This window comes from Acomys minous (genome assembly GCF_964271855.1).
Source record: "Acomys minous genome assembly, chromosome: 3".
Classification (NCBI taxonomy): domain Eukaryota; kingdom Metazoa; phylum Chordata; class Mammalia; order Rodentia; family Muridae; genus Acomys; species Acomys minous.
This window is the reverse complement of record NC_140485.1, coordinates 137,665,173-137,809,351: the sequence shown is the minus strand read 5'-3', so window position 1 is coordinate 137,809,351 and position 144,179 is coordinate 137,665,173. Positions and strand designations below refer to the sequence as shown.

The 144,179-nt window shown below is 47.4% G+C and overlaps 2 protein-coding genes and 1 long non-coding RNA gene across 7 annotated transcripts; 2 read left to right on the top strand and 1 right to left on the bottom strand.

Annotated features, from left to right (window-relative positions):
- Window positions 1-61,651: 61,651 nt before the first annotated feature.
- On the top strand, window positions 61,652-69,894 carry TAGAP (T cell activation RhoGTPase activating protein). Of its 2 annotated transcripts, XM_084776446.1 has the most exons (10): window positions 61,652-61,821; window positions 62,518-62,601; window positions 62,692-62,745; window positions 63,028-63,094; window positions 64,300-64,466; window positions 64,981-65,142; window positions 65,326-65,435; window positions 66,191-66,386; window positions 66,849-66,963; window positions 67,616-69,894. In XM_084776446.1, exons 2-10 carry the CDS (start codon window positions 62,575-62,577, stop codon window positions 68,845-68,847), a joined length of 2,130 nt encoding a protein of 709 aa, XP_084632572.1. In that variant the 5' UTR covers window positions 61,652-61,821; window positions 62,518-62,574; the 3' UTR covers window positions 68,848-69,894. The 2 variants fall into 2 exon arrangements, with proteins under 2 accessions (XP_084632572.1, XP_084632573.1); XM_084776447.1 differs by lacking the exons at window positions 61,652-61,821; window positions 62,518-62,601; window positions 62,692-62,745; window positions 63,028-63,094 and having other exon boundaries at window positions 64,328-64,466; window positions 64,562-65,142.
- Window positions 69,780-74,031, bottom strand: LOC311594612. Its single transcript, XR_014778146.1, has 2 exons — window positions 73,057-74,031; window positions 69,780-72,848 (listed from the first exon to the last, which is right to left on the bottom strand). It is a non-coding gene; the product is annotated as an uncharacterized lncRNA (long non-coding RNA).
- A 10,046-nt stretch (window positions 74,032-84,077) lies between these two features.
- Window positions 84,078-142,636, top strand: RSPH3 (radial spoke head 3). Of its 4 annotated transcripts, none has more exons than XM_084776448.1 (9): window positions 84,078-84,825; window positions 91,366-91,453; window positions 100,397-100,538; window positions 103,414-103,559; window positions 106,314-106,517; window positions 108,421-108,583; window positions 111,880-111,966; window positions 112,286-112,618; window positions 142,457-142,636. In XM_084776448.1, exons 1-9 carry the CDS (start codon window positions 84,305-84,307, stop codon window positions 142,630-142,632), a joined length of 1,860 nt encoding a protein of 619 aa, XP_084632574.1. In that variant the 5' UTR covers window positions 84,078-84,304; the 3' UTR covers window positions 142,633-142,636. The 4 variants fall into 4 exon arrangements, with proteins under 4 accessions (XP_084632574.1, XP_084632575.1, XP_084632576.1 ...); XM_084776449.1 differs by having other exon boundaries at window positions 84,079-84,825; window positions 91,366-91,450; XM_084776451.1 differs by having other exon boundaries at window positions 84,080-84,825; window positions 112,286-112,404.
- Window positions 142,637-144,179: the final 1,543 nt, after the last annotated feature.

The window sequence follows — 144,179 nt, the reverse complement described above, 5'->3', positions numbered from 1 at the left end:
GTTCCCAGGGGCACCAAGCAGAGCCTGGTGTTGACAAGTACATCCCACACCCTCCATCAGACTGGGCAGGTGATGTGCAAGAACTCTGAGCAGGAAGGGCAGGGCCTAGAATCAAAAGCTGGGGGTTGGGAGGCTGTGTGGGCACAACCAAAGCTCAGAGAAGAAAAGAGCTGCTACAAACTTCAAACAAGGTGTACACCCCTCTGGCTCACTGATATTCTTCAAGACGTGAAGTCAGGCGTGGTGTGGCTGGATGTGTGATGGCTTCAGGCCAAGAACTGATCAAAAGTAAAAACATTATGCAAAGTGAATAGCGATCGTGAACAGGCACAAACACCAGTTGTCACATGCCAGGACTCAGGGAAGTGAAGGGATTTTAGCTGAAATTCAATTTATGGGTGTTTGGTGGTCTAGTGTGAATTTCATGTTTATTCTAGTTTATGTATTGACTAATTTTTAAAAAATAATCTCCTAAGAACTTGAGGCTGAGGAGATGGTTTGGTGTAACCACAGGAACCTGAGTTCGCATCCCTAACTAACACCCACATAAAAAGCCAGACCCTGTGGCAAGCCTCTGTAACCGAGCACTTTGGAGGAGGGACAGCAAAGAGGACAGATACCCGGAACGTGCTGGCAGGTCAGCCTAGCCTCTCCATAGGCTCCAGGTTCAGTGAGAGAGCCTGTCTCAAAATAAGAGCATGGCGGAAGAAGTCCAATGTTGATCTCTGGCCTTCATGCTCGTGCGTGTGCGCGCGCGCACACACACACACACACACACACACGCACCCATGCACGAACACATACATACACATTTAGATCTTCTTTCCCATCATTCTGTGTTTTAAAAGGAACCCTGATTCTCTAGACAAGCAGTCAAGGGAGACGTGAGAGCCTTATTTCTGGCTTTGAGCTGTCCTTCTTCTCCTCGTTGGAGGAAGCGTGTCACTGAGTGGGGGAGGGGATTTGAAGTTTCAGAAACTGAAGCCAGGCCTAGTAGCTCACCACCTCTTCCTGCTGCCTGAAGATCCAGATGTGGAACTCTCGGCTACCTCTGCAGCACTGTGTCTGCCTGTGTGCCAACATGCTTCCTGCCATGATGATAAGGGAGGAAACCTCTGAATGCAAGCCAGCCCCAGTTAAATGTCTTCCTTATAAGACCTGCCATGGGCGTGGCATCTCTGCACAGCAGTAGAACGCTGACTAAGACATCCTTGTTGTTAATTTATCAGTATGACCTAATAATTGCCCCACATCAAGCACCACTTGTTGTTAAATTACCAGTATTTCTAATAATGTTTATAATTAGGCCTATAATTATTATTACAGCAGTATTTTCTAACCCACTGGCAATCAAGACAACTGTTATATTTTTAAAATAGCCTTAGTTAACCTGGGGCAGGGCAGATATTAATACCCTAAACTACTTCCCATAGTGGGGCAGGTATCCCATACCTGCCCCAATCCCATGCCATCTGCTTCTAATAATTTCTATCAAGCTACCTCCCATCCATAATCCCAAATACTTATAATGTTCTTCATCTGGGCCAAATCTCCATCCACGCCGGCCATGTGCTTCTCCTCCACCTAACCCATGATGGCGCTGCCTTCTTCTCCTCTGGTCTCCTTCCCAAGATTCTCTCTGTCTCTCCAAGACCAGAAGCGTAGCCACGCCTACCTCATTTGTTCTGCCCAGGTGTGAGGGCTTTTCACTAATTAGTATCAAAATACATCAGACCAACCCCCAACACATCTTCATCCACTCTCCTCCTCCTCCTCCTCTTCCTGCCCCTCCCCCCAGCATCTCTGAGGAAGAACCCTGCCTCAGCTTGCTTCCTGCTGACTTCGCTGAGCCCAGAGACAGACAGGGTTCTGCAAAAGGAAATAAGGACGGACTTTGTTAAATACGTAAATAAATAACTCTCTAGTTTCTATGAACTACACTCTTGTACTTTTCCTCCTCTCCTGAGGAAAGCTTGAGTCTGTCCCCGTGGGAAAGTCACCTGTGATCTTCCCTGTCTCCACTGAGCCTCAGGGCAGGTCTTGCCTCTATCCTACCCAGAAGTTATGACCGGGATTTGAGGGAGGGCACACTTGGCCACTTCCTCTTTGGCAGCGATCTGGGCCCCAAAGTCACAAGCAGGGGAAAGCTCAGAGATGAAGAAAGGGTGGCTCATGCCTGAGGTGCCAGGACTTGAGTGGTGGAGACCCCAGAATCACCTTGTGTTGAAGGCCTACCTGGGTTACCCAGAAAGTTCCACACTGGGCAGCGGTACATACACTCAGCGGGGGGCGGGGACTAAGGAAGACAGGGAGGGGGCACGGGGGAAAAGAATTAAGGGGGAGGTTAATGCTTGAGTTGGAAGCAGGAAAGAGTGGTAGTTTTACAAGGACTGTGCCTTGTCCACCTGCACCTCGCCTCGCCTGGAGCGGGCATTATATTCAGTACCCTTTCCAGAGACACTCACCAAACTGAGCTTCCAGAAATCCTCAGGCCTTTTCCGTTTCTTTACAGCCTCAAACAAACTTTCATTCCTACTGCAGTGGCTGCAGGCCACAGTCAGTGTGTCGCCAGCAGTTGCAGCTCCTCCTGCTCCTGCACTCCTTGGGCCAAATCTTATCAGAAAAGCTGAACTAGCAACACTCTGAGCCACAAAGCCTTTTTTCCCTGTGACCATCTCATTTGGATGGTTTGGGGGAACTCCCAGGGAAATAGCAACATGTGTCTGAAATTGAAAAGGGATGAAATAAATAAATCAACCTGAGACTCGCGGTCCAAATTCAACCACATACTTTCCATTCCACTGTAGCGAGCGATGACAGTAATAAATACTGAGGAGAGAGGGAGAGGAGGGGAGAGGAGGGAGGGAAGGAGAGGAAGGGGAGGGGAGGGGAGGGAAGGAGAGGAAGGAGATGAGAGGGAGGGGAAGGAGGAGAGGGAAGGGAGAAAGAGAGAAGCCTCTGAAAAAAAGAAAGAGGAGAAAAGAGATGGGGAGGAGAAGAAAGAGGGAAGGGGACAGAGAGGCGTAAGGAGGAGGCAAGAGCCTGGAGACGGGAGAAGAAAAGAGACGACAGGGAAGTGAGGAGAGGGGGGATTTCTGAGAGCCCAGGGAGGGGAGGGGGAGGGACAGTATATTGGTTGGGGTTTAGGTTCACAGGTGGCATCCTAGCCCCTCCCACACTCCACAGACCACACCAGCTCTGTGCCCCCTTGGCTGCCTCAATGGTGGGATTTTTGAATCATGTCTTCCCTGCACCTCCCAGTCTGAGATGGGTCGTCTTGGCCATCTAATGGGCCAACTGACTGACGGGTGACAACTCCAACACCGGGTCACAGGAACTTTCTCCTCGCTTGGCTTTGGGCTTTGGCTCTGAGTCCTGTGAGAGAGACTCTGCTGGGACTCAAAGCGCACTCATTCTCAGGGTTTTCCTTCACACACACCGCCCCCCACTCCACTTGGCCATTTTGTACTGACTTGACACCAGCTGCTGGGGAGAGGTAAAGTGTCCTTCCTTGTCCGCCCCACCCCACCCCCATCCCCCACACCACTGCGAAACTTGGTCCCGAGTGGCTCCTTTAACTGTGTCCAGCTCAGTCTGTTGCCTGCTGGGGCATGACCCATCCTCTGGTACCCACCTGGGCTCTGTTAGACTGCGCTTGAACCAGGGTCCCCAGCTGCCATCTTTGCAGCCGGGAAGGGAAGGTGGCAGCGGGGGAGGGGTCGTCGAAGGTTTTATAGGGCAAAAAAGGGAGCCATAGGGGTGAAAGATTCCATCTGCAGATCTGTCCCCTGCAGCAGCAAAGTTGTAAATACCAGTGGAGGGTGGTATGTTGATCACCCCAGGAGCTGCCCCACGCTGCCTGGGGAGGATGTTTTCTGCTTGGCAGCTTTACAGTCTGGAGCTTCTCAGCTCACATGAGGCTTTTTAGCTCATTACTGTTTCACGTCTGCCTCTGTAGGCCCAGAGGTTTGACTTCAAAGACCTCTTTCCAAATTCAGAACAGAATGCCCTGAGTTGGGATGCCTACGTTTGGAAATGGGGCAGTGTTCAAACAGAGCCTATGTTAAGTATTGTTCAGGGTCTGAAAAACCCACACTATACACAAAGCTGCCCCCGCCACACTGCACCCAGATGCATACAAGCACACTTGTGCACACTCGCACGCATGCCCAAGCAGGCACAGGCTTGTGTGGCAGAAACACTGTTGGTGAGTACAGCCCCACCAGGAAGGGACCAGCACCCTGGCTAAGTATGATGGAAGCAGGCCACTTCCGGAAGATAGGGGCCCCGCCCATAGTGGGGCAGATCCAGATCTAAAGACTGGAAATTGCTCTTGCCTTCCCTGCAGGACTCTGCAATACAAGAAAAGTGGTGACAAACATTGGCACTCTATACTGTCGGGTCTGGTGCATTGCATTGACACACTATTTCTGGGGCGCAGGAAAAGACACCCCTGTAGTGACAGTACTGGAGTTTTGGGTTCTTTAAAAAAAAAAAAAAACAGAAATAGTATGAGAAATAGTATTGTTTTAATCCCAGGTGTGGAAATATGGGGCCACTTCAGGCTGTCCACGGCAGCCGACTAGGATCTGCCTCGTGCTGTAGCAGAGGTGTAGTTTTGCCAGCTGCAGACAGTTTCTGTGATTATGTGATGTTTGCAATTCTGGGAAGTGTGTGTGTGTGTGTGTGTGTGTGTGTGTGTGTGTGAGAGAGAGAGAGAGAGAGAGAGAGAGAGAGAGAGAGAGGGAGGGAGGGAGAGAGACAGAGAGAGACAGAGACAGAGACAGACAGAGACAGAGACAGAGAGACAGAGAGACAGAGAGAGATAGGGCCCTGAGAGGCGAGTAGTTGTTGGTTATTGGGGGGGAGGGAGGTTGTGGTTTGTTAGTAGTCATGCTCAAAGGAAAAAAACAAACAACAAACGGGAAAAAATAGATTCAGGGATATTCTCTCTCTCTCTCTCTCTCTCTCTCTCTCTCATCCTTCTTTTTCTCCTATCTAGTGATAAGGCATGAGACTGGGGAAAGGGGAGAAGGTAGGAAAAAGAAGAACCCACAAAGTAGCACAGACCAACTGCACACCCCTATGTGGGATATCTTGACATGTTGAACTACATAATCATCCCTAGCCGTCACCCCTGCTTCTGCACCGTTGTGCTTGGAGGGCTCCCCTAAGGAGCTCCCTCTTACCTAAAGACTTGTCCTTCGGAAGCTTAGCTCTTCAAAAGAAAACCAAAGATGACAACATCCTCCCTAACCTCTAGGGGACCTCGCCCCCTCCAGTGCTGAGGAGCCCATTGCCAGCCCTAAAGTGATTTCTCCTTCTCTAGTTGGGGACACGGTCTCATTCTCCCCTAGGAAGGGGGTTCTCTTGGCTCTGGCTAGCTGAACCTTCCTGGGATTTCCTCACTTTGTGTGACGGCCCGTGCACCTGCATGTTAATGCAATTGTCTACTTTCCCCCTTGTCTATTGTCGGTTTGTTTTGACAAACTCAATTATCAAAGCTCCAAAGGGGAGGGGAGGTCCCCTTCCACACGCACTGTTAGCTACTGCTCTGTGCACTAGAGCACTTACAAGGCCTAACATGTAATTATATGCTCTCCTTGGCCAAGGTCTCACCAGTCCTTTTATGCTGTTGAGAAAGTTGGTGTTGGACATGAGTTGACATGTTGGATTATCTCATTTTCACTCTGACAACACATAAGACACAGGTAAGAGCTGGAAAGGCGGCTCGGGGACTAGGACCACGTGTGACTCTTGCAGAGGACCCAGTTTTAATTCCTGGAACCCTAATGGCCACTCATGAACATCTGTAGCTCCAGCTCCCAGGTAGCCAACAGGTGCCATCTTGTGGCCTCCTTAGGCACTGCACACACTGTGTACTTAGAGGTAAACTGCTCATGTGCATAAAATAAAAATAAATACATCTTCTAAAAAATACATAGTTTGGGCTAGAGAGATGGCTCAGAAGTTAGGAGTTCTTGATGCTCTTCCAGAGGACCTGAGTCCAATTCCCAGCATCCACATGGCAGCTCACAACTGTCTGTAACTCCAGTTCCAGAGAATTAAACATCCTCTTCTGGCTTCCACAGGCACCAGGCACACACATGCTGCACAAACATACATTAAAAAAATATGCATGCGCGCACACTCGCACACACACACACACACACACACACACGCACACACAGTTGGGCTGGAGAGCGCTCTGTTGTTAAGAGGACTTGTAATTGCAGAGGGCCTGGGTTTGATGCTCAGCACCCACATGGGCGCTCACAGCTGTCCGCAGCTCCAGTTCACAGGGGATCAGATGCCCTCATTGGTCACCAGGCACACACATGATGCACATACATACATATAGGCAAAACACCCATACACACATAAGCCTAAGAAAATTTAATACACTCTTATAAATAAATGGTAAACAACTTAGGCTTATAGCGCACAAGGAGACGCAGCAGATCTCCCTTCTCTGAAGACTCAGTTGTCACCATATTTGTAACCCGAAACGTTACTGTAAGACTGGAGGTGCAGCCTAGTCGGCAGAATGCCGGCCTAACACGCATAAGTCCCTGGGTTCTCTCCCCAGCGCCATAAAGCTGGCATGGTGGTGGAGGCAGGAAGAGCAGAAGTTTGAGCTTGGCTGTACCATGAGTTCAAGGTCACCCCGAGACACATGAGATCCTGTCTGTAAAAAAATCAGCCAGGCGCGGTAGCTCATGCTTGTAATTAAACACTGATGAGATAGTGGGGACTGCCACAGTTTGGGGATACCTTGGGCTACATAGTATGATCCAGGTTAGCCTGGGCCAAAGTGAAACCCTGTATCAAAAATAAGGAAAGAATGAAGGAAGGGAGGGAGGGAGGGAGGGAGGGACGATTGGGGAGGAGGGAAGGAAGAAAGGGAGGGAGGGAAGGACACCATGTCCCCATACATTTTATCCCAGCATATCATTAAATCTATCGTGTTTTATAATTTCTTATTGTTGTTCATCTCTTAGCCTGCCTAATTTATGAATGAAATCTTGCTACGCATGCATATGAGTCAAAGTAGCATACCATTCACAGGGCTGGGATTGCCAGAGACTTCAGGCACATGGGGCAGAGGAGTGGCTGAGCATCCCTCTGTGTGAGATGCCTTCTGCATCACTGTCACTAGAATTCAGTGGGCAAAACTAAAGTGAGGGTACTGGGGTGTCTCTGGAACAATTGTCGCTGTCGAACACAGCACAGGGCACACTTAACACTAAAAAGCCCTGTGTGCTGCTTCCAAACTGCCAAGCCCCTATTGGTACAGGAAGCCCCCACTCCCCACTTTACTGAGCCCCCTAAGATTAAATTGTTGTGTTTAGCACCACTGTGGCCATAAACACAAACACAGGTGTGTGGCCAGAACTATCACGCAGCCTGTGGTTAGGAACCGGTCACCTTCACAGTCCACATCTGCTTATATTTATTAGAGGGTCACCAACCCTGAGACAGTATTCGGGTTTTCACAAATTTATTACAGTAGCCAGCTGGGAAAACATTCTAGCCACCAGACTCCTGCTTTAAAAATATTCCTATCTGATATGTGTGGGGGCTCCTTAGAAACGTCCCTTGCAGTTCAGGGATTGACCACCAGAGAGAACCACAGTTCCATCATGAGAAAGATGGTGTGCCCTGTCCCTGTTGGCAGAGGAGCTGGGCCCCAGCACCACGGACCATTATTTTGCCTAAATAAGAGAGGGTTTTTTTTATTATTATTATCTGTGCTTATTGAACAAACTTTGAGTGCAACGTGCAAGAAAAAGATAAATGTGCTACGTCCCCCAGGCTGGGGACACCCACAGGATTCTGTTTGGAGTCTCTGTTCCCTCATAAACACACATTATTCTTTCAAAAATAAAATGACTGCACACCTATAAAACCCAGGCCCTTACCAGGTCCAAGGCCACAGAGAGGAATCCACACAGCCAGTGCCCTGTAAAAACTTTACATGCCATACACTGGAGTGGGCATATTGTGCATATTCACAGGCAACCAGAGGCCTCAGAGCCCCCACAGAGTGGGTCATAAATAATGTCCTCTGGCTCCCAGGAAGCCCCCACAAGACTGAGGGGAAGGGGTGTCCCAGATCACTTGTTAATCCTGCTGTGTCTCTGTCTAGTAGTTGAGGGAAAGGTCAAAACTCACACCTACAAAGCAAGCTGGGAAAGTAGCTGCTCTGGATACCAAAGACAGAGGTCATAAATCAAATGCGGGTATAAGCAAAGATGGCCCGGGCTTCTACGGAAAGACAGGCAGGTGCAGAGCAGAACACAGATGAGCCAGTCCTCCAGGGCCACATGGCAGAGTGCCACACCATCAGGCTAAAGCATCAACCTTTGTCTTCTTACAGCTCTGAGTCAGAAACCGGAGGTGGTGGCTGCATTGATTGCTTCTGAGAGCTTTGCTCCTTGGCTTGTAGAAGGCAGAGCTCATCCCTGCATCTGCCTGCCGTTGAGTTTGCAGACACATCTCTGTCCTGGCCTCCTCTTACAAGGACACCAGTCATGTCAGATGAGGGCTCGTCATGTGGCCTCATTTGAACTTAAAGTCCTGAAAACTCTGCTAAGGTGTGGGTACAGTTTTTATGCCCCCAGGGTTCCTGTATGGATGTCTACACTGTCTCTAAATCTCCACCAACACAAAGGCCACCTGCCAGGCAGCCTCACCCTGGGCTTGAACTCTTATGTTCTCCCTGCATTCCCACAGCAACATAGCTCTCCTCCAGAATATTGCCCCCACCCCGTGTTAGAGTTATTTGTACACACATCTTGCCAGTTGATACTACACTGTGAGTTATTGGAACTGTTACTTATAAAGTTTCCTTCCTTCCTCCCTCACTTCCTTCCTTCCTTCCTTCTTTCCTTCTGTGACCTCACAGGAGATTACAAACAATAGCTAGCATGTGTTAGCCAGCAGTCCATTGCTAAGAGTCTATGCCATGCCCAGCACGCTCGCCTAGCTGGATTCCTTGCTGTGTGGTCTTAAGCTAGCCTCTGTGGGCTTTGGTTTCTTTGTAGATAACATGAGAATAAGAACAATATTGACCAACTGGTATTCCTTAAGAAAATAAGTTAGCACACGCTCACATCCCTAGGAAAGTGTCTGACACTTGGTAAATATCAGTATTATCCCTTCTGAAGGCAGATTTCTAGTGGGCCAATTCTAGAAAAGGACCATTCGGTGCTGTAATTAACAACTCTCGCCAGCAGGAGGCGCATGGTGCGCGGAGAGTGTAAGCGTATCTCTTCAAGCTGGAAACTAGTGAGAGGAGGGTCGAAAGAGAGGTGCGCTTCTAAACATCAAGAAAACCCGCCAATATAAAGGCCGCTCTAAGGCCCTCTGGAAGAGGGAGTTTGCAAGTTTTTCACACACTGCTGTCCAGAAAGAGCAAGCAGATGCCGCGGTGAAGAGATGAAGGATATCGGAGCAGGAAGGAGGAGCCAGGTAGGGCAGGAAGGCAGCAGGGATGCATATGCTGACAGATGAGGTCACATCCACAGTGGGAGATCAGTCCTCCCGGCCTCGTGCTGTCCCTCTCCTGTTTGTTCCTCAAGTCTATCCTCTGGCCAAATCATTCATCTATCTCCCTGAACCCCAATATCCTTGGCTTATTACCGACCTCCCCATCCTACTACTGTCTCTAGGTCTAACTGGCCTCCTCCACGACGCCTTTCCAGACCCCTCTAGACCACTTAGCTTTTCTCAGTGGCCTCTCCACTTCTCCAGCGCCTTCTCCAGCACGGAGTCTCTGCAAGGCCCACGTAGTACCACGATCGATGAGAGAGCTCTCAGCTGTTAAATCATCCTCCTCCACCTACTAGGAGGTCAGCCAGCTCCAGTGAGCCAAAGAAGGGTGCACAGAGCTAGCACGATTCTCAACCTGTGCTAATTACACACCCACTTTGTCTGTTCATAGAAATAGATAGCTTGGATTAAAAACAAAACAAACAAAATCTACTCTGTGCCAGGCTAGCTCTGGATAGGAAATAAGACACTATCCCCGCTGATGTCAAAGGCAAGCACTCAAATATGACTTTAGATAAAGCACCGCCCACACATTTGTATAAACAAAATAGCGGGCATATTTTGAGTCCCAAGAAAGGGACATTTACTCCTCACCCCCCCCCCCCCACTTGTCTCCCAGTTGGTCTCTGATGGTTTCACTTCCCTTCATGAGGAAATAAAGTGTCATAAGAGATGTGGTTTAGAAAACTATCTCTGACAGGAGCAAAAAAATGCAGGCAAGAATACATCTGTCGAATTTACAGGTGAGGGGGTCGCTCACTGAATTACCTGGGTACCTTTGCCACCATGTGGCTGTAGTAAAAAGGAACCATCAATCAGAAGCAAATAAAATAAATCACAAAAGCAACAAGTAGTTGCGCTATGAGGGCTGTTTAAATTCTTCTCAGCTGATCAGCCTAAACTTGAGATTGTTAAGGCGCTCACCTGTCCCGAGCAGGACATACATTTGTCCTAACGTCTGAGCATTCAGCACAGGCAGGCCAGGTGCTGCCCTCCCCCCCCCCCAAGGGAGCTCAGGATTTCCCCAGAGCTCATGGTAAGCCCGGATACATCGGCTGCTACCCCAGCGAGGCCCTGGACGATGACTCGCACAGATGCTGAGAAACTCAGGAACCCCAGATCTGAACGCCTAAGCTCTTGCCTGAAACCTTTTGCAGGGAGTGAAATTAGATGAAATTACAGCTGCATGACTGTGGGATCAAGAAGACGCTGTTGGATGTAGAAAAAAGACTCCGGGCAGCGGGCAGCACTAGGAAAGCCAGAATGGCTTCAGAAAGGGGAAAATTCCTGCGGTTACACCCGGGAGCTCCCCCAAAGTCCGGATTCTAGGCTACCTAGGACACTAGTCCCTGTCTGCACAGGCAGAGCAGAGAAGTCGCGCGGCCCCTCTGAAGGTCCAACAGAATCCACTGCGGCCTGTAGAGGGCAACCTTGTTCCTCTCCGAAGGAGGCTGCCGGAGGACTCGGGGCTGGAATAAGGTCTTTCCCAGCCTTGGGAGGCCCCGCAGTCTAGACAGGTTCTGCTTTTGCACAGCTGTTGGGAGTCCTACAGGAAAGCCACGGCAAGTGGAGGGGGGCGGGGAGGGGTGGAGAAGCAATCTTCCCCGCTGTCTCTCCTCCTATGGCAGTTAAGGTCGTGCAGTTGTGAAGCCCCACAACCCCTGCGGCCTCTGAATCATAGGTGATACCAGGGCATCTGTAGAGGGGGAGACGGATCCTAGAGGAAGGAAGGTCAAGGGCACCAATGGCTCGCACAGCTCTGACCGCTGGTGGCTTCTGGTCGCTGAGGCAAGATGGTAGTAGGGTGGTGGAGTGGTGGGGGCATCGATGAGAGGAAAGGAAGGGAGAGGAAGGACGGGGCGGAGAACACAGCGCTTTAGGGATCTATTTGAAGCCTCAGGCAGTGGAGAGCTGACTGTGGTCAGAGGGGCTGGGGAATGCAAAGAGGATGTGAAAGATGACGGTGGATTCTCTGGAGCAGTGACAGGAACTGACTCTCATCAGCTAGCACTTGTACGCCATGTCCCCAAGTTCCACAAACAACAGAGAGACTGGCGGGCAAGGCTGTTAGTAGAGTCTCTAAGGTGAGTGGCCTGAGATAACAGCGTCTTCAAGCATCCTTTGTCATCTGGGTCTCCCTCTCCCTCCCCCTTCCGCCCTCCATCCACACCCCGCCCCCTTCATCTCACCTGTCTCTTTCAACGTAAGTGATTGGGGAGCTGGAGATACGGCTCAACAGTTAAATGCACACACTGTTTTCAGAGATGACCCTAGTGTCGCTCCCATCCTGGAAGCCCATAACTACCTGTAACTCTAGGGGAATCTGACATACATATAATTAAGACAAAAAAAAAGTGTGTGTGTGTGTGTTAAAGATATATGATTAAGGTTGTTTTCAATTTACTAGCAAGGAATCAAATACTTGAATCTAAATACTTTGATGCTCCAGCGTCTCTAACCCTCAGGCCAGGACAGCTGTGAATTCGGGCCAACACAAAATCATAGACATAAAATACTGTGAGGAAAGGTCTTTTAAAAAAATAACTGGATTGTGTGTTTCTGGAGCTTGAGTGTTAGAGATGAAACAACACAGCACAGCACGGGAGGCTGAAAGGCTGAACAAGTGAACATCATCTTCAGGGCTCACAGTTCAAAGGCTACAAGGTATCTTAGATGCTGAGGTACATCACAAACACTGGGCAGCATCCACCCTCCCTCCGCAGGAGGTCCTAACAAGATAGCAAAGTACAATTCCACCCAAGTCCACCCTGGTCAGCTAAAGAGAATACTGGGTTTCCTCAGGGAGCGTGGGGGTGGGGTCGGGGGAGGAGTTACTGCAGCTACATGAGAATGGTGGCTCCCCCATAGCTGCATAGATGGAGCCCCTCTCAATCAATCCCCCCACCCCCCCACCGCAGCCTACAAGTTCTATTACCTCTCAAGATCATAAGGCCGCTTGCAATTAAAGCAGAATGGTATACAAGTGGCCGAGAGGAGTAGCTAGACTGCCCCCTCCTGGGCGAGAATATGTCAGCAGTCAACAAGCATTTGGATTCCTGCAAGCGGGCGGGCGCAGCTGATCTGATGGGGCGGGCAGAACCTCATTCTACAAATGTAAGCTAACATCCCGGGAGGGAGGGAATTGAGAGGTCCAAGGATGGTCAAGAAGCCACGTGACGTTAAAGTTATTACCTGTTCCTTCTGAAGGTGGATTCAGTGCCTGTCTCCCATAGCAAGGCTCGGCACCACCAAGATCGGGTCAGGTGCTGCCAATAATTAGAGAGTAGAGGCTCACGGGAGCCTCTTGTCTTTTTCTAAAGATGCGTGAAAAAGAAATCTGTCTTGCCAGGTGGTCCGTGTGTTAACTTCGAGTAGACAGCCCCTGAACACAAAATGCTGCACATTCCAGGAACTGAGGCTGGAGATGATAAATGCTCCCTGGCTTAATCACAAGCAAATGGCTTTCCTGGGTCTCCTGGAGGAGAGAGAGAGCCACCACCCTCTGCTTTTAAAAAATGAGGGGTCTACTGTTTGCTTCAGGGACCACACCACCCACATGTCAGGGGTGCCATCAGTGCCATTTAAGGAGTCTGTGAATCATACTAGCCGTATCTTTGAATCGACCCAGATTAGCTGAGACTTAGCTTCATAGATGCTGTTATGATTTAAAAGATAAAAAAAGAAGATAAGATAGTAAGATGGCAGGCAACAGATATTATATTATATGAGGTTTATTAAGTGAGTATGGGGAGAGAAAGAACTAGAGCAGGGGTACCCCAGAGAGAGAGACAGAGACAGAGACAGAGGAAGAAGAAGAGGAAGAGGAGAGAGAGAGAGAGGAGAGGGGCATAGAGAGAAGGAGTCCAAAGGAGGGTTTGTCCAATTATATAGCCCTGGGCAGGGCCACGCCCCCATGGCAGGTAAACAATGACATCACAGGTAGGCAGACTGAAGCAGAATGCTAACAGATGTACCTATAGTAGGATAGCCAGACTGCCAGCCAGAGAATGGTTTTGGGGTAGCTGTTGTGTGATGGTACAGTGGGCAATGCTGGGGAGGTCAAAATGAATATGGCATGTAGAAACAGGTGAACAGGGCAAAGGGGTGGGTGTTCGAGACAGGATGGGTGCTGGGCAAGCTAAGAGTAAGGTACCAAGTGAGCCCTGGGAAGTTTGAGAGGCTCCAGCAGGCGATGGAATGGAATTAAGTTCTGATAGACCAACCAGAGTCGGCCATTGTAGAGGAGAGTGCTCCAAGTAGAGCGGTGCCCTGTCGTAAAACCCATGAGACTTTAAAGTATACCAGGAGACGCTGTTTGACTTGGTGAGCCTACCCTGACAGGCCCCTGAGAAGGATGAAGACTCTCCTGCCTTGGATGCAGCACGTTATTTATATATTCATGAGATCCCTATAAAAATGGTAAACCTTAAAATATGAAGAGCAGTGTCGGATCCATTTGAGAATCAGTTTAAACACACACACACACACACACACACACACACACACACACACACACACACACACACACGCTCTGCCCTTCTCCCCCAGCCAGAATCTAACTCCTTTCCAAGACATTTCCCCCAAAGCAAACAAAGTGCCTCAAAACCAGGTGAGGGTCTGCTGCCTCCACCTAGAGCCTGCCTCTACCTCCCCACTTAGCTTCGCTTCCCAAACATTACAAGTCTTTTCCACCAAAAGATGTGATGTCGCAGTGCTCAACCCACCCATGCCCAGCGCCTGCACAGGCTAGACCTGCAGGCGACTGGGTTTTGTTTCCTGTCACTCACGCGTGTGTGGGTGTCCTCTAGCCCAGAGGTGTTTCCCCTGAGCCAACTCACCCCACAGCAAATAGGGGCTGCAAATAGAACATTCCATCTGGCCTTAACACAAGTGGGAGGCTCGCAGATGATGATGTGCACAGTGAGGCCAACAACTGGTTCCTCAGACATGTTAGTGCCAGCATGCAGAGCCGGCTGATGGTCTAGCCTTGCCCTCTGTCCACTCTGCTGCCTTCTTCTCTGAGCTTCTTTTCTGTTTCTAAACAAAGTTAGAGATTTCTGTCCCAGTCGAGAGAAGGATGAAAACTAAAATCAAGCAGGGCATAAGGGTGAAAGTGCTTTGAACTCTGAACCTTCTAAAAACCCATGCATCATCATCACTGCATAAAAACATATCACAGAGTAAGTAACATCCTAGGACAAGGGAGGGAACAGCACTTTATTTTAACGCAGGATCAAAATATCAACGGAGTAAAAAAAAATTTAAAGCTAGACACCCATCTGAGAGTGTCCGTTGTCAGTTATGGTACCATGAATGTGCTCATTGCATTTTTCAGCTTTGTCGAATCCTGTCCTCTGGCTGGCATACAGCAGGTGCACAGCTAACATCCCCATCTGTCCAAGAGTGCTCCGACATCTAAAAGGCTGTAGTGATAAACAGCGAGCCCAGGCGGGCCACCCAGGACAGCAGTTGCTCACTGCTCTAGTGTGGGAGCTGGATGGATTCCTGCCATTCCCTTGGCTTCCCCCGCCAGCTGTTCTCCCCAGCCCCACAGCTTACTGGCTTAAACCTGACCATGGTGGGAGAGAGAGGAACGGCTGTGGAATTGGATGAGACCGTGTGTGTGTGTGTGTGTGTGTGTGTGTGTGTGTGTGTGTGTGTGTGAAAAGAGAACACAGGCAGGCAGGACAATGAGGTAATAGGTGTGTAAACAGTCTGGAGATGGAGGTGGGGCATATGGAGAAGGAAAAGCCTCACAGGACAGATTCTGGCTCCAGTCCTTCCTTCTGCTTGATAGCTGTGGGGTCACTCATGGCCTGCACTAAGCTGTAGAGTGAGTTCAAGGCCACCCTGATCAATTTAGGAGGAGCTCATCTCAAAATAAAAACTAACACAGAGGTCTGGGCTGTAACTCAGTGGTAAAGTTCTTATCTAGCATGTGTGAGGTTCAAACATGAGTGTGTACGTGCACGTGCACACACACACACACACACACACACACACACACATACACACACACACACCATTTGAAAACAGATAGTAAGAGCCGGGCATGGTGGTGTGTACCTTTAATCCCAGCATTTAGGGAGGCAGAGGCAGGTAGATCTCTGAGTTCGAGGCCAGCCTGGTCTACAAAGCGAATCCAGGACAGCCAAGGCTACAGAGAGAAACTCTGTCTCAGAAAAAGAAAAAAGAAAAAAGAAAGAAAGTGGATAGTAAGAGAGAAAGATCCAGCAGAGTTGGAAATATGCTCTGAACATATTTCATGTATAAGAAAACTTGTGCACAAACCTGAGGGGGAAGATGTGTAAAGCAGTAGGGTCTGTGGAGAACTGAGGGTGCCATGCTTTCCACAGAGGAGTTCTCTGTACATGGAACTCCAAGCCTTACAGAACACTAGAGCCACATACCAGCCCTGGGCCCAAGACAGAACAGCTTTCCACTTAGGCTTTACACGTTCAACATCAATCTCACTGCACTTCTGTTTGTTTGGTTTTGGTTTTGTTTTGTTTTATTTTTCCAAAGATACCCAGAGCTTGACCACCAATTCTTCCTTTATGCCAAACCTGCAGTGGGCGGAGGGGAGCCCAGATGCCCTAGAGGCCTACCTGGGCACTCTGCTTCCCTGCATCCCTGCCACAGGCACCTCTGACACCCTGCCGCCCCCTCTCCAGTGTCTCCACACAGCTCACACAGACAGGAGCTGGCCACACACCAAATCACTCCCCGTGTCTTGGGAGAGTGAGAAAGTTGCCAGTCTGCCCCGCTGTCCACTGGAAATTTGTCACTGGTGGAGAGACCACGGGCAGAGCTCTTTCCGTGCAGCAGGTACTGGCTACGTCACACATTTCCTACTTGAGTGACTTTTAAAATTTCCCCTCCAGCGAGAGCCTTTGTTGTGAAACCCAGTTAACACGAGGTGCTAAATTTGGGGTTTTCTTGTTGTGTTGTTTTTTTTTTTCTTTTGATGACATCACTCATTTTAGGTGTGTGTGTGTGGGTGTGGGTGTGTGTGTGTAGGAGAGGGGCGTTAAAGGCCCTGTGATCATACAGCTGTGCTGGATCTGGGAAGAATGAAGAAGAGAAAGGGCTCGGGAGACAGGGAAGAACGGAGAAGGGCCGGAAGAGAAGAGGGTGGCTTCCTCCCAGCTGTTTGCCTGACAGAGCAAAGCGCCTCATTTGTCCTTTTCTCTCTTTTTCCTTCTACTTTCCTTTCCTGGGTGTGGTCTCCTGTGTGTCCATACTCGCTCAAGTCAGATGAATACGAACCCCTCAGATTGATTTACAACCCTCCTACTGAGAACATCCAGCTATTTCTCCAGTGTCACCAGCAGACCCATATCAGCTGGGTGTTTATCATCGCAGGGGGCTGGGACGAGCTGGATTGGAGTTTGGCACCAGCACCAACACTGTGTTTAAGTAGGTATGGAAGGTGGCACCACTGGCACTGGAGAGAGTTTCAGTTTACTGGCTTGTGCTTTCGGACACAGACACAGGGAGACTTCTGACTGTTTCCACAGCCCTCCCTGCCCCCTCACCTGTAGGTTAGGTGATGCAGCAGGCTCTTAGGGGAGTAAGGGAAAGAGCAAGTATCTCTTCTTTTCGGGCCAACGCAAAGACTCACAATGGATGAGATTATCAGTGTAAGCTTTTTAAATAATAGGAGTGTGTCCTTAGGACCCAACATACCAGTATTTGAATGTTACATTTGAATAAAATCCAAGTTTTTCTATATAAAAGATTTGCCTGGGATATGCCGCCGTTAGGATGGAAGAGCTTCCAGAAGTGGCGAGTGATTTATCCCTCAGGTACAAGAAAATAACCAGTCACAGCCAAGCGTGGTGGCGCACGCCTTTAATTCCAGCACTCGGGAGGCAGAGGCAGGCGTATCGCTGTGAGTTCGAGGCCAGCCTGGTCTACAAAGCGAGCCCGGAACAGCCAGGACTACACAGAGAAACCCTGTCTTAAGAAAGAAAGAAAGAAAGAAAGAAAGAAAGAAAGAAAGAAAGAAAGAAAGAAAGAAAGAAAGAAAGAAAAAAGAAAGAAAGAAAGAAAATAGGCAGTCATTTTCCCCCCCAAGCCCGGTGCTTTGAGTTCAGAATTAGGCACTAAAGGTAAACTGCTATATGAATGTGCCGTCGTCTGCATCCCTCCCTTTGTTTTCAGCTAAAACTTTACGATGCAATGCGAGCTGGGCTTACTAGGAAGTATTTCTGCCCTTCACTTTTATCCCTTAAAATATGCTCCAGGACCTTGGGGTAAGCATGCCCAAACATGTGTCCACCGGTCTTCTTAAATCATGACCTTAAACTGGGCATGCGCAAGACTGTGCTCCTTTACTGAGCAGACTCAGGAATGGACCAACCCCAGTGCGAGCTTGTAAAGGCTCCAGGAATTAAAGTCCCTGCTTCCTTTGTGGGAGAAGGGCATGGCTTTGGGGATAACCACCCTGCTCTTGCCTGCTGTGTGAAATAAATCTCCCCCAGGCTGTACTTATCCAGACTTCACACTCAACAAGATGCAGACCCATTGTCTCCATCTCCATCTGTCCTTGGGGGCTCAGTAACCTTTAGCGGGTGCTGAAACCCCAGTCACAACCCGCCCAGGCTTTCCCCTGGGCTGTGTCATTTATGGACAACGCTGGGGGCTGAGGCAGTGGGAGGTGTCTGGTGGGTGGAAAGGCCAGAGAACAGAGTTGCAGAGAGAGTGGCAAGCTGTCGCCAGTGGCCAATGCAATGACTCACAAAGAATGACATTATTAATGTTTGCTTTTTAAACAAGAGACCCAACACACCAGTATTTGAGTGTTACATTAGAATAAAACACAAGTTTTTCTATGTGAAGCATTTGCTTGGCTTTTGCAGTCTTTACGATGGAAGAAGAGCTTTTGGGAAAAACAAGACAGTGGATAGCAATTGCCGTCTCTCCTCCTTACACACACACACACACACACACACACACACACACACACACACGGCAGACGCACACCAACATGAACGCTAATACACATACGTATGCGCACACGTGAATATGGACACATAGGCTGGCACTCACAAGCGCACACGCTCAAAGTCACACTGCCTGCTGACGTGGCCTGTCTCTACCAGGTATGAGTGAAAAACTGTGATTGGAGCTGCTCTGAGAAGCTGAGCAATCCCGGTCTGTGGGGTCTGATCCTGGAGTCAGGTCAAGAATTACGGCGACCTCGCAGATAACGTCAGATCCGCACTGCCGCTGAGGAAGCCGGGAAGAAAGCCACTTGAGTGAGAGTCATCCGTTCAGATTTTACAGCAGGCTAAAGCTGGTCTTTTTAACCTTTGGGAGAAACCTTTACTAATAAAGAGGGTAAGAGAGTCCCAGTATTGATCTTCCCAATGGAGAGCCTGTCTGAGGAAGGTTTGGTCAACTACCTGCTGCCTCTGTTTACCTCAGGGTGTGATATGAACATCATCACAGTCATATGGGGATGATGTGCAGAAGTTGGGAAAATATTGTCTCTGGTTAAGTCACATGTTATGACATTCAGAGCCCCAGAGCCCCTCCTGGAAAACACACCAAAATGTTAAATTCTGTTAAAACAACAAAACCAAAAAACAACAGACAAACCACCTGAAAGCATCTCTATTGCATTAAAACAAAGCAAAACAAAACATGTGTGCTATCCCCACTCCTAGAAACTCTTGGCATGGACTTGAGGGTCACTCATGACCTGCTCCCCAAAGCAGGTTCGTCAACACTCACTTCGCTCTGTTTTGAAGTCCACACTGGAAGAGAGCACTGCGTGCTCCAGCCTCTGGGACAGGGAAGGAGAAGCCATGCAAGGTGCCGTGCTGCCCCCTCGCCTCCTGTTCCTAGGATTCTGTCTACTTGTCAGATAAAAAGCATAGCCTTACAGAATGTGTGCCAACCTTCCAAAACCTCCACACTAGAAGGCAAGCCGGGGGCTATAAATGCAGCCAGGGGTCTGTGGGATTCAGCAGAGGCAGACAGGCTTTAGGGTCATAGTCAATGCCAAGTGAAGCCCAGGGTTGGGGAGAACAGCCATTTTGTACAGATGATGTGACCTACAGGAGGGGGACCTGAAAGTATAAAACTTATGTTTTATAGGGGAAAATTATTTACATATTTTATACTTTCATTCAACTTCCCTTGAAAAGCTCTAATTTAAGCTCTATGGGAAATGTGCCACCGTTTAAAGACTTCTCACACCTACCCACCAGAATTATTTTTTGACAAGATTTCAAAGAATTCAGAACCTCTCTGGCCTCCTCCCCTGTATCCCAGCCAGGATGTGTTGTTCTCAGAGTGCTGAGAAAGCCCCAGGGAGATGAACGCTGCTGGGGAACTCCTGCCCCTGTGGTTGACTCTAGGCTGCCTGCCTGCCACACTTACGCAGAACACAGGCAGCTTGTGTCTGAAGTGTGCATCGCCGAAGCTCGGGGGCACACGTGAACAGGTTGCTCTGCGGCCTTGAAGTCAGGGGGAGAGGAACAATGCAGGGCGGGGAAGCCACCATGTGGAAGTGGGCAGCCATCTGTCGTAGCCCAGGGAGCCTTCCCCAGACCCAGCACTGCAGTCTTGCGAGGCTGTGTGCCAGCATTACTGGTGTACTGTGTAGGTACGTGTGTGCTGAGATTCATGTAAGCATGGGATATGAATGTGGAAGTCAGGATAACTAGTGTCAGTGCCCATCTTTAACCTTGTTTGAAGCAGGGTCTCTTGTTGTCAGCCATTGCTTAAGACAAGCTCGCTGGCTCAGACTTGCACAGATTCTGAAGTCTGTCTCCCTAGAAGTGCCTTTCCCACTGAGCATCTCCTCAGCCTCCTTATTCCAACTGTGTGTGTGTGTGTGCGCGCGCGCGCGCGCACGCGCGCCTTGTGTATGTATGTGTGCATGTGTGTCTGTGTGTGTCTGTGCCTGTGCCTATGTGTGTGTGTGTCTGTCCCTGTCTGTCTGTCTGTGTCTCTGTGTCTGTGCCTGTGTGTGTGTCTGTGTGCATGCATGTGTGCATTTGTGAGTGCGTGTGCGTGCATGCACGCATGTGTCTGTTTGTGTCTATGCCTGTATGTTTCTGTGTCTGTGTGTATATGTATATGTGTCTATGTGTCTGTGCCTCTGCCTGCATGTCTGTGCCTGTGCATGTGTTACGTGCCTGTGTTTCTGTATGTGCGTGTGTGTGGTATGTCAAGCTACTATGTGTTGGGGAATTTTATGCAGTTTGTCCAATCGTAGTGTAAAGAGGAATTTTGCTCTGTTTCTTCTTGCCACTGGGGTTACCTGGGATATGGCAGCCTGTGCTCCAGTGACCAGCATCTCCTTGCAGGAAGACCAGTGGGTCAAAAGCATCTTTTGGCTCCATGTACTAACTGTAGCTGGTGCTCCAAGCGTCTTTAGTTCCTGGTCTATGACCTGCATAAAATCGGGTATTCTTACCCGAGGGACTAGAGCAAGGGTTGACAGGATTGCACACAGCACTTCGGGTGGGGCTGGCATGTCATGCTTTCTATGGACTGGAGACAACTTCTGATGTGCTTTCCAGGAAGGCTCAGGGACTTTGTATGTCATAGTACAAAAAAAGCCAGGGTGGAGAAACTGCAGTCTCGTCTATCAGCCTGAATTTAAAGAGTTTTCAGCTAATCACAACTGGTGTGCACTGAGGACTCTGCTCCACCCTGCTTGAGTTAGAGACCAAGCTGGAGATGGCTTGATGAAACAATAGAAATTTTCAAGTCTACCAGCCTTGACAGACAAGAGAAGGAACGAACCTGACTTCAGAGACAGAGACAAAAACAGTTTGGCCAAATAGCAATATGTTTGGGAAATCTATCTATTGAACCTAATTTTAATGCTAACTTGAATTTTCTATAATATATTCTCAAGATATTCACGGAAACCTTCAGATTTGTAGTCTAATTAGAAAGAACTATTCTCAGGAAGCTGTGTTGAGTTTATAGGCTGATAGTGTGATTTAAAGAAAAAAGAAAAATATGGGAAAAGGCACATGGCACTATTTTTAGATCTTTGTGAAAAAACAAAACAATCCAAGCCTTAGATCACCTCTAAAATTCATTGACAGAAATGCCACACCCTTTGCCTCCATGACCAAAGGGAACTGTTTCGGTTGCTTTTTACTATAAATAATGCAGGATACACAGAAGCGTGTTGTAACCTACCCCAGTGGTTTTGAAACACCCCTTTACCCTTGAAGCAATAGCCACTCACATTGGTGACAACTGTCCTGAGACCTAACTACAAAACTCAAAATCCCCAAGGCCCACGGCGAGATTAAGGTAGGGGGCCTGTATTTCAGAGACCAGTAGAAATCCGCAGGCAGCAAGAGAAGACCATTAAGCCCAGAACAGAGGCCTCAGGGCCTAGGTCCCTGGACTCGTGGGGACCCAGTTCTGGTGCTGACCCTGTCGTGCACTTACTATATGTTAACTACAAACCTCATTGAAGAAATTTCCAACTTAAGGCCTTTATTTAACATATAACCAACATTTAACTAAATTTATTTTGTTCTGAAAAAATAATTTGTCAAAATTCAAGTTTTAGAATGACGCAGACACAGTATCAACATAATTCTTAAAAACACAAATTATGGAAGTGCACCGCTTGCATTTTCTGTGGAATTAAATGAATGGTGTCAGGCTGGTGTAGATTTGCTGTAGACTAAGCCAAGCATCCTCTTATGCCAGTTGACCTAGCCCGCCTTTCTCATTTTACAAAGGCTATGAGCTCAAACAGCATGAATTTGAACAACTTACATCCCTTGCTGCTATTGGCTAAAATACCAGATGCCTGTTTATTCACCAGTTTAAAATTCCTGATGCTGACTTATTCAACGTGTTCCAAAAGAAGTCTTAAGGCTTCCCAGAAAGTAGACCTGAGAAACACCTCAAACTTAAAATGTTTTTACTTCATGTGAGGCTCTGTTCAAAGCTTTTTACTTCCTTCAGTTCTGGTGAAAATTCCTATTAGGTCAGAAGTGAGAGGCCATGTACTCCCACAGCTAGTTCCATGAACCCAAAGAGAGAGACCACCTATCCAAATCATCATGGCCCAATTAATTAAATCAAACCTTTTTAAAAATTCATGTACATGGGCTTGCTTTCTCTAAAACTGGGGTTCAAGAGGCCAGATTGGAAATGAATAAGAGTTTTTATATTTCAGGTTTCCAAATGGGTGATCTGGCAGGCAAATCGGTGGGGTTATAGGAGCAGGCATAGCAGGTGGGTCATAACAACCTCCTGAAACAGAGAAATGACTGCAAATTAGTCATAACAATGTAGTCATAACAAGGTGGTCATAATAACCTTTTGAAACAAAGCCATGGTTGCCATTTCCTGGAACAGGCAGTACAGGCCATTTGTAGTTAAGGTTACAGGTGGGGCATAGCCCAATCCTCAGGAAAGAGGCATTTAATCACAAATAGGAATGAGCCAAATTTGTCTTTACTATGAGAGGGCTTTCAAGTACAGGATGAAGGCAGGCTGACTTATCATCTTCCATAGTCCACTCCTAGAAGCAAGTCAGCCAACTCTAGCCTCACCAAAGAGAGAAAAACTAAGATTCAACTTTCAATAGAAATCAGCAGGACAAGTATGGAAAGGAGAGAAAAGGAGACCAGGGCCGAGACCCAGGATGCCTCAACACTCACCTTTTCAATGTCAGTGAGTTGGTGCCCTGAGTTCAAACAAACTCATGGGATAGCGAAGGGCCATGAACTCATATTTGCATTTGTTCTGGTGTGAAGGGCCCAGGAATGCTTTGACTCCTTCATGAACTCCCTGGGCCTCTGCCACTGAATGCTGCTGCTGGGCACACAAGCAACTGTTTGTTTGTATGCTCAAGAGGTGTTTGGTAGGCATCTGTCCGCTGGGTTCTATTCTGAGTACTACTAGTGATGAGAAAAAGAATCCTGCTCATATAGCATTTATCTTGTAGTACAGGGATACGATAAGCATAATAAATCATCTAGCATATCAAAAATTGCTATATGCTATGTGGCAGGAAAGGAAGTTGGGTAAGAAGCTGGCAGTTGCTGGCGGGGATGGGGCAGGGATGGAGAGATCTGCCGCAATATTAAGCAGAATGGCCTGTGGGGGCTCTTACTGCAAAGGGGAATTTTGAGAAAGGCTACAGTGTACCAAACAAACACCTAGGGCAAAAATTCCTGGTGGAAAAAAACACCAAGGGGCAAAGTGTGAAGCATGCCTGGATTGATTCAGGAGCAGCAATGTCAGGTCACACCAGGCCTCCTTTGCCCTGTCTGTTTTGTCGAGTGGACTAGGAGGCCACCGAAAAGCTTACAGAGACAAGTGTGCTGGCGGGGGAGTGGGGGGGGGAGGGTCAGGGAGGTCATTCTGGCTTGTATTGCTGCAAATAGCCCAAGGCTCAAGGGAGACACCAAGGGCAGAGAGAATTGTGGGGTGGCAAATGCAGAAAAGCACCCTGGGAAACTGCTGCTGGAGGTAGCATCTGTGGATTCAGTGAGTACATCCTGAAGGCGTGGCTACCTGTTGAGATAGAGTCGGCTGCTGGGGACAAGGGGGCAGCAGGAGGGATGAAAACACTCTGGCCCGAGGAACCAGGAGGTAGAGCAGCCTCCAACCGAGATGAGAAAGCCTGAGTGGTGAAGGGTTCTGGGACTCTGAAAATGGCAGCTTGGCACTGGGTATGTTAACCTGAGATGATGTTTGATTGAGCTTGTGAAAGAAAATGCCTCCCTGTGGGCTGTCACCTGTGAGCTGTCACCTGTGAAGTAGAAAGTTAAGCCAGACATCAGCCATGTTGGTGAATGAACTTGGGTTCGTTTTGGCCTGTCGCAGGAAGTGAAAAATTGGCATTAAGTTTGATTATTCAGTCTTAAGTAATTTTTCTTGATGTTGCCGGCTTGATGAAAAAGGGAGCCTTCAACCCGCAAGAGAAGATTCTCTTGGCCGTGATGAGAGAGAGGAGCGGTGGGCTTGAGAAAGCCTTGTGAGGTCCCCGTGCCTCTCATCACGCATGTCCTCACTGGAGCTACCTGAACACGTGGGGTGAATCTGTCCATAGAGAGGGTTGGCTCTGAGGATCTGCCCACAACCTGGGGGTTCTGAGCAAGGCCAGGTCACTTCCAGAAATCAGCCTGAGGCCATTAATGGGGTCTTAATTTACCACTATTATTGTATAGCGCTCCCTCCACTGGCAAGTCCCAAGCTTGAAAAAGGAGAAGACAGTTAAAAAACAAGGTCTGACTCAGAGGGGGGAGACTAGGAGCAAAGGCCCCGCCTTGGGGTGCTTGCGCTTCTGAAGCCTGCGCGCCTGTGCACCAAATCCCAGCTTTACCTGTACTGTGACCCTGTGCTCCACACTGGGACAGTCAGCTCATGTCACAGAATGCCCCCACAACAAACCATCCTGGAATGCAGTAACTTGCAGAAATAAGCATTCGTGTCTTGCCAGGTGCCTGCCTCAGAATATGATGGTCACCCACAGCTCAACAGTGTCGCTTATTCTCCAGGGTCAGTAGGGACACTATGAAATACTTGGTCGGGTTTAACTGTTTTTAATTTTTGTGTTTTAGTTTTTGGTTTTGGTCCCAAGGATAGAACACACACGGGGCCTTGCACACGCTAAACAGGTGTTCTACAGCCAAGCTACCCCCACCCTGTGTTTCTAAGGGCAGCATATGTTCAAGAGGGAAAATCCAAGAGCCAAGCCCCTTGGATTTTCCTCCTTATGGACACTCACACAGTATTTCCCAATGGGCCAGCTGGCCCAAAGTCAAGAGTTAGAGAACAAGTCCACCCAAATGCAGAGTGTGGATACAGAGTGATAGTAATTAGGCAGCGGTACACGCCATCCCAAAGGCCCCGAGGACCATGGGAAACAGGAAAGCTCAGGACCACCCTCAAATACATCGGTGTCATCAGAAGCACGTCACCAATACCAGAAGTACGTCACAGCCAGGATCTAGGTCCCCGTAAGTGACCCTGTGCACTTTCTGCGCATGTGCCAGGTCATTTATAAAAGGGGGACTCACTCCACCCTCGCTCTCTTCTTCCTTGTGTCTCCCCAGAGACCACCTCCATATACCCCCTCCTAATGAAGCCTCCTACGTGGGTCTGCTTCGTGGTGTGATTTGTATATCTATTACGTAGTTACAGCCGCGCACTCCTAACAGAGTCCCACTGCGGAGGAATGAAAACTGAAGGCAGTGACTAACATGTATTATTATGGCTACTGGTTCTTAATGAGGACGTGAGGAGGAGGAGGGAGACTTGTCCAGTATCCACCAATGTCAAGTGGACAGACGGAGACATTCCAATCCAAGAAGGCATGTCCTTGGAACCCAGGCTCTGACACAGCGTGTGTAGACCAGGTCTAGCCAAGAGTCCATGTGATTCAGAGAAGGAACATTGCAGGTCAGAAACAGATCTCAGAAAGGCTAGAGAGAGGAGCAGGCTGCAGCCAGCTTAGGCACATCCCACCCAAATTATATCTTCTTACGTCTCCATAGATCACACTAGCTGAAAGCCGTGGAGAGTGCCTGCTCCCCTCAAGAGTAGAGTCATAACTGACACGTTTGTGTCCCCAAATGGAGAAGTTATTCCCCAAAACTTTTTCAATTTTTCATAGACTTATCAAGATTTTTGCATTTTTCTCTATCATAAGGAATGTCTATGTTTTCAAATGATTTTCCCCTAGGAATGCAAAAATTACAGTCTTTATGCATAAAAATACACTTTAAATATACTGTGGCATTTTGCATTGAAAGCTGTTTGATAGAAGATTTTTCTGTAACATATTAAGCATATTTGAATATGTTTTGAGGTAGATTTTTTTCAAACTTATGGAATTCTATTTTTTTTAATTTTACAAATATTTTGCTTTGATTTTGAGACACTTTTTTAAAAAATCAGAACCTAAAAACTATACCATTTTCATATCCAAGACAGGAATTTGCTTTTAACTACTCCAGGCAGTAAGTAATTTTGCATGACATGGGTAACAGTAAAGTCAGTAAAATTTGTTTTCATATTTTGAATAACTATGCATTGTGCAACTGCTTGTAACACCAGTGAGATGGTGTGTCTGATTAAGACCGATAAGGAGAGTGACTCATGTTTAAGATGCTTAGCCTCTAAGTCCTAACAATAAATTTTCAAACCCATTGTGGTTTGAGTGATATTTCTGAAAATATCAGTGAAATCCAAGCATTTATCTTCTGTTGGTCTGTTTCCTATTCCCGACCAAATCAAATCCAAGACAGATTGAAACAGCAACTTAAAGAAGAGACCAGTAAAAAAGACACGGCCACCACATTTGAATCCAAGAATAGACTGAGTTACAGCATCTCTCTGAGATGAAGCAGCACCCCCTTTCATAGACACACAAGGGGCTGGCATGCACCAGGGTCAGTGGAGTGACCCCACCCTGATTCACTACACAGCTTCCGCCCCATTTTAACTCAGCAGCAAGTAACTGCAAGTAAGAACTGGCTGTAAAAGGCTTTGAGTATATTGTGACTGGCTGGCAAGGCGGCTTCTTGGGCAAAGGGGCTAACCTTCAAGCCTGAAGGCCTGGGTTTGATGCCTGGAACCAAATGTAGAGGGAAAGAGTGGACTCCCCAAAGTTGTCTTCTGACCCTGAAGACACTCTCTCTCTGTATCTCTCTGTGTCTCTCTCTGTGTCTCTGTCTCTGTCTCTGTCTCTGTCTCTCTGTCTCTCTGTCTGTCTGTCTGTCTGTCTGTCTGTCTGTCTGTCTGTCTCTCTCTCTCTCTCTCTCTCAAACACACACACACACACACACACACACACACACACACACACACACACACACACTTTTTAAAATTAAGTAACAAATGACGGGGCCATAGTAATGGCTCTGCAGGTAAAGGCACTTGCCACCAAATCTGTCAGTCAGAGCTTGGTCCCCAAAAGCCACCTGGTGGTAGAGAACTAACTCCTGCAAGTTGTCCTCTAACCTCCACACGCGTGCCATGACACATGTGACACTCCCACACACACGCATATACACAAACACACAGAAAATATTAGATAAATTAATATATTTAAAAATATGAAAACACAGTGATTACAAAATAAGGATCAGCAATGCCTGGATCCATTACTTAACAAAAAAATTTTTAGTAATGAAAAGTTGAAGTACATCCAAAAATAAAAGCATAGAAAACCTAAAAAGAAATTAAAAATTAGGAAATGTAAAGGAAAATTCAAATTTTTAAAATGTTAAAATTAGAAATGTGTCACACTCTTCTATTAATCAATCTATAAAAGATTTAGCTTGAACTTATTTTTTAAATAGTAATATATTTAAGAAAAAAAATCCAAGACCTTTATATAGAAACCTTAATCAGGGAGCTAGTGAGAGTGTTCAGTAAAAGAGGAAGCTTGCTGCTAAGCCGGGTGAGCTGAGTTTGGTGCCCTGAACCCACAGAAAAGTGAAAGGCGAGAATGACTCCACAAAGTTGCCCTCTGACCCACCATGGTGCCACAGTACATGGACATCTCATACAATAAGTAAATAAAGTATAAAATAAAAATATTTTTTAAAGGAGCCTAGCTGAGGCTCTTTTAAGTAAGTTGAGTTAAAATGTGAAACAAGCGCTTGAACTGGTGAGAAGTGGACCATGGTCACTGGTAAGAAGACGCTGTTTCTTCACAAGTCACTTTAATTTCTGTGTAGATCGAAATCTTCAGGTGATCTTATTAATCAGCCTGCTTATTACATTCTTCAGCATGCTGAAATGCCCACAAGCATTTCCGAAGAGAAGCAGAGGAAGACGGGGCCCGGCACCTCCATCTGCCACAACAGAACACAAGCCACAGGAATCGTGGTGACAGACTTCTTCCGGGCCCGCGTTATGGGTGATTGCTTCTTTTCTTACAGCTCTTTTTTTTTTTTTTAAGTCACTCTTCCTCCGCAAAAGGGAAACATATAAATATATGTAGTTACTTGAAAACTGAGGAGACGGAGGAAAAGAAACTAAAGGAAGAGCCATGTTTTCAATAATGCAGCCAGAGATTCTCAACCTGTGGGTTGTGACCCCTTTGGCAAACTTGTATCTCCAAAAATATTTACATTGCCATTCGTAACAGTGGCAGAATTACAGTTATAAGGTTGCAACAAAAAATCTTTTTTTTTTTTTTTGAGGATCACCATAAGATAAGGAACTGAATGAAAGCGCCACAGCATTAGGAAGGTTGAGAACCACTTAGTTCCAATGCAACAACAGAAAACCCACACAGTCACTAAGGTGAACGCCTTGTAAATTATCTGGTAATGCTCTGCTTCCCCTCAGAATATATTTTTACACACAGAAAGATGCACACATGGAAAGGAATATACATAGTATCAATAGATTTCAATTTCATCATGCTCACTGAAATAAAATATCATGATGGCTGGACTAGTTACAAGTTCAAATGAGGCTCACTCACTAACAATTTTAACCCTTTTTCATCATTTTTTTTAACATTAAAAACTCTTCGTAGCTGAGCATCATGGCTCACACCTTTAATCCTAGCACTTGAGGCAGAAGCAGGCAGATCTCTGAGTTCGAGGCCAGCCTGGTCTACAAAGTATTAGGACAGCCAGGACTACACAGAGAAATCCTGTCTGGAGAAACAAGACAAATGAAAATCCTAACCCTTTGTAGGAGTTGTTTGTTTTCATGGTGCTGTGGCTAGAGCCGTGAATACTTGGTAAGCACCCCAAATTCTATTCTTAAAGTATATGACAGTTAAGTACAATGGAATATTTTGTTCTACAGCTGTGTTCTAGGAATCAACAGCCTCATTGGGAAGAGCTCATCATTTTATCCTCTTTCCCATAGGAGATGAGATTTCTGGCTTGAGGTGCCAGATGGTGTCAATTATCGATGGCGTGGCAGGGTCTTGGGGTGAGTGTGAACTTTGGAGCCGGTTTCCAAGGCCTTTGGGGAAGGATTTTTATTACTGAGCTCTGTGAGCTTGGACAGGTCTCCCTTGCCTGTGAGATGAGGTGACCAGATGCCCCCTTATAAGAAACCAGTAAATATTTAATGGTAACGTGTCAAGTTGGTTTATTTTCCCTAACCGTTTATTTAAAAACTGAAATGAAGCTGGGTGTGGTAGCACATGCTGTATTCACAGCACTCGGGAGGTGAAGGCAGGGGCACGGGGAGCTTAAGACCGGCCTGTGATGGCACAGAGTAAGATTTACATGAGACCTTGTCTCAAAAGTATCTATGGTTTTGAGTCAGGGGTTCTCTGTGCAGCTGTGGCTGCCCTGGAACTCACTCCAGGACAAGCTGGCCTCACACTTAGAGATCCACCTGCCTCTGCATGCACCACCTCCACTCAGAAAGAAAAAATAATAATTTAATGGCATGAAGTAGATTTCAGAATAGTAAAGGGTGTGTGTTTTCAAGTCCCGGTACATTTTGCACCTCCACATATTTCTTTGCTCCTGCTCTGCTTTTCACAGTGACACCCAATTGTAAAGATGATGCAGCCAGGCAGGACAGCCCTAGGACGAGTCACTCTGTTGAACCCTGCATCATGAGGAGTCACTCAGGGAGAAGCTAAAATACAGAAGATACAGGGAGAAGCTGAACTACAGAAGGAAAAGAAGACATCAGGAAGTCTCGGCAGCCACTCCAACTCCTCCCACCAAGGCTTTCACCAGGGCTGGCTCTGCCTGCAGATTCATGGTGAGAGAAAAATAATGTAAATAAGAGGTAGAAGTAAAATACAGGGACTAAAACCCCACTCACTCCATCCCCTCTGCGTGCGTAGTGGCCACTGGGAACTTACCTGGGACACACGCAAGTCAGGACAAAAGGTCCTACTTAGCACAGAACTGAGACAGTATAGGCAAGGCAGAAACCGAAAGGTCCCGTTTTTGCCCCAAATCTAGCCGGTGACCGAGATGACACCACTGTGCCCCCCACCATGCTCTCCGCTCTTCCTAGGCAAGGTTAGCGTTCACGCGGACTCATCCTGCCTGAGCCTGTTCACTCCCTGCATCGTCCACATTACCACAAAGATCCCTGCATCGTCCACATTAATTACCACAAAGACCAATTACTGTAAGGGTGCATCTCCTCACCTCACTTCCGTCCCTCTGAGTCTTCATCTCACATCAGCTCCGTGAAGCACCAAGATCCCACATCTTCTCTACAAAGACCTGCAACTGTGCATTGTGCTAAGAGCGCTACTGCAGCGCCCGTCCCACGCTCCGCGCACCGAGCCTTGGTTCGGAGCCCTACCCACGCTGTCTCTCCTCCCAGGAGCCACCTAGCCCCCTTACTCCTTTTGTGGGGAAGCTACTTGTTCTTTGAGGGTTCACTGAGCCTGTCATTACACGAAGACCCATGCCAGCTCTTGTGGGTGGCCTCATGCCTTCCTTCCGTCGCACTCTTTAGAACACAGGTGTCTCCAGGACAAGGCAATCGAGCTCTCTGGGACTCTCAGAAGCTGGAGCTCCACCGAGCCTCACTGAATAAGTGAAAGAGCGTTAGCTCAGCAGTGCCGGTGAAACAGCCAGTTGGGCCAGAGGCGGCCAGATGGCTGGACACAGCCCCACCGTAAGAACAGATGGATGATTCTGCCAAGCCTGGGTTCAGTTCCCGCTGCCAAGAGGTCTTCAACATTAGATACCAGTTTCTTCCTCAAAAAATGCTGATGTCTGTGCTAATGGCAGTACCACCACACCACAGTGGTCAGAAGGCTGAAAATGTCAAGATTGGAAAACACACATGACAGTCCTAGCTGTGGAAATGCCTCCAAAAGACCAATTTTTTCAAAAACCAAGGCGCTAGATCCACCGGTGCACAATTTATTACTCCCTTTATCTTCCATTAATCTCTTGCAAATACAAATCCAATTTCATACGTGCTGTCTTGGTTTAATGGAAGGATCCCATTATCCACTTCCGGGAAACGAGGGGGCAGCCTATGCCTGGCTAGAAGATGGGCAACCAAGGATAGGTTGGCCCTGAAATCAGAGGCCTGGAAACCCCATGGTTTACCACGGAAACCATGACAGGACCTTCGTGTTGACACCCAACCCTTCCTTTCCTCTGCTGGGCCTCCCAAGCCCCTCAGGGTGGAAGGACAGAGGCCAGTGCAGCTGGAAGCCCACTCTGCGGTTTGACTTACACTTCCCTCCCACTCGCGGCTGAGTGGGTTGCACCACAGTTACTCAAGGGCTACAGCGAGCCGGGGAACTTACAGGCCTTGACATCTTCTGAGTGTCCCGAGTCCCCTGATGAGTGTTAACTAAGGCTGAGATGATTCCCAGCAATGAGACTCACTTCTCCTCTGAGCCTGGGAGTGATTATTGCTTTTGAGAGTAAAAGCAGGTCTATTCTCCCGGCGGCCACTCCTTTTAAGACAGTGGTTCTCAGCCTTCCTAACACTGCGACCCTTTAACACAGCTCCTCATGTTGTCATGACCCCAGCCACAAATTTATTTTGTTGGTAATTTTTGTACTGTTATAAATTGTATTGTGGATATCTGATGTGTGAAAGAATCATTCGACCTCCAAAGGATTTGCAACCCACAGGCTGAGAACCACTGTTTTAAGATGTCGCTAGTGCTACCTTCTTTTAAAGAGGTTCAAAATATGCTCTTGTAGTGACAGACCTAAAAAAGTCTTTTTTTAAAATGAAGATTATTTAATTATGAAAATTATTTTTTAAAAACTTGGAAATAAAAAAAAAAGCACACACAGCAAAGGTAGCCAGACCCAATTTACAGTTCAATGAACTTCTACACAGTTAGACTAGGCACTTAGAATGGACTCGGCATTTCACATTAAATTTTACACTTTGAGTTTTTTATGCATTTATCCACTATCAACAACAACAACAAAAATGTGTGACAGAATTAAAACTAGAAAAGCAATTGGCTTAATCTCCACTTGTATAACTTGGGTCCGTTACGTGCTTTTGGTCTCCCCTCTGCCCCTCATGTTAGCCTCCTCCATGCTGTGCTGCAGCCCCGTGCACATTCACACACACACACACACACACACACACACACACACACACACACACACGTCATACTGACTAGATCCCACGAAAGGCTCTCTAACAGGCCTGATCATGGCAAGCATGGCGCCGGCAAGTTTTGCCCTCTGCTCTCCTCTCTCCCTCGCTAAACCATGAGATCACATTCCTAAAGCGAGCCCCACCGTCTATTGCCCTATTTAGCCACTCACACGTTCCTAAGAGAAAACCCCAAGGTCCAGCATCAAAATTCGTTATTTGGTTACCCTGGCTAACCTGTCCGACCATCCTAGCACAGACTTCCCATTTTCTCCTCAAACACACACTCCTGCAGAAACACCTGCTGCCTGGCTCTGTGTGACCTAGAGGCCCCCCACACCACACCCCACACCACACCCCACTCCACACCCCACTCCAGGCCCCTGCTTGTCTCTTTGGGGTGATAAATCTCCTTTGTGCTGAGAATTTGGTATCTGGGTGTGCTCTGTACTGACTCCGAGGAGCCCCCTTTTACCCTATATATGAGAAAGAGCATGTGGTGTTTTTCTTTCTGAGAGTTTGTGACCTTGCTTACTATTATGTATTCTAAGTCCATGCATTTTTCTGCAGTTTTTTTTTACCTTCACTTTTCTTTCAAGCTGAATAGTATTCATATATATATATGTATATGTATATATAATATAAAATTTATATTTTATATAACATATACACCAATTTTTCATTATCCATTTATCTCTTAATGGGCAGCTAGTTGCTTCCTTTTTTCCTGTAGTGAATAGGACACCAATAAACGATGGTATATAAATATTTTTAGGATGAGATGGCTGAGTCATGGGGCTTTTTTGTTTTTGTTTTTGTTGTTGTTGTTTTGTTTGTTTTTGAGAAATTTCCACAGGGATTTCACAATGGTTCCTTTCCCTCCATATTCTCTCCAACATTGTTGTCAGATTTCTTGATGACAACCTTTCCAGCTGGGGTGTGGGGGTATCTCAAAGTTCTTCTAATTTGCATTTCCTGGTTGCTAGGGACATCAGACACTTTTTTAAAATAGCCATTGGCCATTTATATTTCTTTCTTTTTTTATTTTTTATTTTTTATTTTTTTTTAGAGCAAGTTTAATTTCCTATTTGTTGATTGGAAGTTTGGCACTTAATTTCTACGATTCTTTGCAAGCTCTGGATATTAGCCCCTGTCTGAGGTGGAGCTGGTGACGTCCTCTCCCATTCTCGGGCATTCTGTCAACTCTGATTGTCTCTTTGGCTGGACAGAAAGTGGCCACAGCGTAGCCATTTTACTTAAGCCAGTACCTTGAAATGGATCTTCCCACACGGCCCCCTGACCTGTTGGCAGCAGAGTAGGCTTGCTCACACACCTTCATGCCTCGTCAGAACATTCACACAGCTCTGCCTCCTGAGCACAGCTCCGGCGCCCCAGTGGCTGTGCTGTCTGGTGCAGTTTGCACACCCAGACCGCACCTCGTCTCACATGAGCACAAGGCACAAACTACTTCACTCCGTTCCCAAAGCAAAAAGCCATGTAGCCATGCATGGGAAAGGACAGACAGCTGCTGTGTTGGGAAGCTTTTCATGACGTGGGCCGGGGCGGTGAGCTAGCCTAGCCCCAGGTGTTCACTGAGAGATTTTCCATCTAATGGAGAAGGCGCTATGTGTAGAATATATAACCAGCCAATCACAAAGAGTTGTTTGGAACATTGTTACAAGTCCCCACAAATGGTTCAGCTATAAGTAGGTGGCACTGGAGAAACCAGTATGATTAATCCAAAAACCTTCCAAAATCTGAAGTCCTCCAAAATCTAAAGCATAATGTTAAAAAGGGCCTTACAGGAACACTGGAGCAAAGCCAGCACATTTCAGAGTTCAAACAGCGGCACGTTCACAAAAACAACCAAAAGTCAAAGGAACTTAAGGTTCAAGGATGAAGTCGTTATAAAAGTGGAGGGGGCGGTGAGGGCAGCACAGGAATGACGCAAAGACTATGAGAAAGGAGCCCGGCGTGGGAAAGGAAACGCCAGTGTTTTCCAGGCTGCGATGGGAATGCCAAAGGGAGCGGTGCGGTGGCTCCTCCCTGTCAGTCAAATGTTCTCGGCACATGGTACTTCCTTCCTCTAGAACTTTCTCTCACCCGGGAAAGTCTCCCCCCACTAATGCACCATTTCCCGCCGCGAGCCTTCGGGTTCCGGCCCAGTTGACACCTCTGCAGAGAGGTCTTCATTGCCACCTAATCTGACATCTTGACTAAGCCAGTGGGCGGGCGGCAGGAAGAGGTGGCACAAGCCGGTGGAGGAGTTGGTTGCGCACAGCACCGGCCCCTGGGCACCCCCACAGCCACGCTGCTCAGGCCAGCACTGCTTCTGCTTTTTACTCAGAAGAATGCCTGTGGGTACTGAAGAACCCAAACCTCCATAGGCTTAAACTACACAGTGTGGATCGAGGAGAGTTGTGTAGGAAGCTCATAAGATAGCAGACACTTTGTGGTGACTTGTCCTGTGCCGCCACCCAGCTCCCCCACCCCCGCCCCCGCGTATAGTAGGCATTCATCAAATGCTAACTGAACAAAGGAAGTCCGACCAATCCTAGCAAAGCTTTGCAGAGCTTTGGGGGCTGCCTGGAGGATGCTGCTACTGCTGTCTGAGCTTTAAGGGCCAAATCCCAGAAGCAACGTTACCAAAAGTCTGTGGCTGGTAATAGGGTTAGACCAGGAGCAGGACACTCTGTTCCCTACAGTGTGACTACTTAACTACTATGCTGTGTGGCCTGGCACATAGTCCTGGCCCAATACTATAAATAGAGATTTTTCTGTCTTCAAATTAGTTGGAGCCCTTCAAAGCATTGCAGTATATTCACAGATTAATTCCAGTTGTTAATATGAACTTTTGTTTTGTCAGACCTGAGAATGCAGGAATCATTTTATTCACATTTTCTTCATTGGATTCACTTATTTCCCTGTTTTAAAAAAAATAAGAAATCTCACAAGCAGTAGTACGAACTGTGTGGTTCCACAGCTAACAATAAAAACCAAAGTTGCTGTTCACTAAATCATGAGGCATTTCTGGAGAACACGGGACTGGAACTCCACCAAAACTTATCTCACCAGAAAAAGCCCCCACTGTGGGCTCCGTTTTGCTTGCTTACTCGCTTTATTGGTTATTGCTTTGCCATCTCCCTTCACATTCCTTGAAGAACACCTGCAGCGCGAGAGCCTACAGAGGCCGCCTAGGAGCCTTGCACTTCTGGGTGCCCAGTCACGTACATGGCTCACTCCTGCTCCTTAGCCTGCGCTTTTCAGGAGAAGCCAGTTTGTCGTCTGCTTGACTTAGATTGGACATGGCTCATCTAAAGATAATTATCCACGTTCACACACACATGCAGGAAAACATATGCACACACATGCATGCACACACACACACACACACACGCACACATACACACACATACTGTAGTTGGGTAAGAAATAGATATGTGACTCCATTCTGACAAATGAAATGCCAGGAAATTGTCTCTATTAAGTGTGTGTGTGTGTGTGTGTGTGTGTGTGTGTGTGTGTGTGTGTGTGTGTTTGTCATCCTTCGGCCCACTCCATCTCCTGTGCATGTGGTCTCCAGGGAAGTGGAAGATAGATGAGCAACATGGCAGCCACGTGCCACATGGGGGCCAGAAGCCACAAGACAAGCAGTAAGATTCGCTGCCGACTGTGGGAAGCTCTGGCATTTTTGCCTTGCGTGCCTCTTTACTCCCAGGCCTCTGCTTCTGTGGCTCAGCACCACCCTGATCTGCTCACCCTCTCCCATCACCTGTGCTCTCACTACAGATGGTCAGGCTCCATGTTTTCCTTACTTCCCCCAGGTCAGGCTGGGCAAATTATGAAGGAAAACTAAATAATTGTTTAAAAAATCAATAAAACACATGGATTTCTCTAAATGTTTCTTAACTGGCACAGGTAGAACCAGAAGGCTTGTATAAGATCAGGATATAATAGACTGACATATTAGACAATTATATAAAAACCTACCCAGGGACTGGAGAGGAGGCTGGGTGGTTAAGACTGAGTGCCGGGGACTGGAGAGATGGCTCAGCAGTTAAGAACACTGGCTATCCTTGCAGAGGATTGAGGTTCGATTCCCAACGTCCCGTTAGTGGCTCACACCCATCAATAACTCCAGTTCCAGGATGTCAGATGTCCTCTTCCAGCCTCTACTGGTACCAGACATGCACATGGGACAGAGACATACATGCAGCCAAAAACCTATACGCTTGAAAAGAAATGAATCTCTCTCTCTCTCTCTCTCTCTCTCTCTCTCTCTCTCTCTCTCTCTCTCTCTTTGTCTCTCTCTCTCTAATGAGTACTGTTCTGGCACAGAACTGGAGTTCAGTTTCCAGCAGCTCACACCTACCTGTGCCTCCACCTCCAAGGAGATCTGAGGCTTCTGGTCTCATCAGACATCTGCATGCACACACACACACACACACACACACACACACACACAGAGAGAGAGAGAGAGAGAGAGAGAGAGAGAGAGAGAGAGAGAGAGACAGAGAGAGAGACAGAGAGAGAGACAGAGAGAGAGACAGAGAGAGAGATCTTAAAAATGGAGTCCAGAAGTTAAAGAATTCAACTTGTTGAAGAAAAAAAAAAGAAAGAAAGAAATGTTAACTTAACCATCTTTAGAGTTTCTTAGAAAAACATCAAGGTCAGATAAGAAAATAAAATAGAATGGGTGTTGCCACATTCTAATAAGAGGTCAAAGAAATTGCTGAAGCGACATAAAAGTTTGATCACTGAGTGCCACATGAGTCAGGAAGGAAATTAACAGAAGCCAAGCAAAGATGTGCAAAGAGAGGCAGAGAGCACACAGGATGATCTACAGGGACACCGTGACCTCTGCAGAGCACACAGGATGATTTACAGGGAGACCATGACCTCTGCAGAGCACACAGAATGATCCACAGGGAGACCGTGACCTCTGCAGAGCACACAGGATGATCTACAGGGAGACCACGACCTCTGTAGAGCACACAGGCCGATCCACAGGGAGACCGTGACCTCTGCAAAGCACACAGGCAGATCCACAGGGAGACCATGACCTCTGCAGAGCACACAGGATGATCCACAGGGAGACCATGACCTCTGTAGAACACACAGGCAGATCCACAGGGAGACTGTGACCTCTGCAGAGCACACAGGATGATCTACAGGGAGAACATGACCTCTGTAGAGCACATAGGCAGATCCACAGGGAGACCATGACCTCTGTAGAGCACACAGGATGATCTACAGGGAGACCGTGACCTCTGCAGAGCACACAGGATGATCTACAGGGAGACCGTGGCCTCTGCAGAGCACACAGGCAGATCCACAGGGAGACCATGACCTCTGTAGAGCACACAGGATGATCTACAGGGAGACCGTGACCTCTGCAGAGCACACAGGATGATCTACAGGGAGACTGTGACTTCTACAGAGCACACAGGATGATTTACAGAGAGACCGTGACCTCTGTAGAGCACACAGGTAGATCCACAGAGAGACTGTGACCTCTGCAGAGCACACAGGATGATCTATAGGGAGACCGTGACTTCTACAGAGCACACAGGATGATCTACAGGGAGACTGTGACCTCTGCAGAGCACACAGGATGATTTACAGAGAGACCGTGACCTCTGTAGAGCACACAGGTAGATCCACAGAGAGACTGTGACTTCTGCAGAGAGCACAGGGGATGGAGCCAGAGGGAGACCATGACCTCTGTAGTCACCAGTTGAAGAAAGGAATCAGTAAGGTATCATGGATGTGACCACAGGAAGCAACCGGCTCACCTAGCCTGGGAGAACAAAAAGAAGAAACTGCCCTTCATAATAGCTGTGTTGAGAACCTTGCAGAGCAGAAACTATACATATGGGAAGCAGCTCCCTGGGGTGAAATCCTGGCAGTCAAGAAGCCAGTGCTCAGAGGACTACCATATTTTTCAGACTATAACATGCAGTTTCCCCCCAAAAGTGAGGAGGAAATTAGGGTGCGCCTTATGGTCCGATTGCTGTTTTTACTGTTTTTATTGTTTTACTGCTCTAAAAACGGTGCGTCTTATGGTCAGGTGCGTCTTATAGTCCAAAAAATATGGTAGGTGCCAATTAGGAGGAGCTCATGATGGCCGACATAGTGACCAGACTGACAGAATTGTGAACAAAACTGGAAGATGCTATTGGATGAAGATGCTGCTCTCAACGTGAAGAAAGCATGCCTCAGGGGGGACTGACAGGAAGCTGAGAGAAGAGCTGGAATAGGGCCCACCAGGTCTACGGTACCTTCTCCGTTCCTTCCATGGTGGGTTTGGGATTGAGTGAGGCTTACTAACAGAAGTCTGTCTCGTAACTGATCCTCTTCCCCACACCTTTCTTATGTCTGAAGCACCGAGAATTTCATGTTTCAGGTTAGCAGTCTCTCTTATAACACATGCGCGAGCACACGCATGCACGCACGCACTCAGAGACTTTCCCACCTTCCCCCTATGAAGGAGGAAATACAACACCCCAGCAGTTCAACCGTTGTGATTTCCTGGGACACAACTCTCCCATTATGAAGTCATCGTTCCTCAGATTCAGCCACAGTCTTGTCTGAGCATGTTATAGCCTTATGACTAAGATCATCTGACAGCATTTGTTCCAAGAAACGAATAGAAAATAAGAAATGCCTTACAGACATGCGTGTGCTCGTGTCCACACATGCTATGAACATGTGAGCTGTGCTCGGTCCCTTTAGTCTTCCTCTCTTAAACTGGTCATGAGCCTGTGGTTGAGACTTGTAACTTCCTCAACTGGTGTTCTGTGTCCTCTGTACTCAGCTTGCCCTCAGCTTTCTGAAATTCTCTACACAGTGGGTCCATTCTCAGCAACTCTGGGATCTAAGTCCTCAAAAGTCCTGCATCCTTCCTTCTTGCAAGAGTTTTGATTTTACTTTCATAAGACAGGAAGTAAGGAGGGACAGTCCAGAGAATCCCCCAGGTTCCAGAGGGCCATCGTTAGCCTTGGTTATGTGCCAAGAGCCCAGTTTCCTCTTAGTGACTGATCACATGATCTGCCCCGTGCAGAGGGTGATCCCCTTCTTCCAGTGACATGAGGACTCTCACATGGTGACTTCTCCTCTCCCAATCAATGGGGCCATCATTGGGGCCCCTCATGAAAGCACCTCTCCCTTCAAAGCAAGATGTCCCAAAGAAATTCAAGTTCAAGACAAGAAACTGCTGGGTTGTGGTGGTGCCGCTCGCCTTTAATCCCAGCCCTTGGGAGGCAGAGGCAGGCAGATCTCTGAGTTTGAGGCCAGCCTGGTCTACAGAATGAGGTCTAGGACAACCAAGTCTACACAGAGAAACTCTGGAGAGAGACAGAGACAGAGACAGAGACAGCAAGAGAGAGACAGAGAGAGTGAGAGAGAGACAGAGAGAGAGAGAGAGAGAGAGAGAGAGAGAGAGAGAGAGAGAGAGAGAGAGAGAGAGAGAGAGAAGAAAGAGGAGGGAGGAGGAGGAGGAAACAAAGTTTCTCCAAGGATAACTGAGCTTTCTGACCCAATAATATTAGCTACACTGTGAAGAGATGCTCCATTGCCTGAGGCACTGCCAACATTGGCCTCTCTGGGCATCTTGGGTGTAGAAGTGACATCCAGGTTGCACCACCATCTACTCCTGGCTACGAAAATGCACATCCCTAGAAGAGCAGTGTGGTACTTCCCAGGAGCATGTGAAAACTGTCCTCCTGGTAGTACTGTGTGTTAGGGGTGGGGTGGGGTGGAGGTGGAAGAGGTTGAAGCACCACGCAGAGTCAAGTCTGCAGGATTTCATAACCATCTGTGAGTGAGGCAAGGTGTTGTTACATTAGGAAGGGCTGCACCACAGCTCGCATTGTGCAGAGCCCTCTCCGGAACCAGGGTAGGGGGCCACCTCCTCCCTGCCCCGGCCAATCACAGCCTTCCTCCCTGACTCCATGTTTTAATGAACATATGCCTACAGTGGCTGTAAACAAGGGCACAGTTTCTTGCGTGGTTTCTGGCACTCACACCACTAGTTTATAATCATATTTCACAGCTTATGTGTTCAGATTCTGTTTCGTACCCTCCCCCAAAAAAAGCTTACAATGGATTTAAAGGGATTAGCCTGTACCCCTGAAGAGGAAACGTTAACCATTGCTTGGTTTTCCTTTTTCTTCGAATGAATTAAATGCCATGGCATCTTACTGGATTGATGGCCTTTGTCCTGCTTCCTACTGAGCTGATAGGAAAAGAAAAAAATCATGCACCTGGCTTGTAGTCTATGTAGCCACCCAAAATAAACAGCACAAGTGTTCAACAAATATGAACTACCCTGGGCTGCAGCTCCCCTTCAGGAAGTGGGTGTGTAAAAGTCATCCTTGAAGAGATCAGAAGGCACAATGGGATGGTGCCTGAAGTTACTGAGTGGGGAGCCACTCAGAGCATTGAGACCATATTATTTAAAATTTCGAAACTTGCCAGGCAAGGTGGTGCACGTCTGTAATCCCAGCACTTGGGAAGGCAGAGGCAGGCAGAGCTCGTATGAGTTCGTGGCCAGCCTGGTCTACAAAGCAAGTCCAGGACAGTCAAGGCTACACAAAGAAATCCTGTCTTGAAAAACCAAGCAAGCCAAACCAAAACCAAAACCAAAAACAAAAACAAAAACAACAACAACAAAAAAGGAAAACTTAGGAGGGGACTTTCAGTGGCACTTTAGTGTGAATTAAAAACACTGAGCCTGTCTTTTTGCTTTTGACAGGCATGAGCAAGATGCCAGCGCTGGACTTTCTAAATGCCTTGGGTGGAGAGATGACAACCAGGTCACGGAGTCAGAGAGGAGAAGTGTGGGGAGGAGGAGGAGCTGTGTTATTTGCAGAGGGTGTGTGGCGCCAGGCGTGTCAGCCATAGAGACAAAAATGTGCCTGGAAGAACAACGCCGTCCTCCTTGCAGTGTCTGTGCCCTTGATGTACTCCAATCAACTCTCACAAAGTAGAATTATGGAGGTGGGGCTTGGGCTTCCATTTGTTTTCAAATAACAGTCTGTGTTGGCATGGTATGGGTGCCCTTATGGGACTAAGTCGCCACTGCGGTACGGGCTCCAGGGAAACACGTGGAGACTTCCTCTGTGCCTAAGTGAAGAGTCGCCTTAAATCTCTACCATCTAAATAACCCAGGTTGCCCTGGTACTGGTGTGAGAGGGCAGAATGGAATGCAGCCATATTTCTTCTTTATTGTCTCAGGCGAAAAGTGTTGTTATAAATACGAATACTTAGGGCTGGCAGGTCAGTCTGCCCTAAAGAGTAAGTAGGCTTTCTTTAGGCAGCGATGAAATCCCTTCAGTGTGCCTTCGGGAGAAGAGAAGAAGTGTTAGGATGACCCGCCGGCCCTCCCTTTCCTCCCTAAGCCCCCACAGCTCCCAAATACGCCAGAGCCCTCCTACTAGCATGGTGGAGTGCCTCAGGATGGCTGAGATGTTTTGAAAATACGCCGAGGCGAAATGGGATTTATGAGCCCGTTTTGCACTCCCTGGCTATTCCATTCCTCTTACTCAGCTCTGATCTACTCAGAGAGATAAGGGCACCCTCTCCCTCCTAAACGGAGGGATGATGGGGGCCATCCCCCACTCTGGTTCTCCCGATTCTCCGCTCCCTGCCAAAGCTACAATTGTTTTCGGGTCACAGCTCATAAGCTGAGCTGAAACCAGGCATCTCATAGAAGAAAGCCTCTGTGAGAGCCCTGAGAACCCTGCTGCTGGGCTGGACGGTCCCTGTAAGTTCGGAATTTGTTTTTCCTAGCTGAATAGAGGTTCCGGTACGGTCATCGGTGGTGGTCACAGGAGCTGGAGAGGAGACTTTCAAGTCTGTCCTTGTCCAAAGGGAATGTTTCAAACCCTCTCTGCACTCACACGTCCTTATTTTCTTCAAAGCTCCTGATGCCTTTAAATCATCCATTAAGTGCCTGCTATTGGCCTGGCGTTATGCTATTCTTTTGATCTGTTAAATTACATTTTTTATTTACTTATAACAACAAAGCTAGCGAGTTCCTAAATAAAAGGAGGTGTCCTTTCACTGACTCTTGATGCTTTCAAACTGAAAATAATGGGGAAAATAATGACCCTGGTTTGTTATTATTGCTTTCATAATCAAAACACTGTGATAGGGTCTGGGTGGGCTCTGTTCTCTTCCAACTCTACAAAGGATGCTATGTGGTCAAAGCCATGTCCAACCTCAGCCCGGGTCCTCCTCCACTTGGCACTGTGAGCCTGGTAGAAATGGCTCATTTGTGGCCGTGTTTGCCATGTTAAAGCCAAGGCTACTGGAGCCTCCTATTTGCAGAGTCTGCTACTTCTTGATTTCCAGGTGTTGTCTGAAAACTGAATAGATGACCCAGCTGCTAAACCAGAACTTGCCAGGTGTCTCACAAGGTAGTTGGTTCGACTTGGAACACTGCCGCTGTACCCCAGCTGAAAACTCCAGCAGTCAAGCAGGACTCAAGACCTGACATCCTTGTTCTATATGACATGTAAGGAAAAGAATATGGGATGAAGTCTTGTCATTTGAAGCCAATGGATGGATGAGTTGGGCGTCTCTACATTGAGATGCAGTGACAGTGAATGTAGCTCACTGCCAGTTTCAGAATGCCAGTTCCCCATGAAGCATTGAGTGGATGAACGTAGGTACAGCTTCTCCTTCAGGCACACGGGACACCATGTTGCCAATGCGTGAGCCCATCGCTTAGAACGATGGCTACAGAAAGAAGAGCTGCTCCCGTGCCAGTCTCAGGTCTCCAAGAAGAACATACATGAAATGGGGGAGGGGTTCCCTGTATCTCCATGTCATGCTCCTTTTGAGATTTGAGGGTCGTCCTCTGAGTTCAAGAGTGTAGGATGATGATTTATACACAGCTTCCTGGTGCTGCTCTCCTTGGCACTGGACATCCATGTCTGCTGGGTCTAAGGGCAAACCCCCAAAGCTTAGTGCTTGTCCCCCCACGTAGAAGCTGAGGGTGATGGTACTATGATACAAGTTTCTCTCTAACACTCCTTGCCTTGCCGTCCCTCACGGAACACTCTCTTGGCTCTAGAAGTCTCCATCTTCAGCCCCAGAGGACCAGAGCCTTCTGGCCCACAGCCTCCAGCCTCGCACATGGTCACAACCATTATGCTATCATGTGTTGACTTGAATCTCTCTGATCTTTCCCACCCATTTCTCTGAAGCTGTTGTTCTCTCACTGTCTGAACCTCACCTATGCCCTCACCTAGTAGACAGGAGCCATTCGGTAAGGTGCCTCATGGAAGCAGGACTCCCTGGTTGCCTCATCAGCCCTATCCTTTCTGGTCCAGCCAGTCATTCCCACCCCGCAGCTCCAGTTCCCCATGGGGATTTAGAAGTTGCCAACAAACACAAAGACTCGTATAGACAACCTGGTCCTTTCTTTTTCCATTTTCCCTGGGTAAATTATTTTTGTTTCCCTATCTGGTTGTTGTTGTTGTTGTTGTTGTTGGTGGTGGTGGTGGTGGTGGTGGTGGTGGTGGTGGTGATGGTGTTTTAAGTGACTGTAGGGACTGGCAAAATGGCTCCATGCTTAAGAACACTTAACTGCTCATGCAGAAAATCCAGGTTCAGTCTCCAGCACCCATTTGGTGGCTCACAGCTGTCAGTCAGTTCTAGGGTACCCGGAACATGCTCCTGACCTCTGAGGACTCCTGCAATATGTGCACACAGGCATGTGCATATCCAGACAAAATAAAAATATTTTTAAAGTAACTGTGTCTCCCATATAAAATGTTGGGGCATTAAAGGAGTTGTTGCCACCACATGTTGAAAAATGAGATGGTTTAAAACAATATAGTTGATCCAAAACTTCTAGCCCTTAGCAGGCCTGTGAAGTCACTAGCTGCCAACTAATTTTGATTGGGGGAGGGGACAATCAAGGTCAGTAATAGGATGACTGATAGGATTAAAACCGCCAAAGTTTCTGATCTCAGACGATAACCTAGAAAAGACTTTTCTCACCTCCCCTGGTTTGCCTCAAATTGCTCTGGCAAAGCAGTTAATGTCAGGGAAAGCGGATGGTCTCGGGCTGTAGAGAAGACACACTCCCCCTGCAGAGTAGGGGCAGGAGGAAGATGGCCTTTGCAGGCCCTAAAAATGCCCAGATTGTGGCTGAGAAATCCAGAGTCTCATCCAAGAACCCATCACCAGGATAACGGAGCTGGCTCCCAGGGACTCTGCAGCCACAGAGCCAGAGCTGGAGTGAGAAGTGGTTGGTTTTGGACCACTTCCCTTCACTTGCTACAGGGTTCAAGACAACGTCTTTCATTCCATTCTTACCGTAGTAGATGGCTGTGCTCCTAAGACAGCCTCATAGCATCAAATCATGGTGCAGGTAAGAGCCAAAAGAAATGATCAGTGACACAGTCTCTGGTCATCCAAGACTCAGAGCAAGTCTACACCCTGTGATGCCAATAGCCACAGTCCCTCAGCACCACGCCAAACACTGTTGTGAGCACGTGGCACAAGAATCCCCTATGTTCTTTCTGACACAGATGCCCTGGCATCCTGTGAGGTAAGTCTTTCAAAACAGGTGGCACCAACATGTCTTCTCTCTCCATAAATGCTTCCTTTGGGTTGCTACAGCTGGGTTCTCTTACTGCTGTGGGAAGCCCTGTGCCCTCCACTTGTAGGGGATGAAAAGATCTCTTACAAAATCACTTCCCACGGGTGGAGGATGGCCGTGCCCAGTGACCTGTTACAGCCACCAGAGCAGAGGTTCTCAACCTGTGGGTCGCCACAGCTTTGGGGTTTGAATGGCCCTTTCACAGGAGTCGCCTAAGACCATGGGGAAACACGGTATTCACATCACGATTCGTAACAGTAGCAAAATGACAGTTATGAAGTAGCAGCGGAGTCATTTTATGGGAGTGCGGGGAGGTCACCATAATGTGAAGGGTCGCAGTGTTGGGACACTTGAGAACCACTACCCTAGGGTAACACAGAATCACCTAAGTGCCTTCTTGGTTCCCCAGCGGACCTGTTTCTGATGGGGGACCTGTTTCCGATGGCAGGCCAGGGAAGGAGCGTGTACCACGCTTTCCTTAGCGCCCCGTCTCAGGCTTATACTGAAGAGCGAATGAAGTCCTAAGCCGGGCAGCTGACCTCCAGGAAGGTACCAACAATGTCAGAAAGTGAACAGCACGGGAACCGAGGAATCTCTCGTGGACTCTAGACAGTGCACCTTTTCACTAGAATGCTTTTTTCCCTAAAACCCTGCCCTCCATCCCCACGCCCACCCCCCGAAAAAAGTACAGCATAAGCTACAGGGACCCAAAAGCACACTGTGACGTCACTGTGGAAGGGCTTGGGTGTCAGCCTCAGCGAGTTCTACTTTACCCTAAATTGACTAAGATGTATTCACCCCTGAGGCCATGTAATTGGCTACTGGGAAGTTGATGCCGCTAAAATTCAGCAAGGGGAATGTTTGGTAGCAGTGTAAAGGGAAGCCAGAGACCAATAATTACTCAATGCCTTTGCACAGCGTCGATAGCTGGCATCAGGGATGGGAAGAACTAAGTCTCTAAGTACTTGTTGTGGACGGATGGGACCCGGATTCTATCTGTAGAACCACATTTAAAAAGCTGGATGTGACGCCAGGCTGTGATGGCACACACCTTTAACCCCAGCACTAGCGGGGCAGACGCAAGGGGGTCTCTGTGAGTTGGAGACCAGATTGGTCTACAGAGTGAGTTCCAGGACATCCAGGGCTACATGAAGAAGCCTTGTCTCAAAAACTCTAAATACACATACAACACACACAAACAACAAAACAGCTGGATGTAGTAGGGACACATTTTTGGTGGCAGGTAGATCCCTGGTGCTCACTAGCTAGCCACCCAGCCTAGTCTACTTGGCAAGTTCCAAACCAGTAAGAGATACTGTCTTAAAAAAAAAAAAAGAAGTGGACAACCCCTAAAGAATATCAGCAGGGGACCAGCCTCTGATCTCCACACGCGTGTGCACACAGGTGCAAGTGTAGTGTTGTCTCAGCAAATGGAGACACGCATTCCTTTTGCCACACAGAAGGCGGATGACAATATCCCTAGAGAGCTGTGTTGGTAAGGCAGGTGGAGCCACCAGCCCTTGCTGGCCAGATAATCTGCTCTGCTCATCACTCAGTGGCTGTCATCTTGTCACCCACTTGTGCTCCTGTTGTTAGTTTGCTCATTTCTTCTTTGAATCCCGCATTGAGTCAGCACGAGTTAACACTGTCATGGGCATTTCCAAAAGACACCAGGCTTCTCAGCGGCAGCCAGGGGTGGGACTTTTTGGCTAACACTGTTTACCCATCTTTGAAATGAGACCCGTATTAAAAATGAGATTCCTGTGAAGGCATTTTGTTTTTAGTGATATTCTGCTGCATTTTTTTTCATTTGCCCATTACTTTCTGAAAATCCTTTTCTGAAGTTTCTCTGAACTGCTGTCAGTGTATTTCACTTTGTTTCTTTATTGATAGGAAGGAGTAAGGGCGTGGGAAATCCCATTGGTAATTTCTAAATGTGGATATTTTTTAAAGTATAAGCTCTTAGGCCTTGTTACTTTTTAAATGCAAACCATTACTTTTTAGGACTCTAGGGTCGACCTTAAGCACTGGTTCTCAGTGCTCTAACACCCTTAGAAATTTTAAACATATTAGTGGAAGTAGTTTTTATTCTCTCTAATTCTCTAGAAAAATATTCCCAATAATTTGGTTTGAGTTTCCTTGGGTCCTGTGTGTTTAAAATCTGTCTGGTTGATTCTAATGTTCAAATGTCCTTATAGTACCCTTGAACACAACCACCCCAATGTTCAAATCAGCCTGCTGTTGTCTGGAGCTTGCAGAAGCAAAGCAAATTTCTACCAGTGGTAGTTTTCTTCTGCTAAGAAAAGAGTTCAACTTGTTACAATCTGAAGTTGTCCATAATTCTATGGGTCTAGTGGCGCAAGCCCCATTGTCCCAGCTACCCAGGAGCCCGAGGCAGGAAGACCTCAAGTTTAAAACCCAACAGGGTTACAGAGTGAGTTCATGGACAGCCTAGATAACTCAGGGAGACTCCATCTCAAAATGCAACATTTTTAAAGGAATCAAACTCAAGTGACAGAGCACTTGCCCATTCTGTGTGAGAAATCCTGGATTCCATCCTAAGTATAAGGATGGGGGAGGAGGGAGAGAGAAAGAGGGAGGGAGGGATGGAAGGATGGAATGGGGGAGAAACGTGAGGGAGATGTAACCCAGACCTTCACCCCACACCACTCAGTGCAGTATCCATGGTAACTATGGGTCCCCCACTTCCTGTTCCTTAGGGAGAGACTGGCTGCCCCTGCCCAGCTTTGGACAAAGGATTTCTCTTCCGTCTCCTGGCTATCAAAGAACAAGAGAAATACCAAAGAACTAGCCACTTCCTCAGTTCTGCGGCCACCTTTCCCCGTCACTCTCCCATGAAACTTTTCTAAACCGCTCCTCCACCGAGGCAGCCAGGACAGCTCTCTGCCCTCTTGGTCACACCCAGAGCTGTGGCTTCCATGACAGGCCACAGAGAAACCAGACTCACGGCCACACAGGAGATGGGTTCTCCCTTCCCTTCTGAACATTCTAGAAGCCATGAGATCCTTCTCTTACTCCCACAGGACTCTGGGCTATCAGAATGCGCCCATACGACGATGTGTCCTCACCAAGAGCTGCAGGGTGATGGCCAGTGAGTGGCTTGTACCCACACATGGCCCCTGCAGGAAGTCATGTACCCAGAAGCCTCTGCTGAATGCCAGCCACATGCCAGGGACCTTAGGGATGGGAGGGATCGTCAGTGTAATGAGATGCGGATGGGCAAACCCCTGTGCGAGACACCTCCAGTGCTTCGTTCTTAGCCATGCTTGCAGGTCAGAGGGTCTGGAAGTCAGAGTGAATCTTGTTCATCATAAAAGTTTAGTGCGTTGACTATGAAGTTCTCATGGTTTTGTGCCAATCCCTACAGAGTAGATTCCCCCATAATAAATGGGGGGGGGGTGGAGCATAAGCCAGTTTTCATCTCTCCATTATACTTGGCTGTGAAGTAAAAATAAGACTACCACAGACCAGTGCGGAGAGCTGGGTGAGGCGCCCTAGGACAAACTCGAAGACCCTCTGCCCCATGAGCTACGCAGATTTCTCCGTTGCCTCAGAAGAGACCCAGGCTCCAGTGTGACGGGGTGTCCCAGATGCAGGCCCTCTGGGATGGGGGCAAGGTGCTTCCTAAGAGGAGAGTGCAAGAACTAAAACGTGTGAATCCCTGTGCTCAGGGGTCACTGCAGAGGCACCACACAAGGTTTAGGAATCTTCCTCCTCTGCTATTTTCCAGCCTCTTCCTAACTGACTGAAGTGTGTGTGTGTGTGTGTGTGTGTGTGTGTGTGTGTGTGTGTGTGTAAGAAACTTAAACCGTGGGAGGAAGATCTCCCACTGGGGAGTCTATGGGAACCTGAGCAATATTGAACTCATCTCCTTGCACTGGCTTCTACAGCATGGGTGAGGGGTTGCAGGGGTGAGGGGTTGCAGGGGTGAGGGGTTGCAGGGGTGAGGGGTTGCAGGGGTGAGGGGTTGCAGGGGTGAGGGGTTGCAGGGGTGAGGGGTTGCAGGGGTGAGGAGGAGGGGTCAAGGTTAACAGGATTTGTTATTTCCGCCTGGTGGCTGGTTTCTTTTGACAATTCCACTTTAGGGCTGTGAGGCATGGCTTCACTGTTTCTTCCTGGGCAGATTTTTCATCTCTCTCTCTGTCTCTGTTTCTGTCTCTGCCTCTGTCTCTCTCTGTGTCTCTCTCTGTCTCTGTCTCTGTCTCTCTCTGTCTCTCTGTCTGTCTCTGTCTCTGTCTCTGTCTCTGTCTCTCTCTCTCTCTCTCTCTCTCTCTCTCTCTCTCTCTCTCTCTCTCTCTCCTCTCCCTCCCTCCCTCCCTTCCTTCTTTCCTTTTTCCTTTAAAACCCACCTCTTTCCCTCAGAATGGCATCATCTTCTCCTCCAGTGGCCCTAGCCCTTCTTGGGGAAGCTGTGGGAAGACCCCGCTGCCTACCCTCTGATGCCTCTCCTACTATGGAAGCTGAGGAGAGTTGGTGTTGGAATCAGCTGAAAACAGGAGCCTTTGGCTCCAGTATGAAACAGGCCACACCCTTCCTGGTTGGGTTTGTAAGCAGCTCTTATTGGGCACTGGCAACTGTCCTCAACTCCTGCCCTTAAGCCTCCACATTGTCTTCAGAATTCCCCTTCTGTTTCTGTTTGTTTGTTTGTTTTGTCTGTCTGTCTGTTTTTGAGACAGGGTTTCTCTGTGTAGCCTTGGCTGTCCTGGACTCGCTTTGTAGGCCAGGCTGGCCTCGATCTCACAACAATCCTCCTGCCTCTGCTTCCTGAGTGCTGGGATTAAAGGCATGTGCCACCATGCCCGACCAGAATTCCTCTTCTGTTGAGAAGTGAGCTGTCTTGTTTTGGTCTGTCTGATCACTTGGTTTTTTATCTGAAATGCTTCCAATGAGAGAAAACAGGAACCAAGTAACTTTCATTTAAGGAAGTAGAGGTCCTGTTGGCCTATCACATCAGGGAGACTTTTTAAAATGAGAAGAAAAGAGCCGCCAAAAAAAAAAAAAGTAATTTCCCTCTGACAGTTATTTCTGAATATGGACCTGAGCAATCCCACTCAGGAAAGTGGGAGTTCCACGCCAGGTACATGCTCAGAAAAGCACGGCACCTCTCTGGATGGAACCAGACTGGACCACTTTGCATAAACACCTTCAGTTTTGTTGCTCACCCTGTGCCCTCCAGGCTCCCAGCAGCTTTCCCAGCCTCTGACTTCAGAGATGAGGCCCAAAAGCTACTGGTTTAAAGCTTGCTTGCCTCTTTGTCTTGTCTTTTTTTTTAAAATATTTTATTTAATTTTAATCTATGTGTGTTGGTGTGAGGATATCAGATCTTGGAGTTACAGACAGTTGTGAGCTGCCATGTGGGTGCTGGGAATTGAACCTGGGTCCTTTGGAAGAGCAAGCAGTGCTCTTAACCACTGAGCCATCTCTCCAGCCCCCTCTTTGTCTTGTCTTTATCTGTTAAAACATTGGGTAGCCCAGACAACAGAGACTGCACACACTTCTGGTCAGCTAAAGACACATATGAGTGCACACGTCTATACACGTGGGTGTTTAGGAGCTCAGTGGTGCTGTAATCCTTCAGCTCCCCAGAAAGTGGCACCGGGAGGCAGGACCATTAGGGAGCTAAGTTAAACTGATGGCACATAGAAGGACATTTGGAGAAAGAGACACGCCTGGAATGTGTGCACAGAGAGGACACAGAAAGAAGGCTCCCGTCTCCAAGCCAAGGACAGGTTTGCCAACATCTTGATCACATATATACGTTCCAGAACAGAGGGGGCAAATTTCTGCTGTTTTAACCATTATGTTTCTATTGTGACTGTTATGATGGCCCTAGAAGATCTCTGTCTCTGTATCTCTCCTCCCTCTCTCTCTCTCTCTCTCTCTCTTTCTGTCTCTCTGTCTCCGTCTCTGTCTCTGTCTGTCTGTCTGTCTGTCTCTCTCTCTTTCTGTCTCTCTGTCTCTGTCTGTCTCTGTCTGTCTGTCTGTCTCTCTCTCTCTTTCACACACACACACACATACAGAGAGAGAGAGAGAGAGAGAGAGAGAGAGAGAGAGAGACAGAGAGAGAGACAGAGACAGAGACAGACAGAGACAGAGACAGAGACAGAGACAGAGACAGAGATAAAGAATGGTAACCTTGGAGTAAGTAGTCACAAGGCAAAGCCTTCTCCTCGAACCTCTGCTACAACTGCTGAGTGCACGGTGGTTCTGGAGCCCAGCGGAAGCCCTGTGTCCACACTGAGGAGTCTCGGCCCTCCCTCTTCCACTCTCTGGGATGTAGTGGTCAGCATATGGTGAACCTCTCCACTCCACAGAGGTCATGGGGATGCGGGCCATTCTCCTACAGTGAAGAGCACCCAACATTTCAGAAGCTGAACTGACATTACCTTGCTAGAATGTGTCTGTCAACAGTAGCCAACGACTTAAAAAACTGCAATGGCAAGAGCGAGACGTGGCCAGCACTTCTTCTGTGGAAGCCATGTTCTCCAGTTTCCTCGGGCACCTCACACACTGTGGAGGCTCAAGAAGTATTCACAGACCCACTACAGATGGTATGAAAACTGAATTTCCAGGTATCCCAGATCTGCCCTTCAAGCTACCATAGAAAGCCCTCCTTTTCTGGAGTTTGTAAGGTCCTGCTCAAAACTTTGAGGTTCCATTAGGATGTCCCCAAAGCCTCTTCTGCATTGCTTGTACCCGTCAACTCTTTTTCACATCCATCTCTGGTTGGGTTGTATTTGACCTCTCTACCATATACTTTAATGTTTATTATCTTTTCCAACTTGCACGGGGGTGGGGGCATGGTATGAGGAAGCAGAGTCTCACTGAGTAGCTCAGGCTGGCCTCAACTTTACAATCCAACTGCCTCAGCTTTGCTAAGCTACTGTCTCTCACCAGCACAGTGGAGTTCATCATCCAGAAAACACTTAAGAATGCATAAGGGAGGGAGGCTGGGAAAATGGCTCAGTAGGGAAGGGCACCTGCTGCCGAGCCTGACAACTTGAGTTGGAGCTTTGGAGCCACTGGAGCAGGAGGAGAAAAGCGACTCCTGAAAGTTGTCTTCCGACCCCTACACGCACATGCTCACACACATAAATAATAAATAAACCACCATGCACACGGTGCATACTGTAAAGAAGACTGTGTCAGTGACTCACTAAGATGTTTCAAAATAAAACTGGATGGCTGAGGTGGAGGAGAGACCGGTGTTTTTCAACTTGTTCGCAATGTTTTTCAGTGCTAGTTTGGTGGTTCATGTGCAACTGTGACCCTGATTTAGAGTGATTTTTGTTGTTGTTGTTGTTGTTGTTGTGGTTGCAGGCCTCAGCCACTAGGATAACAGACACCTGGAGGCTGAGTCTGTGAAGACAGTGCCAGTGTCTGCTTTGTCCTGACTCCTGAGTAATCGTGGCAGGGGCTGTGTGGGTTTCGTTTGGGCTTACTCGGGCAAGTCTTTGAGATGAAACTCCTCACTTGGGCCCCTCAGAAGGAAGGACTAGCATCCTCAGGGTTTGTCTCTGGGCTGTTACACAGATAACAAAAGTAGAAGCTTCAAGGCCACTGGAGGCCTGGGCTGCAGGCCTGCAAGACATTCGCTCTGCTACATTCCCCAAGTCACGAGACCAAATGGCTTCAACGGCTGGGGAAGTAAAACCCTGTCTCTTCACAGGAGCGGCTGCAAAGACTAATGGCCACATCCACTTGACCACAGGATTGCAGCAGATTTGGTTGCTCTAGCTTCTCATTTTATGAGCAAAGAAAAAGAGGGGAGGCAGGCGGGGACTGCGTTGGGGAAGTGGTGCCTCTGAGGTGATGAAGTCCTCGGTGGAGAAAAACTGAGACTTTTATCTTTTCCAGTAAGAAGTGACCTGCCGTTCGCTAGGTTGCCTGGTACCTGTGGTTGCAGCGAGAAAGAACCCAGGCACAAAACTGCCAGGTCAGTTTACCCAGAGAACTGTTGCCAAGTCATGGCTGTCAAGCCTAGATGCCTACTGGAATTCTTAGTAGTGTGAAGGCCGCAGTGCAGCCCAGTGGAGGATCACTTATCTAGTGCAGGCGAGACCGTGGTCCAGGCCTGGTACTACCAGGGATACTGCTGGCTGAAGATGTAGCGTAGGCATTGTGTGTTGGTTTGTTTCCCCAAAGCTTCTAAAATCCAGCAAGGAAGCGGGAGAAGGAACGATGTCAACATTACCTTCACTCATTTGGCAAGAGCGAGGCAGCCAAATGCCTTATCTACCATGCCATGTGGTCGTTAGTGTGTGCCCAATACCTGTGGTAAAAACCTAAGGGGGCATGCACTGTGTCCTCATGGATGGCATGAAGGAAGTTTGCCTTCCATTGTCTGAGGAACGCAGAGTGCCATTTGTGGAGGGCTGAGTGCTGACTGAGGAGAAGCCACAGAGGACAAACAGGTGTCTCAGGCTCAGCACACACCGGAAGTGGGGCTGAGTCGCTGGAAGGGGAATGCCATATTTATTTGGAGGAGGGGGAGATAAAGTTAATGAAGTCCATTTAAGGAGATCTTGGACTCTAAGTGAGCTGAGTGGAGACTATCTGTTCTGTCACTGAGTCACCTAACAAGTGTCCTGGTGACTGTTTTTTTAACCAAGAAGCTTGAAGGGTCCCTTTAGTACAACCCCCACATGTGTATCTAGCAAGATGGGACTGACTGAGCACTATGCTGAGGAGAAGAAATAAGTCCAAATGCACATGCAACAAAGTGGGATTCTGTCTTCTGCCAGGGAACCTGACTCTCTGTTACTCTCAAAAGTCAGCTTTTGTGAATTGCACACAGGATCCTGAGGACTCGAATCCCAGGTCAGAATGAGTTTCTCCATCTTAAAGGCCTGCAGTCTAATTTGGGAAATAAGACGTAAGTGTGAAACCAGCAACGAAACAAGGAATAACCAAGCAACAGAACTGCTAAACTCCCCCGCCCCCCCCCCCCCGCCCCAAATAACTAGCAAAACACACCAGAGTAGCCCTTCGAGTATGGCTCTGAAGAGCCAGCTGCCCCAGCATCTCTGGGAGGCATGCACATTTGCCGGCCCACCTCAAGCCTCCTGAAACAAGAGCTGTGGGGTGAGGCCTGTTTTTAGAGTTTCATGAAGCCTCTCACCCAAAAGGCCAGCATGCACACTCCACTTTGAACAGCACTGCACAACAGATTTGAAAAATGCCCGTCATCGCGAGACTTACCAGAACCAAACATGGCACGGTATTGAGAAATAGCGGCTGCGGGGCTGCGGGGCTGCGGGGCTGCGGGGCTGCGGGGCTGCGGGGCTGCGGGGCTGCGGGGCTGCGGGGCTGCGGGGCTGCGGGGCTGCGGGGCTGCGGGGCTGCGGGGCTGCGGGGCTGCGGGGCTGCGGGGCTGCGGGGCTGCGGGGCTGCGGGGCTGCGGGGCTGCGGGGCTGCGGGGCTGCGGGGCTGCGGGGCTGCGGGGCTGCGGGGCTGCGGGGCTGCGGGGCTGCGGGGCTGCGGGGCTGCGGGGCTGCGGGGCTGCGGGGCTGCGGGGCTGCGGGGCTGCGGGGCTGCGGGGCTGCGGGGCTGCGGGGCTGCGGGGCTGCGGGGCTGCGGGGCTGCGGGGCTGCGGGGCTGCGGGGCTGCGGGGCTGCGGGGCTGCGGGGCTGCGGGGCTGCGGGGCTGCGGGGCTGCGGGGCTGCGGGGCTGCGGGGCTGCGGGGCTGCGGGGCTGCGGGGCTGCGGGGCTGCGGGGCTGCGGGGCTGCGGGGCTGCGGGGCTGCGGGGCTGCGGGGCTGCGGGGCTGCGGGGCTGCGGGGCTGCGGGGCTGCGGGGCTGCGGGGCTGCGGGGCTGCGGGGCTGCGGGGCTGCGGGGCTGCGGGGCTGCGGGGCTGCGGGGCTGCGGGGCTGCGGGGCTGCGGGGCTGCGGGCCGGGAGGGATGGTGGCTCTCTTAGTAAAGAGCTTGCTCCAAAGCTTGAGAACTTGAGTTTCGATCTCTAGCATCCACATAAAAAGCTAAGCACAGCAACATACACCTGTAATCCAGCCCTGGGAACCTGGAGCTAGGAGGCCCACGGGGCTTGCTGGCCAGCCATTCTAGCCAAACTGGTACATTTTAGATTGAGAGAGAGCGAGAGCAAGAGCAAGTGAGAGAGACAGAGACAGAGACAAAGAGACAGTCAGAGAGACAGAGTAAGAGAGCACATGCCTCAAAAACTAAGGTGGGGAGCAACTGAAGATAGCCTGTGTTGATCTCTGCCCTCTGCCTGCAAGAGTACACACACACACACAAAACAAACAAACAAACAAACAAACATTTGCTCACAGTTTTCCAGTCAACATCTGAACATCAAAGAGAGGCACGTGCTTACACAACTATGTCTAATGATTTCAAGAGTTTCCTATGCAATTTTATGGACGAAGGGCTGGAGGAGTCAGCCTCGGGTTCTTGTTTACGGTGGGAAGAGCCCAGGAGTAGTGGACCCCAGAGATCACAGCTGGGGCCTGTTCTCTGCCACTCCAGGAGGACCCTGGCAAGAACCAGCTGGGCAGTTGAGTATGTACGTGACTCCCACAGACAGACTCCATGTGCCCCCCCCCCCCGCCACACACACACACACACACACACACACACTAGGATTGTTCATCTGCTTCCCTCTGGGGGCCACCGTATCAGGCTTATTATTGCCAGGCTGTCTTCTTGTGAGAAACACTCAACAGCCCTAACTCCCTCCCCAGTAGCACTCTGTGGCTGCCTATGCCGCCTATACCCTGAATCTACCACCAGGGCCCATTGCTAAGAGTTCCCTAAGTAAGACTCAGAACTTGAGAAAAGAGCCACACATTTCAAGTAAAATACTTTTTAAAACTTTAAGGAGGGGGCCGGGCACAGTGGTGCACCCCTTTAGTTCCAGCAGAGGCAAGTGTTAGTTTGAGGCCAGCCTGGGCTACACAGTGAGCACCAGGGCAGCCAGGGATACGTAGAGAAGCCCTGTCTCAAACAAACAAATAAATAAACAAACATTTAAAGACATAAAACCTCTGGGTGATTCTCTACCTCCACCCCTACCCACCAGACAAAGGAATTAAGTACTAAGGAAAACAAACAAACAAACAAACAAACAAAACCTCTCAAACTAGACTACAGTTTCCACAGTTTCGCTCGGTTTCCACATTTTTCATTCAGACTTTTACAAATACCACGTATGAATTTTGTAAGATACTAACAAAAAAGATCACTTGCGCACTTCTCTAGTGTGTTTGCTTTGTTTTCCTTCCAAAGGTTACTCACTTACACTGTAAGGGTTGGTATTCAGGGTTGCTGTGGTAAGCTGTCTGCAATTGTGGTTTCTTTGCTCTATTTTCCAGGTCAAAATGGGCTCAGAATATTTAAAGGGGGGGGGAGATTCTTTGGTTCTTTGGGTGATATACACTGTGAATTGAAGCTCCACCCTTGGCACTGTGGAAGTCTGAAACATCAACAACTCAGATCCTAATCACCCCATTGCAGGATGTTTTATTTCTAATTCTTCATTTGGATCTCAGTAACCAAGAAAGGCAATTTTAAAAGATCATTTTGTCCTAACCTTTCCTGGATTTCAAGCCAGCTTTCTGAATACACAGAGTTCTTCAAATATTATTTTATATTGAGGCCATTTTATATTCTGACACAAAGATAAATTAACTATTGAACTATCTGAGGTGAAAATGTAAGCCCTGAGCTCTGGTGTTGCAGAAACACAGGCGCTTGTGAGGACAGGGGACGGTTCTGCAAGAAGCTGTGATGCTGTGCATTCTTCAGGGGACTCTCGGATCCCAGAAATCCTCAGAGAAGTTTGGGCAATCCTTGTTTGATAAAGAATTAAAATTGGGTTGGAAGACAGCCTTTTTCCTACCAACAAGAGAGAGGAGGGCTGTGGACTTTATTTATTCTGGCCTAGATTGGGCCTCTATCTGCAAATCCCTCCTGAGCCTTGGGGGCTGTTGAAAACCTTCTTGCTGTTGTATACTGCCTCCCCATCAACTGTCCTAGAAGGTTCTTAGGTGATAAGCATCCAAGAATTTACAGTATAAAGAAACTTGGGAGGCCAGCATCCTGTGCAGCCCACAGAATCCCAAGTTCCCCCTTAAAGGTGAGAACCAAGGCCCAGTCTGGCTACAGGACCTATAAGGTTAGCCAGCCTGTGGTTGCTTCCCAACCTCAGACCTTGATGCTGAGTCTTGATTCCCAGGGCCTTTCCTGCATCATCTAAAGAGGACATGCCTGGAGCAGTGGGGAGTCTGAATTTCCCATGACTTTCCCAACTGGGCCATCTCTCCAGCCCTGCGATTTTTAATCTTGGGATCCTCACCCAGAGATTGCAATGTTCTCATTTCTTCAAACAGTCTTTGTAGGAAAACAATGAAGTGCAGTGTTGACTACTGGGTGCAAAACACTGTTCTGCCCAAGAGGGAAGAGCCTAGAAGAGTCTCTTTGCAGAGGAGATGGAACTTCAGCTAGCTCTGGGCTAAGGATTTCCACCAGGCAGATGTTGGGGTGAACATCACATCAGTTTATCAGACGCAGGGAACTAGGAGATGGTTTTCAGTGGACAACAGTGGGCTCCAAGAACATGGCAGGAGCCAGGAGAACATGGAGGAAAGGCTGCCTTTTCCTTTAAGATAATCCATGACTTGAACCTTCTAGAAGCTGAACCAATCAGCCAAATGTTTCTCCTGGTTAGCAGCAGGACACTGGGGTGGTGCTGGAAACTATGAACTCTTTGGGAAAGCAGGAACTTGTGCAGAGAGCAGTCGATGGGACTAAGGTGAAGGAATGCCGGGATCTGAGCCTCTAGGTAAGTGGTCCTCAACCTTCCCAATGCTGCAACTCTTAATACGGTTAGTTCCCCTTGTTGTGGTGATGCCCCAACCATAAAATTATTTTCAACGCTCCTTCATAACTGTAATTTTGCTACTGTAAATATAAATGAATAATAATTAAAGGTGACATAGGAAGTCTATCTGATAGGCAGCACCTCCTCGTTCCCCCCACCCCACCCCCAGGGCAAAGGTCATTAGACAAGCCCTCAAGGGGGTCGAGACCCACAGGTTGAGAACTCCCCTAGGTGGTCCTAGGAAGAGAAAAAAGGATCCTTGCTCAAAATGAGGAGACTAAATATTGAGCTGGTGCTTCCCGGGTAGGCAGGGCATCCCCGGTAGGCAAGGCAAACGGTTCATGGTAAATGCTTCACAAAGTCTTGTGCACCACAGGCTGGGCAGAAGTGGTCGCTGAGACTGGAAGTTGGAAAGGGAAGGAAAGGCCTTCCCCACAACACATACACACACACACACACACACACACACACACACACCCCACAGTGTGTAAGGCCCGAGCCCCACAGCAGAGCCTCCTGTCCTTCCACACTGACCACAGTGAGAGCAGAGCAGGGTCTGGGGCAGCGAGCAGGGTAGAATCAGGAACCAGGTGATGAGAGTCCTTTAGAATGGGAAGCAAGATTTCCAGTGTGGTTCTCATTGAGGTTTCCTTCAACCCTGCGAAAGCCACCTGGGTTCCTTCCCATCAAATGAAGGCAAAATGTTGTCATGCAAGAGGACACAAGCTTGTTCTTCAAAGAAATGGGCTGGAGAAAGAAGATATAAAAACAAATAGCTCGTTTTCATCTTTGAAAACTGTGACAGGGGCTAGAGGGCTGCCTCGGTGATTAAGAACCGTGAATTTAGCTACCAGCATCAACACGGAGGCTTGCATCTATAACTCCAGTTCCAGGGACTCTGACGCCCTCTCTGTAGGTACCAGGCACACATATACATGGCCCACATACATACACACAGGCAAAATACCCATACACATAAAACAAAAATAAATCTTTTTTAAACCTTAAAAAAAGAAAAAGAAAAGAATACTTCCAAATCTCACACTGCCTTTACAAATGTTTCTAGTGCTAAGAAAACTGTTATTGTGAACGTTTTAGAATCAGGCCTTTCTTCTACAGACAGCTCTGTTTCAAATTCTGCTCCTGCTGCACAGCATTTGGAAAGAGCCACATCAGTGACAGAATGTTTCCTTGGTGCCACAGCCAGGACATCCGCTGATGGTAGCTCTCAAGCAGTCGTACAAAGGCATCTGTTAATTGGGTGTTGACCATAAGGCTTTGCAGGGGCACCAATGTTGATGAATGCCTAACCTTTGGGTTCAATTATCAACACTTGAGTCCTATAAAAGCTGACAAGTTTCTGCTTCAGAAATGTGAGGTCCCAACCTACTCTTTTCTAGTGCCATGGTCACTGCTGTATTTTGGCCCTAATACCACAACACCTCCCTTGGATGTTGTTGGTCCATTGTTGGGAGTTATAGATATATGCAAAGATTTGCCAATGTAGGGGTCTGGAGAATGACTCAGTGGGTGAGAGCCTCCTACACAAGCATGAAGAGCTCAGTCTGGATCCCCAGCACCCATGGAAAATCCAGCATGCAACATGCTCCTGTAACCCCAGTGATGGGCAGAGGATGGACAAGGGATTCATGGCCAACCAATCTAAGCAAAATGATGGACACTCCAAGTTCAGTAAAGAGACCCTGTCTCAAAACAAGATAAAATGGGGGAAAGAAACCTAACTGTGGCCTCCACAGGCACACCTGAGCGATATCATGGCATTCCATACCACACACATACTTACCACATACCACATACACAACACATACATGTACACACAAAGCTGTTGGTGTAGCTGTTACTGCAAGTCACCACACCGCTGATTGTGTGGATTGTATGTTATTTATTTATTATTAACGAAAGTGATATGGGGGTTCTGAGGTTTCAGGACTGTGTCCTAAGTCTCTCTTCCAAGTGTTCCCCAAGAAGCCCTGGCTTGATAAACCAGGTATAGATGACTTACTGTCACTCACAACTGAACCACTTGAAGAGTTACCCTGAGAGGAAGCATGGGATGATTTGGGGCTCAGGGTCAGAGGGCACAGCTGAGTGACTTGAGAAGGTATGACTAGAGGAACTCTAGCTGTCCGACCTGTGACACAGGAAGACACACTTCAGCACAGTGTGCTGGGAACTACGTGCAGTTTGAAAATACCCAGCCAAGTATGCCGCACACAAGAAGGTATTAGGTATGACTTAGCAGGCTCACATTTTAACCTCAGAACCATGAGCAGAGTTCATCGTAAGGCCAAGAATGGGAGCCAGTGTCCCGAGAGCAGTGTACACCATTGTGCTGAAGTCTTCTGTTTCTAGAAGAGTTGAGCTGGGTCTCTTGGGGGAATATACCACAGAGGCCAAGTCTGCAAGTTGTACATCTTCAGAAGAGAACTCAGGGTTAAGTTGAAAGCCTTTGGAAAGTAGGTTCCATTTCCACAGCCCCAAGAGACTTCTGCCTGGTGAGAAGAGGAGGCCTTCTCCAGAGCAGCAGTGCCTTTGACACCAGAGAACTCTAGGAGCAATCCTGCATGGGAGTGCAGCTGGGAAGCTGTCTCAGGGGCTGGATTTAACCTCCAGCACCAAAGGCATAACAAGCATCTAAGACAAGTCAGCAGAATGCCACCGAGCTAAACATCAAATTATTGGTCAGACATTCAAAGCCATAGTCCTGAGGTGCAATGCCAGTTCATGTCCACAGGAGACATGATTTGGTCCGAAAGAAAGAAAGAAAGAGATGGCGGCACAACAGACGATGCCAGATCGGAGGGTGCTTTGACGTGCAATATAGTTTATAGCATTAGGAATTCAACCACTTCTTTTAAGCTTCCAAAGATGCCAAGATATTGACAAGCATGTGACCCTTTTACTCCACTTTGCAAAACTGTTGATGAGTGCACCTGTGCCAGTCTGGCTGCCTCCCACTGTATTTCACAATAAGCCTAAGGCTGTGGTTCTCTATGTAAGAAATATAATTCTCAATGGGAAGTCCCCTAGTTCCAAAGAAAATGAAGTTGCTTTTGGGGGGTAATCATTTTTCAAAGAGGGGAAGTCATTCCTTGGTCTCTGTTCTGGTTTTATGGCAACATCTCGCCCCTAGGTGTACCAATTAATGTCTAGTCCTGGTGGGCAGAGGGGACGGTGGGTGATGAGGATCAGCATTCAAACAGGATACCCAAGGCAGGAGCGGGGGGGGGGGGGGGGGAGGGCTGACACAACCTCTTTAGAAAAATAAAATGTTTACACACAGAATAACAAGATTTCTCACTTGCACATACCACCTTTGACATTAATCAGAGCTTTCTCCTATGTTTGATATGTCATGTTTTCCACCCCTAGTACTTTGTAGAAATTTTTACTTTGAAATGGGGTGGGGATGGGGCGGGCTGGGGTTTGGGGGAGGCGCGCTGGGAAAGAACCCTCACTGCCCTAAAAGGAATGAGGAAGTGAGAGCTGGGCAGTGTCTGGCTGCCTCTGACTGGGTGACAGCCCATGATGTTCCTTCCGGCCCCAGTAATAGACTGAGTTTCCACCTGCCCGCCCCCGCCACATATAACGCACAACACATGAGGCTGAGGGCTCCAGTGTCTTGCCTCAGTGGGTGGATTCCTAGTGTCAGAGTGTCATGCTGTGTCTCCCATTTTCCACAGTTCACTGGAGGTAAAAAGAACTCTGGCTGAAGACCCTTCCAGGGTAAGTGCTGTAGATTAGCAGGACAGGTCCTGTGGGTCGTGGGTCTTGGGTCCCTGAAGCCTCAGGGACCAATGCCGCTGAAAACAGCTCTGCCGAAAAATATGTATCTTAGAATGACTTAAAATGCAGACTGCTCGGCTGCCATGTGACAGCTGCAACTTGGGGGTTCAGGAATTCTGCAAACGTTATCTTTTCTTTCTATATACTGTAAGCAGTGTCCTGGAAATAAATTTCCTTTTTTCTTGGGTTAGATGAGAGTGCAAAGCCTTTGATATAGTACATATGAGCTCTCAAAAAGGAAAAAGTGTTAGTTGTTGTAATTTGTATTCAGACTCTCCTGGTGGGAGTGTAATAAGGAACAGCAAAGTGCTGGAGCAGTAAAGACATCTGGCTTAGGGAATTGAGGATGAACTTTCTCATCTGTTGTTCTTAACAGTAGGCGACAGTAATATTATCTTATTTCATGGAAATGTAGGAATTTTTATTTCATTTGGATAAAATAAGATGCAAATAAAAAACTGGGTGAGATTCTCATACTGCTGTTTACTGTAGGATGGGTTTTAAGTGAAAACTTTTCTATCCAGTAGCTTTAGGTTCTGGGGGAGAGGTGGTTGTTTGTTTGTTTTTGGCAAACTGACTCTGAAATGTGACTGGTTATTCTACTTTGTAACTCTTTTCCTTTATGATTTATTGTAGACATAATCAAAGACTCAGGATAGAGAAATACCCCTTGAACTGTCAGCCCCAACTCCAATGAAGCTGATAAGCAGCACTGATGCTGTACGTGAGTCCTTCACGCTCACCCATTGGTCTCGCCCACAGACCAGAGCTGAAGGACTGTCACTAATGTTACTTCTCCCTCTCTTCCAGCCAAAAACACTTAATGCCAAGAACATGGAGACGTTAATTGAATGTCAGTCAGAGGTAAGAAAGTGATGTTTTAAACTTCTTATTCCTTACTGTGAGAAGATAGAAAATGCTCTTTTTTTTTTTCTTAATCATTTGGGTTGTTTAATTATCAGTTGAAAATGAACATCAGATTATAAATTAAACACATCTATTGAAACCCACAATAATGATCTGAGAAGATGAAAGACAGAATCAATGCAGTTGATTTGATTTTTAAGATGACTAAAAGGTTGTATGTGCATTTTTGGACGGGGTGTCTTCTTCAGTCACTATTTTAACTGAAATACATGTTTCCAGGGTGATATTAAGGCGCTTCCACTGCTGACATCATGTGAGAGTGAAGACAGCATTTGCCAGCTAATTGGTGAGTTTTGAAAACATACTGATCTCTCTGGTGAGCTGCTCTCGGTTTGCAAAACCACAGAGCTTTGCCTTTACTAGGAATTTGTTTTCTGAGTGTTCCGAGAGACCGCAGAACATTAACCCCTGAATAGAACAAGTGCTAGAGGAAGGGAGACTCTGTCTGTAGCCAGTGCCCGCCCGGCAGGGGGTTCCCAACCAGGCTGCCAAGTCTCGGGCCTTGTAAGCCCTGGGTTGGAACCTTGCACACACTGAAGAAACACACCTACCACTTGCTTCCTTCTCTAGCGGAGACCGCATCTAAGAGCCCATGAGGCGGTTGTTGTGATCCTCATCCCCAGAGAATCAAGCATCCACTGTTCTTATTCTTTTTCATAACGCGCTCCATTACGGCAGGCATCAGATCTGACCGCCCCTCCCAAAGTGTCAGGATGGACCACATCGTTCTTGTCTTCCTTCCACTGCCAGTACAAAATATGTAAAAACATTTGCCAGTTGTTTAGGAAAATTGTTTAAAATTAGAAGTGTGGGGGGTGGGGCGATAGAAGGGAACTTTTGGGACCCAGTACCCGTTGCACACAAGTTTCCTGATTGTCAGAGCAGTAGGATACGGCAGAGTGCCAAGCCGGGGTGCCCGCCTTCCTGGAGAACCATCAATTAGCTCCTGAAGTGAAACCTCCAACTAGGTGACTGCAGGATTCCCTGGGTGATGTAGCCCCCTCTAGTGGTGACCAGATGCTAGGATCTTGAGCAAAATACTTCCTCTCTCTGTAACTTGCACATTAGATGGAATAAATTTAAATTATATCCATTTATTCTCTGTAGTCATTAGGAATACACTATAATGGGTGGTTTTGACACACATGGTTGAATTTTGCTAGTTTTCTGTAGCTAATGGCTGTGAAGGTAAAAACAGGAAAGGTGTGGCCTTTGAGGAACCTGGTGTTGATGTTTGGGGACCGGCTGCCTTGGAGACAGTGTGGTTGTTGGGGGTTGGTTTTTCTAGATCACGGGTCATGCTCTTGGCCTCGAGTTTTCAACAGTGTTTGGTTTTCGGTTTTGTGTTTTTGGGGTTGGTTGGTTGTTTTGTTTTTCATGGCATACTACAGATAGGATGACATGGTCAACACCAGCCATGTTCTCGTTTGGATCTTGGCGTATTAGCGCTGATTTTTTTTTCTCTTTATCTCCTTGTTTCTTTGGCTATAGAAGTTAAGAAGAGGAAGAAGGTGCTGTCCTGGCCTTCTCTCATGAGGAAGCTCTCTCCTTCATCTGACTTCTCTGGGTCATTGGAACCAGAGCTCAAAGTGTCACTGTTTGATCAGCCCTTGTCAACCATCTGTGGGGAAAATGACACGCTCCCCAAACCCATCCAGGTAGGTGTGCGTTGACACACAAACCTACTTCCCTTTTCTGTGGGACCTGGAAAGTCTTTGGGAAATCTGCACAGGGTGGACTTTGTCTTTCATAGCCTGGCCCTCCTGTCCAGCGCAGTATGGAAGCTGTTTGCTGGCTGTACTCATCAATATGGTCTGCATGATGGGCCCTCCCTCCCTACAGACTTGTGGGCTGTAGACGGTGAAAGACTTAGAATTTCAGCAGAGCAGGAGTGGAGGATGTCTGTGGAGAAACTAGTGATCCTGTGAAAGCATTTGAGAGGAGAGACAAGGCACAAAATAATTTTCAAATGTGCAAAATTAATGCTTTCACAATTTGCCTCCTCTAAGAAAAATGAGTAAAGGGGCGTCGTTGGTAGCGCCGCCTTCAGTAAGCATGTAAGCCTCTCCCCCTGCAACAGGAGTCTGCAGAAAGGTCTCCACGCATTAACAGCAGCAACGTGGATGTCTCCAAGTGACTGTTTTCTGATGTTGCGTGCGTCTGCTCCCGCAGGACATCCTCGCCATCCTCTGCCTTAAAGGCCCTGCAACTGAGGGAATATTCAGGAAAGCCGCCAGCGAGAAAGCCCGCAAGGAGCTGAAGGAGGAGCTTAACTGTGGGGGCTCCGTGGATCTCAACCAGCTCCCCGTGCACCTCCTGGCTGTGGTCTTCAAGGTGAGCCTGCGGCGTTTGCAGCAGATGGCCTGATGGGGGCGCGCTGACAAACTCAGCAAGAAACCGGGACACCTGGCACTGCTTCCAGCCAGGCACAGCCCGCTGATCTGGGGGGTTGAGGAGGAGGTAAAAGATCTCACAGCACGATGCAAACAGATGGCCGCACCCCCTTTCTCCCTTCAGGACTTCCTCCGAGGGATCCCCCTGAAGCTGCTCTCCTGTGACCTCTTTGAGGAGTGGATGGGTGCCCTGGAGAAGCCAAGCGAGGAGGACAGAATCGAGGCCCTAAAGCAGTAAGTCTTCTGTCAGGAGCCAAGGTCTCCATCCTTGCTCCTACATAAAACTGCAACAGCCTCAAGATTCCTGACTCAGAGAAACTGGGAGGCCCAGGGAGTCTGAGTGGAACTGTGCGTCTGCTCCAGGCACCGAAGCTAGAGTTTCTGCCCCTCCCCTTGCCCTCAGAATACTAAGCTTATGTGGATGTTTCTACTTCCACATAAAATCCTTTGATAAAAGTAATGCCAAGAAAGGAAAGAGATCCATGTGTTGAATTCACTTCATTTTTTGAAATACCAAAACTTAAAGAATCTAATTATCACTCGAACAATGTTTACATTTAAGTACTGCCTTTCCCTGCTTTAATAAGCATGCTTTTATAGACTGATTCTAATGATTTTTCAGAATGCTAATCAAAATAGGTGCTCTTCACCTGGAAATTACAGGCCAAAAAAGTGTGAAAAAAAATCAGTCTCTGACACAGTTTTTGGCATTTTCAAAATGTGAGGCAGACTAGGATGGTTGCCCAGACCCTGCTTCACAGTCAGCATGTGTGTGTAACAAAGAGGGGAAGCTCTGGCGTCCCAGTTAGGACCACCTTGAGGTTGGCTGGCCCCATTCCATGACAGCTGCTGCAGCAATATGAGCACTTCACAATGTCTCTTGTGAAAATGCACCTTCCTCGTTTGAAAGGAAGTCCGGTTTGGGTAGAACTTCTCGAGAGGCCATGCTAAAGCTACATGAAAACCATCATCCCTCAACTTTATTCCAGGGTTGCCAACCGCCTCCCTCGGCCCAACCTTCTCCTGCTCAGGCACTTGGTCTCCGTGCTGCACCTCATCAGCAAGAACGCCGAGGTCAACAAGATGGACTCCAGCAACCTAGCCATCTGCATCGGGCCCAACATGCTCACCCTGCAGAATGACCACGGTCTGTCCTTCCAGGCACAGAAGGACCTGAACAGTAAGGTACGTCCTGCCTCTACAGGAGAAACTCCCTGGTCGTGAGCTCACCCCCTGGCAAAGCCGAGCACTGAACGGCTTCTGCTTTGAGTTTCTTGAAGTAACTCAGGGGCCACAGTGGAGGTCTGCGCTGCAGGACGTGTCTCTCGGGGACATGCATTTGCTGAAGTGCAGACGTTATGCATGCTCTGTTGTCCTGGGAGACAGATCACAGCAGCAGACACTTGCAGGGCTTCCCCACCCCTCCCCACCCCAACCCCCACCCCAGCTGGAAGAAACACAATTGTTCTTTCTCTCCTGTGTATCACATTCTGCCTGTTCAGCTAGACGTCTGGACAACTACTTCCTTAAATGAAGTCTTCAGTTACTTCAAAGTAAAAGTTGCTTTTTTTTAATTCTGAAAAAAAAAATGTGTGCCTCAAAAAAGCCATATAATAATAAAGCATGTTACTGCATTAACCCGAACAGGTTAAGATGCTGGTGGAATTCCTCATTGACAACTGCTTAGAAATATTTGGGGAGAACATTCCGACACATTCCCGCATCACTTCTGATGACTCCCTGGAGCACACTGACAGTTCAGGTACGGAACATTCTGACACTTGATTGTGGCTCTGGGGAGAAGTATGTGCCAGTCACCAGTGCTCCATGCAATGATGCAAAGCATGCCTCCTGTATTAGAAGCAGGATTCGCCTTCACAAATCAGGATTCTGTAAGGAAGCCATTAGCCACGAAGCACGCTGTGATTACCCGCAGCACGCCCTCACACTGCCGTCTCTCTGGGTCGACCTGTAACTTTCTCCCTCCTATTCTAAGTCATGAATAACTCTTGATTCTGCCAAGTAAACGTTAGCTGTGGGTTGGAGTAAGGAAAGTCCAGCTCTACAGTGGAATGTGAGTTTAGTAAAGTGGAAATTGATCCAATACAAGAGCTACCCAAAGGATCAATCTTGTGAGTTCAAATCAATAAACTAAAGAATACTGTCACTGTCATCTTCCTTCCCTTGCATCTCTTTCCCTTCCTCCTCCCTCCATTTCATTTTTCCATTTTCTTACCATTTAAAGATAATTTTAGACAGAAACAAAGTTTTAATGTATTCAATTTATTGTCAAAATCAAGCCCCAACACGCCTCCACCAGATCACCATAGGCAGAAATAGGGTGGTCTGTCTGAAACAAATACTGCTGTTAAGGAGTCTGGACAAAATGTTCAACTCTTCCTTAACTTCCCCAGATGTGTCAACTCTGCAGAATGACTCAGCTTACGACAGCAATGACCCAGACGTGGAGCCCACGAGTGCCATCACCCCTGCCAGCAGGCAGCTGGAGGGCTCTGCTGCCACAGTGGTTGGCCAGGAGACCCTGGGCCCACAGGACACCTGTGAGTCAAGCTCAGAGCCCATGCTTAGCATGGTAGCCAGGTTGAAAAGCTCCATTGGCCAGCAAGACAGGCGGTTCTCTGAACCCAACATGTCACCCTCCCAAGAGTGCCTCATGGGCCAGATGACAAAGCAAAAGCTGACAAAGAGTGAGGATGGCTTCACCATGCCCCAGGATGCCTGTTTTGAAGGTGATGAGGCTGAAGATCCCTTTTCAGAGGAGGTCCTCCCAGCAGCTGAAGGCAAACCCAAGAGACCAGTGGATCTGAAGATAAAGGCTGCAGACCAAGGTTTAGCATTGCCACGGGGACCCGTACCCAAAGTTTTCTCCAGTGTCTCCCCGGGGGGATCTTTGGACAGCTCACCTATGCCTTCTCCTTCCTGTCCCAAAAGAAACTTCTTCACCAGACACCAGAGTTTCACCACAAAGACAGACAAGCTCAAACCCCAGAGAGAAATTCGAAAGCACTCCATGTCGTTTTCCTTTGCTTCTCACAAGAAACCCCCGGCCCAGACCTCAGGCACTGAGTCTGAGAAATCCAAAGACTTTTCTAGAGACCAAATCAGGAAAGATTTGAGGAAAGAAAGCCAGCTTGCTGGCAGAATCATCCAGGAAAATGAGTTGGAAATCCAAAGCCAAACAGCTCTGGGCTTCAGCTTGTCTGGAACCTGGGCCCTCTCAGTCGACAACATCTTCCAGCTGGTTGATGTGAGGAAACCAGGGAGCCCACCATCTTATGAAGAGGCCATGCACTACCAGACAGGGGGACTCACGGCCTACGGTGGCCAGACTGTTGCGAGTATGCGAGCAAAGATGCTCAAATGGAGCACAGCATCGCCCCCTCTGCCTTCTCACCACAGCGAAGGGACGCCTGGTGGACACAGCGTGTCTCCCATCACTGAGCACTGGAAACAGAGTCAGACTGTCAGTGTCTCTGTAGAAACTCAGGGGAGATCTGAGCTGCACCGACTGAGGACCATGTCCGAGTCCATGCAGAAGGCTAAGCTGGACTGTCTCAGGAGACAACACAGCCATGTGGTCTTTGAGGTCGACCAACTCCAATGTGCTAAAGAATCCTACATTTAGGAGAGCAGGCCTTGTGCCATGGCTAACTCGCATGTGAACATATGACTGCACAGAGAACTGCCTGTTGAGTCTATTTTCCAAAAGTCACGAATAAGCTCATTCAGAATGTCATGTACAGCCGTCCTCTATGAGGACGGCTTACATAGTGACACCAGATTGTGTGTGTGTGTGTGTGTGTGTGTGTGTGTGTGTGTATGTAACTGGGTTTGTGCAATATGCAGTAAATGTATAAAGTGTATTATATGCAAAGTATTAGATGCGAAGGGTACTACATACATCTCTTCATGCATGCACTTGTGTACTTTCTATACATTGTTGGGTTTTTGTCCCAGGTGCTTGTTTCTATTATTAGAAAAAAAATCTTTTCTGAATGCCATGCCAGTGCTCCCATTTCCACGCGCTGCATGCAGGTGGGAATGTCTAAACTTCTGATGTAAGTTTGTCCTCCTAAGCTGGCTTGTGATGATCAATCAGCATAGCAGGAGGGAGTCAACTGAAAGGCACTGTACTCAGTGCGTGAGTTGTCCGCAGCACTGGGTGAGGCTCTTTCAGTAACCTAATGGAATGTGGGGGCTGTGGTAGAAATGCATTATGTTGCTATTAATTCACGCTCTGCGCCTCTGTGGTTCAGTGAGGGCTTATGCAGCCATGAGCGATGTACCCATGGGGGTCGTATATAAAACTCCAGCGTAGTTTCACTACAATAAACTGCTATCCTCCTGGAGAGAGTTAGAGAGCTGGTTGTTTGCTGTCATCTCCTTTGCCTTGAGGGACTCCATGAGAACACTATCCACACCTAGTCCATTCAGCCAGAATCTGTTCACAACACGGGCACTGTTCCAGGTCAACACACACACACCTTGGGAAGCTTGGTGGAGGAGATGTAGTCTCTGTTCTCTGGGGATTTGAGCTACTTTTTTTTTTTTTGAACAAGCAGTCATTGTGATATTAGAATTTTACCAGTCATCGACCAATACATCTATCCAAATATTCTAGAGTACTGGGCTCTAATCTTCCTAAATACATTGATTTTTATAAAACACTGTATATACTCCTGATTGTGGTGTTGTCTGGCTACCAGGTAAAAAAAAGACCTGATTCTTTCTCAGAGGTGATTTACTGAGAATTTTGTTAGTTGTGTTGTAAACTGGATTGCCCAAGTGACACAATTAAAACTAACACGCCTTTAATCCCAGAACTCGGGAGGCAGAGGCAGGTAGATGTGAGTTTGAAGCCAGCCTGATCTACAAAGTGAGTCAAGGACAGCCAAGGCTACACAGAGAAACTCTGTCTTGAAAACCAAGAGAAAAAAAAGTGTCCTAATAAGCAGGGCACTAAGAAGGCAGAGGCAGGCAGATCTCTCAGTTGGATGCCAAGATGGTCCACAGAACAAGTTCCAGGACAGCCATAGTTACATAGAGAAACTCTGCCTCAAAAAACAAAAACAAAAACAGAAACAAAAACAAAAGCCCTATTAAGAGCCTGGAGAGGCTCAGCAGCTTAGAGTACTTGTTGCTCTTGTAGAAAACCTGGGTTCAGTTCTCAGCACCCACAGGACTCCTCGAAGCCACCTGTAACTGCAGGTCCAGGGATGGCCTGGATGGCCATCTGATGCCTCATCTATCCTCCAGGCATGCACATGCGAGCTTGCAAACATGGAGGCAAAACATAATACATAAAATAAAAGGAAATATGTTTAATGCTCTATTAAGCACCAATAAGAAATCAATCTGAAAGGGCAAGCCATCCCCTCTGACTGGTAAGTGAATAAGAACAACCCTCCCTAGAGCTGAGCACTATCACAAGGGTGGCTCTATACCTCCACAAGCCAGGCACTGTGCTGAGTCTTTCAGTATTGGGAAAAAATTATCTCCCACCAGGTTCTTAGTGAGATAGATGAGTGCATAGATAGATAGATAGATAGATAGATAGATGGATGATGGATAAGGTAGATAGATGATTAATAGATGATAATCGGAGAGATAACAGATGACAGTTTAAACACATACAAATATAAATATATCATTTATTTGGGACAGGATTTCCCTGATGCCCAAGCAGTCCCAGAATGTGAAACCTTCCTGCCTTAGCCTGCTGAGCACTGGGATCACAGGCTGGCATTACCACAATGACTCCTAGTAACTTGCTAATGAGAATCAGAGCATTGCCTCCAGTAGCTACCCAAGAGGACAAGTTGGAAAGCTTTGAATGTATTCCTACTTTACTAGTGACTTGACCTCTGTGTGACCCTTCCTCGGGTCCTGAAAACCCTCCTCAAACGTCTGTTTGTGCGCTTATTTATTTTATTTAAGGCAGAGTTTCTCTGTGGAGCCTGGAACTCACTGTGTAGACTGGACTGACCTGGAGCTCACAGAACCCGCTGCTTCTGCTTCCCAAGTCCCGGGGTTAGAGATGTGCACTACCTTGCCTGCCTAGTTGCCCATAAGGCAGTGGCATGAGACTGAAAGGCCTGCAGCACAGTTTGTGGTCAGATTCCTACACCTCTGGTGCTAACGTGCATGTCACTCTTGCTGAAATCCTTGACCAGAGAGAAGAAGGCACGGCGGCCATTTCAAATATTACTTTGGTGTGACCCACTTATTTCCATGTGATCATCCACTGATGTTTCCAAATTGGATTTCCTAATTGTTTCCAACTATGTTCATTCGCAGCAGCTGCCACAAGAGCAGTACAGCTGGAAGGGGGCACCTAAACAGCAGACATGCCTTGTCTGTGGCTCTGGAGACTGCAAGTTGGAGACTGAGCTGTCAGCATGGTCTATTCCATGTTCCTATTTGACCTAGATGGTCAGCCTGTGTCTCTTCCTGAGAAATTATCTTTCTTCCTATAAAAAGGGGGCAGGGGGAGTGTCACACAATGTACTGTAATTATTTCCAAAGACACACTTTGTCCCCAACCCCAGAACGCAAATAAATTGCATCTGACCTAGATAAGTTGGCTTAGGGAAATTTAACAGAGTTGGGAATGTCTGCCAGAGACAAGAACAATTTCCTAAATCTTAAACCCAATAAACACACAGCACAACAGTAGGGCCCATGGCAGTTGACTCCGCAGCTGGGTTTTGCAAGATGAATATGCCAAGCAATGGCTGATGGGCTCAGTGCTTCCCAGCGCTGGGGATGGGAACGGCTAACACTGTCTATACTAATGCACACTTAAAAGGATAACTAGATAGATGCCCAACTGTGATCTCACTGGGAGAGCCGTCAAAATATGCTTTCTTTCGGAATGGTCAACATGCAGGAAGCCACATCAGACAGGATCTCAAATAGATGAAGGTTCTTCACTCATTGAATTATGTGGTGGTTTTAACTCTTTGTTTGCAAAAGGAGAGGTACTGAGGAGGCCAAAGTATACACAGAGCTGGCAATGAGTCACTTTTAGCAACGTCTTGAATGTAGCCTGGCACACTGTATTTTGTCCTCTACAGAATACAAGTTAAGTACAGGGGCCAGGGAGATGGCTCGGTGGGCAGAAGTGCTTGCTGCATGAGCACGTGGACCTGAGCTCGGGTCTGGCACTCACATACAGAGCTGGGTGAGGCTACCCCTGCCTGTGACCCCAGAGCTGTGGAGAACCAAGGCAGGATTGCTGGGGCTCCTGAGCCCCGACAAGGGGTTGTTTAGTTGGCTTTCTAGGTTTTTGTCGCTCACTACAATGCAATAAACTGATACATAAAGACTCTATTTTGTAAAATCTCAGCCAACACAAATCAAAGCCTTGAAGAAAAGGTAAATGATAGGAAAGTGACCCGACTTACTCTACGCCATGTGCAAGAAAACAGCTGGGATGGCGGCTCAACCAGAACCGGAGCAACAGAACGGAGCAGAGGCAAGGCACTCAGCACTCGGCGCTGACAGCGGAGCAGCAGGAAACACGGAGGCACTTCATACACGGCTCGAGGTGAACACGAACGGCTGTCCGAGGAAAACCATCCGAACACTGGGACACCATGTCACAGTGCATGGCCAGACTGGATTCTAGAAGGGTGGGAGATTTAAGCATGGGAGGTGACAAAGTCAGAGTTCCAGAATAAATGGGGAAAAAAATCTTAGATAACCTCAGAAGAAAACAGGCCTTTACAACATGATTTAAAATTTAAAGACACAGAACATACGTTAAAAACTTAAAAAACAAAAATCTTTGTAAACTACTGTAAACCAGTAAAAACTAATGAATAGTTTGTACCTTGTCTGAGATCTCCACACGCTGCCGTCCATCCCTATTAAATGATAAGGAAAACAATAGTAAATATGTGCTTTAGCCCTGAGCCTCCAACCCTTAAACTCGCCCTTGCCTTTAAACCATATTCTTCTGCCAATAAGTACAACCCTAGTTTCATGATCTGTGCCAGTGACAATGTGGGGGAGTCTGGCCTCATCCCCTTCTGCTGCAAACTGATGTGAGGACAGGACTGGGCAAGGCATGAATGCATGTAACAGTAGAGGCCCAAGGCCCCAAGATAGATGCCTGGGATCACATCTGAAACCTGCCACTTGCCACCTGACCCTGGAGACACTAGTCCGCAGTCTGTGCCCAGGTCCCCAGCTGCTAGAGGGTGACAACTATGCAGGCCTGTTTTGATGCTGACTGAGATGACACACAGCCAGGGTTTACAGAACCCCATAGGTCTTCGGTGACTGTCTGCTTTCTGGGTAATTCCCCAAACAAAGTAGCTTTTTTTTTTTTTTTTTTTTTTTTTTTTTTGCCATTTCAACCTAAGGGGCTTCAGAAGTGCACCCTGTATGGCTCAGGCGCTTCATGCACAATTCAGCACTCTCAAGTATGAAAGAGGGAGTATTTAACTTTGTTTAGATAGCAAAGGCGGAGAAGTCGCACAACTAGGAGGTAGATTTCTTCTCTTACAGGGTAATCTCAACACAAATATCAAAGATAGCCCAATGTCAACTCTTCCAGCACTGAAGAAAGAGGTAGAGATAGCACCTTGTGAGTTCAAGGCCAAGATGCTCTACATAGTATATTCCAGGCCAACAAGGCTTGCATAGAAAGGCCCTATCTTAAAAGAAAATAAAAGTAGATATCAAATATAATATTATAAAATTCTCCTTTGGCAAAAAACATTAAAATTCCTTTATAAGATTTTTAATTAAAAATTATTAAAAGATCTGCTGTTAATGCTCTGTGTGTGTGTGTGTGTGTGTGTGTGTGTGTGTGTGTGTGTGAGAGAGAGAGAGAATGTTTGCCTCCCATGAAGGCCAAAAGAGCATCTGTGATCCCTCATGAGCCTCCCAACATGAAAGTGCTAGTAACTGAGCCCCACACTTCTGTAAAAGCAGCTAGTGCTCTCAATTGCTGAGCCCTTTCTCCAGCCTCCTCAATTGAAACATACAGGAAACAAAAATATTAAAAGTAGAGAGATCAATACGCTAATTCTTAAGAAAAAAAAAATTAGCTCCACACATTCTGTGCATTGTTAGCGTGGCCCTAATTCTTAGTTTTAATTTAACTATATAATTTTAAAAGAAAAAAAAGCAAAAATGAAACAAAGCAAACCCTTTGCTGTGTTTGCACAGGTTTTTAGGACGAGCTTTAGGAACTCAGAGCTCTTGGTTCCCGTTCAAAATGGCGTATGCCATTTCACCTTTCTCTTTTAATATATAACTCCTGTATAGAATTCAAATTGAGGATCTAGAAAAGGGGAAATGAGGAAGCTATTTTAAAATATTGAGATTGTTCATAAAGACTTGTCTTAGGCATGCTGGGGTGGTATTTTCACATAAGCATTTGAAGTGAGTTCGAGGACCTCTTGGTTAGCAAGAGGTCAGTTCTCAGAACATTTACTTCCCTTTGTTACTTCTTCTCCTTTATTTTCACCTTCTGTGCTCACCAGTGTGGTCTAATCTGAAGGAAACCAATCTGGGATAAGACTTAAGTCTGATTCTCACTCTATGTAATAGGAAGAGTTCATTTTTATAACTGCTTATGCATCTGTATATCCTTGGTCCTTTGTCAAGATAGTAAATTAATTTATTCTTACATTGGCTTATATTTTGGTCAATTTTCCTGAGGTATAGCCATACAATAAACCTTGTCTATTCAGAAGGCATGGGGTGGTTGGTTTTATCTTGCATAGACACCTAAGAGAGCACTGCCACAATCAAATCATGGAGCACAGTGTTATCAGTAAATACTTGGTGCTGCCATCTTGGTGTTGCTTGGTTTGGTTGACTAGTTTACTCTAGTTAGCCACCATAGTGGGGATTACTAGTATCTCATTGTGGGTTCATTTCAATTTTCCATTGACTAGATAATGATGAACATCTCTTCCTGTGTTCATTGGCTATTTAAAAATTACCCAATCTTGGACTGGAGAGATGGCACAGTGGTTAAGAGCACTGTCTGCTCTTCCAGAGGTCCTGAGTTCAATTCCCAGCAACCACATGGTGGCTTACAACCATCTTTAATAAGATCTGGTGCCCTCTGCTGGCACAGAGGTATATGTACACACAGACTGCTCACATACATAAAATAAATAAATCTTTTTTTTAAATTACCCAATCTTATGCCCATTTACCTTAAAACGTAAGTATCAAGAGGCATTGTGTGTTCTACAAAGTCTTTGGCTTGTAAGGTTTTGTCACAGTGTGTGGTTTGTTTATTATTTATTCATATTACTGCAGGTGGGCTTTGAGTTCTCAAATGCCAAGACCATTCCCAGTTAGCTTGATCTCATGTTTGTGGATCAGATATAAGCTCTCAACAACTGCTCTAGGGCCATGCTCACCTGCCTACCTGCTGCCTGCTTCCTGTTATGCTGGTCATGTGGCTGTGGTGTCTTATCGCAGCAATAAAAAGGCAAACAAGACATTCCCTTTGTGTGGCTTCAGCGCCTTTGCCAAAACACTGATAGAGGGCTACGGATGTGTTCAGCGACGGAACATTTGCCTCGCATGAGAGAGGTCCAGCAGCCCACCCACCAAAAGTAAACGGTTTGCTTTATAGATAAGTAGCTCCCTAGGGATTGTATTCCATCTCTTCAATCTATATAACTCTCCTGTTTGTATACAGTGTGCTGATACTGGAACTTCAAAGGAAGTTTAAACTACATCACAACCTTTTCCTTCTTTTTGACTATTCTAAGACCTTCTATCCTTATACATTTTCAGTTAAGTTTGCCAACATCTAGGAAGGTTTGTCTTGTTTTGTTTGAGACATTTGCTTGAGACAAGGCATCTTATAGCCTGGGCTGGTACAGCAGTCATTATACAGCCAAAATTGACTTTAAACTTCTGATCTTCTCACAGCCCTGTGCTACCACAACCAGCATCACACGGTGCTGGGGACCCAACCCAGAGCTTCTTGCACACTAGGCAAGCACTCTGTCAACTAAGCTACATCCCTGGCCTACGATCTAGAAACTTCAATTGGAGTTTAATTTAACTTCTATGTCAACTGAGAGAGTTTGTACCTCAAAAATATTGATGTTGCCATTCCATGAAAATAATGGTTTGGGGAACTGAACCAAAGTCCTCATACATGTGAGGCAATTGATATAACAGTGAACTATACCCCAGCCCTCATTTAGCCATTTTAGAATTTCTCTCAGAAATTATCTGTGGTTTTCCATGTCCAGCAAACATTTATTATCAAATTTATTCACAAATCTCTTTAGTCTCCAGGAGTGACAAGACATTTTGGGAAAAAAAATTCTCTCTCCTGTGGTATAGTCAGATATCAATCTCCACAAATTGGACTTGAAGCCATTTTAGAAATGATTTGTGTAAAACCCAAGTAACAGAAGGAATATTGTACATGCAAGTCAACACCTGGGACAATTCTTAAGCAAGAACAGCTAGATTAGCCATAGCAGCATAGAAGATTAGGGATCTCTCTAGGGCACGATGCACACATTTACGATTTGCAGTTATTTTTGCTACTAGGATCTGCTGTCACTTTTGTTGACCAGACAAATGATTCCTATGTTTTAATGAGTTACTGGGCAGACTTTCTTAATAAAAGTCCCAAAGGAACAGATTTCAATTGTAAATATTTCAGTGAGCTTTGAGGCCTGGGGAAGTTTACTGTTTGAGCCTTATAATATAAATATTCTTAGGAACAATCCAATTCAAGTGCCATATCATACTATAAATCATTTCCAACCACAATGAAAACCCTGTAACACTTTGCTGCAAATACTCAGATAGAAACAGCTGGAATTGTTGGTGAAACATCAGATCACTGCCGTATCCCCTGACAGCACGGGCCCCCTGTGCATGCTCCTGAAGAAAAGGGGCGCTATTCTAGGCTAGACCCCCATCCTATATTCCTTCTGTAACAAGTCTGCTCTATTTTACAAATTCTGAAGTGTTTTTTAAACCACAGAATAATCCCATCAATGTTTTATCAGATATTAAGACAAAGAAACTCATGGCCTTAAATTAAGACTTCCCAAGCCTGAAAGCACTTCCATTCTCCCTGTCCGTGTTTCCTGTGTTGTTAAACTGAGGCACACAGCTGAGGGCTGTACTGAGGTGGCTATAGCAGAAGAGTGCCAGTGAATGAAATCAGAGTCACAGGCCTTATCATAACCTGACAATAAAAAAAAAATGTATTCAGGTCTCAGATCCTTTGACAAAAATAACTCTCATTTTCAAGAATAGAAAGTGTTAAGGGGGGTTTTATGTCTTCTTACAAGAAATTTCCATCCACTGGATGTAAATTTTACTTTTCATTCAAAAACACAACATGTTTTGGTACTGAAAACTTCCCGAGAAGCTGGGAGCTATGCTGCAGACTCTGAGTCACGGTTTTGCTCTGACTGGTGAGTGTGTGCTCCCTCTGGCTCTTACTAGAGAGAATCACTGAAACCGTTAGATCAAAAGGAAATGATCGGAACATCCTGTCTTGCTCTCAGTTCTGTAGGAAATCGAAAAGCACCAGGTCTACAGTTCTGAGTATTACCACCGGCTTCAAGGAACTGGGCAGAACATCAACCTGAAAGGCGGCTCCTTTGGGCCAAAATGAAGCTCAAAGGCCCCGATGTTTACATGATTCTGGAGTTTCTCCATAGGAAAAAGAAATGCTTGCAAATCAAATTAAGTCACAGACACAGATGCCTATCTAGGATAAAAAAAAAAACTGAATAATAAACTTAAGAAGACTGAAAATTTCACAAAAATTTCCACCTGGATAGAATACATCTCTATCAACCTCCCGATACACTTCTCTAATGCTCCTTTTTCTGTATGTTTTAACTAAACACTAGTTTAAGCCATTTCTCCCTAAAATGTTTCCTATAGAAAGGACAGCTGTTTTCTTTCAGCATGGTTAGTACTCAGGGTTTCTTTCAACATTATAAACTTAGGGGAGTTTTTAATATGCTTTAGCTTTTGAAGTTGGTAATAACATGTAATGTAGATCATCAATGTGGAAAAATCTGTCATGCATTTTTATTCAGGAGCTGGAAAGCCTAGGGAAACATTCCACAGACCACACTCTGATGCTTGTTGGCCTTTCATGTCTTTGGCCCTCTCTAAATAACAAACTTCTCTCTATCTCGCCCTTCTGTGGCACTGCTCTCTCTCAGCCATCTAACCTAGCAACACGTGGGCACAGGAATTTCAGAATTAGCAAATCCAGAACAGAACTCCTGACTTCCCACTCCACAGATGACTGCATCTTGGTGAATTGTATTATTGCTGTGTCATCTCACTCAAGCCAAAGATGTGGTGACCATCCTGTATCCATCTTTTCCTCACCCCACATCTGGTCCTTTATCACCTGTTCTCATTTCATTCTGCTGCAATGGCAAATACCAGGACCAACTAAGGGAAGGTAAGGGCTTATTTCATCTTAAAGGTGAGTCCATCATCAGGGCAGGAACCATTGAGGAATGCTGCTTGCTGGCTTGGTTATAGCCCAACAGTGGACTGAGCCCTCTTCTGTCAATGGAGGCAACTAAAACAATCCCCCACAGACACACCCATGGGCCAGTGTGACCTGGGCAACCCCTTGATTGAGATTACCTTCTCTGATGACTCTAAACTTGTCATCTCAAGCTACGAGTTAAAGCTAAGACACTGTGTTATCTTAAATCTCCAATATATTCCAAACACACCTCGTCTATATTTCCTACTATTATTCTAACTCCAGGCCCTTCCCCTCTCTAAACAACTAAAACACCTTCTTAACTAGTATCTTACCCTCCACCCCGGGCAATCCACCCTTCACACAGCCATTAATGACCTCTGTAAAGCAAGCTCAGGTCATCTCATCTTTTCCTGTGTCCACACCTCCCGTCCTAGCAGTCCTGCTGACTTGACTGCTCTCCACCTCTGACACTCTCAAAGCTCACTTCCAGCTCCTCTCCCTTGGAACTCCTAATTCTGGCTGGCCTGCCCTCCTCTGGCTCCTCAGCATTACAGGCTTGCTTAGAAACAGTGACTTGGCCATCACCGTCTGCCTGGACTGCTCTCCCAGCAAACGCCATGTGCCCGAGTCCTTCCTAGTCACGCAGGTCTCTGTTAACTATTACTTGCTTGGGCCTTTTCTACTTTTCATCCAAGGCAGCCACCTGGGCACCCACCTGTAACATCTCATCGTGTTTCACCATGGCAGCCACCTGGGCACCCACCTGTAACATCTCGTCGTGTTTTCACCATGGCACAAGGGCTTCACTAACATCTCCTTCCTTTTCTCAGGTTTACTCACTGATTATCTGCCACGCCCCCATATTAAGAAGAAAGTTCCAGGTTTGGCTCATGGCTATGTCTGGTGCTCAGTGTTTGCTGAGCAGCCAACTTCCCAAGCTCTCTTCTGTCTTCTGTTATCTGTACTTGGAAACATTTTGAAGCTATATCCAGTTGTTCAACTTCTTCACACACATAAAAAGAAGAAGAGATGCGCCTTCCTTTTCCCGAGTAAAATGCATATGGAGGCAAACATGTCCATGGGCCCTACTCAATGCCCCATGGGGAGCAAAAGATGAAATGTGGCTAAAGGCTATATGAGCAAAGCCAGAGGGAGGGATCAGAAATGTCTTCATGGAGAAAACAACAGGAGGAGCTGAGATTTGAAATGTGGGCCAAAAACTATGCAGAAGAAGGAATAAGGAGAAAGCAATGAGCAACACGGCAGGGAGGGGGCATACAATATGATACGGCGCTAAGATACAAGGGCCCAACTCGGCGAGGCAGTGCTAACGCACTTGAGAGCAGAAGCAGGCAGGAGGCAGACAGAGGCTGTCTGTGACACAGTTGAAGGACCCTGAACCCATAAGCAATATGGTAACGGAAACCCGAGGAGAGAACAGCATCATCAGAGTCCCGCTTTAGTTATGACATTCTCTGGCTCCAAGGCAGAAAGGAGGAAGATGATCAAGCAAAGGCTGGGAAGAACAGTAGAGATGCAAACACAGAGGATGCAGCTGTGCGGCATACCTGTAGTCCCAGCACCCGAGAGGCTGAGGGTGGAGGATTGTGAGATTGAGAGACTTTATCTCTAAAAATGGAACATATTAAGAATAATAAAGAACTATTTGGGAGGCAAGAAAGGATCCAGGACCTTGTGGTTATTGAAATAGGAGGATGGGAAGAAGAAAAGGAGAGAGCGAAAGATAAGAGCCAGAAGGCTCCAGGACGGGATACTTTGGTGTGGTGCTAGGCCCAAACAGACCAGCACTTGAGTCCTACTCCAGTCACGCTCTTGCTTATGGCTTTGCTAAGGTAACTTAAGGTTGCAGTTCTGCCTGATAAATGGGAATGTTAGAATTTGCATCATTACAGCTGAATGAGTTCACATGTGTAAAGTGTGGAGCATTGTGTCTGCTGTGTTAAATTCCCCATTACTACTGAACTTCAAAACTATCACCTCTGACCATGGAGGAGCTGTCCGTCCTGTCCTGCTTGAGCAAAAGGGCCCACCTCCTCCCTCTGTCATTCCAACTCTTCCCTTCCTGGGCCTCATCCTCCATGACCCCCCTGAGTCAATCCTATAAGCATACACACAAACAAGTTCTCCATTGAAAATAGAAACTTTTCTCTTGGTCCAACTTGTCTATGTCTACGGGACCATTTCTTTTCCTTCATAGCAAGTCTGCTTGGCTGCAATTTCTCTCTTCTCCCTCCCTTCCAAACACACTACAACTGAGCTTTCTCACGCACACCCACACAGATCGACACTTCCCCCTTTCCTCATGTTGCCTGACCTGTGAATGTTAGAAATCATGGTTCCTTCCCTCTGCTCCAAACACTTTCCTCCCTAAGCTCCCAGGTAGCCAGACTTCCTGCATGCCTTCCATCTCTTTGACCACTCCCTTTCAAGTTCATGCAAAGATGGAGGCCTGCTGACCATCCTTGGCTTTCTTGAGGAAGGACAAAAGGACCTATGCTTTAGGATAACAGCAACCAGGAAGAACACAACAAAACGCAGACTTGGATGTCTGAATCCTGCCTGTGAGGCCATCTCCTACTCTACCTGCAATAGGGGTGTCTACTCTACAGTCAGATCAAACCCGTGAGCTGGGGAGGCACTTCAGGCTTGAGCACTTGCCTGCCTAGCATACGTGAGGACCTGGGTTGAGCCTCAGCATCAAAATGAGTAATGAATCTAATCTTCCCTGGACAAAAGTGTCAGCCAAGGCACCTGGGCAAGTTTTTCTGCACACTGTGCAACATTTATCCTAAGGGTCATCTTTGGCTGCTGTCCTTCTCTCCTGGCCATGTCCAGTCCCTCTGTTTCAACATTCAAGATAGACCCGGCATCTTCTCACATCTCTGCCACCCCTTGGCCAGGCAAACTGGGTAATAGGCTCCTATCAGGTCTCCCTGCCTTTGCCCCATGGCAGTCTATTCTCATTGAAGAAACTGGAGTGGGGTGGGATCTTTTAAATCAAATTGTCAAACCTCTACTCAAAACTCTTCAGGGCTTTTAGTCCTGGAATTAATGCCCAAGCCTTTGCACTCAGCAGGACACACAATCTGGTTAACTGACTTCATTTCCTCTCTGCTCTCACTGCTCGCTGCTCCGCCCACTCTTACTTTCTTGTCTTCAAACATGGCTAATGTGAGAACTCTATTCTTGCTGCTGCCTTGATCTAGAATGTTCCTCCGGTCCCAAGTTTCATTGCTTCACCTCCTTCTCAGCTTTGCTGGGATGTCACTGTCTCTGCATCCTCCCTCAGTCTTCTCTAACCAGCCTAAAATTCCTGTCTCCCTAGACCTAGCCTTCCACGCTGAGTTGTTTTTTTCTCCTGGTTCTTATAATGTCCAGTTTTCATTCCCTTGTCTTTAATGATTCATCTATTAGACTATAAATCCCACAAAGGCAAGAATGGTCTGTTTATTTTTCTTTTACTTCTTTGCCTCTAGTTTCTAATGGCCAGTGCCTGGCATGTAGCAGATACTCAAAATCCTCCGGCTGGATCATGCATTTCAGACCATCCAGGACAAACACGCAGATATCTGGGATTGTTACCTGAGAGAGACGCTACACAAAAGATAAGATTGTTATTATCACAAATACATACGTGCTTCTGTAAGCAAAGAAGGAAATGAGGTTTCCCTCGGAGCCAAACAAAGAGAACCAGACTGAGGACATAAACCTACAAAACTTTTAGTAGCTATCGCATACCTGATCACTCCCAGCTGTGGCCAGATGGCACTATTGGCTACCCACTCAGTACCATTTCTCCCCATGTACGCAACCAGCTCGCTCCTCCCTCCTCCTGGAAGACCGGGTGCTGAAACCCCAGGTTACCACTCTATCTCTGAACTTAAGTGAAAGAATGTTGTATTATTTTGACTGTTTGGAATTGGTTTCCTGTTTGGGGGGGGAGGCGGGGTAAAAACACTGATAAGCTGTTCAACATTTCTATGAAATACTGCCAACTTTCCTATAGTATTTCTACAAATCATCTACACACACGCTTCTGGGTTTCTATTATTTCAGACTTTGGGGGCTTTGATCACAACCACTTTTTAATTTTGTCAGTGTGTGGGTGTCTGAGGCATATGTGTGGGGCTCAGAGGACAACTGTCAGGAATTCTCTCTCTTACTGTGGTCTCCGGTGCTCAGACTCTCGCTTGCTTGTCGCCCCTGAGCTACGGCCCCATCAGAGCCTTTCTAAATGTTCCTTTTCCCAGACGCTAACCTCAGCATTATATTCACTTAATGACACTTTCTCACAAGTTTCCTCAAAACTAGTCAGATCGAAAGTCTTTAGCAGTGTCTGTCGATGGCATTTGCTATACACTTTTTAGTATACTTATACAATGGTGAGTCTCTGCTTTAAACTGTTAGCTGCATTTACCAGGTACAGTTCGAAATACTAAAGCTTCATCAGTACTTTCAACTCCTCCTCCCAACTCCAAAGGGATAGATTCTGATGCTCCCACTTTGTAGACTTGAAAAATAAAAGCGTGCGTGCACAAAAATCTATAACCACTCACCCACGTGTTACTGGGCTAGCACACTGGAGAAGCACCATTAAAGCCTAGGCTGCACTTAGCTGCACTGAAGGTGTAACTGCAAACCCAAGAAATTAATCACAAGGTATGCATACACTTAAACAAAACCTTAACCTCCCTAGTTCTAAAATTAGATCTTAAAATGTTCCTGCTCTTGGGCGCCTGAAGGATGAACGTGTAAGGGAACCCAGTCAAATCAGCAACCTATCCAGCCCATTCCCAAAGTCTAAAAGGTGACCCAAGTCAGGGGTCCTCTAACGTGCTGGCACCGAGTGGAGTTGTGGGGAGCCATGCCAAATTCTGCCATGTCTGAAATCCTGGGCTTAGGCTGCATGCTGTGACCTTCGAGTTGCTGACCTTTGCCTCACCAGGTCTTGTGTTCTAGGCTATCCTTGGACTATTTATCTTTGAAAGAAGTAGGGAAGTCTCAACTTGGAACCACCCAGAAGATCAAGGAAATTCTTACAGGGAACTACTCAGAGAACTAGGAAGTTCTACAGGGAGCGATTCAGGCTATTGTGTTCTTCTTGCCTTGGGAGCTAGGGAGAGAGGGATCAGAATAGATCCTGTTGACCTTACTATATAAAGTCTTACTCGTCCGCATTAAAGAAAAACCTTAATCAGAAATTTCCTGACTTGATTCGTTATTTCTCGCGTCTCTGTACCCTACACTCAGTCCTCACTCCCTCTTTCAGGTGAACCCTGATTCTATTTTTCCCGCGGCAATCCATGCCAGGTAGCGGAGGAGGAGCTGGGAAACAGGAGACAGCCCGCCCCGCCCCTGCCCCAGCGCGTAACAGAGCTGGGAGTCCAACTGCAAAGGGCTTGTCACCGCCCGGTAGCGGAAAGCGTGGCGGCGCGGCTTGAGAAGAAACAACCGAGGACGCCCCTCAAAGAGCAGGAGCACGTGGGCCTGCGAGAATGGCGCTGACAACAGCCCTACCAGGCGTCGTCCCGCAGCAGGACCAGATGGCGTTACCTCGGCCCCAGTGGCCACCACCAATACCGCCATGGCCGCCTTGCCGGCCGAGAAGCGGCCACTGCGCAGGCGCGCCCGAGGACCAGCAGGTGGGCGGGATCACGAGCCGGAAGTGTGCTCTCCTACAGGCCTTTCCGGAAACCCGGCGGGCCGTAACTGCCTGGAGTTCCGGCCTCCAGACGGAACTTCGCGTCGCTGGGCAACCGGAGCGGGCGCGGCAGACTCGCTCTACGCTCCAGGGAGAAAGCCTACTGTAGCAGCGACTAGCTGCGCGCACCTCCTCGCGTCGCGCCCGCTTCCCCGAGAACCGCGTCCCCGCGCATCGCGGCATCCCTGCCCTTGGCACTACTTACACGTCTCCGGCTCCCACGACTCCTTAACCCCCACCTGCTTCCGAGTCCCCCTCCACCGAAGGGGTGGCGGTTCGACCCCTGCCATGGCTTCGGCGATGACAGACCACAACCCTCGGGCCTCCCGCACCTACACCTACACCAGCAGGCCCCGGGCCGTGCCTTGCCAGCGCCGCCGCTACCGGGACAGCCTCTTGCAGCCGTGAGTGACCCAAAGTAGCTGCTGTGTGGTTTCCACTTTGCATCCCATCTGCTTTCCCTAGTCTACACTGAGTCAAAACTTCCTGCCCTAAAACAGCACAACTGTAGTTAAGAGGCACAGCTGGTCTGAGCCATGACATGGACGCCACCAAACAGCACTCTGGGGTGGTTCCATCTCTCCATCATGCATATGAGGAAAGGGAAGCACTGAAGTACGTAGGCAGCTAGCCACATAAAGGTCTTCTCACAGCAGCCTGGGTGGAATTAGGTTAGCCTTCCATGCAGGACCACAAAGCATACTGTTACCCTAGTGACTATTTGCAAATATTCAGGCCTGTATACGTAATAAAGACCACGGAGTTTGTGGTTCTCTTAAAGGGCTTTCTCCAAGCTTCATGTTTCGGAATAGCAGGGCAGAGAGTGCAACCTTCGAAGGTCGTGGTGCCACGGCTGTAATCCCAGCACTAGGGGGAGGCAGATCTCTGTGAATTCAAGCCCAGCCTGATCTACAAATCGAGTCCAGAACAGCCAAGGTTACACAGAGAAGCTCTGTTTCGAAAAAGCAAACAAACAAAAGGAGTGCAGACTTGGTGGTAGCCAGGAACTCTGCACCTTCTGTTCACCTAGAACCCTGCCTAACACAGGAAGCACTCAGCCTAACTTGGAGTAGTGACACGGGCCTGTTACCCTAGCTCACTCAGACGCAGACGCTGTAGGATGGATGGACTTTTTTTTTTAAATAACTAGTTGATTTTTATGTTGAAATAAGGTGTTGACTAAATCAATGTATCAAAGCAATGCAAACGCATAGTGAAATGTAGTAGTTACTTACAGAGGAGACTGATTAAGACCTTTAATCGTAGAATGGTTATGTTAAACGTATACTGGGGGGTGTCCTTAGCTAAACTGGCTGCTGAGTGACTATATGACCACATCCAAAGAGTGAGTATTTTTTGGTCAATTTGACTGTATTCTACAAGGTCCTAATCCAGTCTTGTTCAAAAGCTTCTATATCGACCATAGTAAATAACTTTCCCAGATAACACATGGCTAGACTGGATAACAGTACGTTTTAAGGGGATAAAGATTACAAATTATCTTCGTTAGATGCATGACTGGACTGAATCCCAGTATTATGTGTAGGTATGAGAAGCCAGTTTCACCAGCACAGAAATGGGAATATTTCATTTTTCTCTCAGAGAAACTGAAAGTTTTAAGGTTAATACAAGCCCAGTGTAGTTTGGAGACTTCTGCCTTCTTGTAGCATAATAAACTGTAAAAACTGAAAGAAAGCATTTGAACACAGGTTTTCTCATTCATAAACAAGGGGTTTTTAGCAGACTGAGCACCCCTAATCTGGAAGCCCAAAACTGTTTATGTGTCTGGGTGTGGTGTGTGTGTGGTATGTGTGTGTCTGTGTCTGTGTGTCTCTGTGTTTGTGTGTCTGTGTGTGGTGTGTCTTTGTATGTGTGTCTGTGTGTGTGTGCCTGAGGGTACAGGTGTCAGTGGAGCCCAGAAGAGGGCATCAGAGCCCCAGAACTGGAGTTGCAGAAGGGTGTGAGCTGCCTACCATGGGTGCTGGGAACCAGACTCTGGCCCTCTGCAAGAGCAGTATGAGCTTTTACCCTTGAGCCTTCCTTCAAGTCCCCAAATCTGAAGGTCTTTGAATGCCACGATGCCACATTATGTAACCAGAATACAGGTACAGTAAATATATATATATATATAATTACCTCTGGGCTGTGTATGCAAGGCATATATGAAACATGTTTATATTTAAGTCATTTATGTGCAAATATTCTGAACCATGAGAGAAAATATGAAGTACTTCTGTCCCAAGTATTGCAGGTAAGGTTACTCAGCCTATGCATACCTTGTGTATTTGTTGATAGGGAAGTGATTACAAGCATGTACATACAGCTAAGGTCACCTGTAGGCTTGTGCCCAAACCAAGTTAAGACACCTTTGTTTTACAAATCTGTTAGCAAAGAGCATGTAAACTTTCTAGTGTTTTTAATTCAGGGAAATGAAAATTTTGTACTGTACCTTCTATTTGACTCTGATCAAATGAAGCTTAGAATTTTCATGGCTGACAGAATATTGACAGCTCCCTAGAGATATCCTCACAGAATGCCCAGGACCCGGGAATGCATGGCCTTGGGTGGTCAAATGCACGCATCAGTATTGCTAAATTTCCAGGTTAAAGGGAGGCAATTGTCCAGGTGGGGCCATGTCAGGGAAACCAATACAAGTGAAAGGAGGCAGGAGGACTGAGTCAGAGGTGTCGTGAGGACAGGAGCAGAGGGTAGAGTGGGGCTCCGTCAGTTACTTCTCTCTGGTTGCTATGATGAAGTGCCGAACAGAAGCCAGCCTGACAGAGGAAGTTTATTTCAGCTTCCGGTACAAATGGATGGAGTTTATCATGGCGGAGAATTGACATCACATTGCAGTCACACAGCAGAGAAAGACGGGTGCTGATATTCAGCTTGCTTCCCCTTTCTATTCGGTATGGGACCCCAGACTGTGGAATGATGCCATCCTCAGTATCTGTCCACAAATCCAGTCCGACAAAAGGTACAAGAAGGAAAACTCTAACCCAAGGAGGCTAACTACACCCATGAAAACACAGGAAATTATTTCACAGGAGCAAAACCAAAAGAAGGGAAGAGTGCACACACACACACACACCACCACCACCACCACCACCACCACCAGACACCAACACCAAAATAACAGGAGTTCTACAGTTTTATTAGCCACTAAGGCCTAGTCGTATAAGACAAGACTGTTTCAACAATAGCTGGAGGAAAGCAGCAAGGGAGCATGTGTCGTCCTCTCTGAGAGCAGACGGAATGATACGAGGTCTCATCGTCCAGTGGTCTCTCACATCTCTGGAGGTGATGGGGAAAGAGGGTGTCCTTTTGCAAGAGGCCAACTGGGTGGGGGTACCAAGGGTTAGCAGAGGCCTCACCCTTGCCTTCTGCCTTGCCTCACCCCTTCTTTTTGCCTTCTCTAAACTAGGCCTTTTCTTCTGTACTGTTTTTAGTTCATCTTTACATTCTCATACCAGTGACAGTAAATTTTCTTAGTTTAAATACACAAGCAGAGAACTGAAGCTCCGTCCATCCTGTAAGGTTTACGTTCAGATTTAATTACCTGTGCAATGGGAATTGTTCCCATTTATTGGACACTGCTACGGTGCCAGATATGGTAGCCCTCACTACAGCTCCGACACGTAGGTGACATCGCTGTCATTTCCCGAGCCACAGTCTATACAGAGATCAATTCAACAGTCTGTCCCATGACTCCTCTTCCTTCTTCTAGGCCACTGTGGGCCAGTTAGCTGTACTTGGAAGCGATTAGCGATTAGTTTAAGCCAGTCTGTGCAGTGCTGGGTTGTAGCATGTTGACACACATGCTGTAGACGATGGCAATGCACATAGGAGCCTACCAAATACTGAGAAAGGCAGGCACTTCATGTCAAGAGAGAAGCAAAGCATGCTGGGAGGGTATAGAAGAAGGCCACCATCCCTACAGGGGCACGAGGAAGTGTGGTAGGACGTGAGGAAATAGATGAGTTTGGAGAATAGGAAAGAGAAGGTTTTCAGAGAAAAGACATCACATGCTCAAAACTTCCATTTTAAAAAAAGAAATGAAGTCTGTTTGAAAACTCTGAAAGACCAGTGTGGCTAGAAAACAGAAGACCAAGGAAGAAAGGGACCCAAGTAGCATGGGAAAGCTGCGAGAGCAAGCTGTGTGAGGGTAGAGAGCTACAGTCAGCTTTCCCTTCTGTGCTAGTGGTGCTGGAAGCAGAGGAGACAGAGGGAGAGGAAAGGTGATAGCAGGGGTCGGGAGAGCTTTAAAATTATCCTTGTTGGTGGTTTTCAGCTTATAAAAGTAATACATCTTTATAGGAACAACAGAAAAGCCAGGTATGGTGGTGCAGCCTTTAATCCCAGCACTCAGGAGGCAGAGGCTGGCAGATCTTTGTAAGTTCAAGGCCAGCCTGGTCTGCAAAAGTGAGTCCTGGATAGCCAGGGCTACACAGAGAAACCCTGTCTCGAAAAACCAAAAAGAGGGAGAGAGAGAGAGAGAGAGAGAGAGAGAGAGAGAGAGAGAGAGAGAGAGAGAGAGAGAGAAAATAAAAATAGTGAACTAAAAACAGTTAATTATCTCCTGCTCACTTTTGCTTCCTCGCTGTTTAGCCATTGTCTAGTTCTTTGTACAGTTAAAATGTCCCCTATTAAATAAGCTTTAAATATATTTCCTCCTATTTCCATATTTGTACAGGCACATACATATTCATAAGGAGCATCTGAAGGAATCCATTTGTGTCTAGGGCATTCTTATGACTTATACCCCAATCCTCCCTTTCTGCCTGTTGACCCACTCCTGTCCGTAAGGCAAACCATGCTATCAGTGTTGTATGCATTTTCCTGTAATTTTAAAAATCATAGCTTATTTATGGATACCCACAACAGCTGTGTGTGTATGTCTGTGTCTATGTGTGTGTGTGTGTGTCTGTGTGTGTACTCTCCATCACTGAACAGAGAGACCAAGAACACTAGCAGAAGAGAGAGAAGATTTAGCTTACAGTTCAGAGGTCGTGCGTGGTCATTTGGCTGTTTCTGGGGGTGCAGCAAGCATCATGGTGGAAAGTGTGTGAGGAAACAGAAAGCAGAGGAGAAAATAACAGGAAAGAGTGAGAGCCAAGACATACCCTTCAGCATCGGACTTCTAGTGACTTCATTCCATCCAGTTAAAGCCAGCTTTTTATGATTGCACCTCTCCATAGTCTGTTCAAATTTGAATCCGCCAGTGGCCTATAAATTATTGATGGAGTCAGAGAACTCTGCAACACCCTCACAGACGTCACTGATCTCCAAGCCAGTCAAGTCGACAAGATAACCATCACAGTTTATTTCATAGCAACAGTAACACACACAGGTCCAAACCTCTTCTGCCCTCTTAATACCTGGAGTGCTCAGTCAGTTTCCATAGCATCGTGGTCATGTAGAGTGTGGGTGTAACCATCGTGAAAACTTTGCACCAATGATACTCAGCTTTTGCTACAAAGAGTGAGGTTTGGCAGATAACTGTTTGCTGGCCCTTTTACTTCTATTAGGAAGGTTCTCGGGAATGTAATTATTAAGCCATACACATTTTTAATGTGAGCAAATGCAATATACCTGTCTTCCAAGAATATTTAAGCATACACATTACCCCTTTATCAACATTTGGTGTCATGGATTGTGTTGTTTTGATAGTGGCAACCCAGTATTTTCCCTTATTATTTTTATTACAGTAGGAGGCATTAACCAAGTCAGTACTACTTGGGTATTTCTCTGATAGTCCAGGTAAAAGATGGTGATGGCAGCGTGCACCAAGTGGGTCTCGGGAAGGCTGGGGCTTGCAGTCAGTACTTCTTGCTAGCTATAGGATGGGGAGGGGGAGGGGAAGGCAGTCACAGGTGACTCCCAGCGTTCTTGGATAAGTCACAGCTGTGTTTATTGGAACCACTTAATCAACTTGAAGTCAGAATGAGAGGATAGTTCAATTGTGAAATTGTCTTTGGCAGCTGGAAATTCCTAGAGTTGAAAGTCCTAAGCTAAAAAATAAAATTGGTCTGTAGATTGTAACTGAAGCTTTGCACATAGATGAGTCATCTAAGACAAGGGTTCTCAACTTGTGGGTCACATGTCAGATATATACATCATAACAATAGCAGGATTACAGTTGTGAAGTAGCCATTAAATAATTTTGTGGTTGGGGGTTACCACCAAAAGAGGAACTGTTTTAAAGGGTCACAGATTATGGACAAGAGAAAGCTGAGCCTTAGGAAGTACAGACAAGTAGCTGGGAAACAGCCAGAAGACTAGAAAGGAGCGTGTTCCCGTGCAGAGCACAAGCTGAGACCGAGTAGCGTGGACAGAAACACATGCCTGTATGTTCCTGTTCAGGAGAGGCTTGGGGACGGGTCAGCAGCGGGTCCTTTCCATTTCTCTTCTGCTCAAAGGAGTAATAGTTCCCAACATGAAATTATTGTGAGTGATAAGATTTGTAGTCAAGTGGTGGTGGCTTACGCCTTTAATCTCAGCACTTGGAAGGCGGAAACAGGTGGGTCTCTGAGGTGGAGGCCAGCCTGGTCTATAGAATGAATTCCAAGGCAGCCAGGGCTCTATAGAGGAACCCTGTCTCAAAAAACAAACACAGGGAAAAATTGTAAGGTCCTGCCATGTAGTGACTATTACATAAACGGTAGTTCTGTCTCCATATTTTATGGCCTGTACCACAATTTCTTGTGTACATTTTTAGATATTTTATTTCAGTGTGTATGTGTACATGATGTAAGAGACACAGGTTCCATGGAACTGAACCATCTGCTGGGGACCAGCCTGGGTCTTCTGGGAGAACAACTGCTCCTAAGCACCAAGCCATCTCTCTTGCCCCTGTAACATATTTTTAATCCACATTCTACTGAAATGGGTTGACTTAATGATATAAATACTATAACACTCACTTAGGATTTTCTGTTTTACAGAGCTGAAGAGCCTTTGAACTATGGAAACATAATGTATGACAGAAGGGTGATCCGAGGCAACACTTATGCACTGCCCACAGGACAGGTGGTAAGCAGGCTGCGGCCTTGTCCTGGTCTAATTCTGTAGTGCAACAGCACGACGCACACAGCAGCTAGAAAAGGGAAAGGTTGTTTGGCTTACGCTTCGTCACTGAGAGAGTCAGGGCAGGAGCTCAACAGGAACTGAGGCAGAAACAATGGAGAGATGCTGCCGTCCATCTGACGTGCTCAGTCCACCTGCCTACACAGCCTAAGCATGGTGCTTCCCACCTCACGTCAGTCTCCTGCGGACAAGGCCACAGGCTAACCCAATCTGGGCAGTCCTCAGTCCAGCTTCCCTCTCCCAGCTGGCTCTGGCTTGGCGTCAAGTTGGCAGTAAGAACTAACCAGGACGGTTGTCCAACAGCCTTCATGTAATCTGGTGAAGATCAGGGGTGTGTGTGTGTGAGTGTGTGTGTGTGTGTGAGAGAGAGAGGGAGAGAGAGAGAGAGAGAGAGAGAGAGAGAGAGTGAGTGTGTGTGTGTGTGAGAGAGAGAGATTTTAATCTGTCACCTAAAACATTTATAAAATGAAATAAATTACTTGAAGAATGAAATTTTAAAGGCATAGAGGCTGGAAGTATAGGCCATGATAGAGCAGTTGCCTGGCATGCACAAGGCCCTCATTACATCCCCCCAAGTATGTTTGTATATATGTGCACATGTGTGCGTGCATTAGATATGTATGTGCATGTGTGCGGGTACATATGCATGTGGGTCCAGTGGTACTTTCAGGAGCTAGAAGGGAAAGGAGTTATTGCGTGATGGGCCCAGAGTTTCAGTTGAGACAGTGAACAGTCTGAGGGGAGCAGTGGTCTAGTCACAGTGGTGTGGATGTACTCTGCTGTGGAGCTGTGCACTTAGGGATAATGGAAGTGGCAGCAGCTTGCTGTCTTTGCAGTGTACTAAATAACCCTGCTTTCTTTACTCTGATCTAAAGCGTGAATCCTTTCACCAGCCAGTATATTCCCCAGCAGGAGAAAAGAAAAGTGGTAACTTTCACATTATACATATTTTCTACAATATGAATAATTAATAAATAGGCCCTTATTTTTTTCTATTTAACAGATTCTAGTGGACCATCGAAAAGTTTCAAATCTTTGGCTTTGGATTTTTTGTATTAAATTGTTGCAGATCAATTTAAGCAGTTTATAGACATCACTAGTGTGAGGCCGCTCTGCCTGGTGTCTGACACATTGAGTTTTGTTTATATTGTCTCATTCTCTATCTACTACTGAGACCATTTAATCTAAAGCTCTGAATTATGTATCTTTTCTTTACTCAGTCAAAAACTCAGGACTGTGCATTGTTTTTGTTTTTTGTTTGTTTGTTTGTTTTGTTTTGGGGGCCTTGGGAACGTAGGCTTTGAGGTGGGTTGTTTGGTTGGTTAGTTTGCCTTAGTTTGGTTCGGGTTGATTTGGTTTCCCTGTGTATCCCTGGCTGTCCTGAAACCCACTGTATAGACCAAGCTGGCCTTTAACTGGGAGATCCACCTGCCTCCCAGGTGATGGAATTGAAGGTGTGCACACTGCCACCTGCCTAGGACTATTGTTTTGTTTTGTTTTGTTTTGTTTTGTTTACAAGCTTCTCTAGACAGTTTTGGTGCAGCCAGCTCTGGAAAAGCCCACATATGGGACCTCGACACAGTGCATCGCTTTTGCGGTATAGTGAGCACAGTATACCTAGAACAAAAGTAGAAAAGTAAAGAATCCTTCTTAAAAACGTCTTTAGTCAAGTAATCAGCAGCTTCCTATTAAAAAATCTGCCCTGAAACTTCCTTTTCCTCCTTCTTAGGACTAAAAATCCCCTAAGATGCTCTCAGAAACCCTGAAAGATTCAAGGATGGAAGCTGCAGGCTGGCCAGGGACTGTGGGACTCAATTGAAAAGCAGCACAGCTGTGTGTCCCCATGTCTCCTTTCTGTCTGTCCCACAGCAGGTTCAGGATGCTGGAGAAGCCCATACCAGCCTGAGATACAACCCCGAGGAGAAAGGGCAGCTTTATGCCCCATACTTCAGCCAGACACTAAAGCTAACGCTGCCCTGCCCCTCCCCCGCCACAGCGCCAGTGAGACTGGGTTTAGGAGGCGGCACTCCCACCCCACATGGAACAAGACAAGGATGCAGATCTCACGCACACAGCAAGAGAGTGCAAACCCATCCCCATACCCCCTGCTCTCCCACTGCCCACCCTTACCCAGCCACAGTGAGCTAAGTAGTGCCTGAGGACACAGGCTGAGTGCTGGTAACAAAACCAGTGGGGAGCTCAGTTTTCTCATAGCAACAAGGAAAAACAATGTGGTAAAGTCAGTGCTTCAGGAGCTTGCAGCACCTGCCCCCTGCCTCAGCAGAACTACACTGCCCTGCACCACTGTCAGTAGAGCCTCACAGAGAGTTAGGCGCCCATCCACTCAAACATGTACCTACTGAGCAGGGATAGCTCCCACTGAGAAGGTGAGGAGCATCTGAAGCCTCACGGCAGAAAGCTCAAATCCCTAGCAATAAAAACCAAAACGAGGCCAGTCTCTTAGGAGATAAAGCAATCAAGATGACAGTACATGATGCCTCAGACGTAGGAATTGTAAGACCTTAAAGCAGTCAGAAATATTTTAGCCAGAATTAAAAAATTATGAGTACTTTATGCAAATGAATAAAAAAAAAAACTCAGCAGAGAAAGGGGAATATAAAAAATGAACTAAAATAGCCAGAATAAAAAGTGCACCAGACAGACAGTGGTGCATCAAAAATGGTTCTACTCAGAAGAAAACATACATGTGAAGCAGAATGTACTTAAATAAATGTTTGAAAATCCCAGACTTGTCAGCACACTTCAGATTCACGAGATTCCGGGCACTATTAAGTAAACCCAATGAGGAATCAAATGCACACCAAGCTGCGTCAAAATCTATCCTGTGAAAATGAGAAATCAAATGTGCACTGAGCCACCTCAAAATCTCACTAAAATGTCTTGAAAGGAGCTGAAGAGAAATGGTACATTAACTGAAAAATCACTGTTAGCAGGCAGGCTTCCCATGGGGAGCTTTAATTGTCCAATGCCAAGCCATTTATTTGGGCTCAAGGCATTTGTTCCTGGAATTTTAAGATATGATCACTCTATATTCAGAGTACACATTTGATTCTCCCACCTAAAAGAAGTAGCCAGCTAGGTGTAGCTCTGCCTTTTTTTTTTTTCTTTTTTTTTTTTTTTTACCATGGTCACTGGATCGAGCTGTTCAGTATCAATATAATATTGAAAACAGCTAAAAGTTCCTGAGCCCTGAAAGTTAGACATATCACAAGTGAACGCCAGAGGGGGAGTGCACCTCAGTAATAGAGTACTTGGCCAACGTGCATGAGGCCCTGGATCTGACCCCTGGCTCTGAAAAACAAAAACAGATGCCAAGTCAACATGAAATTATAGGCACTCACTATGCCCATAGAAATGCAAGAAAAAGAACGTAGAGAAATTTAAAACAATGGGCAAATAGAAAACAAAAATGGCAGCCTACACTATCATATGATATGATCATATCAATGATTTTGTTAAACATAATGGTCTGAATGAAGCAGTTAAAAGTCAGATGTGTGTAAGGAAAATCCCTTTAATTACATCAGAGGTATAGGGCTGGAGAGGTAGCTCAGTGGTTAAGAGCACTGTCTCCTCTTCCAGAGGTCCTGAGTTCAATTCCCGACAACCACATGGTGGTTCACAACAATCTGTAATGTGATCTGATGCCGCCTTCTGGCAAACAGGTGTACATGCAAATAGAACAGTCATAAAATAAATGAGTAAAATCTTTTTTAAAATTATGTTAAAGGTAAAAGAAAATATAATATGCAAACATTAATTCTTATATTTATATAAAGGTTCATGTTTTTTAGATTTTGTGTATGTACATGCATGTAGATGCCATTGAAGACCAGAGACATCAGACGTGGAGCTGGAGTATGGGTGGTTGGGAGCCACCTGAAGGAGAGACAGATACACAATTTAACTGGACAATTTTACTAAAGATATAAAAAATACAAAGCAAAGAAATAGTATGAAAAGCTCTAAAAGGAAAACAATTGGCCTACAAAGGCAGAAACAACAGCAGAATATCAGGTCTCATCAGCAACCCTCAAGGCCTGGAAACATGTATGCTACAAGCCCTGAAAGAAAGAACTACCAGCCACGGCTGCTGTCTCCAGGAAATCTGCCTCCTAAGATGGATGATAAAATCAGGACAACTGAGAGCAAGACAGCTGTTGAGAAGGTACTTAGAGAACACTGTACTCAGTGGAGGAAGATAGTCTCATCACCAGAACACAGGAAAAAAGAACTCTCACAGCAGAAGTAGATTAACAAAGGAGAGTTAGGACGGAATCCATGTGTCCAACACATTAAACAAGAAAACCCCTAATACTAATGGATAACCTAAGACCAACAAAACAGCCAGTAAAATCACAAGAATTAGTAAACATCCCTCAGTAACCTGGTATGTAAATCGATTCTACTCACCAATAAAGAGCTACAGACTGGCTGATTGAATTAAAAAAAAAAAGTTTCGACTATCTGTTACTTCCAAGAAACAGCTCACTTGTCATAGTTTAGAACAAAAATCAGTTTAAGTGGAAAGCAAAATAAGCTGGCACAAATAGCTTTTCTGGTATGTGATAAAGCAGACTTAAAACTAAGTTGGTCAGAAGAGAAAAAGAAGGCCACTGTGCATTAGAAAAGCAAACAATTGGGGCTGAAGAGACAGCTCAGTGGTTAGGAGCACTGACTGCTCTTCCAGAGGTCCTGAGTCAATTCCCAGCAACCACATGGTGGCTCACAACCATCTGTAATGAGATCTGATTTTTTTCTTCTGGTGTGTGTGAAGACAGCACTCATAATAAATATATTTTTTAAAGTGAACAATCCACTAAGATGCAACAGTTATAAATACGTATGTGCCAAATGTTTCGTAAAACAAACACTAAAGGGCATAGAAAGCCCAATGGGTCCACAACAATAATGGTGGCCTCAGTACCCCACTCTCATCCTTAGATAGGTCATGCAAACTAAAAATCAGCCAGTTTCAGGAATAAAGTGTACCAAATGGACCTAACATCCACAGAATACTCCATCTAACAAAATGGACTGTGCACACCCTCAGCAACCGCTTGAACTTTCTCTAAAATGGACACATTCTAGGTCACAGAGAAAGCCTTAGTGAATGAAAAGAGGTGTGCTTTTCAGTGGTACAACTAGTTTGAAAGCATTCTTAAAGCTGTGATTTACCTCTCTAACTGGAGTGCTATCTGATCTTTTGTGTCTTGAATTTCTCTTTTTTAAATGCTCATGCATTCACTAAATTCAACATTTTTAAATCATAAAAAGATAAAAAACCAAAGTAATTTTTTATTCCTTATCAGATCATAGTAGAATAAAAGAAAAAACCTTATAGAAATAACAACTTCTTGAAGACTGAACAATACACTCTTGAATGACACAGTGGTCACTACAAGCAAAATACCCATATACATAAAAATAATTAAAATAAAATAATGAAAAATCTTTAAAAAATGGATAAATTCCTGGACACTAATGACCTACCAAAGTTAAGCCATGAAGAAGTGAGTAATTTAAACAGATCCATGGCAAGTAATGAGATTGAAGCAACAATAAAGTTTCCCCAAAGGAAAGGTAAGGCTGGGTGGAGGCACTGCCAAAGTGTAGCTGACCCTGAAGAAAGCCAGCCTCAGTATCCCACCGAGCACAAGGGAAGACTATCAGACCTGCTCTAGAGAGCCAGGATTGCCCAGCTGCCAAAGCCAGTCGAGTACACAACAAAGAAAGGGAACTGCAAACCCATTGCCCTGAGGAACACACACCTAAGTTGTATTCAAGGACACATGAAAAAGATGAACCCTGTGACCAAGTTGGTTTCATCCCAAGGAAGCAAGGTTGATCCAGCATGTGCAAATGAGTGACTGTAAAAGGACATGAATAGGTGTGAGGACAGAAAGCATAGGATCAGTATGTACAGAGAACACCTTTGGTAAAAGCCCAGCCACTGCCCTTCCTGCCAAAATCCCTGAAACTAGGAATAAAAGGAGCATGCCCATAACAAACATGACAAAGACTAAATGCAAAAAAAAAAAAAAAAGCCTATAGCCAACATTAAGTAAATGGAAAAACAGGATCCAGGCAAGGACATCCATTCTTACTCAGTATAATACTCAGTCTTATCTAAAGCAGGGAAGCAAGAGAGAGAAACAGAAAGCACATACGGGAAAGGAGCAAGTCAGAGTGCCTGATACTTCAAGGACCCTAATGATGCCACCAGCCCTGATAAGCACTACAGACTTGCAGAGAAAGAAATCAGGAAACAATTCCATTAACAATAGCTTCAGAGCATAGGAAGGTTGCCAAGAAAGTGAAAGATGTCTACAGTTAAGAAAGAAAGTCAGCCGTGGAAGATGGGAAGGCACATATGCTCATGGACTGCCGTAATCAGTAATGTAATGGACAGTCATAGAAGTAATGTAAAAATGTTGATCATCACAGGTGATCCAAGGACTCCGTGTAATCCTCAACAAGATCCCAAGTCATTCTTAACAGAAATAGAAAAGCAATATTAAAATTCCTGTGTAATCACAGGTACCAAAGCAGGGCCACTTGGGGACAGGGGCGGGGGTAGAGGGGGGCGGGGGGAGGCTGAGGCAGAAGGAGCATGAGATTGAGGCTAGCCTGAGCCACATAGACCTTGTCTCAAAGAAACTACAAGGGAAAATTTGCAAATGGATCATGGATTTAAATGTGAACCTTCTGTAATCATGGGGCAAGCAGAGTCTGTATTATCCGGGAGGGTGGTAGGCACAGAAACAGTTGGGCTGATGAAAAGCCTTGTAAGGACAAACTACAAAACATCACAGATCACACTCCAACAGGCAAACAGCACATCTGGCAAAGGTTTTATATTGAAAATATATATTTCTCAAAACTTGAAAGCTAAAAAATATGCAAACTGACTAGGAAACGTTAAAAGTTGTGAGCAGATCTTTGCCAGAGAAAAGACTGGTGACAGACCCATCAAAAGATACAGCATTGACCATTAGGGAAATACAATTTGAAACTGTGGTGACATACCTACTGCACACCTATTACAACACTAATATTTAAAAGCTGACAATAAGCCAGCCCTGCCCTGAGGACACCCTACCCCCACCCCTGTGGGTGAGCCAACCCTGCCATGTTGACACGGGAGCAGGCCCTGATCCAGGGCTCTGAGTGGACCTCACCCCAACATCTACCTCATGTATAACCTGCTGGAACACATGAAGGGGCCGGACCTGCAGATTCAAAGATTAAGAATCTCCTTGACACACAGCAACAATGGGATGTCCAACAGCAGTCCCAGTGGGGATCCAGTAACAACAGTGTAGGCCTCCAACCAGACCCATGACTCATAGCAATGAACATTTGAAAGTAAACATATGTGGACAAAAGGCTATACTGCGTGATACACTACAGCTTCTGTGACAAGATTTTTTCTTTTTCTGTTTGTTTTATTTTACTGGGGGGAGGAGAGGGATTTTGGTACATGACGTGTAAATCATAGACATTCAATAAGAGTGAAAAGAAAAACCTGACAATAAGGGCTTCAAGGGCGCATAGAAAGATACCCTTAAATTTACAGTTGCATCTATGTGTATCAAGTAGAAATGGAAACTACATATGAGCCTGTGCAGAAACACTCATAGCATACAAAAGCTGAGAACATATCTTTTCATGAGGTAAATAATGAAAAACAAACCTGTGTATCTATCCAACCAACTTGTACTGCTCAATGAAGGCAGAGTTGTGGGCTCAGGGAACTGGAGACATGTCTCAGCAGTTGAGAGGGCCTGAGCTTGGTTCCTAGCACCAGTGTGGGGTGCCTCATAACTCTTGTGACTCTAACTCCTGGGGTCAAATACCCTCTTACAAACCCCAGCACCTGCATCTACATGTGCACATCCCCACAGCTGCTTTATGCTGATTAAAAGTAAAAACATGAGGGCTAGGAGATGCTCAGTCAGTACAGTGTCTGCCTTGCAAGCCAGAGGACCTGAGCTGAGCGCCAGCCCCCACCTGAAAATGCTGGGCTAGTGGAGCACACTTGGAATCCCCACAGTGAAGATGGACACAGGAGGATCCCCAGGGCTGCCGCCCTCCAGTCTAGCCTATTGGGTGACCTCCAGGCCAGTGAGAAACCCTGTCTCAAAGGTGGTAGTGGCCTTTCTGAGGATGACACCCAGGGTTGTCCTCTGGCCTCGGTACCTGTGCTCACGTACTCCAACCCCACACTCACAGGCATGAACATGCGCATACACAAATATACACAGTCACAAGATTTAAAATGTGTTTATATCTCAAATTTTAAATATTGAAAATTTTCATGCAAAATACTATCATTTCCCTTTTCCTTTTATAATTGTCATGAGTTAAAACAGGCAGTGTTTTCAGCCCTCTAGTCTAGTTATTTTGTGTACCAGAAGCAGCTTTCTTTGGAATCAGGCTGTTTTCTCTTTGAACTGAACTTCTAAAAATTTTGAGGGAAATCTATTCCATTGAATTCAGATTTTAAAATTCCTGGTGGTTTTCAATTCCTTAACTATCCACAAAAGTTTACTGTAACAGGACAAAGATAGCAGTTCTACTAAGAACCAGAGAAACTGATAGTAAAAGTGACTGAGGAAAACCAGGTGACTAGCTAAGTCTCTATACCCGTGTGTTGCAGTGTGGGTTCACGGTTAACTTTGCATCATCTGACCACATTCTAGCAAAATCCCTGCATCTGGTCACACCATCGTCACACCATCAATCATCAGGAGCCTTGGCTCACACAAGCTTAGGTGTTAGCCAGGAATGGCTTTGTCTATGGCAGACTCTGTCTGCTTTGAGAACTACTGTCTGCTATTTCTGAGCCTTGTCTTTCCCTCTCAGCCTGGGCAGCCTGACCCTCTAGAGCTTCAGAAGCAGCAGCAGGCCAGGAGGAGGGCACTTGCCAGAAAACGAGCCGAAGAGCAGCTCCGACCAGGGACACCTGAGCCCGTGGAGGGCAGAAAGCACGTGGATGTGCAGACAGGTACGGGACCATGCGGCTGACATCGTGTCTTGGCTGTTCATGTCAGTCCACTGGAACTTATATGTGTTTCCTTTATATTATTCATGTATCCAGTGTGTTTGTCAATCTGCCCCCAGTTATGTGGTAGGTAGGTCAGTTTAGTTAGCAAATACATAGATCATACATTATTACATACATAAAGAAAGTGCTAGAAGTGGGGACTTAGATTTGATAAGAGAGTTTCCTGACAACTAAGTCTCTCCTAGCCCTTCCTTTCCATGGATTATATGCCCGTCGTAATCAGGGTAACTGTTGCTGTGATAAAACACCGCAACCAAAAGCAACCTGTTGAGGAAAGGGTTAATTTGGCTCACACTTCCACTGAAGTTCATCACTGAAGGGTGTAAGGACAGGAATTCAAACAGGACAGGAGCCTGGAGCCAGGAGCTGATTGATGCAGAGTCCATGGGAGGGTGCTGCTTACTGCCTTGCTCCCCATGGCTCGCTTAGCCTGTTTTCTTATAGAACCCAGGACCACCAGCCCAAGCATAGCATCACCCACCATGGGCTGGGCCCTCCCCCATCAGTCACTAAATAAGAAAATGTTCTACAGGCTTGCCTATAGGCCCATCTTACAAAGACTTTTTTTTTTTTCATTTTTTCAAGGCAGGGTCTCTCTGTGTAGGCTTGGCTGTCCTGGACTCACTTTGTAGACCAAGCTGGCCTCAAACCCACATGGATCTACCTGCCTCTGCCTCCCGAGTGCTGGGATTAAAGGTGTGTGCCCCCGTGCCCGGCCAGAGACATTTTCTTAATTGAGGTTCCCCCCTCTCAAATGACTCCAACCTGTGTCAAGTTGACATAAAATTAGCCAGTTTCAAAGGAGGATTATTACTCACAGCCCAACATATGAGTCCTTTTCTTTTCATCAAGACTGAGAGGAGGGCATTGCCGCTCTGCTTGGACATTTTATTTGTCTTTCAGAGAGAGTGAACCCACCCATATTTAGTCACTGGCCTCACTCCTCTGCTCGCCATGACTTTGCACACAGGTGCTTCTAAAGCAGGTTCCAGGGTTTGCTGCTTGTCTCACTCTACTCAGCTGTAGATAGGGAGCCGAAGAGGCCCTGACTGAATGTTTAAACACAGGAAGCATTGAGTGAGGGAGTAACTAGAGGAGCCCTGACTGAATGTGCAGACAGCAGAGGAGCCCTGACTGAATGTGCAGACAGCAGATGCAGTTCTCAGTAAGTGTGTATTGTTGATACGGGCACGGCCACCTCAAGGACTAATACTTAAGACCCACGGGAAACTGGCAAAGGTTCTGCTCTGAGTGTGAATGCTAACAGTGTGCAAGTATGTGCTTACAAGGGATTGACCAGTATGTGCAAGAACTAGCAACTGCAGCTTTCTCCTCGCAGGTGTTTACGGCTGAGACTACTTGCTACAGAGACTAGCTCACCACTTCCCACCCCACCCTATGCTGTACATAACAAATGTGCTGTGTTCCTGGTTGCTGTGATTGTAGGTGCCACTCCACCAGAGCAGGCGTAGCCCACCTGACCCCAGCCTTTCTGTACGTGTGTCAGTCCTTTCTTCATCCCCTCACTGCCCCAGTCAGGGTTTCAGGCCCAAGCCATTTTCTGTTGACAGAACCTTGGTAATCTGACAACACTTGTCTTTTGTTTTTGTTTTTGTTTTTTTAGACTGATGTAACTTGCAATTCTTCTTCTATCCAGTGAAGGCCATGAGCAGATTCACCAAGATTATTTCTGAAATAAAAGCAAAAAGAATAAACTACACTGCTCCTACCCCCATCCCCCACACACACCCTGATCTTAAGGCAGGCCTAGAGTGAGTGAGTGTCAGTGACCAGCCATCCTTGTGATTCTGGTGGCTAAGGTCTAGTGTTGCTCTCAGGTGTGTCAGAAAGCTGTGAGTGTGGCCAACAAGCTCAAAACAGGTTTTGCTGATTGTGTGTGTGTGTGTGTGTACACGTGTGTGTGTACATGTTTGTGTGTGTACACACGTGTGTGTGTGTGTGTGTGTGTGTGTGTGTGTGTGTGTGTGTATACACGTGTGTGTGCCTGTGGATCTGAAGCAGCACTTCATCATTCTATCTGAATTCCTTCTTATTTACTGTTGCCTCTGGCCCTTTACCTGTTACTCTTGTGTTAAAACAATTCTATGACAAGTAACTTTGATCCCTTTTACACATGAGGAGACTGAGGGCAGAGAGCTCTATCTCCGCTGGCTCCAGTGTTCAGGGTTTGACGCCAGTGTTGGCAAGTTCCTCACATGGTGCCACACTGCCCTGCCTCATCAAGTTACTAACGTGGCTGCAAGCATCTGTTTCTAGGTGTGCATAGAGATCACCAAAGAGCAAGGTGGTTTGCTGCGTGGTTCTTAACACCGCCAGGCACCCATCACACTCCCTGTTGCAGTCAGTGCTGCTGTCAACTTTGCATCTCAGTCGCACCTGTGCTCTCACACTCTCCTGTAGTTCCACTTGGCAAGGAAACGTTCAGTGGGTTTTAGCCATTGAGTAAATGTTCTTAGCTGACTGTCAACTTTTACATGTGTGACTCTTAGCTCAGTGTGTAAAGTGAGCCCCATATTTGAGCACTTTCATTCTAAGGTTTATTTTCTAGTCCATTGATTTGATAATGTTTTAGTTTCAGGGTTATTTTATTATTTTAATTTTTGAGTTGAACTCATACTCACTGTTGATCCTGAGTTGGCCGTAGATGTGAGATCCTCCTGCCTTCCCTCCTGAGAACTGGGATTCAGGCATGTGCCACCATGCCTGGTAACTTAATTCTGTACATTTCAAATACATGTTTGTGCCTAAAATAGACCATAATTGTAAGCCCGCTTGTACATAATGTTCCTTCTAGAATTATACCTTGAAGAAATTGCTGACCGCATAATTGAAGTCGACATGGAATGCCAGACAGATGCGTTTCTGGACCGACCACCAACACCCCTCTTCATTCCTGCCAAAACTGGCAAAGATGTGGCCACACAAATACTAGAAGGAGAGGTACAGTGCATCCTTTTGGCCTCCCCGCACCCCCTGCCTTCAAAACAACACGAAAAGTAGGCTCAGGTAGAGCGCCATGGAGGCAAGAACCATTCCACATTCAGATTCACTTCTGGATTTCTTTCCGGATATTACCTATAGTAGTTTGATCATGTAGATAAAGAACGGGTCCTCCTCATGAGGGCCAGGTAGCCATAAGATTTCCATGCTATGTGAAGACATTCATGTTTCAGATAGTAGAAAGTCTTCCCTGGTCAGATCTCATCTTTATAAGTTTGGTTGGTAACCATATTTTTTCACTCCCTGTAGATACATAAGCACAACCATGTCCCCATCTCAAAACTACATCAGGTTTCCAGGCCATTGTCAGCACATCCTTATAGTGCATTGATTGTCCTAGTTCCTCAGTTTCTTCTATACCCCAGTGTCTCGCAGCTGCTGTTGTCCCTTTTTCACCAACATTAAGGAAATTTAAAGTCAAAAAGCATTATTTAATCTGTCCCTGGGGGTCTTTACCCTTCTTTTGTTTAATAAGCATCTCTTTTAAGGTATAATTAGCTCTTTCTACAACTGCTTGTCCTGTAGGATTATGGGGTATGCCAGTAATATGTTTTATATTATAATATGCCAAAAATGTCTTCATCTTATTGGATACATATGCGGGAGCATTGTCAGTATTAATTTATGTAGATATCCCCATAATTGACATTATTTCCAATAAGTGTGTAATCACACAATCAGCCTTTTCAGAACTTAAAGCAGTAACCCATTGAAACCCTGAGTATGTGTCAGTGGAATGATGTGCATACCTTGGTTTTCCAAATTTTGCAAAATGAAACACATCGTCTGACAGATTTTATTCCTTTTGGTATTACTTCCAGCAAGCAATGGAGTTTGATTATACAGAAAACATGTAGGACAATTTTTAATTATTTCTTTGGCTTGTTGCCAGGTGATAGGGAATTTTTTAAAAACCTTTATTGTTAATAATGATGTTAAGATCATGAAATTTTGAGGTTTCTAACACATTTTCTATTAGCAATTGGTCAATTTCCTTATTTCTTTGTACCAGTGGACCTGGTAAACCTGTATGAGACCATCTACTTCTGTTTGTTTGTTTGGTTGGTTGTTGGTTGGTTGGTTTTTTGAGACAAGGTTTCTCTGTATAACAGAGCCCTGGCTGTCCTGAACTCTCTGTAGACCAGGCTGGCCTTGAACTCACAGAGATCCACCTGCCTCTGCCTCCTAAGTGCTGGGATTAAAGGCATGCCACCACTGCCCAGCGAGACCAAGACCATCTACTTCTGATGACCTGTTGCAATTCCATAAGAAATAAAGTCAATTCTGAGTTTATCAGAAGTAAATTCAGCAGTTTATATGCAAAACTACTCCTTTTGTATATTGACAGTCAGTAATTATATTAAGAGATTCAGGAAAATCTAACAGCACATACGGATTGCATACAATTCTGATTCTTGAACTGAGGTATACGGGCTTTTGATCACCTTGGTTATTTTATCTGACTTACACCTTGCCATTCCCATCTTCTTTGCATCAATATAGAATGTTGGTGCCTCTAGAATTGATGTTCTCTTTATAACACATAGAGTTCATTTTATAAACTGTATATGTTTGCTTTTGGGATATTTGTTATTAATTTCTCCCAAGTAGATTGACAAGCCCTTGCCAATCTTCACTGATTGCCCACATTGACATAATCTCAGCATTAGTAAGAGGCACTCTATATGTCTGTTAAGCACACTATTTTGATTGTTTTTAAGTATGCTATTTGATTGTTTCTACTTTCTGACTAAAAAATATAATCATTACACTTTATTTACACATTCATTCTTGCTGACATGTTTACTCAATGTGCGTATCTAAGATTTGTACCAGATAAGGAAGACAACTACCTTTTATGTAAGAGTCCACTCTCAGTGGCTGCACAAGTCACCTGTGGAGTACATAACTTTTATGAAGGGACTTTATGCTTTAAAAACCCGAGTGACATTTTCATCTCCATGTGGTATGCATAAATAGGACAGTTTATGGAATTAAAATCAGTGGCCACATGAGTAATGATGTAGAGAAGGGAGAATAAAGGAACTTTTAAAAACTCATTAAAATTGATAAAGTAAGTTTTCAGGCTCTGCATAGAAAGTTTTGACTCAAGTCACTTTTTTTTTTCTCAAGTCACTTTAGATATGTACTGTTCTTGCTCTTTAGTTCATCCAGCTGTTGTTGAAGAACAGTCAGTCAATGATTAGCAGAAAAAAGACAATATGAAAGACAGGGACATTTTCCTTTAGTTTCAGAATTCTGTCTTAAAACCATTGAGTGTAAGCTGGGCATGATGGTGCACGTCTTTAATCCCAGCACTTGGGAGGCAGAGGCAGACAGATCAATGTGAGTTCAAGGCCAGCCTGGCCTAGAGTCCAGGATAGCCAAGGCTACACAGAAAAATCCTGTCTCAAACACACACACACACACACACACACACACACACACACACAAATTGAGTGTTAAAGTTCATGTTGATAAACATAGATTTATTTGATTACATTAACTTAATAGGTTTTTCCTATAGCCAGAATGTCCTTCTGTGTGCCTCATAGGGTTGCTTTGAGAGTTAAAAACACAGTGGCAGTGCACTGCCTGACACAGCAATCTTCTCTTGTCATTCGCCGTTACGTTCTTATTATATATACACCCGGTTCGTGATTAAAATTCTGTTTGCCTTCTTTTGTGTTTAAGCTCTTTGACTTTGACCTTGAAGTCAAACCAATGTTAGAAGTTTTGGTGGGGAAAACCATTGAGCAGGCCCTTTTAGAAGTGATGGAAGAAGAGGAGCTAGCCAAGCTGCGGGCCAGTCAGTACGCATATGAAGAAATAAGGAATGTTGAGCTGGCCGAAGTACAGCGACTGGAAGAGCAAGAGAGAAGGCACCGAGAAGAAAAGGTAGAGCTGTCTGTCTGTCTGTCCTGGTGTTTTACTTCCTCTCATTTCTTTGGGATTGAACCCAAGGCCTTGTGTGTACTGGTCCCACCCTCTATTTATGATACCCAAAACAGTTTCTTAGTCTTTGGCCACTTAGTACATTAAAATTTATATATAGCACCTAGGGAGCTTTTTAAATAAATACTTATTTATATGAAGAATGTAGCATAGTGAGAAATGTTCCTGTGAAAAGACCTACAGTCTTGTTGCTCAGGTCTCCCCTGTGGGCCATAAATCTCTTACAGTTGACCTACTTCTGTTAACTATCTGAGTCAGCTTCCAAAGCTCCCAGTGAAAGGCAGGTTCCTAAGTTATGTGGGTCCCACTGGACGGTGCTATTAAATACCAAGGGCTTGGAAGGAGTACTAGGGATAGACATACCTTGATTTGAGCTGGAGAGATGGCTCAGAGGTTAAGAGCACTGTCTGCTCTTCCAGAGGTCCTGAGTTCAATTCCCAGCAACCACATGGTGGCTCGCGACCTTCTGTAATGTGATCTGATGCCCTCTTCTGGCCTGCAGGTGTAACTGCAGATAGAGCGCTCATATAAATAAAGTACATAACTAAAACTTTCAAAAGAACAAAAAAAAGAAAAGAAATACTTTGATTTGCCATCATCCCATAGCAAGAAGATAAGGAAAGAGGCAGGAGATGCTGGGGCTCAAAGGGGATAATCAGCAGAGGGCTGAAGAGAAGGCCATGTCTGTTTCTTTGTGGCCAGGCCCTTGTTTCCAAATTATGTTTTATGAGTCTTCAATAAGAAAAGTTCTGTAACTCATTTTAATAAATGTATCAATAGCCTACAGCTGGAACAGGCTGCACTTGATCATATTAAAGGGTCTTTCTGGTACTAACTGTGGCTGGCACTCTTTCTTTTACACTGGATAAACAAAAAGTAGTGCCAGAACACTTCAACCAGTGGGAATGATTTCCCACAGAGCTCAAATTACTGAAAAGGAAATGTGTATTTGTAGAAACTACAATAGTAATCTACTGGATTTTATACTTCCCTCCAAAATTAATAATTGTTAATGTAAGAACACACCGCTCCTAGTGAGAAACATTCCTGTGTAGGTCTTTACTTACATATAAAATAGACACTGCCTGCAGAAGCTCTGTTGAAATAATCAATAAAAATCTTTTCTGTCAGGAAGCAGATCATGGGGAAAACCTAGAATATAAGTTATCTAGGTTCATATTGGTTTTTAAACCTTGACGTTTTTAAACATTGTTTGAAAAATATGTTAATGCTTCCACTTCTATATGGGCATATAGAAAAGCATTCATCAGTTTTATAGATGTTATGTGACCTAACGGACACAAAAAATAAGCTTTCATTGTCTCCAGAGCCATTCAGCTTTATTAAGTCAGAGTTACTAAAAACAAGCCAGATCACTAGTCTGTGTTCTTTGATGGAAGATACATAAGAAATAATTTTGTATAAGTTCTACTTTATGATGTTACTAATGAAAAATACATATCATTATCTAGCATGGCTTTTTTAGACAAGGCCTCCCCCTCGTGTAACACAGGATAGCACCTAACCTGCCATTCTCCTGCCTCAGTCTCTCAAGTACAGGAATTCAGCTGCCATTATCTTTTTTATGGCATACATGCAGTTAAGCAAAGAAATTATTTTACTTGAAAATGAGTAAGAAGTTTCACCTTAGGCTCCTTTATTTCTTCATAAACTCGATGCCCACTAATTGTGTAAGCATATTACATCATGGTGAATCCTTGACAGACACTTTGCTTACTGTTGTTTTGCATCTGCCAACTCATCCACATACTCAGCCTCACTAGTTCCAGTGCTGAGGGACAGAGTCCTCAGATCTCCGTATGCAATGACATCTTTCTCTTGGCAGGAACGCCGTAAGAAACAGCAGTGGGAAATCGTGCATAAGCACAACGAGACAGCACAAAAGATCTCGGCTCGTGCGTTTGCTCAGCGGTACCTGGCTGACCTTCTCCCGTCTGTCTTTGACAGTCTCAGGACTAGCGGCTACTTCTATGACCCAGTTGAAAGAGGTGTGTGGAAGCTTTTGTTAGATTCATTCTTTTATAGTGAGCATGTTCTAGCTGGTTCAAATATATTTCACATGTGGGATCACTGCCCTAACTTTTCTTTCTAGGCCAGGCCAGCCACAAACTCATGATCCTTCTTCTGCCGCCTCCTCCTCCTCCTCCTGGGTGCTGGAAATACAAGTATGTACTACCATGCCCTACCTCCTGGCAATTTTTATTTCAAATTAGAACTTTTATATTTCTGAAACAAAAAGACAATTATAGTTAAGTACTTTTTTTTTTAACATTTCATTTTTTTTATTATGTATACAGTGCTCTGTCTGCATGTACACCTGCAGGCCAGAAGAGGGCATCAGATCAAATTATAGATGGTTGTGAGCCACCATGTGGTTCCTGGGAATTGAACTCATGACCTTTGGAAGAGCAGCCAGTGCTCTTAACCACTGAGCCATCTCTCCAGCCCAACATTTCATTTTTTAAAGATTACTTATTTACTATGTTTACAGTGTTCTGACTACACATATGCCTATACACCAGAAGAAGGCACCAGATCTCATTATAGATGGTTGTGAGCCACCATGTGGTTTCTGGGAATTGAACTCAGGACCTATGGAAGAGCAGTCAGTACTCTTAACCTCTGAGCCATCTCTCCAGCCCCCTTAGTATTGTTTATAATAAGTATCATGCATTCTTATTACTATTATTAGATATCAAAAGTTTAAACATTTAAAGCATTGTATTATAAAGGTTAATTTAGGATATTAGCATCTCTTTCTTGATAAGCAGGACTATAACAGAAAGACTGGCTGTCAAAAACATGAGTTTAGGTCCAGCTTCCTCATATTTGAAACGAATTTTTTAGAAATTAGATCATAAAGTAACATGGAATGTTATATGCATAGATTCATTTTATCAGTTGTTTCTCTAGAGAACCTGGCCATCACATATTTTGGCATTAGATGTAGTTCTAGAGCAACAGAAGTATAAAGATGAATGTTTTTAAGGATCTGGAACATTCCAAGCAGTGGTGGTACACACCTTTAATCCAGTACTCAAGAGGCAGAGGCAGGTGTATCTGAGTTCGAAGCCAGCCAGGTTTACAGATTGAGTTCAAGGACAGCCAGAGCTACACAAGAAAAGCCCTGTCCTTAACCACGCCCCAAGGTTACTAAATGCTCTCCTAGAAGATGGAGAGCAATAAAACTTGTGGTGTGAACTACTTGACAAACTTATTTAGACAAATGCATCTGGTTATCTTGATTGACCTACTGTGAGAAAACAAGGATTTTAGTGACTCTCTACGTAAAGCTTTGACAATTTGTGGAAAATAAGAAAAATAACTATGCTGGTTGGTTGCTTCTAGCATCTCTGGATAAACTGACAAAAGAAAGCAGTGAGTTCCCTGATAAGATTAACCAGCTGCTAGCATCTCCGGTGATGAAGGATAACAATGAGTTTAAAAAATTGATTGGCTCTGATAAAAATGACTGGCTCCAGATATGTATAAAAGTCTAGAGGTTTCTAAGCTTTTCTCCAGCAGCCACAGAGCTCAAGCTGCAGAAAATCAAACTGAAGCCCTTATTATAAGATTCACTGAACTCAGCAAAAATTCAGGTCTCAGCTTCAGGGTGTTGATGGCTAAAACACAGGCATTAATGGGTAAAGAATAACATCCTGTGATTTGGGATGGAGATGTGTGGGAGGGACCTACTGAGGCTGAGAACTTAGAACTCAAGCATTGATCTCACCTGAGAAAGTCTCCACCCTTCGCAGAAGTAGTCGCCCCACTCTGGGTACCAAAATCTGTATTAGTCAGGGTTCTCTAGAGAAGCAGAGCTGATGGGTAGGATGTGTCTATGTATATAGAAATGGGATTTATCAAGAGTGGCTTATAGGATGTGGTCTGGCTATTCCAACAGTTGGCTGTCTCCTGGTGGAAAGTCCAAGAATCCAATAAGTAGTTTGGTCCACTGAGCTGGATGCCTCAGCTGTCTTCAGTATACACTGGAATCCTAAAATAGGCTCTAATACAGTGAAGGGATGCACTTGCCACGGGAAGGAGGGCAGGCAAAAAAGCAAAAGCTTCTGCCTTCCATATCTTCTGAATGTGTTCCCTCCAGAAGGTGTGGCCCAGATTTAAGGTGGGTCTTCCCACCCCAAATGATCCAGTCAAGAAAAAAATCCCTCTCAAGTGTGCCCACTGCTTCTGTTCTTGTTAATTCCAGATGTAGTCAAGTTGACAACCAAGAACAGCCAGCACAGATGTGTCCAGGTCTCATGCTGACATGAGCTGCAGCGCCATTGCTCTGCTGCCATCCTAGCTTGTGTTCTAGCTAGGTGTCACTGTGACAAAAGGCTGGAACAGTCAGCTTAAAGGGGTAAAAGATTGAGTTTAGCTCAAGGTTTCAGGAATCTCAATACATAACCAAAGGTAGCCATTTAACGCCATTGTTTCTGGGCCTGGATGAGGACCACCTGGGAAATGAAAGCTGTTTCAGTATATTAAAGGGATGGCTCCCAGGATACCCATCAAGAGGACACACTCCCCAATAATGTACTTCCTCAACTAGGCCCCACCCCCCAGCACACTGTCTGCACATGAGCTTTGGGGAACTAGTTAAGCTCCAAACCATAACAGTAGACATCTTACTATTGGTCACAGAGAACAATAATGTTTATGTTATATAGTTTAAAACTTGAAAATGACAATCTTACCTGCTATGTGTCATATATAATAGGAAATACAATATTCTGTTACTCTCCACTATCCCCCTATTAAGTAACCTTGTGGTGCCCGCCCCTAAGAGCAGCGTAGACCCTGTGGGCACTCTTGTTAAAGGGCTTGCACAGCGATGCTCCACTGAAGCGGGAGAAAGTCTCTCCTAATAGAGGCACCTACTTCATCAGCGGTGCTCTCCAGATGGCCCTGCTCAGATACCCTTTCGGCTGATCGATGTCCATCTGCCTCCTGCATCAAGGGGAGGCGTTCTTTTTCCCAGCAGTGCACCCCACTAGTTTTCCCCAGGCTTGCATCCCACTTGAGCAGAGTTTTCCTAGAGCAGCACCTTCTCTCTGCCCTCCCTCCCTCCCTTGTGTGCCAGCTCTGTTTTGACTCAGTGGGAAAGCTGCTTCTGCTGCAGTAGAAGGGAAGTGGAGCAGCACGTGTGTAAAGAATGTGGCTGAGACTGCACTGTGAGTCTGTGCTGAGGAGACCATGCTGCTGTGCAGCGTTGCCTTAGCGCAAGCACGTTCTGTCTGGAGGATCTGCAGAGATGACTTACTGAGCTTCTTTATTGCAGACATTGAGATCGGATTCCTTCCATGGCTAATGAATGAAGTTGAAAAGACCATGGAGCACAGCATGGTGGGAAGAACCGTGCTTGACAGTAAGTTACTTTATATAAAAGCTCAGTGGGGAGGAAACGCTAGTGTCAGTGATGGCTCTTAAGCCCTGAGGGTATCAGTGTAGTAACATGGGTGCGGTTTTCACCCTTTCTTGTTCTGGTTTTCCTGTGATTTCATCATATAACGTCTTCTATTGTTGCTCTGAAGGGTTAAAGACTGTAACCTGTTGAGAGCATTGATTGACAGTTGTTGTATATGCTAAATTTATAAAGGCCAATGGGAAGGGGAGAGGCCTAGGTGATGCTTCTGCTCATCCAGCAGGAAAGTATGGAAACTCACACTGACCTCTGAACTTTTCAGTGTTGATCCGTGAAGTTGTTGAAAGAAGGCTAAATAGTTACGAGCGTAAGGAGGACACACAGCCCTCTCTGAGGTCGGATGATGTGTTCAGTGGTCCTGACACCCTGACTGATCCCTCGGTGAGTTTAGAATTACAGGAGCCAACCTCATCCCACACCCAGAAGCCACTTGCAGACACAGACTCCTCACAGAAAATACCAGCCCAAGAAAGGAAGCCCGTGGAAGAGAGGACTCCTTCTTGGCAGAGTGTCCCAGCAGAACTGATGGAGTCTGTAGGGGAGGAGCTGCCACAACCAGAAGGACCATGGGAGCCAGGGAGCCACTCAGCATCTGGTCAGTAGTAACGCAAGCAGGGTACTGGTGCACGTGAACCAGATGTTAGAAATTATGTGATATTTAGACACCAAATCTTTTTGTCTAATTGGCTGAACAAATCAATTATAATTTAAAAAAATAAAGCTAATAAAAATGACACTTTTCATTTATTTAACAGAATATCCGAAGGCCATATTGTCGTACTAATAAGATTCTTGCCTAGTCACTCGTTTCCCATTACTGTCATTTATAACTAGTAAATGTATCTTTTCTTAATCCCTCTCATTTTGTGGATTAATTCCTTTTTGCGAAGTCTCATATCTCGTGTTAGCTAATAGTGTTGACAGCCAATAAGCTTGTCTTCTCTGAGGCAAACCAGCCTACTCAGTCGGTAAGGAATACCTAAGTGATACTGGCGGCTAAGGTGACATCCCCTGTAAGGAGCAAACACTGAGCCTTTGTTTGTATAAAATTGAACAGCCACCCCTCCAGCACCCGCATCTGACAAAGGCTTGCTCACTGCTCTGGACAGGCTACCTTCTTGCAGCTCTCTTTTTTCCAACTTCACCCATGAAAAATTTTCAGGCAGCACCAATAAAAATAAAAGCCGTCTCCATCCACCACACACAGCCTGTCGGCTGGAAGTGCCCAGGCCTTCTGTGGGCATTTAGGCTCATGCATGCTTCCACACTTAGAAAACATAAACTTTTACTTTGTAACTAATAAATATGTGCTTATAAATGTTATTCTTTACCAAGTAGAATGCCTTCTTTCCATACTAGTTTACATCAATTGCTTGTCTCTTAAAAGTGTGGCAAGATGGTCAGGTATTGTAGATGGCTGTGGTGTACAAGGGAGTCACTCTTGACTCTTAGCTCGTTGAGACCATTTCCTGCAGTAGTGAGGAGCACAGGTGAGCATCTCCATCCCGTGACTGCTGGCAGTAGCTGAGGTCGGAGTCACCATGCAGGCATCCGGTCTAGCCTTAGAAAGCTGGAGGAGATAGAATCTGCAGTCATGACTTCCTTGCATATCCACTGTCACTTCGTAGGACCAGTGCAAGAGTGTGTATGTGATTATAAATATAGAACGAGTGTACCCAGCTGCCCATGCATTACATCACAATACTGTCATGTGATCATGTTTATATCTCCATCTTCCTTTATCAGCCAGCAGACATGAGCAGGAAGCTGCTATGTGTTGGGTACCAAGTGAGACATACAGACCTTAGGGTAAATAGTCCTGAATAAGACACACTCCCTTTCTCACAGTCTAGTAATGCAGCTGACTTGAGTACGTGCTAAAAGAAGATTCCAGAAATATAGAGTGGCTTGCAGCAGGCAACAAGTGTAGTTACAGGACTGTTACCAGAACCTTAGCCAGGGCCCTAACCTGATAAGCATCCTTCTCTTACCTCTGACCTCTGCTCTTGTGAGGCACAGGCTACAAATTTAAGTGAGTTGGTGCTCTGTAGAACTTTAAACATTCAGGTCACACTTGCTTTCCCCTGCTGGGTTAGTTTAGCCATGTTAAACAGTCTTTATTATCATTCTAAAATTTATAACATACTGATTATAGCAAAAAACCCAAAAACTTTGATTAGGGCTGTTTCTAATAAAATATGCAATTAAATTTAGTAAATTTAATCGTGAATACAAAACTTTTATTTTCATAATTTAAAATTTATTACTAATTTTAAAATATTTACAACTAATTTAATATTAAGGCTAATTGCTTTCTACAATGGTTACTATCCTTTATAAGATGTAGTCTATGCAACATTTTGCAACATTTGACAATTTCATACTTGTATATAACCCTGCTCTTTGACAATGTCATACTTGTATATAATTCATTAGAATTACTAATACTTCTCACTCCCACCCCATCAACCCTCTCTTCCTCCCTATAAAACCCTTTCCCAAATTCACGTCTGTTTTGTTTAGTGAGCCAGAGGTTATCAAGGGCACTGGGTAGCCGTGGGTTTGGAACTGTCAGTTGGAGCCTGATGGGCTCACCATTGGGTACAACTGAAGAAATGACTTCCCTGCTTCCAGAGTCTCTCAGGAGCCAGTAGGGGTCTCCATAACTGCTGACAGGGCCAGCCAGTCCTGTGCAGCCCCAGTGCAGCTGTTAGGACAGCGGTGTTGTAGCCAGAAGGTGGCATTTCACAGCCTTTGTCTGTCCTCCAGCTCCTCCGCTCGTTCTGCCCCTGTTCTGTAAGGCCCTGGGCCTTTGACGTGGTATAATGTCCTGTGCAGGCCTGAGCTCTCGACCGTCAGTTATTCTCAGCACCTGAGCAGTCCTGGGTTACTTCACTCTCTGCAGAGAGAGGCTTCTCTGATAAAGCTTGAGCGCCCTTTGTCTCGTCTGTGGGCATAAACAAAGACAGTACAACACTGCTGGTTCAACTAAGAAACAGTAGTCAGTCCCCTCTAGGGCTTATGACTTCCCGCCACGTGCCTTTGACTGCTTTGCAGATGTTTTGCTAGACATACAAGGTATGCTGTATAATTCCATAATTTATGAAATATATGTAGATCCAGAGACTCCACGTTGAGATAGTCTTATCCTTGTTATCACCCTGTTCCATCCTAGGGAGAAACAAGGAAAGTGAGAGGTCAAGTATTGTACCTGACAGAAAAAGAAAATAGTTTTATATAGTGTGGAAGCAAATGTCTTAAGTGAAAAGTTTGCATTTCTGTCAAGTTCATGAAGACTTACCCCAGGCACATGCAGGGTACTCTGCAGACAAGGACCAAGCCTCACCAGAACCATAAGCAGCTGCACAAATGGCGGATGAGTGGACACCTTCAGCCACTGGCTTGACCAACATTTGCTTACGCTCCTGCGGGTGGTGAATGTGCGCTCACCATGCAGAGACTGGGGTCTCAGTGTTAATTCCCACATAAGCAAACAGAGACAAGCTACAGTGTCACTTTCCTCTACTCAGCACCATTAGGTTTGAGCTATGTGCGGGACACTAACATGCTCTGAGAGTCCCTCCAAGAACTTGCAGGATGTAAAATGGCTCAAGCCAGGCTTTCTGCAAAGAGCTAACCCTCACCCCAGAGAGAGACTTTTCCTTTTCCCAGAGTTTTCCTTTGTAAAATGGGGCAAAGAACTCATTTGTTGGCCCTCTGTTAAATGTTAAAATTATATGGAAGGAGAAACACAGGATTTGAAGCATAAGATTCCCTTTAAAGCCACACTGAGGGGGTCACAGCTGAGAAAGGGATACTTTTACACACATCTAAATGGCGTGTACCTGTTCCTTCTACCCCTGCAAAGGTTCAGTTTCTTATGTTGTCAAAACATCAACCACTTCAGCCATTTTTATCTAATTTTGATTCCATGTGCTCTGCCTCTGATAGGAAGTTGCATGTGCTCTCCTTTACTCATTTTATGTGTGTTCTGTAGCTCAGTAGCCATGTCAGGGCCTCTGCAGAGCCTGTGCTTGGGTGTCAGTTCCTCACTGATGGAGCCAATAACCAGCACCAGTCTTCCTACCTGCTGCCTAGAGTGAGTCAGAGTCTGACCATTCTACTCAGCTTTGAAAGTAGAGTTCAAAACAAATATTTGTCGATGTTTTGATTCATGAATTTTAGAAAATAAGCATTTTAATGTGTGTAAATTATAGTCCTCTAACAGTTTAGATTATATTAATATTCATATTTACCACTAGGGGCCAGTAAAGCCCTGTGCCAACGTTAACTCGAGCTCAACTTCATAAGTCCATAAGAAAGCTCAGCACACAATAAAATGTCATTGCGTAATGTACCACATTATTCAGCCATAGGGAGAAACGGAATCATCACAGCAGTAGAAAAGGGATGCAGCTGGTTGATGTCACTCTGCTAGGAAAATAAGACAGACTCAGAAAGTCAGATGCTGGGGTTTTTCTCTTACTTTAAGTTTGTGTGTGCATCTGTGTAAGTCTGTTTGTGTATCTGTGTGTATATCTGCCTGAGTGTGTGTGTGTGTGCGCACGCACGCCTGTGTGTAAAAAAGGCACTAAGAGGCAAGGAAGTGATTTTAAGAGAGGTTCGGGAGTGAGGAAAGAATGATAGGAGGTGTGAGAGGTGAATGCAGAGAGGACGGACACTATCCCAGGGAAGGAAGGGACCAGCACAGCGGACACGGGAGGAGAGGACAGACACTATCCGAGGGAAGGAGGGGACCAGCACAGTGGACACGGGAGGAGAGGACAGACACTATCCGAGGGAAGGAGGGGACCAGCACAGTGGACACGGGAGGAGAGGACAGACACTATCCCAGGGAAGGAGGGGACCAGCACAGCGGACACGGGAGGAGAGGACAGACACTATCCCAGGGAAGGAGGGGACCAGCACAGGGGACACGGGAGGAGAGGACAGACACTATCCCAGGGAAGGAGACCAGCACAGCGGACACGGGAGGAGAGGACAGACACTATCCGAGGGAAGGAGGGGACCAGCACAGCGGACACGGGAGGAGAGGACAGACACTATCCCAGGGAAGGAGGGGACCAGCACAGCAGACACGGGAGGAGAGGACAGACACTATCCGAGGGAAGGAGGGGACCAGCACAGCGGACACGGGAGGAGAGGACAGACACTATCCCAGGGAAGGAGGGGACCAGCACAGCGGACACGGGAGGAGAGGACAGACACTATCCCAGGGAAGGAGGGGACCAGCACAGCGGACACGGGAGGAGAGGACAGACACTGTCCGAGGGAAGGAGGGGACCAGCACAGCGGGACACGGGAGGAGAGGACAGACACTATCCCAGGGAAGGAGGGGACCAGCACAGCGGACACGGGAGGAGAGGACAGACACTATCCGAGGGAAGGAGGGGACCAGCACAGCGGACACGGGAGGAGAGGACAGACACTATCCCAGGGAAGGAGGGGACCAGCACAGCAGACACGGGAGGAGAGGACAGACACTATCCCAGGGAAGGAGACCAGCACAGCGGACACGGGAGGAGAGGACAGACACTATCCCAGGGAAGGAGGAGACCAGCACAGCAGACACGGGAGGAGAGGACAGACACTGTCCGAGGGAAGGAGGGGACCAGCACAGCAGACACGGGAGGAGAGGACAGACACTGTCCGAGGGAAGGAGGGGACCAGCACAGCGGACACGGGAGGAGAGGACAGACACTATCCGAGGGAAGGAGACCAGCACAGCGGACACGGGAGGAGAGGACAGACACTATCCCAGGGAAGGAGACCAGCACAGCGGACACGGGAGGAGAGGACAGACACTATCCCAGGGAAGGAGACCAGCACAGCGGACACGGGAGGAGAGGACAGACACTATCCCAGGGAAGGAGGGGACCAGCACAGCGGACACGGGAGGAGAGGACAGACACTATCCGAGGGAAGGAGACCAGCACAGCGGACACGGGAGGAGAGGACAGACACTATCCCAGGGAAGGAGACCAGCACAGCGGACACGGGAGGAGAGGACAGACACTATCCCAGGGAAGGAGACCAGCACAGCGGACACGGGAGGAGAGGACAGACACTATCCCAGGGAAGGAGGAGACCAGCACAGCGGACACGGGAGGAGAGAACAGACACTATCCCAGGGAAGGAGGGGACCAGCACAGCGGACACGGGAGGAGAGGACAGACACTGTCCGAGGGAAGGAGGGGACCAGCACAGCGGGACACGGGAGGAGAGGACAGACACTATCCCAGGGAAGGAGGGGACCAGCACAGCGGACACGGGAGGAGAGGACAGACACTGTCCCAGGGAAGGAGGGGACCAGCACAGCGGGACACGGGAGGAGAGGACAGACACTATCCCAGGGAAGGAGGGGACCAGCACAGCGGACACGGGAGGAGAGGACAGACACTATCCCAGGGAAGGAGGGGACCAGCACAGCAGACACGGGAGGAGAGGACAGACACTATCCGAGGGAAGGAGGGGACCAGCACAGCGGACACGGGAGGAGAGAACAGACACTATCCCAGGGAAGGAGGGGACCAGCACAGCGGACACGGGAGGAGAGGACAGACACTGTCCGAGGGAAGGAGGGGACCAGCACAGCGGGACACGGGAGGAGAGGACAGACACTATCCCAGGGAAGGAGGGGACCAGCACAGCGGACACGGGAGGAGAGGACAGACACTATCCGAGGGAAGGAGGGGACCAGCACAGCGGACACGGGAGGAGAGGACAGACACTATCCCAGGGAAGGAGGGGACCAGCACAGCAGACACGGGAGGAGAGGACAGACACTATCCGAGGGAAGGAGGGGACCAGCACAGCGGACACGGGAGGAGAGGACAGACACTATCCGAGGGAAGGAGACCAGCACAGCGGACAAGGGAGGAGAGGACAGACACTATCCCAGGGAAGGAGGGGACCAGCACAGCGGACACGGGAGGAGAGGACAGACACTATCCCAGGGAAGGAGGGGACCAGCACAGCGGGACACGGGAGGAGAGGACAGACACTATCCCAGGGAAGGAGGGGACCAGCACAGCGGACACGGGAGGAGAGGACAGACACTATCCGAGGGAAGGAGGGGACCAGCACAGCGGACACGGGAGGAGAGGACAGACACTATCCGAGGGAAGGAGACCAGCACAGCGGACACGGGAGGAGAGGACAGACACTATCCCAGGGAAGGAGGGGACCAGCACAGCAGACACGGGAGGAGAGGACAGACACTATCCGAGGGAAGGAGGGGACCAGCACAGCGGACACGGGAGGAGAGGACAGACACTATCCGAGGGAAGGAGACCAGCACAGCGGACACGGGAGGAGAGGACAGACACTATCCCAGGGAAGGAGGGGACCAGCACAGCGGGACACGGGAGGAGAGGACAGACACTATCCCAGGGAAGGAGGGGACCAGCACAGCGGACACGGGAGGAGAGGACAGACACTATCCCAGGGAAGGAGGGGACCAGCACAGCGGACACGGGAGGAGAGGACAGACACTATCCCAGGGAAGGAGGGGACCAGCACAGTGGGACACGGGAGGAGAGGACAGACACTATCCCAGGGAAGGAGGGGACCAGCACAGCGGACACGGGAGGAGAGGACAGACACTATCCGAGGGAAGGAGGGGACCAGCACAGCGGACACGGGAGGAGAGGACAGACACTATCCGAGGGAAGGAGGGGACCAGCACAGCAGGACACGGGAGGAGAGGACAGACACTATCCCAGGGAAGGAGGAGACCAGCACAGCGGACACGGGAGGAGAGGACAGACACTATCCCAGGGAAGGAGGGGACCAGCACAGCGGACACGGGAGGAGAGGACAGACACTATCCCAGGGAAGGAGGGGACCAGCACAGCGGGACACGGGAGGAGAGGACAGACACTATCCCAGGGAAGGAGGGGACCAGCACAGCGGACACGGGAGGAGAGGACAGACACTATCCGAGGGAAGGAGGGGACCAGCACAGTGGGACACGGGAGGAGAGGACAGACACTATCCCAGGGAAGGAGGGGACCAGCACAGCGGACACGGGAGGAGAGGACAGACACTATCCGAGGGAAGGAGGGGACCAGCACAGTGGGACACGGGAGGAGAGGACAGACACTATCCCAGGGAAGGAGACCAGCACAGCGGACACGGGAGGAGAGGACAGACACTATCCCAGGGAAGGAGACCAGCACAGCGGACACGGGAGGAGAGGACAGACACTATCCCAGGGAAGGAGACCAGCACAGCGGACACGGGAGGAGAGGACAGACACTATCCCAGGGAAGGAGGGGACCAGCACAGCGGACACGGGAGGAGAGGACAGACACTATCCGAGGGAAGGAGGGGACCAGCACAGCAGACACGGGAGGAGAGGACAGACACTATCCGAGGGAAGGAGGGGACCAGCACAGCGGACACGGGAGGAGAGGACAGACACTATCCGAGGGAAGGAGGGGACCAGCACAGCGGACACGGGAGGAGAGGACAGACACTATCCGAGGGAAGGAGGGGACCAGCACAGCGGACACGGGAGGAGAGGACAGACACTATCCGAGGGAAGGAGGGGACCAGCACAGCGGACACGGGAGGAGAGGACAGACACTATCCCAGGGAAGGAGGGGACCAGCACAGCAGACACGGGAGGAGAGGACAGACACTATCCGAGGGAAGGAGGGGACCAGCACAGCGGACACGGGAGGAGAGGACAGACACTATCCGAGGGAAGGAGACCAGCACAGCGGACACGGGAGGAGAGGACAGACACTATCCCAGGGAAGGAGGGGACCAGCACAGCGGGACACGGGAGGAGAGGACAGACACTATCCCAGGGAAGGAGGGGACCAGCACAGCGGACACGGGAGGAGAGGACAGACACTATCCCAGGGAAGGAGGGGACCAGCACAGCGGACACGGGAGGAGAGGACAGACACTATCCCAGGGAAGGAGGGGACCAGCACAGCGGACACGGGAGGAGAGGACAGACACTATCCCAGGGAAGGAGGGGACCAGCACAGCGGACACGGGAGGAGAGGACAGACACTATCCCAGGGAAGGAGGGGACCAGCACAGCGGACACGGGAGGAGAGGACAGACACTATCCCAGGGAAGGAGGGGACCAGCACAGCGGACACGGGAGGAGAGGACAGACACTATCCGAGGGAAGGAGGGGACCAGCACAGCGGACACGGGAGGAGAGGACAGACACTATCCCAGGGAAGGAGGGGACCAGCACAGCGGGACACGGGAGGAGAGGACAGACACTATCCCAGGGAAGGAGGGGACCAGCACAGCGGGACACGGGAGGAGAGGACAGACACTATCCTAGGGAAGGAGGGGACCAGCACAGCGGACACGGGAGGAGAGGACAGACACTGTCCGAGGGAAGGAGGGGACCAGCACAGGGGACACGGGAGGAGAGGACAGACACTATCCCAGGGAAGGAGGGGACCAGCACAGCGGACACGGGAGGAGAGGACAGACACTATCCCAGGGAAGGAGGGGACCAGCACAGCGGACACGGGAGGAGAGGACAGACACTATCCCAGGGAAGGAGGGGACCAGCACAGCGGACACGGGAGGAGAGGACAGACACTATCCCAGGGAAGGAGGGGACCAGCACAGCGGACACGGGAGGAGAGGACAGACACTATCCGAGGGAAGGAGGGGACCAGCACAGCAGGACACGGGAGGAGAGGACAGACACTATCCCAGGGAAGGAGGAGACCAGCACAGCGGACACGGGAGGAGAGGACAGACACTATCCCAGGGAAGGAGGGGACCAGCACAGCGGACACGGGAGGAGAGGACAGACACTATCCCAGGGAAGGAGGGGACCAGCACAGCGGACACGGGAGGAGAGGACAGACACTATCCCAGGGAAGGAGGGGACCAGCACAGCGGGACACGGGAGGAGAGGACAGACACTATCCCAGGGAAGGAGGGGACCAGCACAGCGGACACGGGAGGAGAGGACAGACACTATCCGAGGGAAGGAGGGGACCAGCACAGTGGGACACGGGAGGAGAGGACAGACACTATCCCAGGGAAGGAGGGGACCAGCACAGCGGACACGGGAGGAGAGGACAGACACTATCCGAGGGAAGGAGGGGACCAGCACAGTGGGACACGGGAGGAGAGGACAGACACTATCCCAGGGAAGGAGACCAGCACAGCGGACACGGGAGGAGAGGACAGACACTATCCCAGGGAAGGAGACCAGCACAGCGGACACGGGAGGAGAGGACAGACACTATCCCAGGGAAGGAGACCAGCACAGCGGACACGGGAGGAGAGGACAGACACTATCCCAGGGAAGGAGGGGACCAGCACAGCGGACACGGGAGGAGAGGACAGACACTATCCGAGGGAAGGAGGGGACCAGCACAGCAGACACGGGAGGAGAGGACAGACACTATCCGAGGGAAGGAGGGGACCAGCACAGCGGACACGGGAGGAGAGGACAGACACTATCCGAGGGAAGGAGGGGACCAGCACAGCGGACACGGGAGGAGAGGACAGACACTATCCGAGGGAAGGAGGGGACCAGCACAGCGGACACGGGAGGAGAGGACAGACACTATCCGAGGGAAGGAGGGGACCAGCACAGCGGACACGGGAGGAGAGGACAGACACTATCCCAGGGAAGGAGGGGACCAGCACAGCAGACACGGGAGGAGAGGACAGACACTATCCGAGGGAAGGAGGGGACCAGCACAGCGGACACGGGAGGAGAGGACAGACACTATCCGAGGGAAGGAGACCAGCACAGCGGACACGGGAGGAGAGGACAGACACTATCCCAGGGAAGGAGGGGACCAGCACAGCGGGACACGGGAGGAGAGGACAGACACTATCCCAGGGAAGGAGGGGACCAGCACAGCGGACACGGGAGGAGAGGACAGACACTATCCCAGGGAAGGAGGGGACCAGCACAGCGGACACGGGAGGAGAGGACAGACACTATCCCAGGGAAGGAGGGGACCAGCACAGCGGACACGGGAGGAGAGGACAGACACTATCCCAGGGAAGGAGGGGACCAGCACAGCGGACACGGGAGGAGAGGACAGACACTATCCCAGGGAAGGAGGGGACCAGCACAGCGGACACGGGAGGAGAGGACAGACACTATCCCAGGGAAGGAGGGGACCAGCACAGCGGACACGGGAGGAGAGGACAGACACTATCCGAGGGAAGGAGGGGACCAGCACAGCGGACACGGGAGGAGAGGACAGACACTATCCCAGGGAAGGAGGGGACCAGCACAGCGGGACACGGGAGGAGAGGACAGACACTATCCCAGGGAAGGAGGGGACCAGCACAGCGGGACACGGGAGGAGAGGACAGACACTATCCTAGGGAAGGAGGGGACCAGCACAGCGGACACGGGAGGAGAGGACAGACACTGTCCGAGGGAAGGAGGGGACCAGCACAGGGGACACGGGAGGAGAGGACAGACACTATCCCAGGGAAGGAGGGGACCAGCACAGCAGACACGGGAGGAGAGGACAGACACTATCCGAGGGAAGGAGGGGACCAGCACAGCGGACACGGGAGGAGAGGACAGACACTATCCGAGGGAAGGAGGGGACCAGCACAGCGGACACGGGAGGAGAGGACAGACACTATCCGAGGGAAGGAGGGGACCAGCACAGCGGACACGGGAGGAGAGGACAGACACTATCCGAGGGAAGGAGGGGACCAGCACAGCGGACACGGGAGGAGAGGACAGACACTATCCCAGGGAAGGAGGGGACCAGCACAGCAGACACGGGAGGAGAGGACAGACACTATCCGAGGGAAGGAGGGGACCAGCACAGCGGACACGGGAGGAGAGGACAGACACTATCCGAGGGAAGGAGACCAGCACAGCGGACACGGGAGGAGAGGACAGACACTATCCCAGGGAAGGAGGGGACCAGCACAGCGGGACACGGGAGGAGAGGACAGACACTATCCCAGGGAAGGAGGGGACCAGCACAGCGGACACGGGAGGAGAGGACAGACACTATCCCAGGGAAGGAGGGGACCAGCACAGCGGACACGGGAGGAGAGGACAGACACTATCCCAGGGAAGGAGGGGACCAGCACAGCGGACACGGGAGGAGAGGACAGACACTATCCCAGGGAAGGAGGGGACCAGCACAGCGGACACGGGAGGAGAGGACAGACACTATCCCAGGGAAGGAGGGGACCAGCACAGCGGACACGGGAGGAGAGGACAGACACTATCCCAGGGAAGGAGGGGACCAGCACAGCGGACACGGGAGGAGAGGACAGACACTATCCGAGGGAAGGAGGGGACCAGCACAGCGGACACGGGAGGAGAGGACAGACACTATCCCAGGGAAGGAGGGGACCAGCACAGCGGGACACGGGAGGAGAGGACAGACACTATCCCAGGGAAGGAGGGGACCAGCACAGCGGGACACGGGAGGAGAGGACAGACACTATCCTAGGGAAGGAGGGGACCAGCACAGCGGACACGGGAGGAGAGGACAGACACTGTCCGAGGGAAGGAGGGGACCAGCACAGGGGACACGGGAGGAGAGGACAGACACTATCCCAGGGAAGGAGGGGACCAGCACAGCGGACACGGGAGGAGAGGACAGACACTATCCCAGGGAAGGAGGGGACCAGCACAGCGGACACGGGAGGAGAGGACAGACACTATCCCAGGGAAGGAGGGGACCAGCACAGCGGACACGGGAGGAGAGGACAGACACTATCCCAGGGAAGGAGGGGACCAGCACAGCGGACACGGGAGGAGAGGACAGACACTGTCCGAGGGAAGGAGGGGACCAGCACAGGGGACACGGGAGGAGAGGACAGACACTATCCGAGGGAAGGAGGGGACCAGCACAGCGGACACGGGAGGAGAGGACAGACACTATCCCAGGGAAGGAGGGGACCAGCACAGCGGGACACGGGAGGAGAGGACAGACACTATCCTAGGGAAGGAGGGGACCAGCACAGCGGACACGGGAGGAGAGGACAGACACTGTCCGAGGGAAGGAGGGGACCAGCACAGGGGACACGGGAGGAGAGGACAGACACTATCCGAGGGAAGGAGGGGACCAGCACAGCGGGACACGGGAGGAGAGGACAGACACTGTCCGAGGGAAGGAGGGGACCAGCACAGGGGACACGGGAGGAGAGGACAGACACTATCCGAGGGAAGGAGGGGACCAGCACAGCGGGACACGGGAGGAGAGGACAGACACTATCCCAGGGAAGGAGGGGACCAGCACAGCGGACACGGGAGGAGAGGACAGACACTATCCCAGGGAAGGAGGGGACCAGCACAGCGGGACACGGGAGGAGAGGACAGACACTATCCCAGGGAAGGAGGGGACCAGCACAGCGGACACGGGAGGAGAGGACAGACACTATCCCAGGGAAGGAGGAGACCAGCACAGCGGACACGGGAGGAGAGGACAGACACTATCCGAGGGAAGGAGGGGACCAGCACAGCGGACACGGGAGGAGAGGACAGACACTATCCCAGGGAAGGAGACCAGCACAGCGGACACGGGAGGAGAGGACAGACACTATCCCAGGGAAGGAGACCAGCACAGCGGACACGGGAGGAGAGGACAGACACTATCCCAGGGAAGGAGACCAGCACAGCGGACACGGGAGGAGAGGACAGACACTATCCCAGGGAAGGAGACCAGCACAGCGGACACGGGAGGAGAGGACAGACACTATCCCAGGGAAGGAGACCAGCACAGCGGACACGGGAGGAGAGGACAGACACTATCCCAGGGAAGGAGGGGACCAGCACAGCGGACACGGGAGGAGAGGACAGACACTATCCGAGGGAAGGAGGGGACCAGCACAGCAGACACGGGAGGAGAGGACAGACACTATCCCAGGGAAGGAGGGGACCAGCACAGCGGACACGGGAGGAGAGGACAGACACTGTCCCAGGGAAGGAGACCAGCACAGCGGACACGGGAGGAGAGGACAGACACTATCCCAGGGAAGGAGGGGACCAGCACAGTGGGACACGGGAGGAGAGGACAGACACTATCCCAGGGAAGGAGACCAGCACAGCGGACACGGGAGGAGAGGACAGACACTATCCCAGGGAAGGAGACCAGCACAGCGGACACGGGAGGAGAGGACAGACACTATCCCAGGGAAGGAGACCAGCACAGCGGACACGGGAGGAGAGGACAGACACTATCCCAGGGAAGGAGGGGACCAGCACAGCGGACACGGGAGGAGAGGACAGACACTATCCGAGGGAAGGAGGGGACCAGCACAGCAGACACGGGAGGAGAGGACAGACACTATCCCAGGGAAGGAGGGGACCAGCACAGCGGACACGGGAGGAGAGGACAGACACTGTCCGAGGGAAGGAGGGGACCAGCACAGGGGACACGGGAGGAGAGGACAGACACTATCCCAGGGAAGGAGGGGACCAGCACAGCGGACACGGGAGGAGAGGACAGACACTATCCCAGGGAAGGAGGGGACCAGCACAGCGGACACGGGAGGAGAGGACAGACACTATCCCAGGGAAGGAGGGGACCAGCACAGCGGACACGGGAGGAGAGGACAGACACTATCCCAGGGAAGGAGGGGACCAGCACAGCGGACACGGGAGGAGAGGACAGACACTATCCCAGGGAAGGAGGGGACCAGCACAGCGGACACGGGAGGAGAGGACAGACACTGTCCGAGGGAAGGAGGGGACCAGCACAGGGGACACGGGAGGAGAGGACAGACACTATCCGAGGGAAGGAGGGGACCAGCACAGCGGACACGGGAGGAGAGGACAGACACTATCCCAGGGAAGGAGGGGACCAGCACAGCGGGACACGGGAGGAGAGGACAGACACTATCCTAGGGAAGGAGGGGACCAGCACAGCGGACACGGGAGGAGAGGACAGACACTGTCCGAGGGAAGGAGGGGACCAGCACAGGGGACACGGGAGGAGAGGACAGACACTATCCGAGGGAAGGAGGGGACCAGCACAGCGGGACACGGGAGGAGAGGACAGACACTGTCCGAGGGAAGGAGGGGACCAGCACAGCGGACACGGGAGGAGAGGACAGACACTATCCGAGGGAAGGAGGGGACCAGCACAGCGGGACACGGGAGGAGAGGACAGACACTATCCCAGGGAAGGAGGGGACCAGCACAGCGGACACGGGAGGAGAGGACAGACACTATCCCAGGGAAGGAGGGGACCAGCACAGCGGGACACGGGAGGAGAGGACAGACACTATCCCAGGGAAGGAGGGGACCAGCACAGCGGACACGGGAGGAGAGGACAGACACTATCCCAGGGAAGGAGGGGACCAGCACAGCAGACACGGGAGGAGAGGACAGACACTATCCGAGGGAAGGAGGGGACCAGCACAGCGGACACGGGAGGAGAGGACAGACACTATCCCAGGGAAGGAGGGGACCAGCACAGCGGACACGGGAGGAGAGGACAGACACTATCCGAGGGAAGGAGGAGACCAGCACAGCGGACACGGGAGGAGAGGACAGACACTATCCGAGGGAAGGAGGGGACCAGCACAGCGGACACGGGAGGAGAGGACAGACACTATCCGAGGGAAGGAGGGGACCAGCACAGTGGGACACGGGAGGAGAGGACAGACACTATCCCAGGGAAGGAGACCAGCACAGCGGACACGGGAGGAGAGGACAGACACTATCCCAGGGAAGGAGACCAGCACAGCGGACACGGGAGGAGAGGACAGACACTATCCCAGGGAAGGAGACCAGCACAGCGGACACGGGAGGAGAGGACAGACACTATCCCAGGGAAGGAGGGGACCAGCACAGCGGACACGGGAGGAGAGGACAGACACTATCCGAGGGAAGGAGGGGACCAGCACAGCAGACACGGGAGGAGAGGACAGACACTATCCCAGGGAAGGAGGGGACCAGCACAGCGGACACGGGAGGAGAGGACAGACACTATCCGAGGGAAGGAGGGGACCAGCACAGCGGACACGGGAGGAGAGGACAGACACTATCCGAGGGAAGGAGGGGACCAGCACAGCGGACACGGGAGGAGAGGACAGACACTATCCGAGGGAAGGAGGGGACCAGCACAGCGGACACGGGAGGAGAGGACAGACACTATCCCAGGGAAGGAGGGGACCAGCACAGGGGACACGGGAGGAGAGGACAGACACTATCCCAGGGAAGGAGGGGACCAGCACAGCGGACACGGGAGGAGAGGACAGACACTATCCCAGGGAAGGAGGGGACCAGCACAGCGGACACGGGAGGAGAGGACAGACACTATCCCAGGGAAGGAGGGGACCAGCACAGCGGACACGGGAGGAGAGGACAGACACTATCCGAGGGAAGGAGGGGACCAGCACAGCGGACACGGGAGGAGAGGACAGACACTATCCGAGGGAAGGAGGGGACCAGCACAGCGGGACACGGGAGGAGAGTGTAGGAAGAGTGAGTAAGAACAGTGTACGACGACATAAATGTTTGAAAAGACGACAATAAGCCCCACAGTTTTGTTTGCTGATTTAGTAACTTGTAGGGAAATCATTTAAAAACACATTGCAGTCCTTGGAGACCCAGACTTGCATTGAATACTTAGCTTACTCTAATGTTCTCTGCCCGCTCTGACAGTGATTATTGTAGACTGGACTTCTGCTATACTCACTAACCTCTGTCTTTCTCTGATCCTGGCTTGGTTTTGTTTGTTTTCTGAGACAGTCCTGCAGTTGGCCCTGTAGACCAGGCTGACCTCATACTCACAGATCCGCCTGCCTCTGCCTCCGAGTGCTGGGATTGAAGGCGTGTGCCACCGTCACCCAGATGCTGGATCCTTAACAGATGGCCAGTCTAGTCAGCTACTCCCTTTGTATTAGCACATGTCTATGGTGCGCCATGGCACCTGTGTGGAGCTCAGAGAACAGCTTACAGGACTCATTTCTCTCCCTTCACCTTGTGAGTCCCAGGGACTTGTGGCAAGCACCTTCACATCCGGAGTGACCTCACGAACCCTAATCTTTCTTTATTCACTCTAAAGAGGAGGAGTTTTTACTTCACGAGCTAGAAAGCAGTTCCTTCCTATTCAGTTCTGTCTCCTGGCCTAGGCAGTCGTAAATGCTTAGTCAATTATTTACCCTTGACATTTGTCATGAGGAGTTCTCTTATAAAATATTAAAAGCTATGCCAAAGCCAGGTAAAGGCACCTGCCATCAAGCCTAACACTCTTGAGTTCAAACTCTGAGACCCACACAGTAGGAGAGAGATGACTCCCACAAGTTGTCCTCTGACCTCCACATAGGTATTGTGATGTGTGCATGCACACAGACACATGTACACTAAACATAAACATGTCTAAAGCCTTCCCATTTCTCACCTTAGTTTGATCGTATCAGCATGTTCATATACCCCAGTAAATTTCTTTTTTCCTTAAGTATTCTCTGAGATATCACTCTTCCCAGTTTCTCCTCCTACAGCACAGCTTTACAACCTCTCGCTCTCTACCCTGTAACTACAGCCAGGAAACTCGTACTTATCCAGGCTCCTCTCGTGTCTCTGAGCCCAGATGCTGTTGTAGCTCTAACCTAGCTCACTAAGGAGTACTCTAAGACTCTTATTCCCATGATTTAGATAGCACCAACTCGCATCCTCTAGCTCCACTATTTACAAACAGAGCATCTAGAACAGTGGTTCTCAACCTGTCATGACCCTGTCACAGGGGTCACCTAAGACCATTGGAAAACATAGGTGTTTACATTGTGATTCATAACAGCAGAAAATTACAATTATGAAGTAGCAACAAAAATAATATTATGGTTGAGGGGTCACCACAACATGAAGAACTGTATTAAAGAGCTGCAGCATCAGAAAGGTTGAGGACCACTGGTCTATAATATAGCGAGACAGCCAAAATCATCCTGAGTAAGTTCCGCACACAGAGCCATGAACCCTAGTGGCACTCTAACAGATGGCTCTCAGTAATAACGCCATAGCAGATTAAAGACAGTGACATGCAAGGGAAAGTGTTTGCTGTGAGCAAGCCATAGAGCTACAAGTCGCAAGAGAAAAGGCATGGGGAGATATGTCTTAAAGTATAATAAATGTATTGGTATATATAACAAAACATTCTTCAGCTGGCCCTAAACATACCTTTACACAGCACAGGACAGGAATTACTACATGTGGAGGGGAGCCCACCACCACCACCTCAAATGCTGGAATAAGGACCTCTCAAAACCTGCTCCTCCACAAAAGCAGTGGGAGCAGGCGGGCAAAACTAACCCACAGCAACGTGTTTGAAAGACTGGACTTTAATGGAAGACTTGCAGCAGTGGGCCTGCTTGTCATTGGAAACAGCAAACTTGATGGCATTTTCCCTGTCTCAGTCTTGTTTCAGCCCTGCAGCTATGGAGACCAGCAGACTCAGTAGCCTAGCAGCCACTGAAGGGAGCAAAATAGGTTCAGTGTCCCTCAAAGCCACATTCCAAAGACACTTGTCACTATTTGACTTTGGGTCAGCTCCCTGGAAAAGCCCATTTTTTAGGGCCTGACTTTATTTGATTTGACTCAGGGTTTGCTCATTGACAAAGGTTCTAACACCCGGGCATTGTTGTTAAGTAAATTAACTGCAGTGAGTGTAGCATGACATTTACCTAAGATGGAAACAGCAGCAGGAACAGTAAGAGGGCAAAGAGCACGTGAGGAGATGCCCACGGGGAGCTTTGGGCGACTGTGCATGCCCAGGAAAGACGTGAGATGGCAAGGTTTCACTCATCCATGACTGACCTTGAGGATTGACACAAGTAGGAATTGAAGGCATGCCACAGCCCATGCAGAGGCTCTCAGCAGACGGTGGAAGAAAGTCTCCAGGGGTTGGTGGGTAAAACCACTTGCACCAAGCATGAGACCTGAGTTCACTTCCCCAAGACCCACCTAATGGAGGGAGGGTACTAACTCCTGCATGTTGTCTTCTGACCTCCCTCATGCACTCCCCTACATGGCACGCGCGCCACACACACACACACACACACACACACACACACACACACGCACACACACACACACACACACACGCACACACACACGCACATACACACATGCACTCTCTCTCTCTCTCTCTCTCTCTCTCTCTCTCTCTCTCTCTCACACACACACACACACACACACACACACACACACACACACACTTATATAAGAATTAGAAATATCTTTGACAGGAATATTTTAATATGTATTCTAACTGCTGACCCACTAACTTTACTCAATAGACCCCAGTGGCCATACATAAGAGAATTTGACAGCATTTTTGCAGGAAGGATATTATAAAAAATAATTTTTAAAAAATTTAATGCAATAAAAGCACAAAAGTAAAGGTGGGACAAGAATCTGTCTTACAAAATATTACATTATCCTTACTCAAAATGTCCATTACCAACCCCCCAAATTAACAAAACATACAAAAACAGCAAAGTATATCCTACAAAAACAAAGACAAACGAAAAGAAAAAAACAAAAAAACGAAAAACCAACGATGTGGTCTACCTGTAGAAATTGTGTGAGGAAGTCCAGATTTTAGCTCACCAGAAAAAAATGCTTGAATTGTCTACATGTTCAAAGAGCTGGAGAAGACACTGTCTGAAGAACTAAAGTATGAGAGTGTGGACTCAGCAAATAAACTCAGTGAAAAGTCAGAGCCAGTGGCGCAGGAGAGATGGTGCAGAGGTTAACAGTGCTGGCTCCTTTTCAGGGGCCCACAGTTCAGTGCCAGCTACCCACATGGTGCCTCACAGTGGGCTGCAACACCAGTCCCACGGGATCTGATGCCACCTTCTGGCCTCTTCAGACAACAGGCACACATGTGGTATACAGAGGTACATGAAAGCAAAACACAGAAAATAAAAATGAAATCTTAAAAAATAGTCAGAAACAAGAAGAAACAAGGAAATTCTGGTGTTCAAAAGTACAGACACTGAAATCAAAACTTTTCTTCAGGTCTTGGTTTGATCTGCAAATAAAGAATCCCTGAAGCTGAAATTATGCCAAATAAAATAAATACACTCCGAGGAACAGGAAGAAAGATGAGTGAAGGAAAATAAACAATCTGGGAGACTTGAGCAAGACCATCAGACATACTAAGATGTGAACAGGGACTACCAGACGGAAGAGAAAGAGTCCAGAAGGCACATGGCTAAAACCTTACACGTGGTAGAAAGTACTGGGTTTCCCCACATCTAAGAGGCTTGGTGACCTCTCCATAGACAAGACACCGTGTGCCGATGTGCCGTAGACTTCCAGGGACCAAGCAAATGGTGAAGGAAGCAAGGCGGACATGACTCATGTGCGTGTGCTCCTCCGAGTATCAACTGACTTCACAGTGTAGTCATGTGGGTCAGAGGGCAGGGAAGGCATGGGCGTATTCAGAGAGATAAAGACTGGGAGTCAAGAATTCTGTCTAAAGGACAGTGAAACTGCACTTCAAGATGAACAAAACAAAAACATTGCCAGATAGTAAAAAATTGATCAGTCCCAACACACCACATGGATACACTGCACGTATGTACACACATGCACACAAAAGAGCTGTGACTGGTAGCCCTACCCTGTAAGAAATATTAATGCTAAAATGAAAAGATAGTAACTCAGATGCACACAAATAAAAAGCATCAATAAACCAGGCGTGGTGGCGCACACCTTTAACCCCAGCCTCAGGAGGCAGAGGCAGGTGGATCGCTGTGAGTTCAAGGCCAGCCAGATCTACAGAGTGAATTGCAGGACAGCCAGGACTACACAGAGAAACCTGAATCAAGGTGAAAAAAAAGAAAGAAAAGAAACTGCATGATAAAGCAGTCATCATAAAACTACCAGCAATAGATAGGTGGAGAAACAGGATGATTCAGAGGAACATGTGTTATGCTATTAAAATTCAGCCTGTATTAATCTGAAGTAGATTACATTCAATTAAAATGTGAGCTGCAATCTCCAGAGCAGCCACTAAGAAAATAATTTTTAAAGAGAATAGTAAAAAGGAAGCAAAGGATTGTGTTGTGTCCTGGAAGACACGAAGTTAATGCAAAAGGGGCAATAGCAGAGAAATAGAAGCATCAAAATGCTAAGACCTGAGGGAAACAGCACAGTGGCAGCGGAAGTCATGACCAATCACAGTGACTTAAACACCCCAGTTAGAAGGCAACAACCAGCAGAGTATAAAATAGGGTAAATCAACCATACTGTCTATAAGAGACCTAATCTGACACACTCGGGCAGTCTCTGTCTAAGGTGCATGCCTAGGAAAGACCTGAAATACAGACACAAATAAGTTGAAGGGAAAAGGATGAAAAACGGGACAAAAACTGATACCAAGCCCAAGCTGGAGCAGTTCTACCAACTATAGACTGCTGACAGATTCCATCGCTGTGACAGACCCCTGCAGGAGTTCACACTTGAGTTTACAGTCTTAGAATGTTGCCATGCACAACGTTCTGGGGATTGTGTTAGCCAACACATTTACTAAAATCCTCAGCCCCACTAATGGTCAGCGCAATGCAAATCCAAACCACAGTAAGGTGGCCCTTTACTCCAGTAAGGTGGCCGTTACCAAAAGACAGAGATAAGTGCTGGCAGAGGAGAGAAGCAGAAGGAAGCTCTTGTGCGCTCTTGCTGAGGAGGTAAGCTATTACAGATGTTACAGGAAGAGACTGGAGGATCCACAGGGGAAAAAACAGATCTACTGATGAGCCAGCAGTCTGACACTGGGTATTCATCCAAAATTTTTAAGATGCATTTATTTATTATTTATACAGTATTCTGCCTGCATGTGTGCCTGCATGCCAGATCACATTATAGATGGTTGTGAGCCACCATGTGGTTGCTGGGAATTGAACCCAGGGCCTTTGGAAGAGCAGACGGTGCTCTTAACCTCTGAGCCCTCTCTCCAGCCCGATGAGGTGAGTCTTAACGCATCACCTGCACTCCCATTATAGCCCTCCTCGCAGTAGACAAGATGCCAAGGCAACCGAGGGGCCCACTGAAGGAAGAAGGGATTCTTTTAATAGGGTTTGTATGCATAATGTCGTATTCAGCCACACAAAGAATGAAACCCTGTCACATGGATAGTATTAGAGGTACCATGTCACATGCAACAGGCTCAGGAAGATAAGTACATGTCTTCATGATAAAGAAGCTGAAGTTTTAATCTCCTAAATGAAGCGACCCTCCCAGGGTTATTGGAGGGTCGGAAGGATAAGGGGCAGGAGAGAGAAAGGCTGCCTATTGGATACCAACTACATCTGTGGGGATTTTTAGGGTTCACACGACACAGTTGGGAAATTATAGATTATAACAGTTTATTAGACATTTGTAAGTGGAATGTAAAAGAACAAAAATTTTTTAAGATTTTATTTATTGTATATGAGTGCTCTATCTGCATGTATGCCTGTATGCTAGAAGAGGGCATTAGATCACATTATAGATGGTTGTGAGCCACCATGCTCTGGAAGAGCAGACAGTGCTCTTAACCTCTGAGCCATCTCTCCAGCCCCAAAATATTAAAAAAAATATATAATAATAAAGTTAATTAAAGGCTTCCAACACAAAGGTATGATAAATGTTTAAGGATATAGAAATATTAATTATTAATGTGATCATTACAGATCACGTATGTGTATCAAGTTATCATACTACCTCCCATAGATATGTAATTTAATGTCAATAAAACATAAACTTACCTGTCATAAGATATATTCTGAAGAAAAAAAAATGCATCCTATGCCAATAAGTACCAGCTCCTGGAACTAGCAATGGTGACTTTCTTTGTTTTTCTTTTTGTTTTTGTTTTTGTTTTTGTGTGTGTGTGGCTTTTTTGCAATGGTGACTTTTAAACAGCTGTTAGAAACAAAATGAAGTGAAAAATAAGAAATCTCAGCATTAGCTGGGTGGTGGTGGTGCACACCTTTAATCCCAGCACTCAGGAGGCAGAGGCAGGCAGATCTCAGTGAGTTCAGGGCCAGCCTGGTCTACAGAGTGAGTTCCAGCACAGCCAGAGCTGTTACACAGAGAAACCCTTCTCAAAAAACCTAAAAAGAAAGAAAGAAAACAAAAGAAAAGAAAGAAAATAGTCTCAGCATTAAAGAAGGAACCAATTGGTATTCTACAGCTGAAGAGCAGGGCCAGCCTCCCATGTCCACTGAGCTCAAGGGCTGCTACGCTGTGAAGCCTTCCTGGCGACCCACACATTGCTCATGGGGAGAAAGAAAACTAGTTACCGAAAGAACAGACGCACGATAGTTTCCTCACTTCCGCAGTCAGTGGCTGTGGCTGAACAGAGCCAGGCCTTTTTGATTCCAGGAGAGGAACTTTGGTCCTGCACCCTTCAGAGGACACGATCATCCCTGCTTTGCCACAGTCAAGTCTTGAGACGACAAGCGTTGTGGCTGGAGTTGTGAAACAGCTCCTGTGAATTCCACCTGTGTTTACTTGACTGCTTCAGGCTGGTGGCTGCAGCAGCACCTGTGGAGCAGAGGCTAGCCCGCCTGCCCCTTCGCTGGACCGCACATCTGCAGAGGGTGAGTCCTGGAGAAGCTGACTCTGAGCTCATTGTTCAGCGCCAGATCCAAAGTAGGTAGGCCTCATTCCTAGATGTCCCGTCAGCTCGGCCTCTCGTAGCTGTAAAGCTGCGCTCCATGGCAGACCGACCACGGCCACAGGGCCTGTTACATCCATCAGTTGACGGTTACCTGTGGGTCCAACTCCACGATTTGTACATGTCCAGGCTTTTATCTCATGTCATATTTCACGTTTTGTTTCCTATTGATGTTTGATGATTGCAGACAATGACCATTTAATTTACTTTTTTCTTCCACACAGCTCAGAGATCTAGCCTCGTAGGTATGTGACCTGCAGAACCACGCAGAACCCAGTATTCATAAGGGTTCTCAACAAACCTTACTGTTCTATATTATTGTCTTAAAATTCTTTTTCTTTCTTTCTTTCTTTCTTTTCTTTTTTTTTTTTTTTTTTTTTTTTTTTTTTTTTTTTGGTGTTTGGTTTTTGTTTGTTTTTTTTTTTTAAAGAAAGGGGTTTTCTTTGTAGCCCTGGATGTACTGGAATTCACTCTGTAGACCAGGCTGGCCTTAAACTCACAGAGATCTGCCTGCCTCTGCCTCCCACATGCTGAAATCAAAGGTGTGCAACAACGTGCCAGTGTCTTAAAATTCTTATTCTTTAAGTCAGGGGCTCTGTGTTTCATTTGGCACTGAGATCCTGAAATTGTGTGGTCACAGCCATCCAGGATGTCTGTGCGGCCTCGTCCAGCCTTCTTTTTCACTCCTTGCTTGGCAAGCTGGTTTTTCTTCCTCGCCACTGATGTTGACCCATATCCAACCTGGCAGGACGGGCACTCCCATGACTGGCCCTGAGTCACAGGTGGCCAGTCCAATCTACTGGATGTCTCACTAGCCATGGGGTCCATAGAACCAAGAAAGAGGCCACTCCTAGAATGGGGGGGCCTTCCATATGCCAGCAGAAGGTCCTGCCATTACAAAGGGGGTTGCTTGGCCACAGTGGGCCCAAGGGACGACCATGTAGAGCCGCAAGAAACAGCCAGTGGCCATTCTTCCTTTAGTGGACACTAGTGTGTGAAGCCGAATATAGCTGGCTTCCCGGAAACCGTGAGAACGGGCTGCTACAGGGCTTCCTGTGGCATCCTGACGAGATGGGCGTGGCCTGCTCAGTTTCAGGGCCTTAAGTCCACTCCCAGCAGTCTGTTCCACGATGTTATCAACATTTATCTGCCAGTTCTTACCAGTTTCACTAGCCTGTGAGGCCCAGGAGGACCAAGACGCATTTTGTTTGAATTCACAGTATCCACACAAAAGGGATCTATAATGTTGAATGAGTAAACGAAAGGAGGGTTAGCCAGGTAATGTTGACCTTACTGTGGTCAGACTTTAATTCATTTGTTTTCTGTGTTTTCCTAGCTTCTTGATCTGCAGGTAACAAGGGCTTCTGGCTTCCTGCACAAATCTCATTTTTAGCTCACAAATGACAGCTGCTCAAATACCCATTTCGCTGACTTTTTGCTTCATAGGACTTATAGTTCTGTTGTGTTTGCTGGGTTCTCAAGTCCTTCCCGTGGCTTTGATTCTCCTTGAATTTGCTCTCCTTTGAAATGGGTCACTCAGTCTGTAGAGTGCTTACCTAACAGGCATTAGGCACTGGGTTTGATTCCCCACACTGGATAAAGTGGATGTAGTGTAGGATCAGAAGTTCAAGGTCATCCTCAGCAACTTAGTGACATCTAGGCAGCCCTGGCCTATGTGTGACCGTGCCTCGATACTAATACTACTACTACTAAACAGAGCTGGCTGCTGCGCCAAGGGGCCAGCAGTGGTACCACATGAAATTCATCAGCCCTGGTAGCCAAAGGGACTAGGTCCCCAGCTGCTAGTGTCAGAGCAGACATCAGTGAGCGATTCAAAAGAGCCTCAGCCAGCTCCCCGCAGGAGCCGAGGCTCATGGGGCCAAAAGACACACAGCTGTGTCTTGTCCCACACTTAGCACTACCCTTGAAGCTTCCCGTGGCTGGACACGGCACAGAACACTGGCAGCTCTTCAACAGGCTTCACCCTGCCCTGCCTTCTCCCCCACTGCTTCGGGCAGACAGTGCCTTCCCAACAGGAAGAGGCCAGGACAAGGCACAGAGTTCCAGACATTGTCTTTGAGCCGAGAGCCAAGGTTGTGGTATGCCTACCACCTCACCTAAAGGACCTTGATGGCAGATTGTCCCTGCCTCTGGCCCACTGGCTTCCGCAGTGAGAAATAGCAGGCATCTATAGCAAAGCAGAAAGAGGAAGGGCAGACAACACCTGGCTGCAGCTGGCTGATGGAGAAGGGATTCTAGCCAGATGAGAGTTGGGTGTGCTGTTTGTGTTTTTTATGTTTATCTTTTGTGTTTGTTTATTTATTTATTTATGCTTTTTAACCATAATTTTTTAAATAACCAGAAAAGTTGTAGAATCTGTCCAGGATTTCATCTAAGGGGAACAAGGAAACAGCTCTCTGGATGGTTAAAATTGCTGCCTGCTCCCTTCTGGGGTCCAGCCTGTCCAATAATGTGACCACACCATGTAGAACAAAGTGATTTCGTCAGCCAGTGATGAAAGTGAAATTCTCACACTGACATCTGTTGTTTTGTTCTCTGTTTCACAATCATTTATCTTCTCTAAATATAACCCAAACAAAGGGCAAACAGAGCACTGGGTCCCTAAACAGACAGTGCCACCAGGCTGCCACCTTACCACGGCAGGTTTTAACACTTGGCATCCAACAGTATCTCAGCAAGCCCTTTAATATTATAACTGAAGCCACTGTAACCCATGGGAGAAACCAAGTGTGGCTCCTGGCTCCTTTAGGGTGGCTCCATAGAGGTTCGGACACTTCCCTGTATGACAGGAACTCGGAGCATTTTTCATAATGCTGAGTTGAGTTCACTTATAGTAGCTGGAAGTTTTATTCTTTATCTTTGTAGAGCTACACCAGGTTATGTTGTTTTTAAAAATTGAATGGAACATTATTATCCCGAGGTCATAGACAGGAATGAAGAAGGTAACTAAGGCTCTCCAAGGACAAATGATACTTTAAGGGTTAAGTTCTGAGATCTGACCATAAGAGAATTACATTAAAAACATTCATGAGCCCAGAGATGCAGGACAGGCAACCACCATGCTTAGATTGCAGTCACATCATAAGAATCCAACACCAGTGTGCAAACACGGCGTCCGCCAGTGTCATAGGCCTGGCCTGCATTATCCAAACAGCAAAGTCATAAAATGCTATGGTTTTATCTCCACAAGGCCTAGGAATATGCCAGTATTATCTCTGATGGATTATGCAGACTATTGCAGAACACTGTATATGGTTAGAAATGCTAATTTTTATCATAAGAACTGCTGCTTCGTTAGACTAACTAGATCTGAGCAACTCACAGATTTTGTTAGTCCACTACACAGCTAAATGGATCCATTTGATGAGTTGTATTTTTCAAATAGCTAAGTGTAGAAGTAGCAGTTCTTTCAAAAGATTGTCTACTTCATAATGACTAATTGAAAATGTGTATGGACTCAAGTTGTTTTTGTTTCACTCCTCCTCGTGAGTAGTAGAAAAAATCATTTTGTTCTCTCTTGTGTTGACTGACATTTCTAGAGACACTTGGGATAGATCTTGAGCAGGAAATGACATCATATTTATACTTTTTATGGATAATTATAGCAAATCTATAAAATTTTGGAAAAGAATGGAAATAAGGCTAATTTGTTAATATTCAAATTGTTGAGACACAAGGGTAAGGCTTTGCAAGGGTAAGGTGCTGCCAAATGCCAGGACCAGAGACACAGTGGAAGGAAAGGAAAGATGGTCATTTATGAGACAGGATAGGGAGACAAAGCTAAATTCTGGTGAATAAACTAGGCTCTAAACTTGTCTGACTTTGCACTACAGGAGTGGAGATGTGACAGTGTGTCCTCTCCTTTCTCAAGCCTCACGGTCAGTGAAACAGACGCCAGTCAGATGACCTTGTAGTTTCAGAAGCAAAAAGCAAGTGCTGGTTACCTTCTGCTTTAAACATTTTTTCCCTAAAACTCTGTGTGCCAGAACAAAGGTGCATCAGGCACAAAGGCAGCTCACTGTCTGTGGTGCCATAAGTGTGTGTGTGTGTGTGTGTGTGGTGTGTGTGGTGTGTGTGTGGTGTGTGTGTGTGTGTGTGTGTGTGTGTGTGTGTGTGTGTGTGTGTGTGTGTGTGCTCACCTCAAGCTGGGAACGTCCCCTCTGGTTTCTGAGATGATAGCAGTGATCAAAATGGACTTGGGCCCCGCCCTCTGTGATGTGCTGACACTTGGGGACAGCCAAGTTCCCTCCCTGCTGTGAGCAAAGACAGTGGGAGATTAAAGAACAGGGTGTTGATGCCAGTGACAGCAGCAACTGGCTTGCAAGGGAAGGAAGATAGCAGCTGCCATCTTGGACCCTGATGGGTTTGAGGTGTGGGAAAACAGTCCATACATGAGGAAGTAAACTGCTCAGTGACAAGTGTTTGGGCAAGAGGCACAAGGTTGGTTCTGGGACATTGAGCGATGAAGAAGAGGAAGGCGTGGGATGAACCCTCAGAGGTTGGGAGAGTGGAGGCAGCCACAGGGGACAGCTGTAGAATACAGGTGAAGCACAGGCGGAGGAAGAACAACAGGCAGGAGCTGAGAGGAACAGGGTGAGGAGCGGGACCATGGCGGTGACTGACAGCAGGAGCTCTTGAGGAATAGTATTCTGCCAGAGTATAAGAGGAAAATCATGTTCTCCGTGAATGCATGTCAAGGCTGCCAGTTTCAGCAAGAAATCCTTAGTGGCTGTGGGGATTTTGTTCTGTTTTGTTTTTTGTTTTGTTTTGTTTTGGTGTTTTTTGTTTATTTAGTGCCTGCTGTATTTAATATATCATTTGGGAGAGAGTTGTCCTTTTGTTTTTCTGCCATATCACTGCTCCAAAGAAGAAACTTCTGTGAACAGAGTCACTCAAAGCTATTTTGTGATCCTCAGAATCTGTGACTATGAGAGCTCATGGAAAAGGAGACTTTGCAAAGAGATAATGTGATGGAGATGGAAAAGGGGCCCTAGATTGCCCAGTTTCTTTCCCCCACTTCTAGGTCACAATGTCTAAAGAAGCAATTTAAGGAAGGAGGGGGCCAACCTGGGTTTCTGTTTAAGAGATACATTCCAGCCAGGCAGTGGTGCACGCCTTTAAGCTCAGAACTCAGGCTTAGACAGATCTCTCAGTTTGAGGTCAGCCTGATCTACAGAGTGAATTGTAGGACAGCCAAGGCTACACAGCAAAATTCTGTCTCAAAGAGAGAGAGAGAGAGAGAGAGAGAGAGAGAGAGAGAGAGAGAGAGAGAAGAGAGCGCCCATTGGTCTAAAAGTATGAAATATGGCTTTTTAGCACATATTAAAGTGGCACACACCTTTAATCCCAGACTTTGAGAGGCAGAGGTATCTGAGTTTGAGGCCAGCCTGGTCTACATAGTGAGTTCCAGGGCAAATAGAGCTATATAGTGAAACACCATCTGGAAAAATGGAGGGAGAGAGGGAGGAAAGGAAGGAGGGAGGGAGAGAGAGAAAAAAATGTGGCTTTTGTGTGTGTGGTTGCAACCAACAGAGTTGCTATGCTTGGATTTTCCTAAGAAGTATTTGTAAATTAAATGTCTCTAGTTCTAATGAATATCACTTCAAACTTCATATATGTACGTGTGGATGTTCATATGTATAGGGGTGCTTATACCTGTGTGTGCATGCCTGTGGAGGGACTCTTCTTGTTTCATTTCCACTTCGTTTACTGAGGCAGGATCTCTTACTGAACCTAGAGATAGCGGCTACCCTGGGATCCTGGGTCCCTGCCTCCCTAGCACTGGGATTACAGGCTGGCCGCAGTGCTCTCTTGGTTTTTATATGGGAGCCAGGGATGGAGACTTGCATAGTAAGTGCTTTGTTCACTGAGCTGTCCCCAGCCCCTCACTCCACACTTCCATAAGTCTCAAATGTCTGGGTTTTGGGGTTTTGGTTTTGTTTTTTTTGTTTTGTTTTGTTTTGTTTTGTTTTGTTTTTTTGTCTTGTTTTGTTGGTTTTTTGAGACAGGGTTTCTCTGTGTAGCTTTGGCTATGCTGGAATTCACTCTGTAGACCAGGTTGGCCTCAAACTCACAGAGATCCACTTGCCTCTGCCTCCCAAATGCTGGGATTAAAGGTCTCTATTTCTCTAATTAAAAAGGCAAGAGTTTGGCAGAAATGGCTCACCTACTTCTGATCACTATATAAATAAAGTAGTATGCAGACAGGCAAGCAGACAGACAGACAGACAAATAGACCAATCTTGTTTTCTCTAAGGGAAAAAAGCCTTAAAATTTGCAAATTATGTAAAGTATATAAATCTGTTATTTCTAGCCTTGTTTTATTTCTTGTGTGTGCCAGCTGTAACTATTCCTAACAAAGCCATAATATGTGAAATTAATGAGAACAATTGTAAAGTTTACAATGATATTAGAGATCCATTCATTACCTCATCAGAATCGATTCACTATTAATCACTCATAAAGTGTAAGTCGTTACCTTTTGTTTCCAGGTTTGAGTTTCAAGAAGGGAGGGTCTTGTTTCACAGCCCAGTTGTCCTTGACCTTACCATCTGATGCCTCAGTCTCCCAGACAGTGGTTTACAGGCACAAGTCACCACTGTGCTGCACGTGTGCTGTTTCTACCGGGCTGGATCCCCTCGCCCTTGTTCACTGAGCTCTTGGCTGGATGCCAGTTTCTGAGGAGTGGGGTTCATGGGAGATCACATTATCTGACCACTACTTAGCTTTCTTCAACAAATGGCTGCCCTTCATTGATTCATATATTCCATGTTTATGCCTTACAGGTGTCCGACGCTGTCCCAGACCAAGACTCTCCCTTGTCGTCAAGAAAATTTTAACAACGGCTTTAGAAACCATTGGCATACTTAGGGGGGAGGGAGAAACTAATGTAAAGGGTTTTTGTTTTCTTTTGTGGTTAATTCATTTACCTATTGTAGATTATTCATTAAAACATTTTTAAATTATCATTTTCAATTGTTAGAAAAAGTCATAAAGCACCATCTGCTCTTTTCAGAAGGAAGAAACAACAGCACAAAAACAGCCTGTGAGGTGTGACAGTCTCCCACTGTCTGGGGGTTGGGGGTTGGGGGCTGGGGGGAGCTGCACACTTAAGAACCAGGAAGAGAGCACAGCTGACATGAATGCTTTGCCACCGACTTAGTCAACAAATACTTGAGTAGTGTGTGCCATGTTTTGGGACCGTCGTGGTGACTTAGAGCACAGCAGTGAGCAAATGGCCGGGGTTCCCCACTAACCCACAGATCCTGAGCACTGTTCACAGGCCTGCCTGCCTCCCTGGGCAAACCTCCTCAGCCTCATTACGGCAGAGGGGAGCCACTTCTACAGAAGCTGTTGGTTGTTTGGTTGCTTGACTTAGGAGCTGAAGATAACATACCCAAAGCCACATACCAAAAAATACCCCAAACGTACTTTATTTTGCTTACATTATATGTAGGGTGGTGTCTTACCTTGGATTCTCTGGCACTGAAATTCCAGAAGATTATAAACTGCCATGTGAATGCTGGGAATTGAACCCTGGTCCTCTGGAAGAGAAGCCAGTCTTTTTAACCACCAAGCCATCTCTCTAGCCCCATTAAAAGTACTTTCTTGTTTAGTTCTGTGGGTTTGGTTTGGTTTGGTTTGGTTTGGTTTGGTTTGGTTTGGTTTGGTTTTGGTTTTTTGAGACAGGGTTTCTCTGTGTAGCCTTGGCTGTCCTGGACTCTCTTTGTAGACCAGGCTGCCCTCTAACTCAGCGATCCACCTGCTTCTGACTCCTGAGTGCTGGGATTAAAGGTATGCACCACCACGCCCAGTGTTTGTGTCGTTTTCTAAGACAGATTTTCTCTGTGTAGCCCTGGCTTTCCTGGAACTCACTCTGTTGACCAGGCTGACCTCGAACTCAGAGATCTGCCTGCCTCTGCCTCCTGAGTGCTGGGATTAAAGGTGTACACCACCACAGTACTTTATAAAACAGTAGTTTCCCCCCAGTGAATACAAGTTATGATTCACCCAGTCTGGAGCACCATCTGAATGTTTTGTTCTTTTTTAAATCTTCTTAGAGTTGTGGGATGTCCAGTCACAGAGGAACGTTAAAGGCCTCTGCATGATGGCTCTTCTCCCAAACACCAGCCTGCCATTTTCATTTTACCTAATTCTCAGTATTAGAGAAAACTGGAAGTTGAACTGAATATATTAGGTGATGAGACCAGACTCTAGCCATTTCTTCCAGCTCTGTGACCCCCAAAGATCAGAGAGAGGGATTTATAAGCAATCGTGCATGGCCCTCAAGGGGTGTGGCTTAACTGACTCCACCTCTTCCTCAACCATTTGCTGCATGCAGGGTAAATGGGAGTTCAAGGCCATTGGAGGCAAATACAAGAAATGTATCTCACAATTATCTTAATTTCCTGTTGTAGTAACACTCTGACAAAAGCAACCTAAGATAAAGGGTTTGTGCTGGCTGTCGTTCATGGATTCAGTGGCGATCGGTGGACATGGTGTGCTACA

Coding starts and splice junctions, on each gene's coding strand:
- TAGAP (XM_084776446.1), top strand. CDS start 62,575: ATGAAGCTGATAAGCAGCACTGATGCT. Junction 65,436..66,190: donor AGAATCGAGGCCCTAAAGCA/GTAAGTCTTCTG, acceptor ACTTTATTCCAG/GGTTGCCAACCGCCTCCCTC. Junction 66,387..66,848: donor AGAAGGACCTGAACAGTAAG/GTACGTCCTGCC, acceptor TAACCCGAACAG/GTTAAGATGCTGGTGGAATT.
- RSPH3 (XM_084776448.1), top strand. CDS start 84,305: ATGGCCGCCTTGCCGGCCGAGAAGCGGCCACTGCGCAGGCGCGCCCGA. Junction 103,560..106,313: donor CACAAATACTAGAAGGAGAG/GTACAGTGCATC, acceptor TTTGTGTTTAAG/CTCTTTGACTTTGACCTTGA. Junction 112,619..142,456: donor AGGGAGCCACTCAGCATCTG/GTCAGTAGTAAC, acceptor TATGCCTTACAG/GTGTCCGACGCTGTCCCAGA.